A 116,198-nucleotide genomic window follows, 5' to 3' on the forward strand; every position below is an offset into this window, starting at 1 on the left:
TAACCCTAAACCCTAACCCTCCTATCACCTAACCCTAACCCTAACCCTAACCCTAACCCTCTAACCCTAACCTAACCCTAACCCTAACCCTAACCCTAACCCTAACCCTAACCCTAACCCTAACCCTAACCCTAACCCTAACCCTAACCCTAACCCTAACCCTAACCCTAACCCTAACCCTAACCCTAACCCTAACCCTAACCCTAACCCTAACCCTAACCCTAACCCTAACCCTAACCCTAACCCTAACCCTAACCCTAACCCTAACCCTAACCCTAACCCTAACCCTAACCCTAACCCTAACCCTAACCCTAACCCTAACCCTAACCCTAACCCTAACCCTAACCCTAACCCTAACCCTAACCCTAACCCTAACCCTAACCCTAACCCTAACCCTAACCCTAACCCTAACCCTAACCCTAACCCTAACCCTAACCCTAACCCTAACCCTAACCCTAACCCTAACCCTAACCCTAACCCTAACCCTAACCCTAACCCTAACCCTAACCCTAACCCTAACCCTAACCCTAACCCTAACCCTAACCCTAACCCTAACCCTAACCCTAACCCTAACCCTAACCCTAACCCTAACCCTAACCCTAACCCTAACCCTAACCCTAACCCTAACCCTAACCCTAACCCTAACCCTAACCCTAACCCTAACCCTAACCCTAACCCTAACCCTAACCCTAACCCTAACCCTAACCCTAACCCTAACCCTAACCCTAACCCTAACCCTAACCCTAACCCTAACCCTAACCCTAACCCTAACCCTAACCCTAACCCTAACCCTAACCCTAACCCTAACCCTAACCCTAACCCTAACCCTAACCCTAACCCTAACCCTAACCCTAACCCTAACCCTAACCCTAACCCTAACCCTAACCCTAACCCTAACCCTAACCCTAACCCTAACCCTAACCCTAACCCTAACCCTAACCCTAACCCTAACCCTAACCCTAACCCTAACCCTAACCCTAACCCTAACCCTAACCCTAACCCTAACCCTAACCCTAACCCTAACCCTAACCCTAACCCTAACCCTAACCCTAACCCTAACCCTAACCCTAACCCTAACCCTAACCCTAACCCTAACCCTAACCCTAACCCTAACCCTAACCCTAACCCTAACCCTAACCCTAACCCTAACCCTAACCCTAACCCTAACCCTAACCCTAACCCTAACCCTAACCCTAACCCTAACCCTAACCCTAACCCTAACCCTAACCCTAACCCTAACCCTAACCCTAACCCTAACCCTAACCCTAACCCTAACCCTAACCCTAACCCTAACCCTAACCCTAACCCTAACCCTAACCCTAACCCTAACCCTAACCCTAACCCTAACCCTAACCCTAACCCTAACCCTAACCCTAACCCTAACCCTAACCCTAACCCTAACCCTAACCCTAACCCTAACCCTAACCCTAACCCTAACCCTAACCCTAACCCTAACCCTAACCCTAACCCTAACCCTAACCCTAACCCTAACCCTAACCCTAACCCTAACCCTAACCCTAACCCTAACCCTAACCCTAACCCTAACCCTAACCCTAACCCTAACCCTGGTGTCGGGCCGGTCGGGGCCGGTGTTCTCGGCCCCGCTTCGCGGGGCCTCGGTGCGCTTGGGGCCCGCTGCGCGGGCCAGGTTGTGCCCATCGGTAGCATTCCTGGAATTCGACCTCGGTCCAGGTTGAATTCCTGGAATTCGACCGAAGGGGAGCTTGACCCACCAAACCCGGGCCGGTCGGGGCTGGTGTCGGGCCGGTCGGGGCCGGTGCTCTCGGCCCCGCTCCGCGGGGCCTCGGTGCGCTTGGGGCCCGCTGCGCGGGCCAGGTTGTGCCCATCGGTAGCATTCCTGGAATTTGACCTCGCTCCAGGTTGAATTCCTGGAATTCAACCGAAGGGGAGCTTGACCCACCAAACCCGGGCCGGTCGGGGCTGGTGTCGGGCCGGTCGGGGCCGGTGTTCTCGGCCCCGCTTCGCGGGGCCTCGGTGCGCTTGGGGCCCGCTGTGCGGGCCAGGTTGTGCCCATCGGTAGCATTCCTGGAATTCGACCTTGGTCCAGGTTGAATTCCTGGAATTCGACCGAAGGGGAGCTTGACCCACCAAACCCGGGCCGGTCGGGGCTGGTGTCGGGCCGGTCGGGGCCGGTGTTCTCGGCCCCGCTTTGCGGGGCCTCGGTGCGCTTGGGGCCCGCTTCGCGGGCCGGGTTTTGCCCATCGGTCGAAATCCTGGAAATCGACCCTGGATGTGTCGAATTCCTGGAAATCGACTCAAGCCGGGAACGGAGCCTCCCTCCCCGGGTGCTACCATGGCGGTGTTCTCGGCCCCGCTTCGCGGGGCCTCGGTGCGCTTGGGGCCCGCTTCGCGGGCCGGGTTTAGCCCATCGGTCGAAATCCTGGAAATCGACCCTGGATGTGTCGAATTCCTGGAAATCGACTCAAGCCGGAAACGGAGCCTCCCTCTCCGGGTGCTACCATGGCGGTGTTCTCGGCCCCGCTTCGCGGGGCCTCGGTGCGCTTGGGGCCCGCTTCGCGGGCCAGGTTTAGCCCATCGGTCGAAATGCTGGAAATCGACCCTGGATGTGTCGAATTCCTGGAAATCGACTCAAGCCGGGAACGGAGCCTCCCTCCCCGGGTGCTACCATGGCGGTGTTCTCGGCCCCGCTTCGCGGGGCCTCGGTGCGCTTGGGGCCCGCTTCGCGGGCCGGGTTTTGCCCATCGGTCGAAATCCTGGAAATCGACCCTGGATGTGTCGAATTCCTGGAAATCGACTCAAGCCGGGAACGGAGCCTCCCTCCCCGGGTGCTACCATGGCGGTGTTCTCGGCCCCGCTTCGCGGGGCCTCGGTGCGCTTGGGGCCCGCTTCGCGGGCCGGGTTTAGCCCATCGGTCGAAATCCTGGAAATCGACCCTGGATGTGTCGAATTCCTGGAAATCGACTCAAGCCGGAAACGGAGCCTCCCTCTCCGGGTGCTACCATGGCGGTGTTCTCGGCCCCGCTTCGCGGGGCCTCGGTGCGCTTGGGGCCCGCTTCGCGGGCCAGGTTTAGCCCATCGGTCGAAATCCTGGAAATCGACCCTGGATGTGTCGAATTCCTGGAAATCGACTCAAGCCGGGAACGGAGCCTCCCTCCCCGGGTGCTACCATGGCGGTGTTCTCGGCCCCGCTTCGCGGGGCCTCGGTGCGCTTGGGGCCCGCTTCGCGGGCCGGGTTTAGCCCATCGGTCGAAATCCTGGAAATCGACCCTGGATGTGTCGAATTCCTGGAAATCGACTCAAGCCGGAAACGGAGCCTCCCTCTCCGGGTGCTACCATGGCGGTGTTCTCGGCCCCGCTTCGCGGGGCCTCGGTGCGCTTGGGGCCCGCTTCGCGGGCCAGGTTTAGCCCATCGGTCGAAATCCTGGAAATCGACCCTGGATGTGTCGAATTCCTGGAAATCGACTCAAGCCGGAAACGGAACCTCCCTCCCCGGGTGCTACCATGGCGGTGTTCTCGGCCCCGCTTCGCGGGGCCTCGGTGCGCTTGGGGCCCGCTTCGCGGGCCAGGTTTAGCCCATCGGTCGAAATCCTGGAAATCGACCCTGGATGTGTCGAATTCCTGGAAATCGACTCAAGCCGGGAACGGAGCCTCCCTCCCCGGGTGCTACCATGGCGGTGTTCTCGGCCCCGCTTCGCGGGGCCTCGGTGCGCTTGGGGCCCGCTTCGAGGGCCAGGTTTAGCCCATCGGTCGCATTCCTGGAATTCGACCTCGTTCCTCCAGGTTGAATTCCTGGAATTCGACCTAGCGGGCAGGTTAACCGATCGGTAGGAATCCTGGAAATGAACCTCGGTCCTCCAGGTTGAATTCCTGGAATTCGACCTAGCGGGCAGGTTAACCGATCGGTAGCAATCCTGGAAATGAACCTCGGTCCTCCAGGTTGAATTCCTGGAATTCGACCTAGTGGGCAGGTTAACCGATCGGTAGGAATCCTGGAAATGAACCTCGGTTGTTTTGCGGTTGTTTTCCTGGAAATGGACTTAACCGGGGGACGGAATCGGAACCACCCACCCCGGCCCGGTGCTCTCGGCCCGGCTTCGCGGGGCAGGTTTAGCCCATCGGTAGCTTTCCTGGAAATGGACTTCGAACCACCCACCCCGGCCCGGTGCTCTCGGCCCGGCTTCGCGGGGCAGGTTTAGCCCATCGGTAGCTTTCCTGGAAATGGACTTCGAACCACCCACCCCGGCCCGGTGCTCTCGGCCCGGCTTCGCGGGGCAGGTTTAGCCCATCGGTAGCATTCCTGGAAATCGACTTCGGAGGTCAGGTTTAGCCCATCGGTAGCTTTCATGGAAGTTGACCTCGGTCCTCCAGGTTGAATTCCTGGAATTCGACCTACCTGGCAGGTTAACCGATCGGTAGGAATCCTGGAAATGAACCTCGGTTGTTTGGGGTTGGTTTCCTGGAAATGGACTTAACCGGGGGACAGAATCGGAACCACCCACCCCGGACCGGTGCTCTCGGCCCGGATTCGCGGGGCAGGTTTAGCCCATCGGTAGCATTCCTGGAAATCGACTTCGAACCACCCACCACCGGCCGGTGCTCTCGGCCCGGCTTCGCGGGGCAGGTTTATCCCATCGGTAGCATTCCTGGAAATCGACTTCGAACCACCCACCACCGGCCGGTGCTCTCGGCCCGGCTTCGCGGGGCAGGTTTAGCCCATCGGTAGCATTCCTGGAAATCGACTTCGAACCACCCACCACCGGCCGGTGCTCTCGGCCCGGCTTCGCGGGGCAGGTTTAGCCCATCGGTAGCATTCCTGGAAATCGACTTCGGAGGTCAGGTTTAGCCCATCGGTAGCTTTCATGGAAGTTGACCTCGGTCCTCCAGGTTGAATTCCTGGAATTCGACCTACCTGGCAGGTTAACCGATCGGTAGGAATCCTGGAAATGAACCTCGGTTGTTTGGGGTTGGTTTCCTGGAAATGGACTTAACCGGGGGACAGAATCGGAACCACCCACCCCGGACCGGTGCTCTCGGCCCGGATTCGCGGGGCAGGTTTAGCCCATCGGTAGCATTCCTGGAAATCGACTTCGAACCACCCACCACCGGCCGGTGCTCTCGGCCCGGCTTCGCGGGGCAGGTTTATCCCATCGGTAGCATTCCTGGAAATCGACTTCGAACCACCCACCACCGGCCGGTGCTCTCGGCCCGGCTTCGCGGGGCAGGTTTAGCCCATCGGTAGCATTCCTGGAAATCGACTTCGAACCACCCACCACCGGCCGGTGCTCTCGGCCCGGCTTCGCGGGGCAGGTTTAGCCCATCGGTAGCATTCCTGGAAATCGACTTCGGAGGTCAGGTTTAGCCCATCGGTAGCTTTCATGGAAGTTGACCTCGGTCCTCCAGGTTGAATTCCTGGAATTCGACCTACCTGGCAGGTTAACCGATCGGTAGGAATCCTGGAAATGAACCTCGGTTGTTTGGGGTTGGTTTCCTGGAAATGGACTTAACCGGGGGACAGAATCGGAACCACCCACCCCGGACCGGTGCTCTCGGCCCGGATTCTCGGGGCAGGTTTAGCCCATCGGTAGCATTCCTGGAAATCGACTTCGAACCACCCACCCCGGGCCGGTGCTCTCGGCCCGGATTCGCGGGGCAGGTTTAGCCCATCGGTAGCATTCCTGGAAATTGACTTCGAACCACCCCCCACCCGCCGGTGCTCTCGGCCCGGATTCGCGGGGCAGGTTTAGCCCATCGGTAGCATTCCTGGAAATCGACTTCGGAGGTCAGGTTTAGCCCATCGGTAGCTTTCATGGAAGTTGACCTCGGTCCTCCAGGTTGAATTCCTGGAATTCGACCTACCTGGCAGGTTAACCGATCGGTAGGAATCCTGGAAATGAACCTCGGTTGTTTGGGGTTGGTTTCCTGGAAATGGACTTAACCGGGGGACAGAATCGGAACCACCCACCCCGGACCGGTGCTCTCGGCCCGGATTCGCGGGGCAGGTTTAGCCCATCGGTAGCATTCCTGGAAATCGACTTCGAACCACCCACCACCGGCCGGTGCTCTCGGCCCGGATTCGCGGGGCAGGTTTAGCCCATCGGTAGCATTCCTGGAAATCGACTTCGAACCACCCCCCACCGGCCGGTACTCCCGGCCCGGCTTCGCGGGGCAGGTTTAGCCCATCGGTAGCATTCCTGGAAATCGACTTCGGAGGTCAGGTTTAGCTCATCGGTAGCTTTCATGGAAGTTGACCTCGGTCCTCCAGGTTGAATTCCTGGAATTCGACCTACCTGGCAGGTTAACCGATCGGTAGGAATCCTGGAAATGAACCTCGGTTTTTTGGGGTTGGTTTCCTGGAAATGGACTTAACCGGGGGACAGAATCGGAACCACCCACCCCGGACCGGTGCTCTCGGCCCGGATTCGCGGGGCAGGTTTAGCCCATCGGTAGCATTCCTGGAAATCGACTTCGAACCACCCCCCACCGGCCGGTGCTCTCGGCCCGGCTTCGCGGGGCAGGTTTAGCCCATCGGTAGCATTCCTGGAAATCGACTTCGAACCACCCCCCACCGGCCGGTGCTCTCGGCCCGGCTTCGCGGGGCAGGTTTAGCCCATCGGTAGCATTCCTGGAAATGGACCTTGGGGGTCAGGTTTAGCCCATCGGTCGGATTCCTGGAAGTTGACCTCGGTTGAGGTTGAATTCCTGGAATTCGACCTAGCGGGGCAGGTTAGCCGATCGGTAGGAATCCTGGAAATGAACCTCGGTTGGTTGGGGTTGGATTCCTGGAAATGGACCTGGGGGTCAGGTTAGCCGATCGGTAGGAATCCTGGAACTGGACCTTGGATGGGGGTTGGATTCCTGGAAATGGACTTAAGCGGGGGACGGAATCGGAACCACCCACCAGGCCGGTGCTCTCGGCCCCGCTTCGCGGGGCAGGTTTAGCCGATCGGTAGCAATCCTGGAACTGGACCTTGGTTGGGGGTTGGATTCCTGGAAATGGACTTCGCGGAGGCAGGTTAGCCGATCAGTTGAATCCTGGGACTGGACCTTGGTTGGGGCTCAATTCCTGAAAATGGACTCACTCAGGCTGGGAACGGAACCACCCACCTCGGGACGCAGGTTTAGCCCATAGGTAGGATTCCTGGAAATGGACTTAAGCGGGAAATGGAACCACCGACCCTGACACATTGTGAGAGGCATGCAGCATTGTCTTATGACATACAATGTAAAGAACCTGAAAGAAGACCCACCAGAACTCCAACATTCCAAATTAACTTTAATTTCCACATCTTTTGATCATCATTCGGACTTGGTTTCAAATGTTCTCAACACATAGTTCCAGCTCACGGCATAGCTGTCGAAATGCTGGTTGTTCAGCCACAATCTCCCGTATTCTTTTTTTCAGGACCAACTTTTCCTGGATCTCTCTTTCGAAGAGAGTTTTGACCATGGAATAAAATTGTGGTGTGCGTTTGAGTATTCTTCGTTGACCCTGAAAGACATAAAAACGACAAAAGTTTAATTTTAGGATTTCCACATTAGAGTCCCCCTCCGCAGCCCAAGTCTACTTACAGAATTATGATGACTGATTTTTTCTGGAAGTGTTGTTGGCTCTGAATTTGGTTTGGGAGATCTCTTTTGCTGTGTTTCGTTCCCTTTTTGGATGGAATTTGTCCTTTTTCTTTAACTTAATCTTCGTCATCCTCTTCTTCTTGCGGGACTTGAGAGTGTCAGTGGGATCACAATCCTAAGGACACAGTGTGTTATATTTTGCGGGTTAGGGTTAAGAAATATTACATGTCGGTGTATTACAATGACAGAATTACTTCCAGGAATTCTACTCACAAATTTCAAGCGCCGGACATGTTTTTTTACCAACAAGGCACGTTCCAATATCTGTTCCGCATCTTCCCAGTCACTGAGGTCAGACTATAGTACAAAAAGCAAAATAGAAGACATAGCTATGGGTCACAAGTTTAACAACAGGAGACATGGGACTTCCTGGATTTCACCTCAGCTTCCCTGCCTGTCTGTCACCAGAAAGGAAACAGTCATATTTTGGTGGCATGAAGCAGTGTTGCATTTGATTGAACCACTTCCAGGAATTCTACTCACCCGGTGCAGGGAGGAGACCTTCTGTGTTAAGGGCAGGGAGACTTCTTGTGTTAAGGGAAAGACAGTTTGTTCCATGACGTCCATCTCATCTTCGTCTTCAGTCATGTACATCTATACAACGACAAAATACAATTTGGAAGCCATGGCAATGGGGGGAACTTCCACAATAGTGACATGGGACTTCCTGGATATCACCTCAATTACTCCAATGTGTACCTTTTTTTCCTCGGACTGTGGAGTAGAGACGAGATCCCCGGGCTCCCTTGAAAGTTGCCATCCAGCCCCCACATTCTGCTCAGACCTGTTCACGTCTTTGATAGTTCTCAGCGGGGAGGCCTGTGTTAATGGCACTGAGACCTCCTGTGTTAAAGGCTCGAAAGGTTCTTCCGGGGACTCCTCCTCGCTGCAAATCAAGTCCACCTATACAAAAACAAAAAACAATGTATAATACATGGGTGTGGGTCATGTCTTCCACAATAGCGACACAGAACTTACTGGGGGCTGGAGTGAGTGCTCCGTAGAATTCCTGGAACTGGACCTTGGTTTGGGGTCAAATTCCAGGAACTGGACTGGGTTTGGGGGTCCAATTCCAGGAACCGGGCATAGGCGAGGCCGGTGTGCTCGGCCCCGCTGCGCGGGGCCTCGCGGGGGCTAGCTACGCTTGGGTCCCGCTCCGCACAGTTCCGGGAACTGGACTTTGGTTGAGGGTCCAATTCCAGGAACTGGACTTTGGTTGGGGGTCCAATTCCAGGAACCGGGCGCGGACGGGGGAACGAAGCAGCGACCACGCGACGCGACGCTTCGCGGGGCTTCAACACGCAAGGGGCCCGCCTCGGAGGCCAGGGAAAAGCTATCGGCTATCGGTAGATTTCTAGAACTGTACCTTGGTTGTGGACGAATTCTTGGAGCGGGAACTCGCTTGAGATTTGAATTCCTGAAACCGGACTCTTTTCCCCCAAAGGCCACGCACATTTCCAGGAACTCACCTCACTCATCCTTGGAACCTGCAGCGGCGCTTTCTTGTGCTTGCCCTCACACTTCGATGCGAATGAATGGGGGTTGGACAAACGCAGGCTTAAATAGTCTGGTGTTGGTGATGTCACGGTACTGCAGCCAATCACCTTCCTATTGTCCAAAGGCACCTCCTTCCCACACACAAACACTAACAATTACCCAGTCAAGCGACATCTTGTGGTGAAAGCAAAAACTGCGTGACTCAGAAAAGCTTTCTTGAACAAACAGACTTTTATTTTATGATTTTGTAGTGTGAAAGTATGAGTATGACGATGAGGTACACCATTCCAAAGAGGCACATAATAGATATGTAGATGAGGCACATGTGCTGTGTAAACTCCCATCCGCTCTCATAACATCGCCAAGTCAATCTAGATAGAAAAAGTTGTTTAAACAAACTAAACGCAATTCACTGAGTAGTGTTTTGCCTCAGATTGAGTTACAAATATGAACGCATCTTTCCGGGAATTACACGTCATCTTTAAGGAATTACATGTCATCTTTAAGGAATTGCGCGTCATTTTTAAGGAATTGCATGTCATCTTTAAGGAATTACATGTCGTCTTTAAGGAATTACATGTCGTCTTTAAGGAATTACATGTCGTCTTTAAGGAATTACATGTCATCTTTAAGGAATTGCGCGTCATTTTTAAGGAATTGCATGTCATCTTTAAGGAATTACATGTCATCTTTAAGGAATTGCGCGCCATTTTTAAGGAATTGCGCGCCATTTTTAAGGAATTTCACGTCATCTTTAAGGAATTACACATCATCTTTAAGTAATTTAGGTTGCCATGCTGGATGTAGACATTGCCAACTTACCCTTGACTTGTTTCCATTGCCATGTTCATTTGGGGCTCCAGTGCAGTGAGCACAATGCTCGGGATCCATTGTGGAGGTGTCTCATCTGTCAAGAGACCCCATGATTTTTTTTTGCAAGTGCACATGCAAAGAAAGCTATTCGAAAATATCATGCCTTGCTGGTCATAATCAGGAGGAGGACTTCCCAGATATTGACCCATCCTTTTTTCCGCTTTCCGCCTTGCTCGCTTGACTTCTGAAGGCGGCACTGAGAGCGACTGCTTTTATAGACTCAGCCCAGCCTTGCAACTGGCCATTGACCAATCACTGCGAAGGGGGTGTAACGGTAACGCCCACCATAAAAAAAAACCCCAAACTAACCCATCCAAGTCAATTTCCAGGTTGCCTACATATAATTCCACAATTTCGACACAGTCAAGCTGTACCATCTGTTAACTGTAGAGGATGGCTAGTGTGGGTCAAATCTGACTACATCTTGGCTGAACCCATACCCAGGTCCACTTCCTGGAACTGGACCTGGGTATTTAGGCGCTTCGGGCCCGCTTCGCGGGCCAGGTGGAGCCCATCGGTAGCATTCCTGGAATTCGACCGAAGGGGAGCTTGACCCACCAAACCCGGGAAGAACCATGCCGGTGTTCTCGGCCCCGCTCCGCGGGGCCTCGGTGCGCTTGGGGCCCGCTTCGCGGACCAGGTCGAGCCCATCGGTAGCATTCCTGGAATTCGACCTCGGTCCAGGTTGAATTCCTGGAATTCGACCGAAGGGGAGCTTGACCCACCAAACCCGGGAAGAACCATGCCGGTGTTCTCGGCCCCGCTCCGCGGGGCCTCGGTGCGCTTCGGGCCCGCTTCGCGGGCCATGTGGAGCCCATCAGTAGCATTCCTGGAATTCGACCTCGGTCCAGGTTGAATTCCTGGAATTCGACCGAAGGGGAGCTTGACCCACCAAACCCGGGATGAAACATGCCGGTGTTCTCGGCCCCGCTCCGCGGGGCCTCGGTGCGCTTGGGGCCCGCTTCGCGGACCAGGTCGAGCCCATCGGTAGCATTCCTGGAATTCGACCTCGGTCCAGGTTGAATTCCTGGAATTCGACCGAAGGGGAGCTTGACCCACCAAACCCGGGAAGAACCATGCCGGTGTTCTCGGCCCCGCTCCGCGGGGCCTCGGTGCGCTTCGGGCCCGCTTCGCGGGCCATGTGGAGCCCATCAGTAGCATTCCTGGAATTCGACCTCGGTCCAGGTTGAATTCCTGGAATTCGACCGAAGGGGAGCTTGACCCACCAAACCCGGGATGAAACATGCCGGTGTTCTCGGCCCCGCTCCGCGGGGCCTCGGTGCGCTTGGGGCCCGCTTCGCGGGCCAGGTTTAGCCCATCGGTAGCATTCCTGGAAGTTGACCTCGCTCCAGGTTGAATTCCTGGAATTCGACCGAAGGGGAGCTTGACCCACCAAACCCGGGAAGAACCATGCCGGTGTTCATTGAAACTGGACCTGGGTATGGGTTAATTCCCGATAGGCGACTTAATCCCGCGGGCTACCAGGGGGACTTTTAGCCTACGGGTTATATTCCTGGAATCCGACGCGTACACTTCCCGGACCCCGACCTGTACAATTCCCGGAACCCGACTTGTACAATTCCAGGACCCCGACTCGTACAATTCCTGGACTGCGACACGTACGATTCCTGGACCCCGACCTGTACAATTCCTGGACCACGACCTGTACAATTCCCGGAACCCGACTTGTACAATTCCTGGACCGCGACCCGTACAATTCCCGGAATCCGACCGGTACCATTCCCGGAATCCGACTGTACAATTCCAGGAATCAGACCGGTACCATTCCCGGAATCCGACTGTACAATTCCCGGAATCAGACCGGTACCATTCCCGGAATCCGACTGTACAATTCCAGGAATCAGACCGGTCTCGTTCCCGGAATCCGACCGTACAATTCCAGGAATCAGACCGGTACCATTCCCGGAATCCGACTGTACAATTCCCGGAATCCGACTGTACAATTCCCGGAATCAGACCGGTACCATTCCCGGAATCAGACTGTACAATTCCCGGAATCAGACCGGTACCATTCCCGGAATCAGACTGTACAATTCCAGGAATCCGACCGGTACCATTCCCGGAATCCGACCGTACAATTCCCGGAATCAGACCGGTACCATTCCCGGAATCCGACCGTACAATTCCCGGAATCAGACCGGTACCATTCCCGGAATCCGACCCGTAACATTCCCGGAATCCGACCCGTACCATTCCCGGAATCCGACTGTATAATTCCAGGAATCCGACCGGTACCATTCCCGGAATCCGACCGTACAATTCCCGGAATCTGACCGGTACCATTCCCGGAATCCGACCGTACCATTCCCGGAATCCGACCAGTATCATTCCCGGAATCCGACCCGTACCATTCCCGGAATCCGACCCGTACAATTCCCGGAATCCGACCGGCTCACACGCGACACCTGGTGTCCGTTTAGCGGAACCGCACCCGAGTTTTTTCAAACGGCTTTAAAAAATGCTCAGAGGTAGAAAAAAATTAAACTAAAGGCGCTTCCGACACCTGCGAATTTAGGAGCATCCGCCGGATTTTTCCCCGTTCCGATCGGCCGCCGTTTTGACCGAATTCCGGAATCGCGACGCACCGCCGCCGCGGTTCCAACTGCCGCGCGGGAGTTATCCCCCCGCCATTCAAAGTCAATGGAGTGCGAGCTAGCACACTGGCTAACTTCCAAATCGCATTCCAGCTTCCCATAGACCGCCATGCATTAGGCTTCCGCAAAAGCGACGCGCTTCCAGGCTCGGAGCGCCCGGGGGCTAACCCTAACCCTAACCGAAAAACGTGCCAAATGCACAGAATTATTCCAAAAACAACCGAAATAAGCGAAAACTACAAAACCGCCACCATTTTTGTAGTCCCGAGGTAGACACGTGGCCCCCACGCCCAGCGACAGCGCCCTCTGCTGTCGCGGGTGGCTTGGGCTTGATGACATCATTCATCCCGTTCGCGACAGTCTACGACGTAAATAAGCCATTAAAATTCCCTGGATGAGTTTATTTCACAAAAGACAGTTGAAAGAATTAATCATTAAGTTTAATGACAACCGAAAAACGTGCCAAATGCACAGAATTATTCCAAAAACAACCGAAATAAGCGAAAACTACAAATTCGCCGCCATTTTTGTAGTCCCGAGGTAGACACGTGGCCCCCACGCCCAGCGACAGCGCCCTCTGCTGTCGCGGGTGGCTTGGGCTTGATGACGTCATTCATCCCGTTCGCGGCAGTCTACGACGTAAATAAGCCATTAAAATTCCCTGGATGAGGTTATTTCACAAAAGACAGTTGAAAGAATGAATCATTAAGTCAACTGACAACCGAAAAACGTGCCAAATGCACAGAATTATTCCAAAAACAACCGAAATAAGCGAAAACTACAAATCCGCCGCCATTTTTGTAGTCCCGAGGTAGACACGTGGCCCCCACGCCCAGCGACAGCGCCCTCTGCTGTCGCGGGTGGCTTGGGCTTGATGACATCATTCATCCCGTTCGCGGCAGTCTACGACGTAAATAAGCCATTAAAATTCCCTGGATGAGTTTATTTCACAAAAGACAGTTGAAAGAATTAATCATTAAGTTTAATGACAACCGAAAAACGTGCCAAATGCACAGAATTATTCCAAAAACAACCGAAATAAGCGAAAACTACAAAACCGCCACCATTTTTGTAGTCCCGAGGTAGACACGTGGCCCCCACGCCCAGCGACAGCGCCCTCTGCTGTCGCGGGTGGCTTGGGCTTGATGACATCATTCATCCCGTTCGCGACAGTCTACGACGTAAATAAGCCATTAAAATTCCCTGGATGAGTTTATTTCACAAAAGACAGTTGAAAGAATTAATCATTAAGTTTAATGACAACCGAAAAACGTGTCAAATGCACAGAATTATTCCAAAAACAACCGAAATAGGTCGCTTGCACATGTCGTCACTTCCGCCTCGGATTTCTCGTAGTCGCCATGCTGGGTGGCCTCCATTTACGTAGCGATTCGGTCTAACACGTATCTATCACGTTTGTTTTCTGCGTTTAAAATGGTACATTGTTGCTGCATCGTTGGCCGTTCGAACAAAGCCAAGGGGGAAAATGGTCGGTCTTTTTTCCGAATTCCGAAAATAATTAGGAACCAGGGCCTGGAGACAGAGGAGTGCGGACTCCGGAGGGAAGTCGTTACTTTGGGCTCGTGTGTGCAGCGATCACTTTGTGAGCGGTAAGCTTGTTTACCTTTATTTAATGCATGAGGATTAATAACGTTTCGACCGCCCATATATGGGCAAGTTGCTTATGTTTTGGATTCATGAGCAAGCAAGTTCGGTAGTACAAGCTGGCTAGCGGACGTTAGCCGAAAGCTAACATCGAACATTTTCACCCAAGTAGTGCCAGTGCAAAGTGTTTACTGCTGAAATTGGATTGATTAGTCTTGGGCTTTTAATGCCGATAACATGTTTTTTGGTGGCAAAATGTAAACTTGGAAAAAAAAGAGACAGAAGGGGCTGATGCAAGAAAACAGAGCCCCGGTAGCCTACACATCATGCTAAAGAACTTATTCACGGCCACCCTACTGCGGTAAAATAACCAGTCTTTCCATATTTTATTTGTTTATATATTTGTTTATTTTAACAGGTCGCCCTGCGCCCGTTTTTCTGTCCAATCATCCCGACTGGGCTCCAACATTAAAGTTGGGTCCCAAGTTACAACATCTATGTCTCAGCCCAGTCGGTGCCAAGATATGAACGTGCACAGGAGAGACAAGCAAAGAAAAGACGACTCGAAGTGGCAGAGATTGTTGCAGTTATGCAGCCAGATGGCTCCAGTAACCTGTACCCTCAAGTACTGCTGACATCATTGACTCTGGTATGCCACTCAGAATTCATTACATGATATATTGTATGCATGAGTGAATGTATGTGTTTGTTTGTGTGTGTACACGCACCTTATATTTTAGAGACATTTGGAAGTGTTTATAGAAATAAGTATTTGCCTGTAGCAATGTTCATACATTAAAAAATGCAACAAAATGTGTACATTTCTTTTACACTGACAAAAAAAACTACTACATTACTATATTAAACCTATTACTGGTACCGTATTTTTTTGTGATTTTTTTCTTTAGGGATCTCATGCCACACCGACTTGATTGCCAATGACATGATGGAAACGAAGGCGAGCATCAAAGCATTGGAGGAGGACAACATGCGACTGTTTGGCGCTAATAAAGGCAGCGTTTATACAAATTCTATTGTTGGGTTTGTTTACAAAGCTATACATAATACAAATGACAGGATTTGACTCAATGTGCAATATGGTCCCTCTTAAAGTAATGGCATAAATCTCTATTATTTCTAAAAGCACAAAAAATGAAGTGAATAATGATTAGATGTAGTAATTTCAGGGTTAAAAATTGAACTTTAATTAATGTAGTTTATTTTAGCACAGGTGCCTACCATCCTGAGATGACGGTATGATGTAATGTTGATGGGGTACGCAATGACTTTCATTATGCTATGTACAGAGGAAAAAGTTGCTCTCTTTTAAATTTGTTTAATGTAAGACAAGTACCAGTACTGTGTTACAGTTTTCCCAATAATCCTTGTTTCACACTTGTCACAAAACCACTGTCCTTTTGGCAGTCTAGATTGGCACACTTTAAGTGATATAATTTGATTTTACAATCTGCTGCAGCACAAAAAAACTACTTTATTCCGCATCTTTGAAGTACATGAGCAAGTGGTAGGTGACAGCGGCTGAGCAGGAACACTGGAAGTCCACTGCTGATCTAGTAAATGCTCTCCCGAGCAGTTCAGGTAAGGAGGGGACTTTGGGGAAAAAAAAACTCTGGCTTTTCCAACTGGCCAAAACGAGCGATCTGGGTGGACTCGCTCAATCACACTTTGTCCACACCACAAAGTCGCAGAAGTCCGTCCAGTTAAACTCATCTGTGCCTGAATCTGAAAATATTACAAACATTGTAATGAAAATATGAAACATAGAATTAAATAAACTACAAAAAGTAAAGCCATACATACCTGGTAATAATATTGGTGTTGTCGTGACAAGTGATGGGAATTGTTGCCATCCGGCACCAGACAGAAATTGGGTGTTGTGACAGCCTCCTTAACCGTGAGATCATAAGAAAAGCTGTCAGTATGCTCAGTAGTTACCATGAACACGTTTTATTGTACTGGAAACTGAAACTAAAAATACGTCCTCTGAGAGTGGTTAACCTTAACCATTTAGAATAAGTTGATTAAGTACCATGTAACTAGTGAAAGGGTAGCATTAAATTTAATTAAGCCACGGGGAGGCTGTGCATAGTTACTTTTTATTCTTATACGCTCTGCCATATTTGCCTGTTATAAAATTGTTAGAAAAACCACATCAGGTAAACCTAGCTGTGCATGTAAACACAATGATAACAGGAAGCCTGAGAACAAATCAACATTTTTGTGTGCAGAATTACCAACACCATGTGGTTTACTTACGTGCAACAGCAACCGTTTCTTCTGATGCGATGTTAAAGTTTACACTCTGTATCCACCCGCTTACAAAATAATTGTAAGCCTCCAGGGATTTGTTGGCGTGTTATGGAGCATGTTGTCAACACGAGGTAGGGAAAGATGTCCAGAGATGTCACATTTGGCCAGCAAGCTTTCTCCGTCAAAAAAAAAATCACCCTTGGTCAGGACGTAATTAGGATCAATCCCACCACACAGAGACACCTTCTGCCTGTATCGTTGTTTTTGATCTTCCGGTAAATCGTGAAAATACTGCGAAAATTACATCAGGTTGATAAGCTCTACCGTGTAACTCGCGAGTGTACCTTGTGAACCGGCGGACACCCAATATGGCGCCCGAAGGAAAAACTCCCATGATGCATTACGATGTGCAAGCGACCTATAAGCGAAAACTACAAATCCGCCACCATTTTTGTATTCCCGAGGGAGACACGTGGCGTTCAAGCCCAGCGACAGCGCCCTCTGCTGTCGCGGATGGCTTGGGCTTGATGACATCATTCATCATTTCACAAAAGACAGTTGAAAGAATGAATCATTAAGTCAACTGACAACCGAAAAACGTGCCAAATGCACAGAATTATTCCAAAAACAACCGAAATAAGCGAAAACTACAAATCCGCCGCCATTTTTGTAGTCCCGAGGTAGACACGTGGCCCCCACGCCCAGCGACAGCGCCCTCTGCTGTCGCGGGTGGCTTGGGCTTGATGACGTCATTCATCCCGTTCGCGGCAGTCTACGACGTAAATAAGCCATTAAAATTCCCTGGATGAGGTTATTTCACAAAAGACAGTTGAAAGAATTAATCATTAAGTTTAATGACAACCGAAAAACGTGCCAAATGCACAGAATTATTCCAAAAACAACCGAAATAAGCGAAAACTACAAATCCGCCGCCATTTTTGTAGTCCCGAGGTAGACACGTGGCCCCCACGCCCAGCGACAGCGCCCTCTGCTGTCGCGGGTGGCTTGGGCTTGATGACATCATTCATCCAGTTCGCGGCAGTCTACGACGTAAATAAGCCATTAAAATTCCCTGGATGAGTTTATTTCACAAAAGACAGTTGAAAGAATGAATCATTAAGTCAACTGACAACCGAAAAACGTGCCAAATGCACAGCATTATTCCAAAAACAACCGAAATAAGCGAAAACTACAAAACCGCCACCATTTTTGTAGTCCCGAGGTAGACACGTGGCCCCCACGCCCAGCGACAGCGCCCTCTGCTGTCGCGGGTGGCTTGGGCTTGATGACATCATTCATCCCGTTCGCGGCAGTCTACGACGTAAATAAGCCATTAAAATTCCCTGGATGAGTTTATTTCACAAAAGACAGTTGAAAGAATTAATCATTAAGTTTAATGACAACCGAAAAACGTGCCAAATGCACAGAATTATTCCAAAAACAACCGAAATAAGCGAAAACTACAAATCCGCCGCCATTTTTGTAGTCCCGAGGTAGACACGTGGCCCCCACGCCCAGCGACAGCGCCCTCTGCTGTCGCGGGTGGCTTGGGCTTGATGACGTCATTCATCCCGTTCGCGGCAGTCTACGACGTAAATAAGCCATTAAAATTCCCTGGATGAGGTTATTTCACAAAAGACAGTTGAAAGAATTAATCATTAAGTTTAATGACAACCGAAAAACGTGCCAAATGCACAGAATTATTCCAAAAACAACCGAAATAAGCGAAAACTACAAATCCGCCGCCATTTTTGTAGTCCCGAGGTAGACACGTGGCCCCCACGCCCAGCGACAGCGCCCTCTGCTGTCGCGGGTGGCTTGGGCTTGATGACATCATTCATCCAGTTCGCGGCAGTCTACGACGTAAATAAGCCATTAAAATTCCCTGGATGAGTTTATTTCACAAAAGACAGTTGAAAGAATGAATCATTAAGTCAACTGACAACCGAAAAACGTGCCAAATGCACAGCATTATTCCAAAAACAACCGAAATAAGCGAAAACTACAAAACCGCCACCATTTTTGTAGTCCCGAGGTAGACACGTGGCCCCCACGCCCAGCGACAGCGCCCTCTGCTGTCGCGGGTGGCTTGGGCTTGATGACATCATTCATCCCGTTCGCGGCAGTCTACGACGTAAATAAGCCATTAAAATTCCCTGGATGAGTTTATTTCACAAAAGACAGTTGAAAGAATTAATCATTAAGTTTAATGACAACCGAAAAACGTGCCAAATGCACAGAATTATTCCAAAAACAACCGAAATAAGCGAAAACTACAAATCCGCCGCCATTTTTGTAGTCCCGAGGTAGACACGTGGCCCCCACGCCCAGCGACAGCGCCCTCTGCTGTCGCGGGTGGCTTGGGCTTGATGACGTCATTCATCCCGTTCGCGGCAGTCTACGACGTAAATAAGCCATTAAAATTCCCTGGATGAGGTTATTTCACAAAAGACAGTTGAAAGAATGAATCATTAAGTCAACTGACAACCGAAAAACGTGCCAAATGCACAGCATTATTCCAAAAACAACCGAAATAAGCGAAAACTACAAAACCGCCACCATTTTTGTAGTCCCGAGGTAGACACGTGGCCCCCACGCCCAGCGACAGCGCCCTCTGCTGTCGCGGGTGGCTTGGGCTTGATGACATCATTCATCCCGTTCGCGACAGTCTACGACGTAAATAAGCCATTAAAATTCCCTGGATGAGTTTATTTCACAAAAGACAGTTGAAAGAATTAATCATTAAGTTTAATGACAACCGAAAAACGTGCCAAATGCACAGAATTATTCCAAAAACAACCGAAATAAGCGAAAACTACAAATTCGCCGCCATTTTTGTAGTCCCGAGGTAGACACGTGGCCCCCACGCCCAGCGACAGCGCCCTCTGCTGTCGCGGGTGGCTTGGGCTTGATGACGTCATTCATCCCGTTCGCGGCAGTCTACGACGTAAATAAGCCATTAAAATTCCCTGGATGAGGTTATTTCACAAAAGACAGTTGAAAGAATGAATCATTAAGTCAACTGACAACCGAAAAACGTGCCAAATGCACAGAATTATTCCAAAAACAACCGAAATAAGCGAAAACTACAAATCCGCCGCCATTTTTGTAGTCCCGAGGTAGACACGTGGCCCCCACGCCCAGCGACAGCGCCCTCTGCTGTCGCGGGTGGCTTGGGCTTGATGACATCATTCATCCCGTTCGCGGCAGTCTACGACGTAAATAAGCCATTAAAATTCCCTGGATGAGTTTATTTCACAAAAGACAGTTGAAAGAATTAATCATTAAGTTTAATGACAACCGAAAAACGTGCCAAATGCACAGAATTATTCCAAAAACAACCGAAATAAGCGAAAACTACAAAACCGCCACCATTTTTGTAGTCCCGAGGTAGACACGTGGCCCCCACGCCCAGCGACAGCGCCCTCTGCTGTCGCGGGTGGCTTGGGCTTGATGACATCATTCATCCCGTTCGCGACAGTCTACGACGTAAATAAGCCATTAAAATTCCCTGGATGAGTTTATTTCACAAAAGACAGTTGAAAGAATTAATCATTAAGTTTAATGACAACCGAAAAACGTGTCAAATGCACAGAATTATTCCAAAAACAACCGAAATAAGCGAAAACTACAAATCCGCCACCATTTTTGTATTCCCGAGGGAGACACGTGGCGTTCAAGCCCAGCGACAGCGCCCTCTGCTGTCGCGGATGGCTTGGGCTTGATGACATCATTCATCCCGTTCGCGGCAGTCTACGACGTAAATAAGCCATTAAAATTCCCTGGATGAGTTTATTTCACAAAAGACAGTTGAAAGAATTAATCATTAAGTTTAATGACAACCGAAAAACGTGCCAAATGCACAGAATTATTCCAAAAACAACCGAAATAAGCGAAAACTACAAATCCGCCGCCATTTTTGTAGTCCCGAGGTAGACACGTGGCCCCCACGCCCAGCGACAGCGCCCTCTGCTGTCGCGGGTGGCTTGGGCTTGATGACGTCATTCATCCCGTTCGCGGCAGTCTACGACGTAAATAAGCCATTAAAATTCCCTGGATGAGGTTATTTCACAAAAGACAGTTGAAAGAATGAATCATTAAGTCAACTGACAACCGAAAAACGTGCCAAATGCACAGAATTATTCCAAAAACAACCGAAATAAGCGAAAACTACAAAACCGCCGCCATTTTTGTAGTCCCGAGGTAGACACGTGGCCCCCACGCCCAGCGACAGCGCCCTCTGCTGTCGCGGGTGGCTTGGGCTTGATGACATCATTCATCCCGTTCGCGGCAGTCTACGACGTAAATAAGCCATTAAAATTCCCTGGATGAGTTTATTTCACAAAAGAGAGTTGAAAGAATTAATCATTAAGTTTAATGACAACCGAAAAACGTGTCAAATGCACAGAATTATTCCAAAAACAACCGAAATAAGCGAAAACTACAAATCCGCCACCATTTTTGTATTCCCGAGGGAGACACGTGGCGCCCAAGCCCAGCGACAGCGCCCTCTGCTGTCGCGGATGGCTTGGGCTTGATGACATCATTCATCCCGTTCGCGGCAGTCTACGACGTAAATAAGCCATTAAAATTCCCTGGATGAGTTTATTTCACAAAAGACAGTTGAAAGAATTAATCATTAAGTTTAATGACAACCGAAAAACGTGCCAAATGCACAGAATTATTCCAAAAACAACCGAAATAAGCGAAAACTACAAATCCGCCGCCATTTTTGTAGTCCCGAGGTAGACACGTGGCCCCCACGCCCAGCGACAGCGCCCTCTGCTGTCGCGGGTGGCTTGGGCTTGATGACGTCATTCATCCCGTTCGCGGCAGTCTACGACGTAAATAAGCCATTAAAATTCCCTGGATGAGGTTATTTCACAAAAGATAGTTGAAAGAATGAATCATTAAGTCAACTGACAACCGAAAAACGTGCCAAGTGCACAGAATTATTCCAAAAACAACCGAAATAAGCGAAAACTACAAAACCGCCGCCATTTTTGTAGTCCCGAGGTAGACACGTGGCCCCCACGCCCAGCGACAGCGCCCTCTGCTGTCGCGGGTGGCTTGGCCTTGATGACATCATTCATCCCGTTCGCGGCAGTCTACGACGTAAATAAGCCATTAAAATTCCCTGGATGAGTTTATTTCACAAAAGACAGTTGAAAGAATGAATCATTAAGTCAACTGACAACCGAAAAACGTGCCAAATGCACAGCATTATTCCAAAAACAACCGAAATAAGCGAAAACTACAAAACCGCCACCATTTTTGTAGTCCCGAGGTAGACACGTGGCCCCCACGCCCAGCGACAGCGCCCTCTGCTGTCGCGGGTGGCTTGGGCTTGATGACATCATTCATCCCGTTCGCGGCAGTCTACGACGTAAATAAGCCATTAAAATTCCCTGGATGAGTTTATTTCACAAAAGACAGTTGAAAGAATTAATCATTAAGTTTAATGACAACCGAAAAACGTGCCAAATGCACAGAATTATTCCAAAAACAACCGAAATAAGCGAAAACTACAAATCCGCCGCCATTTTTGTAGTCCCGAGGTAGACACGTGGCCCCCACGCCCAGCGACAGCGCCCTCTGCTGTCGCGGGTGGCTTGGGCTTGATGACGTCATTCATCCCGTTCGCGGCAGTCTACGACGTAAATAAGCCATTAAAATTCCCTGGATGAGGTTATTACACAAAGAAAGACACAAAAGAAAAGGAATCCTGCTTCCTATCCCAACGCTAACACCTAACCTCTAACCTCTAACCCCTAACCCTCCGGAACGTTGCGATCGGGCCCCATCTCAATAAAGCGCTCTGGGGTGGTAATTAATTTAGAATAACAAAAAGGTGAAACACATATACACAAAAGCTCAAATAAGAGAGAAAGGAAGGCTAAGTAAAGCAGACAGAAAAGGCTAAGTTGAGTAGAAAGAAGCTCATGCAAGAGAAACAACTTAAATTAAAGACAGAAGAAAGACCAAATTGGGAGGAATGTTTGTGGCACTGAGGAAGGGTTGGAGTGTAAGTGCAGGACCGTGCACTTTCTCCCTTATTGGGAGTTTCCTTTCTCTTACCTAACCCTAATGCCGCAACTGCACCTTTTGGAATCGCACCAACTTGGAAAAGACACCTATCCCACCTAATTAGACCACGCTGAACACAACGGTCTTGGTCCCATCTCTCTACGACCTATCGTTCTCAAGTTATTTGAGGATGGCCCCGGGGCCATCATGGTAAAACCCCTCAACTTGAACAAAACTATGGCTGGTGGGTGGACTGAGGGCCGCTACGGAAAGAAATGGCGACACCAATCCACACGCCAAGAGAGGTATGGAAATGACGGAGAGTACCGTAGGGGGAAGGACCGTGCAATTCCCTTTCTGTCCAGTAGGAGGGATCAATCCTCTTATCCGAGGAGGGGGAGGAATTTCTCCTTCTTTCCTAACCCCCTCGCCATAAGGCCCCTAACCCAAAACGAGAAAAGAAAGTGCAGACAAAATATAGACGACAGCCATGCAGAGCAGAAGTGAAACTCAGATCAGAGAAGAAGCCACAGGAAGTGGAAAGCAAGCAAGCAAAGTAACAGCACATGCAAAGCTCAAAAGAGAGAAGAAACAAACCCTTCTTGTGTTTTGCCCGCGCTCAGGATGAGTGAACAGAACAACCTGTTCCGCACAAGACGGCCACGTTCCGCAGCTAATCGCCTTGCTTGATGCCCGCGACCGCTTTTGGCCTTCAAGGCACAACGGAAGGTCAAAGGTCGCCATGACGCATCGATTCGTGACTCGTCGCAAAAAAACGCAACGTGGCAAACACGGCAAAAGTGTGTCCAAGTAGCGCCGCCACCAATTTTTTGAGGGTCCTCATTGATTGCCAAAATCACACATGCAACATATCAATGTCACAGAGCAAGAGTTAAAAATAAATAAATCAATCAAATAAAAAATAAAAATGAAATGAGGTACTTGGGATGTGATTTGCCGCTTTGCATTAACTGGAGCGGAAGGCAAACATTCATCATAAGCAATATTTTTCCACTTCAAAAGGAGCTTGAGGGCCACACTGAAGGCAAAAAGAAAAATAAACATGCTATTAAAGTCATCATCGTTTTGCAAGAGAAAAATGATGACGGTCCGATTGTGGAAAATGTTTGTCACTCGTTTGAGTCTTTCGTGGTGGGCGAGCTGACTCGCAAGATTGGAACAAACAAAAAGACTAACAAAAAAAGGAAAAACCAAAAACAATAAATCAAGAGAAAAAAAAAAAAATGATTTTTTTTTAAAAGGAAAAACAGAAAGAAAACCAAAAAGCCGCTTTCTAGATAGCTTGTGTACGTGGGCCCAGTATGGAGCCTTGTGGAACACCGTTTGCATCCCAGCAGGAAGGCAAGCTGATCATCCAACCGCCATTGACGACGACGGATGGCACGTACGCGTCGTCAGTGAGTTTGCATTCACGTCAAAATCCAAAAATTTGGGGAGCGAGTAGCGAGCCTTGCGGAACGCCCGCCGCTCCTTTTTCCACTCCAACTGCAATTTGGACTTTGCAAACCTTTCTTGAGGCAAGTCGCTTCCAATGTTTTCCATCCTGACAAGCTCACAGCACACCAAACAAAATGCACATTGATAAAGTCTACACACCCCTGTTGAAATGCCAGCAGACATATTCCAAACGTCTTCCTCTATGGATGTGACCTCTAACCTCGGAAAGGAGTGAAATAATGTGGTTGCAGAAGTCTGCACACCCTCTTACAGACGCGGATGTGACTGTTCAGAATGGACGCCTGCCACCGGTTTCAAGTGACCGTTTCAGATGTTCTAGTAGGCTTTTGATTTGGCGTCTTGTCACAAGACTGATGAAACTTTTGCACTCACGCTTCCTTTCATGTCCTCAGAAATCTCCACTTTGCAGAAGGCTCCTCCAGGTTCGAGGAGGAGGAGCAAGACGAAGGTCCATTCTCCAAAGGGGGCGGGACATCACCTTCAGCGTCACGTGGGCCGGCCGCTCCTTTTAGTCAACAACGCTAACAATTGACACTTTTTTTTTGTTTTTTTTCCACGCCACAATTTTGTTGTCGTTACATTGCCACAAACAAAAAGAATTTTGTGATGGTTTTTTTTTGCTGGTAACTGAGCAATTACAGTCAGTCTGATAAAGTCTGTGAAATTTTGCCTCTTTTCTTTTCACATTTTTCTTTCATAAGCTGGTTTCCCCCAAACATGACGTCATTTTTCACTCTGGCAACATTGCTCGTTTTTCTCACGTTGCTTTTTTTTTTTTATTTTTTTTTTATTTGTCTTCCTCTATCAGGCAATGACATCTTTCGGTTTTGCTGTTTTTGGGTCACATTTTTTCAGCAACATGACACCCTTTTGCTCAGAATAATGAAAATGTACCTTTCAAAAAACTTTCAACTTTATTGTGCAATACAAAACTTATGACTTCTATTTTGTTGCAATATTCAAAATTGTTCTTGCCCCCCCAATTTGTTGTTAAAAGGCATTTATTTTTGTAACTAAGTTTGACTTGGTAACATTTTCTAAAATGATGCACTTGTTTTGTGTAACATGACAATATTTGGTGAACGTGCCAGTTTGATATGAGCATTTTTATTTTCCAAATGTGACTCCTCCCCCTCCCCCGTTTCCAGTTGAATTCTCCAAACACAATCTTCCCATTGAAGATGTTGGAACACGAGATTTGTTTTGTGTGTTGGGGAAAATCCCGGCAAGATGCTGCAGGTCAAATGTCAGGCTGGCATCAGCACGCACACGCATTCCAAAAAGGTGGGCCGATATGCGCACGCGCGCACGCAAAGCGAGCAAATGCTTCGGTCGCCTGCCCACGCCGAGTGCGAGATCCTCGCCTGGCGTCCATCGCACAGCCGGAGGCCTTCGCGCGCGCGCGCGTGCGCTATAAAAAGAGCTGCGAGTGAGCGAGTGAGCAGAACGCGGCAGAACGCAACAGAACGCGGCAGAACGGAGCACCCGCAAGTCAGCTGACAGCAGCTGAGAGCAACAGGAGAACAGGGGGGCAAAAAAAAAAAGAAAAGAAAGACTGAAAAAAACAAAGAGGACAAGCTTCACACCAGACAAGGTAAGAACTTTTTTTTTTTTTTTTTTTTAAAGTTAGCAAGGATGGGACAGAAATGAAATGAAATGAGATGAGATGAGATGGTTGCATTGTTGTACACGATTTCCTGCTTTTAATGTTGGACGCCAACAAGAAGAATGTGAGCGCAGAGCAAATTTGTGAGTCATGGTGCAGAAACGAAAGCATTATCTGCAGATGTGGGGAAAAAAACAAGAAAAAAAAACAAGAAAAAAGGGCAGAAATGGTTGCATAAGCCGTCTGCAATCTTCCAGCGAGGAACGAAGACGGCCACTCGCCAACGTTGGACGGCTGCATTGCAACATTTCAACAGCAAAACAAACACGCGACCAATCGATTCATCGGAAATTCGACTCGTCACTTGAAATGTCCAGAGATCAATCTGGCTTGTTGCTCTTTTCTTTCTTCAAAAAGTCAACAATTTTGCTTTTGGAGCAAAACACAACATTTGCTAAATTGACTTTCTTTGAAGATAAACGTTGTCCAAAGCTTACTAAATGATTGGACATTGGATTTAACTAAAAATCTAAACATTTTAAAATAAGTTTGTGAAAATGACTGCATAAAAAGAAAGAGAGGGAATAATAGAGACGGCAAGGTGGGTGGGGCTTTTCTGCTCATAAACGTTTTGGACTTCAAATCAACTTGATGTCGTGCAGACACTTTTGACACAAGACGTTCATCAAGCTGTGCTACAGACAAAAATACAACGTAAAGACAAGAAAAAGTGTCGACATTTTGCCCAGTGACATCTTGAAGCGAGCAAGACAAAGGCAACATTCCGCTGCTCACATCAGCTCACATCTGCGCACATCTGCGCCTCCGTCCCCCGACTCAAACTCCAGCGAAAACATTCTCAAATGGCCTCGTTGGAAAACGTACAAATTGTCAGATGACTCGACACGAACGACAGCCAATTTTGATGTGTTTTTTTTCTTTCTATCAAATGCTGCTCATTTGATTTCATTTGGCCAATTAGTTTTCATCAATAGTTGTTACTTTGTATATTGTTTTTTGGATGTTTTGATTCTGTCATCTGTGTGAGGACGACGGATGGAAACGAGTCGATATCGTCGCGTGCCGCTCACAATGTCACATTCATGAACAAAATCAAATTGGAAGAAAAAAAACTCAACTAATTGTCATTTTGGATGACAACGACTGAGAAATCAATGCACAATTCAGCAAGCTTATTTCAGTTCAACAAAAAAAAAACTAAAATTCCAAAAACGATTTCATGAACAAAAGAAAAAGCCTTTAAAAACAAAAGCGACTAACGTTGCGACTAACCTTGGCTCGTGTCGTCGTGGGCGGAGGCGGGAGATGTTTTTGACCCGCTCGACTTATCCAATAATTGGCCACAAAAAATAGCTTCAATGATTGAAAGCAAAACAAAAGGGAGCAGGAATTCTGCTGCTCACTCCACAAGTGAAATTCTCTCCTGAATTAAAGTCAATGTCGGAATGCGCGTTTGCGAGTGGTGAAAAGCACGTGACCTTCCACTCCCAATCACCCAATCACCTAATCACCTAATCACCCACACCTGTGCTCCAACACAATCCGGAGGAAGGCTGGAAAGGTTCCGGTCGTGCCGACACTGCCACCTGTGGTCATCTACTGCAAAAATAACATGCGGCCAGTCCGACACGACATTCGATGGTCACAAAAGTAACTCAAACTAGAATTAGAGCAAAACGTTGCTCCTTTTCATCTTTGCTAATTCATTTGTGATTTGATTTCGATTCATTTTGATATCAAGCAGAATCAGGACGTTTGAAAGTGGGTCACCAAAAAGTGACGTCATCGAGCAGCAGCCAATAGAAAAGCACCAAAAGATGATGCTGTTTATGAAATATTGCACACAAGTCATACACATGAAAAAAAAATAAACAAAGTAAAACTCATACTGAAACTAACGAAAAGCAAGCGTCATTAAATAAATAAAACAAATGAAAACGAACAAAACCACCGTCAAACCCAATTAAAACAAACTCCAATTTAAAACTCAAAAGTAAGTCAAATGAGAAATTCCCAAAGTCGACTAATAAGCCCGCAAAGCAGACGTTGAAGTCCTCCAAATTGTCCAAAAGTCCAATTGAGACGCTCGCTTGGCCACAATTGGCTCTCGTGAACAGGCGCACGTATCATGTGACACGTCGCAGGCTTCCGATTGGTTGCAGCTTTTCGCACCACATTTGATTGACATATCAAAAGGTTGCCGTAACGTTTGTGCCCGACCACTGAAATGGACAAGAAGATCGCACAAGTGTGCCCTTTGCCAAAAATAAATAAAACAAATAAAAAAATTGGGATAGCGCAAAGAGCAAAAATATGCAAAGAATTGATGGCACATTTCTTTTACGAAGCTGCCAAAAGTGTTACATAAGCGAAGATATGACGCAAATGAGCTTTGTGCACAAAAAACAGGGTCAAAACATTTCTGACAAATGATATTGAACAGAAAGCCACAAATGAGGTGAAGCCAAATTTGAGATGCAAATGCACTTCTCAGCATCACTGCTAGATGGCGCCAACAAGCATTCTATTCATCAATTCAAATGGATGTCGATCACCAATGCAAATCATGTTGTGTCGTGCTCATGTTCATTCCACCAAAAAACGTCACTTGTGTCCAGCAAACCATTTTTGGGGGCGTGCTGTCACAACCTTTTTTTCCGCTTTCTTCTCTTTCATCGGCAGCTGTCGGCGCACCTCGCAGGCATGGCGCGCCCACCTTGGTTGTCGCTGGCGCTGCTGACGTTGGCGTCCGTGCCGGCGTTGGCCTCCGACTGCGCCGCGTGCAACAAGATCAACAAGCAGCGGCCGCCGGTGAGGCGCATACGCAACATTTCTCGCAAATTGGCGTTTTGAAAAACACCACACAAGCGTGTCCAAACGCTCAGCATCCAAATTGAAAGCGGTTGATTTGCTCTCAAAAACGTAGAAACACGTTCTGTTCTAAATGTTTGAAGTGTCCCAAAGACGTATTCACACGTTTTTTTTTTTTTATGCTAGCGCATGCAGAAGGCTTAAATGCAGCCTCTCAACTGCAGAAAATGGGTGAAGCAATGTTAGTAGTTACAAAAACGGCCAACTAGTGGCAACAGAGTATAAGAGATCAAGCAGGGCCATGTTGAAAACAGGCCGTTTCCCAACAATTTGAAGCAGATTTGTAAATAATGATCAGACTTTGCTATATTCTCATGCTATTTGCTGCAAAACGGAAACAAATCAAAATAGACTTTTTTTTTTTTTTTTTTTTTTTAAAGAGACTTTAGTCTTTCTTTTGGTAGCTTCCATGTTTTGATATCAATATTCTGTTGGCCTTGCAAAAAGAGTCCAAATCCAGTAAAAGAGCTTCACTCAAAATGGCTGCCAGTCAATCAGTTCAAAACGTTGATATTCATTTCTTAGCTAAGCTTAGAAATGACTTACCTGTATGTGATGAATTTGTGGAGCGCAGGTGAGGTGACGATAGAAGCTCAGAAATCTTTTTTTTTTGTGTGTGTTTATTGCAAAAGTCTCGTTGTGCTCGCCTCCACCTCTGACGTCATCGGTTGCCAAATGTGCTTCTTTGATTTTTTGGGGCCACTTTCAACCTGCTGGCCCATCTTGTTTCCGGGCCCAGTCGATCCTTTTTTGGTGGGAGCAAAAAGAGGCAGCAAGAAAATCAAGCAAGAGAATTAGCGAGGAGAAAAACAACAAACAAACAAACCAAAAGTTTGGCAGGTTGCTCACTTTATTCTCACGTTAGTCACAATTCCGACTTGACTTCTTCTACTATTATTGTGACTTTAAAGTGAGAATCCAGCCAAACTTTTTTTCTTTTTTTTCTCCCCCCCCCCTCTGTCTTCACTGGCCCAAATCTTCTTGCGCGTGTTGTCGATTTGGATGCGATTGCAAAATTGCCTAACCTGAAGACGTTGTGGCGTTCCGGCTTCCACGCAGGCCTGCCTGGACGTCTGCGGGGCGGCCAGTCGGACGGCGCGTCCGCACGTCGACGCGAGTCAGGACAAGCGAGCGTCGGCCGACCTCCCCCAAGGAAAGGCGTCGGCGGCCAGAGGCGGCGAGCGGCGGCGCTCTTACCCGATGGAGCATTTCCGCTGGAGTCGACCGTACAGGAACAAGAGCCGGGAAGCCAAGAGGGGCTACGCCATGGAGCACTTCCGCTGGGGGAAAGCCGGCGGCGGCGGCGGCAACGCCACCCCCGGGAGCAAGCCGCCGGCTCGCAACGGCGCCAAGAGGAGCGCCTACGCCGTGCAGCATTTCCGCTGGGGGAAACCCGCCGGACGCAAACACCAAGCCGGCAAGACGCTCGCCTTGCCGCCGGACGCCGCCGACCGGATGCCGCAGGGGAGGAGGAGCCGCCCGCAAAGAGGGAGCGACGTGGGCGAGAATCCTCCGGGACTGCTGGCCGACATCTTCAGGGACATTCTTCTCAATGACGTGCAAAGGATTGTGGGATGAGGGGGGTGCGCACTTTTGCATGTCGCCATCCCCCGTTTTGCATGTTTCGCAACACTGAAGAGGAAGGGCTTTTATTATTATTATTATTATTGTTAAATGTAAATGTGGTTGGCGTTGTGTGAAAGTTTGCACAACATCTGACCACCGTCAATTCATGCAGAACGATGTCAGTCGCTGGTGCGAATGCAACATGCCGCTGCTTTGCCAAACGCCAATAAAGGTAGAACAACACATTCGGCACAGCCCTCTTTTGTTTTCTTCCGCCATTTTTTTTGCTCCTGAAATGGGAGGAACGGTGGCGCCTGGCGGGAAACTGATACTGGCGGTAAAATATCCTCGTCCTTTTGTCAATCGAACGCCGCGCCTAAAATTCCTTTTGGCACGGTGCCGCCGAGTCTGCCGGCAATAAAGAATCAAGGAAGGCCACCAGGTGATTGTGGTCGACTGGCAACTTTTATTGGACAACTAAACGCACGACAGGAAGCGCATGCAAGCGACGTCAGGTCAGGGAGGACACACGAGCCAGCCAGCGAGCGCTCAGGCGTCTTTCCATTCACGTTCCGCAAAACAAAAGTCAATAAAGCTGCCGCGCTTTCCAAAGTGCAAAGTTGACCTTTGCAAACCGACATATTCATAACTCGACGGCCATGACAAGGGGGGTGACTGACGCAACTTTTCACATGACAAAAGAGTCACATGACAGTTGGACAAGAGAGATGAGGAAATGACGAGACGTGACGCGACGCGACGAGACGCGACGAGACGAGACGGGACGGGACGGGACGGGACGGGACGAGACGAGACGAGACGAGACGTGACGAGACGTCACGTCACGTCACGTCACGTCACGTCACGTCACGTCACGTGACGGCTTTCCACGGCCGAGCGGACACGCGACAAGCGAGCAGGAGAGCAAACGCATCGCAACAAGCCAACTGGCGCAAGATTCATGGATGGACGTCATGGACAGCAACGCAACAATCGCGATTGCTGTCCACAGAGAGACGGTTTGGTTTTGCGTCCAACTTTTGTGATGATTTGTCACATTTCAGTTGGTTGCTTTCCGCGTCAGTCTCCCAAATGGATCCCGGTTGGCGTCGGACGGCCTCTTGAAAGCCAAAATTCAAACGCACACAAGAAGGTGCTGCTTGATTTAGGGCCAACTCGTTTGATTTTCGTGCAGCGACTGGCGATGGATGCCAGTTGGTCGGATGCCAGCCAGCGCTCGGAGGCGTCGACCCACGTGCACACGCACCAACCGACGCTGACTGAGTCACTGTGGCAAAAAAGACAAGCGCAAACCTCCCTGCCCATCATCATCATCATCATCATCATCCTCATCATCATCCTCATCATCAGCAGCACATTTACTATTTTCACATCGATCACACATTTTAAGCAGCATATAGCACACATTCGCTCTCTCTCTCTCTCTCTCTATATATATATATATATATATATATATATATATATATATATATATATATATATATATATATATATATATATATATGTATGCACACACCCCCACATACCTGCTGACTGTACATGATGAGCTTCAAGATTGAATATGTTTTGAATATATGTACACATTTCTACTTTCCTCGTGACGAGCTGTTGAAGGTCCTTATTATCCGAGTGTTAAAAAGGAATGTTTGAATAATAAATAAGGGTAAAAGCGCGGCCGCATGGATGATGGAAATCACGATTGGCTAGCGCTATAAAAACAAAAAAAACAAAATCAGTGCAGAGGATGTACAAGATTGTCCAAAAAATATTTTGTACATGGCGAGCGAGAGGAAAAAGTGGCTTGTTATCGTCGTTTGGAGCTTGCAGCAGCTGCATGGTTGTTTTTCTTGTTTTGTTTTGTTTTTCCCGTCGCTCCCCCCTCAGCAAAAAGCTGCGTGCGCTTTTGCCCTCAAGGGGAGGATGAAAAGTGTCAATACACGCAAAGGTCGGGAAACTTCATCTCGTAGATGGGCACCGAGCGAGCCTGGCTGGCGCCGTACCCGGCCGAGATGGTCCCGGACGGGCTGGGCGGGGGCCTGCCGGCAAAACGGGCCCGGCGTCATCATCATCATCGTCATCATCATCATCATCGTCATCATCACGTGGAAAAGGCGTGCAAATGAAACAACGCTGCGGCTCACCTGATGGTGATCTCAAAGATCTGGTTGAGTTTGCTCTGCAGCAGCGTTGCCTGAGCAAAAGACAACAAAAAAGCAAAGGTGAGAGAGGAAAAAGCCCAAAAACAGGTCCAACAATGGCGCGCTGCGGTACCCGAGCGCCGCAGTGGGCGGCGATCTCCTCAAAGGGAGCTTGGCGGAACTTTTCCACCACTTGCCTCCTCCGCTCCCTCTCCTGCTCCTCCATGCCCACGCTGTCCACTAGGGGGAGACACAAACAACACAACTTGCAACCAGAAAAAAGCCGGCAGAAAAATGTCCACAGCGTTCCAAACAAACATTTCAGAATTGACGGGCCGTCGGTTGACTCGCAAGATTGTTTGCATGCGCCAGCCGCTCGCCAAGCCAACATTTCCAACATTTCCAACATTTCCAACATTTCCAACATTTCCAACATTTCCAACATTTCCAACATTTCCTGCGGTCGGTCGGATGGCTCAAAGGCTTCGATTGAGGCTTTTAGCCATGACCGGCTCATTTTCTTTTTTGCTGTCGATCGAAAACATTTGGCGTGGACTCCACTGGAGACTTTTCTTTGCCGGCCTCGAAAGTATTTGGAGGCGAGCCACTCGAATGGATTTGAGTGCCGTCGCTTCCGGACTCCAATGCGCGACTTTTTGCACTTGCGTTTGACCCTGTCGCTCATGCAAGCGTGTGGCTTATCCACCGACGTACTTTCGAGGACGTGCAACAGCGCCAGGCAGAGCGACAGTGTCCACGTGTTCATAAACAGGCAGCTTTGTGTTCCCAAAAGCTCATCTGTGTCCTGGCAGAGGCTTTTAACATTCAAGCATTGAAGGACATTGAAGCCTTCCCAAATTGCCATCATCATCATCATCAACACGTTTCTTTTCCTGCAAGAATAAACGTGTCAAATGGAGAATTGCAAAATGTGAGGTCCGCACATTCATTCTTTTTGTCTGTGGAGCGAGCGAGGGGACCTACCGATGGCGTTTTTCAGCGTTTCAAAGGTGATCTCTTCAGCGGGAGTTCGCTAAACAAAGCAAACCAAAAAACAAACCGAGTCAATTGCGCCCTTTTGCAAAGTCATCCATGTTGCAATGCGAGAAAAGGACGTTTGGCGGGCACCTCCTCTTTCTCGGGGCTGTTGCGAGATTCCACTTCCGCTTGAAGCGAGATGGTCTCGCCGATGCTCTTCCTCTTGGACAGCCGCTCCTCGTCTGAACAAAACACGGCAACGCCACATTTGACAGGATGCAAGGGTGGCTCATTTGGGAAAAACATTTGAAACAAATGTTTTGCTTTCTGCTGTGAATATGAAAGCAAGCACGTGAGTCAATCTTTGTCCAAATTAGGAGTGCGATAAATCCTGTTACTTTGTCTCCCAATAGATTATTGATAAGTATCACGATGTTCATGACTTAATGAGCAATGACTTGGCGGGCCACTAGGGGCAGCGCCTCATAAGAGTGGCGGGGAAATTTTTCGGCGAACAAGACTCATCGGTGCACTTTGACTTGTGTTTAACTGTCCAGCAACTGACTCACTTTTGCATACGTTTCCATGAAAAATGTGGATTACGTCTTCAATTTGAACATTTGAAAAACTACTTGATATGAGGAATATTAATATTGATTTCATTGGGTTGAATATTGAAGTCATTTTATTGATCGACTTTTGCAATGTTACACAAAAAAAATGGTGTCACCCACCGTTTGATGCACTGAAACAATTGATGATGTAACCGACTGACATGTTGCATGACAATAGTGTTGAAGAAAGACACCAATCGAAATGAATTCATATTTGCTTCAAAAAACTAATACACTAGTCAGGGTGAAGAAGACACCAGTGTAAATATAGTGTTTCAGTGACGGTACAAAAAAACCACCAGCTTACGTCTTGAGTGGTTTTATGGCAGATGATCGTGGATTGATGACCTGAGCAAGATATTGATCACGGTGGTACTGTCATACGGTGAGATGATTGTTCCGGTGAGCCTTGTGCGCCATATGGCGAGCTTCGCAGCCCTGGCGCAAAGGATGTGAAAATGGCGTAAGAGGAGGTCCTTACCGGCGTACTGCGGGACGTAGGGCGTGGCCAGCCGCTCGGTGTTGTAGCCGCTGCCGCCGAGGACTTCGGTGATCTTGGACTGCAGGAAGAGCTCGTCGCCTTCCGCCCTGTCCAGCGAGGAGGGCAGTCTAGGAAAAAGGCGAGGGGAGCCGTCACACGCAAGCGCGCAAACGTGCTACGGGACGGACGGACGGACGGACGGACCTGGGCGTGTCGATAAAGACATCCTCGGGCAGCAGGTAAGGACTTTCTTTCTGTCTCACCTCGATCACCTGAGGAGGGGAGGAGAGCGTGCAACGAGGAACTTTGGGCTTTTTGGAATTGATCTTTACGTCATAACAAATATAGACATTCCAGTTCAATATCACATCATCATAACTGGGGCTGAACGATGAATTGCAAAACGCGATGATGCAATAAGAATGAAAGAAATACATCAGAATTTGACTTTGCATTCTCTTTCGCATGTGTGCGTTTACTGACTGGAGATGGCTACCTTTGATTTCTTTGGAAATATGTATATTGAATTTATTATTATTATTAATATAATTATATAATAATGTTGAATGTATTTATTGATAAATGCAGTGTTGAAAAAAATGGCAGCGTTTCCATGTCATGTTTCATGCAACATGAAAAGTTGGATATGTTGAAGTGTGAATTTGGAACTGAAATTATAGTAGAAAAAACGGTGATATTTTAAGATCCTATCATCTATAACACATCTGATATTGTTTATTATCTGGCAATTTGATCTATATCGCGACTCGTAGGTCATGGTTCGATTTGATACGGATTAATCCCGATATGACTCTGAAAGTCAATTATTGAGATTTTTTTTAACTCAAATTCAGAAAATACTCATCAATAAACTTGCCGGCTGTAAGATTTGTATGATGATGCATTGAGGTGAAACGTCAACACAGGTTGCAATCCGTTTCATGTTTGAACAGCATTCCAATTTAATATTAATGTTCCATCAATATAACATTCTTCCATGCTTGAACCCTAATTAAGACTTTTTGTTCAATACTTGCATCAAAAATGGATGTTTAAATATTGATTCGGCTGCATATTGAATCGATTCAACAATTATAATATTGCGACTTATTGCCAACACCCCTATTTATTATATTATATTACATACTTTGTATTGGGTAAAATATTCATTGAAAAGGACCGCATATGATGACGCAATCGCTATTTTTTGGGGGGGGAGAAATCGCAGTTGGATTATTTTTATAACTTAATTGTGATTTTTTTCCCCTTTCTTTCTTAAAAACAGAAAAACAACAACAACAAAAAAGAGAGAGCTTATTTCCCGTAACGGTTCGGCCCTTAATCCTAACGGCAACGCAGACGGATCGGATCAGAAGCAGCCCAGACGGCAAACGGACCTCGTGGATGTGCTGGCAGAAGGCGGGCACGGTCGTGAGCTGGCAGATGAGGTTGAGGTAGGCGGCGGCCAGCGCGTGGACCGCGCAGCGGTTATAAACGGGCAACGCCTCATCCGGGGACACGGCCAGGTCCTAAAACAAAACAAAACAAAACAAAAGAGGATTTGGTCGGGGTCGGATGGCGGTTTTTGTTTTTCTTTGGAATCTTCCCAAAGTGGACACGTAAGAAGTCCGATTCCACTCCGCGGCCACCTGCAGGGCGAGCGCCAGACGAATGAGGTCGACGACCACCTCCTCGTTGGCCAGCTCCACGCTGAGGAGGCCCAGCAAGGCAAAGAGGCTCTCGTAGTGCTGACGGCCGCTGCTCGCCTCTTTGCAGCCCAAGTAGATGTGGCGGTACAACTGCTGGCCGTGCTGGCCGCACAAGCAACAAAAAAATAAATCACATCCAAATGCAAAACAGAAAAAAAGAAGCGAGGTCAAAGTTCTTCCGCTACCTTTTTCATGAACAGGTTGTCCTGTCTCGAGCACTTGTCCACTTTCAGCTTCAGCACCGAGATGTCGCTGATGATGCTGCAAAGGGGGCACAAAAAAAAAAAAGGCCAGTTAGTCAACGAAAACTCAAATAAAAAAAACTATCTCGGTAACAAAATCAAATGAAAAAACAAAAACGCTTCTTAAAAAAACAAAACTACATTTGATGTTTACAAAACTATAATGATAGCAAAAATCTTTTCATCTTTGGTCATGAATTGAATGCATGAGTGTTTGGGGATGATTCGAAATGTGATTCATTTTAATATCAAGCGGAATAAGGACGTTTGAAAGAGTGACATCATCCAGCAGCAGCCAATGGCAAAACACCAAAAGATGATGTCACTCCCATGCTGGCTTTGAAAATATTGCACACAAGTCATATGATTTCATTCATCCATTTTGTTCACAAGGCTCGCGGGGCGTGCTGGAGCCTATCTCAGCTGGCTTTGGGCAGTAGGTGGATGACATATGACTTGTGTTGTTCAAACTAAAACTAAGTCAAACAAAGCATTGATTAAATAACCCGTGAAAAGTAAGAGAGTACCCTGAAAACAAACTCCAAAAGTCCAAATCAAGTGAAACGAAAAATTGCAAAAGGCTGAGAACCGACAGCGGCGAGCTCGCTTTCGCTGTCGCTGTCGCTCTCGCTGTCGCTGTCGCTGTCGCTCTCGCGCCCGCGCTGACCTGACGCGCGACAATTTGGGCCGGTTGTGGTGCCTGTCGATGAGACTGAGGAGGATTTGGAGCACCAGCAGGCGAAGCTCCGCCTCTTGCGTCAGCGACAGAGACAGCAGAGGCTCCAGGAAGGAGCTGGGCAGGGCGGTCAGCATGTTAGTGCTCTGGAAACCCGACGTCACCTGCGCACAAAAACATTTCATTTCATCTCGTTTCGTATGCTGACAAAATCACCTGGAGACGCAAGACTGGCTTACCTGGACCAGCGACTTGAGCAACATCACCTGAATCATCTTGGTGCCCTCGGGCCTGACGCCAGACGGGAAACGATTGTGAGGTCACAGGAGAATTGCAAAAGAAGAACAAGTGCAAGTGAGCCGCTTTCACGTTTTCAAATGCAACGTTCATATTTGGAACGTCTCCACTGGGGAATTCCAGTCGCAACGCAGCAGACGCATCCACATCCACATTTTCACGGAATAATAACGCATATATTTATTGGTAGGGTTATTATCATCGTTTGGGAATTTGCATTTCAGTTCATTTTTGACTTTTGTTTTGGAAACGGACTTACTTTTCATTCGTTCTCGGAGTTTTGATTCGTTGGCGTTATTTCATAAATGCTGACTTTTAGTTCACTTTATTTTCTATCAGTATTCAAAAAAGAAATTCTTGTGCGTAAACATTTGAAAAAAGCAGCATGGGAGTGATGTCATCTTTTGGTGCTTTTCTATTGGCTGCTGCTCCGTGATGTCACTTGCATGTGACACACTTTCAAAGGTGATTCATATCAAAATTCATTCATTTGGAATCATCCCCAAATGCGTTCAATTCTTTACCAAAGACGAAAACATTTTTGGTTACAATCATCGTATCTTTTAGTTAGTTTTCGAAACATAAAATGTCGATTCAGTTACTTTTCTCTTTTTCTGTTTTTACTTGATTTCCTTGACGAAATTTTTTTTTTTGAATTTCAGTTGGAGTTATTTCATGAGTTTTTGTCAACTCAAAAACTTTGGTGGCTACAATGCTATGATATACATATAATGATATACAATGCAGCCATAATCCTGAGAGAACAATATTTCAGAAAGTCAATTCCTACATTTACAACCACCTTGACTGTTTTTTTTTTTCTTTCTAATTGGCCTTAAGCTACACATTTGAACTCATTTATGAATTATTAGCAAATGACTGTATGAAAGACTAAAAGATGCAAACATCTTTCTATGACTTGACCATTTTCTTCCCCTTTTATGTTAAACAGAGTCTGCTATTGGATTGCCCGTTTAGAACAGACTTCAAATGGAAGTCGTACGATGGACGACAAGGTGAAGATTTGAAATGGGCCGAATAATGACAAGAGCAGTCGAAGTGCGGTGTATCGGAGGGTGTACGTACCCGGAGGCGGAAGACGGAAGTAGCGGGTGAACGCCGGGGACGGGGATCTTGCCCATGATGAAGAGCATGACTTCCGAACGCTGGTACGTCGGCAACGTGTTGGCAAAGGAACCTGAACCAGAAGCGCAATCGGAAGAAGACACACGAAAAGTCAATCCAAATAAGCATCAAAGAGAAAAAAAAGGATGGCGTTCCGTCACGCAAAAATGCCGCCGATGTTGCTTTGGAAGATTTGCAGCAGGTGTGACGCAAGTCGGACCAACAGCACGCGGATGGCAACACATTCCCTGCAAACCATCAAGGAAAGCAGAACAATCCCCAACGTGTGCAATTAACCAACCAATGAGCATTTCATCCGGCAAAACGATTTTTCGTCACAAAAAAATTGTCTTCAGACCAAAATGAAACAAAAACTCAAATAGAAGCCCTTCATCGGGACGATAACGATCACTAAAATGGGCCGACAATTTGCTCACAGCGTCCAATCAGACGCAAGGAAACGCAGGTGGGAGATTCAGCTCAAGCAAAGATGCACTTTTGTTTTTGTTGAGGTGAAAACCAACTTCCATTATTGTCAGTTGAAAAGGTCAAATCATCTTTATTGACATGTTTCACTGAAACAATTCATGTCGTATGAAATGTGTCTTGCCTGCTCGCCTACAGTGACAAATAGTTGCGATCATTTTCTGGATCAAACCGGAAATGTACGCTGAAAGAAGAGATCGACTCAACTGTCAATTGAGTCGACTCAAACTAAAATACAATCAGATGACTAAAAATTGAACTCATTTGAGTCTAAAACGAAATGAAAATTTCCAAATGAAAACGGCATTGAAGATGAATATTTACCTCTTGAATTTTAATGTAAAACTTGAATTCATTTCAATTTGAATTTGAACTTTAGAAATGGAATGTTTCATTGAATGAATTCATGAATCGAATATTAATAGCAATTCAATGTAATGAATGAAATGTTTTCAAATGTTAATTCTCACTTTAATTGGAGTAAACTTGAATTCAACTTCTACGATGACGATTGGAAATGAACTTGAGCCCAAAGGCAAAAAGGAAGGCCGGCGAAGGAACCCACCGATGGTTCTGATGACGGCCTCCTGCAGCTGCCTCTCCTCGTGAGCTTTGATGATCTTGGCGCCGGCGTTGTCGCCGCCGTCGTAGGAGCCGGTCAGCTCGTAGTCCACGCTCAGACGCAGCTGTCGCAGCAAGGTGTTGAACACCTCCAGCACGGTCGGCCCTGCCGGCAAAACACGCGCAAAAAGGCCGTCGGCGGCGACACGACACGAGGCCGGCGGGCGCCATTTTCCCCACCTACGGAGCCGCTGGCGGCGATGGCGGCCGCCTCCAGCAGAACCTCCACGATGCCGGCTCGCACGGTGGCCGAATTCTTGCTGTTGGCGTCCAGATGGCCGAGAAGTTGCTGGATGACCAAGTGGGAATGCTGCGACTGAAAGCAGCGGCAGCGCCATGACACAAAAATCCATGCCGCCGTTTCATGCGTTAACATGATTGGGGCAGAAGAGGATCTGGCAAGGATCCACACGAGCGCATCTTTTGCAAACGTCACAATTCATTTGTCCAATGATTTGAGTTTTGCTTTGTTTACAAACGTCAATGAAGTAATGCAAGTACGGAAAAGCAATTCAAGCAATGACAATCCTGCGCAGGTGAAAATCAGGTGTTGGAAATGTTCATCATTTCTTTCAGGACATGATCAAAACCCTTTTTAGCCGATTATGCAACATGTTTGAGATATTAGCGTCATATTCATACTCGTGCCTAATCAACAATCGCTTTTCCAAAATGGCGTCAACAGTTGTGTTTCCTTCCACCTACCTTTTATTCAAACTTGCAAGAATTGCGAAAAAGAACCTGGATGGAAACACCGGAAAGTTGGAAAGAAAAAAAAACGGCGTTTGTGAATAAGCGACTACAAGACGGATATACGGCGCACGTTTTGACCGATGCAACATCACACGTACAGCACGTCATCAAAAAGGAAGAGATTTTTGGGGAGACGAATTCTAATGTATTAAAAGAAAGAAAAACATGAATGCAATTTGAGATGAACAGCAGCTCTCAACGTAACGACAATTTTACTTCCGTGCGTGAGGGAAGCCAACAAGACAAACGACTTCCGCTCAGTCCATCAAAAGCAGCGATAATTTGGGCGACCAAAATTCCCCCCGACAACAAGGACAACTAGAAGAGAAGCCATCCAATGAGACGTGGCCCTCACGACAACGTGCACAAGTCGCACGTCCCTTTTGCACACTTTCACAACATTTGGATGGAAATCTGCTGATCTTACCTGAATGGAGTACATGATGATTTTGAAGCAACGCACGGCGAAGGTCTTTCCCTGCCACAGCGAGTGATTGTCCAGGTGCCTTCGGGGACACACAAAAAACAACAAAGCACATTTCACTGATGACTTATCGATCCAATTCGAATAACATCACCGTTGTCACAATGACACAAACGGCTCATCAGTGCTAAAAAAACAACAACAAAAAAGCCATCAAACATCCTCAAGGTCACTTGTGCTGTGGAGTTGGCAACGTTGAAGAAAGGGGGAGGAGCCCAGGACGCAGTCAGCAAAATAAATAAATAAATGGCCACACACAAAAACAAGGACAGTGATTGATGGGAAAAGGGAAAAAAATGGAAAGCGAAAAGGGAATGAGGAGGAAACCCAAGCTTAAGGGTCCCAATCATGATATGGAGTTTGAATGTGAACGTGTTTTTGTTTTCTCACATGAGGACGGGGGTGACGGCGTTCTTAATGTTGCCGTAGGCGGCTCGGCCCAGCAGCTCGCGGAAGCAGCGTTCCGTCAGCTCCGCCGGGCTCTCCTTCTCCTTGTCCGACGCCTGCAGCGGAGACGGCGAGCGGCTGCAGACAGGAGAAGCGCAGCGTTGCTTGGCAAATGCAACTTTGGGACCATTGCTGGACTTCAAGCATGCATGCGCCGATACCGCTTTTTTTTTTTTTTTTTCAGGACAACGATCATGTTGCTACGTATGATTTTATTTTGTGCTAAGAAATGATCCACTTTCACTTGCACATTGAGTTGCCTTGTGTATGAAATGTGCTATCCAAATGAACTTGAAAGAAATGAGCAATATTCTGCAGTACGTTTGATGTTACGCAGAGCAGACAGAATCTTGTTTTATGTTCTTTGTGTATTTGTTGTATTTACATCTCTGGCGACGTGTTAGCATGAAGCTAGCAGACCACTGTCTTTTTTTTTTGTTTTGGTTGTTGTTGTTGTTTTGCCGCCCCGTCTCGAGCGCAAGGAAAAGGTTAGGAAAGCGCGTGGGAAAAAAAGCGGAACCTCTCTGCGCGCTCGCCGCTCTGCAGGTTGAAGAGCAGCGACGGGACGATCTTGTCCATGTGCTGAGGGTCCCAGATGTTGGCTTGCAGCTCGTCGTTCACCGTCTTCCTCACCACGCCCTGAAGACCTTTGATGCCCGCCATGCGGATCCTAACGGCCGGCAAACAAGAAAGAAGAAAGAAGAAAGAAGAAACAAGCCTCAAAAGCCGCAAAAAAGGAAAGTCGCATTTCAACTGGGCGATGTCAGCAAATGTGTCGCTGCGGCCTCGTTACATCATTTCACTCACAATACCTCAAACGTGGCTTGACCGACATGATTTGACAATGTCGACAACTTGTTTATTTGGATGATACCGTCGCCAACGTTGGATGACACAGTTAAGTGCAATTCATACAAATTCAATTATTACACTCAAAATCAGCATCATCCTTCAAAAAAGGTACTGCATATATTAATAGTCATTTTTTGTTGTTTCAATGTATACGTTTGCACCTTTTTTTAAATAAAAAAAAAAAAAATTATAATAATTTAATACATTTAGTTTCATCCAAAGGGAACTTGCATCATTATAGTGTGTCAAAGAATTGTATTTGTCTTCATGTTTTTTATTTACATTTCAACAATCCAGGTTTTTGCCAACATAAATAAATACATGAATGAATAAATAAATATTAGTAGAAATATATACTATTATGAATTCAGTTTGGTCCAAAAGGAACTTACACAATTATAGTGTTTTTTTTTTATTCTTAAATGCTTAACCTTTTTATGGTTTTGTACCAAAAAAAATGAAGAATTGTTTGAATAATCGTGATTTCAATTATTGCTAAAATAATGCTGATTTTTTCCATAATTACCCAAGTTTGTCACATTTGACACTATTCACCATCTTGAGTCTTAAAAAAAAAACACATAAAATAAAAAAAAATCAAGAAATAAATCAGGAAAACTGCCATTGGCTGGCTACCGGTTGAGGGTGTACCCCGCCTACTGCCTGAAGCCAGCTGAGATAGGCTCCAGCACCCCCCGCGACCCTTGTGAGGGTCAAGAAAACGGATGAATGGAAATCAGGAAAAGAAATGAAAAGCAGCTCGTCCGTAATTGTCAAGTCGTTCACGTTTTCAGCAATGCTGTTGAAACACGGCGAAGGTGCAAAGTTGCCAAGCGACTCACCTGGTGCGGATGTCGGGGTCCTCGTAACCCGAGTGGCACATCTCGCTGAAGCGCGACACGAAGAAGTCGTAACTTCGGTGGTACGAGGGCGTGTCTTCCTCGATGTTGGCAAACTTCACAAACTGAAACACAACAACAAGTCGATTTAGACCACCGGCCGCCATTTTGACACTGCAGCTCATCGCATCGGTGATCATTTTGTCTAACTAAAATAGAAGCCATTCATTTAGACCATACCTAAAACTACAATTGACTGACCAATTTGTAAGTGACTAAAACTAAAATGAAAAAATAATAATAAAAAAAAAACAAGACAGTGAGGAAAACTCCCACAATCCAATCAGAAGGAATCAAACGTGCGTTGGAGAAAAGACGCGTTCGCAAACATGTTTACATTCATTGTGCAGCTTGAAAATTCATCTCAAGCAATTATGCACTTTTTTTGGTCATTTAGGTCAAAACTAAGTTGTGAATATATTATTGTCAATTCAACATGTTTCATTGAAACAATAAAGACACTGTTGTATTAAATCGGCGCGTTAAAGCAAATCGAATCATCAGTCAGAATGGGAAAAGCAGCAAATCCGACATTTGGCCTCACGTCCGATTCATAAGCTGAAAAGTGGAGAGTGGTTGCAGTCCATACGGGGGAGATGATCAAGAACAGCTTTTCCATTCATATCAAGTGTATGTTTGCTTGATTGTCCCTTTGGCAGCAGCCGTGTCGTGTCGTGTCGTGTTGTGGTACGTTTGTCACGAAAGATTTCAATCGATCCCATTCCCCGAAGCCTTCCGGCCCACCAAAGAAAGCCCCAAAGGTGCGGATGACGCACACGATCAAAGCGCTTTTGGGCTCTCCCCGCCGCACGCACGCACGCCGCACGCACGCACGCACGCACGCCGCACGCACGCCGCACGCACGCACGCACGTCTGCTTGACGTCAAGGCCGGAGCGGACTGACCGAGTTGGTTCCCAGGATCTGCAGACTGGGCTTGTCAGACTCCAGCAGCTTGCGCACCATCTTCAGGAAGCTCTCCACAAACAGGTTGATGCTCTGGCAGTGGCAGGCCATCAGCAGCTGGTCCAGCGCTTCCATGGCGATGCACACGGAACTTTGGAGGCAACACAACATTTATCGATGGGCTACAAACACGTACAAAAGCAACACGCCATCTGTCTTGAAGTGACCAAAAAAAAAAAAAAATAGAGGAAAAGAGCCACACCGTTAATTAATCACTCACATTATGTGATACCAACAAATGTGTTATTTATGAAATGAAATGCTCCCAAATTCTATGACCTTGTGGAATTTAAAACATGTGCAATAAGCAAGTTATTGGAAATGAAAGAGGACTTGTTGCTTTGAGTTACAAGTGACTTGGAAAACAAAACAAAACAATAAGAACAAACATAAAGCAAATGTGTTTTTCTGTTGAAGGGACTCGTTTGTGGAATAATTGTGAAATTGAAGTGAAAAAATGTGATTCAATGAAAAAGAGCTTTAAAAAGATAATGAAAGAAAAAGATGGAAATCCGGTACAAGCGTAAAAATGCATCCGTGTGTGTTCATGCGTTTGGACATGCACGTGAATGTGCCCACATACGTTTAGTATTTCATCCATCCATTTTCTGAAGCGCTTACTCCTCACAAGGCTCACGGGGGGTGCTGGAGCCTATCCCAGCTGCCTATGGGCAGTAGGCAGGCTACTGTTTGCCAGCCAATCGCAGGGCACAAAGAGACCAACAACCATCCACACTCACAAGCACACCGACGGGACAATTTGGGAGCACCCAATCTACCTGCCACGCATGTCTTTGGAATGTGGGAGGAGACCGGACTGGAGTACCCGGAGAAGACCCACAGGGGCAGGCACGGGGAGAACATGCAAACTCCACCCGGGAAGGGCGGAGTCTGGATTCGAACTGAGCCCGCAGAACGTGCTAAGCAGTCCTTAATATTGCCTGTTTTGGGAAGTGATTGTATTTCGTGACAACAAATGACAACTCGCATCAAAATATCTGTGCCGTTCGGCAAACATCTGTTGTTGATTTTCTATTGTTTCACTTCATGTTCGGAAGAACAACTAATTAGTATATGATTATGATACAAGTATGAGGGAGTAGGAAGAGACGTTTTTGGACCTCTTCCTACTCCCTTTTGAACATGTAAATGATGATTTTTTTTCCCCCCTTTTTTAACTTCAACTTGTATTTGATACTTGTGACGCGTTTATGTTTTTCTGTTCAACCAATCAAGCCAAACCAGATTTTTGCTGTGAATATGGCAAAAGTCCATTTGCGGGGATCTGAGCTGACCCGTATCTGTGTCGCGCCACGTCCCTGGACAAGCGCTCCGACAGGTACGCGCCGATGCGGTCCAGCTTCTCGGGGGCTGACAGGGCGTAAAATGTCAGCTTCTCCATGTTGGCCTTCACCAGACCGTCCTGGCGGAAGAAGAAACCAACAAAAAGAAGTCATACACATGACTCGGATCTCATTTCCAAAGAGGGTATTTTTGGAAGCAAAGCAGCGACTTCATTTCCAACCAATACCGTGACAGGAATCGTGTTAAGGAGCTCAACTTCAATTCAAGGCGTCAAAGGCCCGCAAATGAGGCAAATTCCCCGTCGGACGGCGTTGGCTGCACATCCGACCAGGAAAGTGGGCTGGCCAAACTCTTTTCAAGCTGGAACATAGCAGATCCGTTTCTGCACAACCGCTTTGAGTTCAGAGTTTGTTATCTTCACACCTTGACCTACAAGTTGCACCGCTTTTCTGTCGGCCGGATTGCATTTGTGGCTTCGACGCTCACTGGAATGGGAAACCATGCTTTGAGATCAGAGTGCTTTGAGTTACGAGCATGGACAACTGAATGTATACCGAGTGTATGTGACGGTCCGATCTCAATTACTACAACTTATCATGCTGTTGACGGTTTCCAAAAAAAAAAAAAAAAAAAAAGGATATATATTAGGGCCGTACCATATTGGAAAATCATGCGAGATAGTTGCTGAATATAGCGATATTGATATTATTGCAATATTTATCAACATGTTACCTAAAGAAATGTTATTATCCAGTGAAAGAACGACACATTTTTCATGCAACAAAATAAGCAAACTCAACATATTGCAAGTGAACGAATTGATGTTCAACTATTGCATTTTTGTTGCCGTGTGGACTGCTCAAATTCAGATAAAAGCATCAAACTTATTGCATGTCTTTGCGATATGCATGTTGCGTGGGCCAATATTGCCATATATGGAGATTTGTTCAATATATCATGCAGCCTTCGTATACATCGTTTGTTTTAGCAGAGGCTTGTAAGTTGCCAAACATAAATCTGATCAGTGAAACCGATTTTTCTGCATGTGAAACTATAAGATTCCTAATCACACAAGAAGAAGGAAGAAAGAGTTGGCGAGCGGCCCCGCGAGGCGCTCACCCACCTCGGGGTCTTCGGGGAAGATGTTGTCCACCAGCCTCTTGTATCGGGGCCGGAGGGCCCCGCAACAACCGCACAGCCCTGAAAGGACAAACGGGCCACATGGATCGATTAGGAGCTGCACTTCAAACAGACCTTCTGATCTGAAAGTCAAAGGCGTCATTGCAGGTGCAATACATTCATCCAATCAAAGCAATTGATCATCCATTTGTTCACGTGAAAATGGCCCCTCCCCTCGGAATGCGAGCCTGTCAACGGCAAACGCTTGCAAATCTTTTCCATGGCTTATCTTCATGTTGAATCCAAATTGGACATCTGCTTTTCAAAAAGGAACATTTTTCATTGGTGCATTTGGATTGGAGCGTTTTTCCGCTGGGGTTCGGTTCCAATAAATCAAATCCGCAAAGTACTGTCGTTCGCGTTATCATTTACATTTATTAGAAATGTTTGAAGGCTGGAAAAAACCTCACCACCAAAGTTATTTTAGTTCACGGAAAAACTCAACATTTAGTGAACAAAATCAAATACAAAGGAAAATGTTTGATAAAAAACCAAAACTTTTGTGTTTACAAAACTAGAATTATACCGAAAACGTCCTTTCGTTTCATCTTTGGTAATGAATTGAATACAGGCGCATTTGGGGTCGATTTGAAATGTGATCATTTATATATAGAAATGCAAAATTGCACTTTAAATTTTTTTTATCTGCGATACAGTGAGGACGTGAAGAGTGAACCACGTTGTAGCGAGGGAACACTGTCCTGTTATTTTGAAAAAAAAAGGATGCAAAATTCAAACTTTTTTTTTTTTTTAAATCCGATTCATCGATCAAATGGCAAAGGATTGATCCACGATTGTTAAGCGTTTGTTGCAGGCGGCCCTTTAATGTAACGAAGGCGGCCTTGACGAGAACAGGCCTTGCAGCATTCCTCTCGGATTTGTTGTTTGGGTTTTTTTGTGCGCGTGTCAAATTTGCGAGACTGATTGCTGCATTTTGGTTGGTTGAAGAACTCCTGCAGTGATGACTCATGATGGGCCTTCCAGAGGACAAGAGAACAAACAGACAGCAAACGAATCCAAGCAGAACGATGAAGCCTGAGAAATGTCGTTGCGCCTGCTTCCCCACAAAAACACGTTTGAGCGGCCGCTCGGGCAGGTCACCGAAAGGCCAACGGCCACTTCAAAGGCATTTCCGCGCTTTTCTTTCTTTCGTCGCAACTCGTTCATCAGCACTGAATTGTATTCAAAAATGGCAACGTGGCCAAAATGCGCGGACCAATCAAATCCGTTCTGGCACGTTGTAATGTGCGCTGCCAAGTGACGTCATCGCAAATGGCGACTCCAAGGTTGAAAAAGAGGTTCCGCGATCAAGCGTGGTCTCCCTCATCAACTTTTCAAAGTAAGACGTTGGCAGGAAAGGAACGAGGTGACCTGGATTATTTGGAGGGATGCACCATAATTATCCACCAAATGGATGTCAAGCGGATGAACCGGATTGTAAAGAAATCGCCCGATAATTGGGGCCAATTAACCAGTTTGATGTCATACAGAAACACCTGCAACGCGCTATCGAAAGAAAGATGACTTGACTTGACTTGACTTGACTTGACTGCAAATGGTGACTGATGATCATTTTGAGGATTTGCCATAAAAAAAAAAAAAAAAAAAGTCATTTTTTGAGCTCATTCATGACTGATTGCAGCTTTCATTTGATTCGAGATGCTAGTTAACAGTAAGAGTGTTCAAATGTTACTCAAAATATTGCCTGTAAACACATTTTTGACGATGTGTGACAGCTCAAAGCTGGAAGAGAAAATTCACACGTCGTGACTTTCTAATATGCAGAAAGACCAAAACGCTTCCACAGAATTGCCCCCAATTGCAAGTTTAGGTTTGTACAAGACCAAAAATCCGAAATAAAACAATAGTTCCCATGAAGGCAAACGAGAGCAGCGCAGGCGCAACGTCCTTGAGAAGGTCAAACAATTTGAAGGCAGGCACAGGCGCGCTCTCGTCCAAAGTTGCAGTCAAGCGGGACGTCGATCGACCGACGCGTGCGACGCCTTGTCACAATGTCGCCATTCCATCCGTTGACAAACATTACGCAAGACCCCAGGGTGGTGGGCCAGGTCCAAAAAACAAAGAAGAGCTGGATGGCGCGCATGACGGGGGGCCGAGGGCCCGGGGCCCGGTTTGCCACGCAAAGATTGAGTCACAGTCCAACGCTCGTGATGACGTGTCCACCATCAATCTGATCCTTCGCTCATGGAAAAACAAAAAGAAACAAAAAGTGATTTGTGGGTGAGCGTTTTTGAAATCGTGGCCAGCCCACAAAACAGACATCCAAGGCGCTTTTCCCGGAACGAGAATTGAAGGCATGTGGCCTTGTTCAACATTTGCCTCCTTCAATGCCATTTTTGCTTTGCGCTTTTTGTTTTGTTGCTGGAGCAAGCGTCCATCAACTGTGCGAAGCGCGTGTCAGCATTTCGACCGCAGATGACGAGACGGAGCAGCAAACGATGGACGAGCGACGACTGGTCGCCGCCGTGCATGCTCGCCTTGGCACGTCACGCTGGCAATTGAGTACGGAGGACCAAAACTGGCACATTTCAAAAGAAATAAAGGAATACAAAAATGGATATGAAAAATAGAATTCAAACACGATTCGTCTTATTATTTTGGCTGGTCGGTATTGGATTAATTTTCTGTACTACTGAAGTGATAAAGCCACAGATTTGTTTGCATTATTGTAATCAGACTTATGGACTGACTGATTTGTGTTTTCCTCGTGAACTCTTAAAAGGGTGCAAATCCAAATGTTAGCAACTCAGATTGAAGTAGATCAATCAATTGTTAAAAGTAGCACATCTGTGGGGAAAAAAAACAAAAAAGTCAGGTTGGATTCCATTTGTGCAGTTGTAGCACCCTCTTGTTTAGTGCAGGTTCATTTTCACAAAGCATGTTTTGGCCCTTCTATGATTCCCATCCACGCTAAAGGTCAGATGAAGTCAATCTGTGCAAGTAAGTGGCGCAATATGAAATGTTAGGAGAGGTTGTTTATATGCATTGCTGTTGTGTGCAAAAGCACAATATTGCGGGTTGGTTTTGTTTTAGTAGGAGCTCTTTTTTTGTTAACTTTTTACAATGTGACCTTGATTACAATATCGTGCTAATGATCTTGTCGTCCTTCATATTGTGATAATATCAAATCGTTTGCTGTTCCTTTAGCATAAGCCACCTATAAAAGTACACGATTGCTGTCAAATCTAACCTGATGGTGTGCTTTGTGATATAGATGAATTGATTGATTGATTGATTGATTGATTGCTTAGCCCGACAATACAAACGCAGGCAAGCAGGCAGGAAGGACGACCAGGTGAGCCAAGTCGTTAACTACAGGAGGGGACATTGATTGCAAAGGCGACATATTGCGGCTCTGTTAGCGTGGCACAATATTGACTCGCTATATGTGCGGAAAGAGGAGGCGGGTCCGAAAGCACATCTGGCCACACGCAGGTTCAATTTGCGCATTGCATGCTGGGATTGAATGGAGGCGGATTAGCGCCGATGGAGCTCAGCAAAGAAACGCTAAGTGGGCGCATGCACTCAATCGAGTCAATGAATGGCAGTGCATGATGGGAAAAGGGAGACATGTCATGACATGCGCCCACCCGGCGGGAACGAGTGACAACGCTTTGCATGTCGGGAATGCAAACGCCAACAAGGACACGTTGGCCACATCACCGACCGGACTGCATGGACACACAACACAAGCGCACGTGTGCGACACGGGGGTCCCTCCCCCCTGCAAGGAAGCGGCCAATCACGTGCCTATTTCTATCTCCCGAACACATCCACAGATTAGCGCTCAAGCTCCATTTGGATTTCATCCTCCCGTCAGGAGAAAAAGAAAGCGGGAAGCCTCTGCTCAAGTCACGTCAGGCTCAACATGGAAAATCAAACAACACAAGACAAACTCAACACAGTATTTCACTTGGAAGCCAACCAAAGGAGGAAAGTAGTACACCAGTTGCTGGAAATTGCATTTGCAGTTGAATTTATCAGCATGCAAAACACATACAGGATTGTATTGTTGTGGGAAGCGGGAAAGCAAATTCAAGATGATGATGATGATGATGGTGATGATGATGATGATGATGGTCCAGGAAGTGGCGAGCGAGGCTAAAGCGACCGGCGGATGAGAAGAGACTTCCTGTGGGCTCCGGCGCCATCCGTAACGACACGCCTTGATCACGAGAGCGCAAGTGAAATCGTTGACGCTTGCACAAGCTGCGGCCGTTTGCTGACGATCCCACTGACAAGTCAAACGCAAGTTAACTTGATCTTTTTGAAACATTTCCGGCGGTGTCGAACTCCTGCTGCCAACAAATGCAAATGTTTTTCCGGACGATCGTGATGATTGATTTGCATTTGTGAACGCCAAGTCAGGAATTTGCGGGGGCGGGCAGCCCCCCCCCGCCGCTTTTAGAGCACTTTTATTTCCTCTCAATTTGCAAATAGCGTCTCTCGTCGTCTGTCTTCAAACGTTTGACGTTATCCCGAATTGCATCGAACATATTGAAAGACGAATGTTGAGAGAAAACATACAAATCGCGTGTGGGGAAAGTTGACAAATCTCAAGTTGTTTCCAAATGACACAAGATGGTTGAAATCAGTCGGGAGTTCAAACTTGTCCCCTTTTTACAGCAGTCAGTCGCGTGAAAACGTGACTTTCAACTTCCCGGCGGTTTGGCCTGGCAACAGTTGCTCACGTGACCCGACGTCCCGTTTTGAAACAACTCGGACGCATCGGGACCGCAACCGTTTGGCCGCGTGGAGAACGTTTCAAGAGGAAGTCCCAATCAAATCTTGACGTCTCCAAGATGCGCCAGCCAAGAAAGCCGACGCGACATCGACTCTTTGACTGGCAGCCATTTTCAAAGAAGCAAGTCCATTCACTGCGGCTGTTTGACTGGATCGGGACTGATTTTGCAAGGCCAATGTTGGGTTCCACAGCTATTAAAACATGGAAGCCACCAAAAGAAAGATTCAAGTCTCTTCTTTCAACAGGGGAAAAACATTTTTTTTTTTCAATTTTGCAGCAATTAGCATGAAGACATTGCGAAGTTTCATCATGATTCACATTCCTGGTGAAAACAGTGTCAAAAAGAGCTTGTTGCAACATGGCCCCGCTTGATCGCTTATGCTGCTGCCACCTGCTGGCCATTTGAGCAATAACTACCATTTCGGAAACCCTTCATTGCAGGTGAGTTCTTGCATCCAAAAAAGACGTCTTTGGGACACTTGAAACATTGAAACAAGAAGATATTTATCGGTTTTTGGGAGCAAATGAGTGAAAGGGGCCAGATGGAAGGATTTTCTTCTCGTCGGCAGCAGCCCACGCTTTGCTTGCCTCCAGTTTAGCTTGCGTGCGTCCGCAAAATGTTCGCATCCATCGCCAAAGCGGGAGCGAGTCTTGTTCAAAGCGGCCGATTCAAGATGGCGTCCTGGCGCACGTCGGCGCTCCCGTCATGCCAAAGTCACGCGTGTGCGCGGAACGCGGTCGATGCGCTCAAACGGGCTTTCAACGTTTTTCTTACCGTACATCGAGCGTGCCGCTGGAGAGCCGCCGCCGCCGCCGCTCGGATTCGCTTTCAGCGGGTTCACTCACTCGCGCTTACACACGCGCGCGCTGCCGTGCCAACGACACGCGCGCACACACTTGGGGGGATTAATGGCTGCCTGCCTGCACGTGTGCTCGGAGCGAAAACGCATGCGAACAGACGCGCACGCTGGCCGATTGGCGCAGAGGCTGCGTCCATGCCATGAATCGACACACGCACACATACGCAAAAGGGGGGCGGGTATTTGACGTCACACGCCGGGATGACCTTGGAATTTCCCGTTTGTCTTCAGCAAAACAACAACAACAACAAAAGAGAGCGAATATGGAAGCAGAGCACGCAATGCGATGCAGCGTGCACGTTGCAGATGGGGGGGGCGCTCTTAACATTAGGAGAGCGCATGAGAAAAGCTGCCGCCTACGCAATCTTCTTGCCTCACGACTGCCACAAATACTTCCCACCATTATCATGATGTTGAAATGTTTGAAAACTATTTAGAGACGCATTTACTCGCTTAGTTTTTAATTTGGCTGAACATGCCGATGACCCTGGAAACAACCTTTGTTATCATTTGTACACAAAGCAGTCGATACTTTATGCTTAAAATTCAAAGGAAACGGTTTTTTTTTTACGCTCTTTTGCCGCAAACGGATATCGGCTCGAAACATTGATTATCGGCCTCCTGGACTACTAATAATTGATATCGGACGGAGAAAACCATATCGCACACTGACTGATCCACATTGCAGCCTTTGCAATTTGAAAAATGGCCTCCTATGACATCCCAACGTTGATATGAAGTCCATGAATTGTTCAGTCGTGGCTTAGTTTAAAACAAGCGACTTCTTTTCTTCACATGCTGCCTGGCTGGCCGGGAGTGACGATCACCTCAACCGACTGACGTCGACATTTCTTTGGCTGGGGTATTTCGTGGAACAAACGCATTCTTACGATTGGATTGGGACTTTTTTTTATTCATTTTCCAAACGTTGAGTTCGGTGCCTTCAATGACGTCAGCTCGAAGAGATGCAGTGTGATTAGAAAATGGAACCAAAACCACTTTTTTCTTGGAGGTGTAAAAGATTCACGCAATTTACAACCCTTCCAATGGGGAAAGATGATTTGGGAGACAAATGATTTTACAGGCGTGCTACCACAATAAACTCCACTCGTAGTAGCTTTACTTGATTTTGGCTACTCCCAATGAGTTGCTCTTCAAATGGTGACTTGAATTGATCTTGATTCGATTTTCTCCAGCGAGAAGCAGGGTGTCAATTCAAAGAAATCGAGTACATTTCCACTCTTTGTCATGAACTCATTTGCTCCCCAAAATGTATAAATAAGTTCTGTTTTAAATGTTTTAAGTGTCCCAAAGACGTATTTATACGTTTTTCATGTTTGTTTTGTTTTCATGCAAGAGCATACAGAAGGCTTCGATGCAGCCTTTCAACCACAAAGAACGGTTGAAGCAATGGTAGTTACTACACAAACGGCCAGCAGGTGGCAGCAGAGCATAACAGCTCAACCAGGGGCCTGTTGCAACAAGCTCTTTTTGACAGTGTTTTTACCAGGAATGTGAATATGGATGAAACTTTGCGATATTCTAATGCTAATCACAGCAAAACGCAAAGAGATAGAAATAGAAATAGACTTTTTTTTTTCCCTCTTTCTTTTGGTAGGTTCCATGTTTTTAGAGCAAAAAGACACAATATTGTGTGGGCCTTGCAAAATCAGTCCAAGTCCGGTCAAACAGCGAAAGGGGATTGCGTCACTCCAAATGGCTGCCAGTCAATCAGTTAAGATGCAAAAATGCACAAAGCAGCCGTAGAAGGCCACGCACGCACGCACGCACGCACGCACGCACGCACGCACGCACGCACGCACGTGAACGCACGTGAACGCACGTGAACGCACGTGAACGCACGTGAACGCACGTGAACGCACGCACGCACGTGAACGCACGCACGCACGTGAACGCACGCACGCTTACCCTTGCCAACACGACGGTGGGGAAGCGTGCGACAGTCCAGCGGCCGCCTCTGAGAGGCCGGCCCGTCGACGGTCACGGGCAAGGACATGACAGCCAAAGAAAAATACACAAGGATGCAAACTTGACTCCAAATAATGCAAGAAAGCTCACGGCCGTGCCAACGTGCCAACGTCCCCCTCCAAGTCATTCCTATTTAGCGCATAGGCCGCATTAACGGGACAGATGAGTCCCACAGCTTTGCTCTCTCCGTGTCAACGCTTTCCTCTGCGTCTCCTCGATCGACATGGCAACCGACACAACGGGCCTCTCTATCCAGCCCGAGTGTCACTCCGGACCAGGGACAGACAAAAGACCCACGGACGGCCGAAAGCATGGAGTCAGTGGGTTCGGCATTCAAAAGAGAAGGTGACTCACATACTCAGAATTCGGATAATTGCGGCAATATCCTGAGGTCCAAACTCACACAATATATCGTCATGTCATTTGTGTTCAAAAAAAGTGGGCTTGATTTCCATTTGTGCACTTCTGGCACCCTCTTTAGTGCAGTTTCATTTTCACAAGGCATGTTTTGGCCCTTCTAGGTTTCAAATCCACACTAATGGTCCACGTGATATGCTTGTGAATCGAGTCACTATGTGTGGGAACTCGATGTGTTTGCATTAGCAAATAAGTGCCTCAATATTAAAGGTGGATCGATGATGTTCTGGAAAAGTGTTTGTCACGTTTCAAAAGCTGTGCATGCGGAAGACCGTCCGACCGGCTCTCCTGCTCGTCTAACGTCCGAGCTCATCTTCATCATCATCATCATCAGTGTCTGCAGCCAGCCTCGCTTCATCCGGATGTCCTCTTGCGGCTCTCAGCTCTTTTCAAAGTACGCCGTCAGCTCGGTGGAGCTCGACAACGATGAGTGGCCGAATCCGACGCTCGCTGACCAACAATTTCACTTTTGCAAGGCCTGCCTGTGTTTGTTTTTGATGGCTTGAATGTCAATTGGGTGACTTGATGACACAATTGAAGAGAAGCACAAAAATACATAAAAAAATGCTTGTTTGAGCAGCATAAGAGTGACCCGAATGGTCAAATTCTGACGTCATTTGAGCCTTCCATCCATCTGTTTTCTATCACACTGTCCCAGTTGACTTGTCGCTTCCAAACATATTTAGTCTTCAAACTAACATCCATGTTTGCGGAATGCGAGTCGAAGCCAGATAACAACACGGCAAGCCAGGTATGTTCAGATTACCGCTTACCTGTCATGCTGGATGTCAGCCACAAGATGGCGCTGCACCGCCAGCGTCACAGAGGCGGGAAGAAGTCAGACACCCGGGCGCCTGGACTGACGCTTACGCCGGCTTAAACACTCAGGAAAACCGCGGGATGTCTCTTGGCCTGCGGAAGTCGTGGGAAAACCAAAATTAGCCGACTATGTAAACAAGCTAACGCCAGTAAGAAAGTTACAATATATATGTGTATATGTCTATATGACATGTATGCTGTCGCTTACGCATGACGACACTGATGTGGTTGAAGTCTTCCGACAGAAATAGTGAACGAAAACTAGCTAGTACTGTATAGTAAACGTGTCGTTAGCTGTGTTTGGCTCGTCATTTTTTTGTTTGCGTTTCCACACTTTCGGTGTTTTCAAAGATATCTCCGTGTTGCTTTATCCGTTATAGACATGTGAACTACTGTTTACGATCAAATGTCATCGATAGACTGTCACTAACCAGCTAACCAACCACCATTATTAACTCAACTATCTCAAACACTGTCAACATTTACTACTTACCATTAAATGACAACGGAACCACGTGTAGCCGCCCTTCTTTTTCGAGAAGTTGGGCTTTCCACCAGCCAGGAAAATGAAAAATACTGCTAATAAAAACAAAAAACAAACAAAAGAGTGTGCAAGCGATCCAAGTGCACAGCTGTGTGAGTTGCTCACCGGTAAATGTGAGTCAGCCCACCACGACTTTGAGAGGAGCTCTTTTGAATACATGCACTTCACCTTCATTCATATGGACATCACACATAAAAAAACAAAACAAAAACTTCTCGAACAAAATTCTCTCAAATCAATTCGAATCGCAGTATGAGTGAAACAGACGTAATGGCTCCATCATATTCGTTTTGTATTTGAATTAAAATGCCCAATTGTATCTGATTGCAGACCGCAGAACGGGACACTCCTCCCCCGGCAACGGAACACTCCGCCCCCTAAGCGGGACACTCCTCCCCCGCCAGGCTACGGTAGTCTTAAAGGACAAAAGGCAGAATAGCGACTTAATAAGGGAAAACCGAGTCTATGAATGGCCATGACAAACAAATCTTTATTGCACAAATATTACAAACTTCACAAACGTAGCACATATGAAACAGTATATACAGTATATATTTTTTAACATTAGCCATATACGTTTTTTTCTTCATTTTGTCAATTTATTCTTTTACAGGTTTGTATTTTGTCTTTTCCATTTAATTGAGCATTTTTCATGATATTATTTTGCATTTTGTTTCTATTTTATTTTGATCTTTCTATTGTGTTATTTCAATGTATATTTTTGTCTCTCGAAATGAGTCAACAACATACAGGGAACATTAATACTGTATTCTCAATGATTCATCAAAGGACCGGCAAGAAGGATGAGCGCCCTCTGGTGAGCCAAATAAAACAAAACACAAATGAAATAAATCTTCATTGAAAATGCCACAATTTTTATTCTTTGATTCTAAAAACAAGACCTAAAGAATCAAATAATGAATACGTCAATCAATTTGACAGCTCATCTTTACACTGGTGACAAAAAGTACAAACATGCAGATGAATATTTCAATCAATGAATCAGGATGAATACGTACTGACCTCAACCATTCAAGGAGTGCGCCATCTGCTGGGAACATGTGGTACGGCACCCATCCTACTCATTTCTATTTGGATGTTTTTTGTTTTGTTTTGTGATTTTTTTTTAAGCCTTACACGTCATGGAACCTTTTTTTATTTTTTAAGAAAGCCATTCTGTTGTTTTTTGTTTTTTTGTTTGTTTTGTTTTTTAATTAAGAAAAAAAAAACGCAGAACAAAGCAGCCCACCGGCTTGGCCACTGGAGGGCAGCATTGCTCAAGATGAAGCGCCTTCTCTCTTTTTTTTGATCATTTCAAATGTCCTTAACAGCTGCTGAAAAGGTCACTCGGAGCACGACCATTAAGCGTGGACCCCAAACTGGATTTCGAAGAAATAATCCAACAGATTTTCAAACACTTTTGCAGTCAGGAAGCCAAAATGTCATTTGAATGAATAAATGAATACATAAATAAATACAGATCACATCGTACAGCGCTCGCTTTTCTGAACCTGCAATATTTTTTTTGAAATATTGTCATTAATATTATTATAATATTGCTCAGTTGTATCGCTATTCAAAAGAAATATGTGTCAAAGTCTTTCTCACCGTGTGTGCGGTGATTGTTGGATGAAAAAAATGTGCCGAGTTGCAAGCAAACGACGCGTTGACGCACTCAGCAGAAATGTGACACGGACGTGAACAAAAAACAAAACAAAAAAAACAACTTCCTCGGCCTCGGACCAGGCGGAAGGAAGGAAGGAAGGAAGGAAGGTCGGTGCTGACTGACAGGCAGCAAAGTCAATTTGATGTCATTTAAATTCAGCTTGACAGGCAGTCGTCCATTTGTTTGTATGTAGCGATTGGCCTCATTTTCACTTGGACTAAGTTGCAAGAATAAAAAAAATGTCAGGAGCCGTTTGACATGCTTGAGATTAGGGGATGCAAAGATAAAATGCATTTACTTGTAATCGTTATCTGCTGTGAAAACAAACAAAACAAGTTGTGAAATTCTTCCTTTTGTTTGTCTTAATATTACAGTGCCCCCCAGTGGCCAAGTTGCACATATTTTTGACATCTACTTGCCCATCCATTTGGATTCGCTGCGGGAAAGAAAAATGCGTCAAGGGCATTCCTTGTTCATTTGTTGGTGTCGTTTTGTGCCGAGTCGACTACTTGTCCTTTTGGCGGGATTGGACAGAAAAGCCCCGCCCACCCAGCATCACATGATGTGCTGCTGACTTGCTTGCCTGTTTCCATTTTTGGAAGGTGGGAGGGACCAAGTCATCCCATTGAAAGGCAAACAAACGTGATCCAGAGCCTCAGAGCAAAGTATCCATCAATAAAAATGATTTTTTTTTAATTATTATTTTTTAGATTTGAGATGATTCCGTTGGATATACTGCGTGGCTGTGTTCAATACATGTTATTGTAATATTATATTTCCCCAGTAGGGGGCGAACTCGCTTTATGTTACCAACAATGTTACCATGTGGGACGAACGAGAACAAGAGCACAAAATTGGAAAGTTTTTGGAACTCCAACTTGAGATGTGTCAAAAGTTATTGGGCCACTACGCAACAGATATGAAATAATGAATCCATACGTTGAAATCAAACGTTTCCTCATGAAGCAAACAAAATCAAATCAATTAAACGCAGTGCACGTGACTTCAATTTTTCATTGTACATTTTATTTACAAACACTACAGAACAATATATAACAAACAAACAGCTCGTGTGACTTTGGTAACCATGGCGACCACTAGCCGAAGTAGATCCGGTTTGAAAATATCATCGAGCTGGTTTTGAGGAAAACCTTTTAAACAAACAAACAAACGGAACAGCACATGGAAGAAGAGTGCAAAATCTACCATTGGAAGTTTTTTTTTTTTTTTTTTGGTTTGTTTTCCCTGTAATTTCTCAGTCTACTGGAACGGAGACGGCTGATTGGACAACTTTTTTTCTTTTTTTTTTCTTGGGGAACAGGCATGTTTCAGCACAATCTTTTTTTTTTTGGAAACGCTTCAAACACGCATTTCAACTTCTCAAATGTGTCGGAAACATTTTGCTACACACAAAAACCCAAACAAAACAAGCATCAACAAACAATGTTAAGTGTCTGTGCCTTTAAGAGGCGGGACTGAGTGACACCCGAGAGTCAACAGCTCCTGCATGAATGTGCTGGTGATGCAATTTGCTGGCTGGAAAGTACATCGGCAACAGTTGAAGCTCAAAATTTTGGCTAATGAAAAAAAAACAACCCCAAACGACCATGAGACAGTTCATGAGTGAAAAAATGTGGGTCACGTGAAGGTCAAGTGTCAACCTGTGCAACATTAAAACCAACCTCGATGCAAACGCTGGCAAAAAAAAAAAGAAGAAAAGATCCCGTTTTGTTCTCGGACGAACATGGGAATGTAAAAGGTGATGGTTTGCCTCCCGGATGCAATTTGACGACGACGACGACAACGACAAGGTTTGCTTGCTCATCAAAAGCGGTGACAGGAGAAGGTCACCCAAACGTTGGGAAGCCGCCAGTCAACGTCCGCCGTCACGGTCGGACAACGCGGCGCCGGCGTCCTCGCCGTCGCGCTCGCAGATGACGGTCATCGGGCTGCTGAGGATGCGCGAGCGAGCGTTGTACTTGCTGCTGGCGGCCGACGGGGGCGCTCGCGAGCGGCCGTACTTGAGGGCGGCGGGCGGCGACGACGACGACAGCGCCTCGTAGCGCCCGCGCTCGTCCGAGGACGCCGGCCGGCGCTGGCAGCGCGGGTCGGTGGAGCGCAGCATGTCGGCGGCGGACATGCGGAAGGCGCCGTCCGCGCGGCTGCCCTTCTTCAGCAGCAGCGCCTTGAAGTTGTCGCTGCTGGTGGACGACTTGCGCAGCGGGCGCTGGATGGAGCCCGACGGGCGCGGCGCGGGGGAGCCGCGGGGGGGCGTCGGGGGCGGCGACCCCGACCGGGGCTTGTCCTCCTCCGACTCTTTGCGACCCAGAACCTTCCGCTTGGACCTGCCCGCCGAAAGACCACCAGTCAGCCTCACAAAACAACAACAGCAGCATCAAAACGAATAGCAATGAAATCATCTGGAAGGCCATTTGTAATGTTTTTCCATCATTTGTTCCCAAATGTTTGTGAATTGGACGTTTGTGTTTTTGTGCTGCAAGAGAAACAAAACGTTTGCCACAAAGCTGCAGCAAATGCGGCGGCAGGGAGAGCAAAGAAACGCTTCATCTGCAGATGAGATGCCAGCCAGGGAGGGAGGGAGGAGGGAGGGGGCGTGTTTTGCAAAGTGGAACGTGCGGTCGGCCGGTCGGTCGGCTGGCGGTGGCCTACATTCAAGCCGTCGCTGGCTCCGCCCTTGCCTTACATTAGCACGCAGCGCAACATCTGAAGGCGTCACAAACAAACGGATGCGATCACGTTCCGGGTCACGCTTGTCACGTCACCTTTTCAACTGCTTGCGGACGTGCGTCAACAGGACGGACGGACGATCTCCACTGCCATCCGGCCAGTTTTTTACATGTGCAAGGTTTCTATCGGTTTCCATTTTGAAGCAATTAGCATTCGAATATAGCCAACTCTCTTCATTATTCACAAATCTATTTAGAATTGGGAGTAATTGAGCTTTTTTTTTTTTCCCAACATGTCCCTGGTTGATCTCTTATACTCTGCTGCCACCGTTTTTGTATAACTACCATTTCTGCAAGCGTTCTTTTGCAGTTGAGAGGCTGCATCAAACAAAGTCTTCTGGATGCTCGAGCATAAAAAAATGTACAAATACGTCTTTGGGACACTTAAAACATAAAAAAAAAAAAACGTATTTATTATTTCATATTGCAATTGAGACTTTTTTTCAAAGTCCTCTTGCAGTTTTCAACAAGCACAAGATGACATTTGTAAGGCAAATCTTTTTTGTTCTGAGAAGTGAAAAGAAAACAAAAAAATCCGAGCGCACAAACGAGATGGAAAAATCCTGAAAATCAAAATGCAAGCAGATGTTTGTTATTCATTTCCCATTTTTTCATTTGGCTTCGTCATTAGAAATTTGCTTCCCACAAAATTGCGTGCAGCATTTGTGAGGCGGAGGAAGGCGGAGCCGCTGCAGGCTGATCCGTCACGTGTCCGACGCCCAGATCGATGGTCATCATCGATCTGATCGATCGATGATGAGCATCGATCTGATCGATGACCATCAAACCGCAGGGAGACAAAACGGAGCGCAAGTCGGCTGCGGTCTGCCGAGGCAAAACAAGGTGGCAGATTGACACCGCAGCAACTCAAGTGGCACCTTGACATACGAGTGGCCCAACTTGAGAGTTTTGCAAAATAAGACAATTTGTTGATGGCAAAAATGGAACTCAGCTCAGCATCAAAATCTTCCAATCGGCTTGGAGCACTTTTCAAGTTTGTTCCTCAAACTAATGGCGGACAAAAGCAATTTTGGCCCCCGACTGGTCGCCAGTCAATCGAGAGTGACGAGAAGACGGCAAACGCGACGGTGGCGCTCGTACCTGTGGATGGCGGCGAAGAGGTCCTCGGTGGTCCGGGTGGGCGTGACCATGGCGCCCGTCTCCGTCTCCGGGGTCCCGTCGGGCGACGTCTCGTCAAACACGTCACCTGCACGCACGCACGCATGACACGACCGGTCACGTCTCCCGCAGCGCTCGCAGACGTGCCGGCGACGCGTCGCTGCCGCCGGCTGTCAGCGCGCTCGCGTTACGTGCGAGCAGCGTCCGCTTCGTCCCTTAATCCCCTCCCCGCGATGCCGTGGAGCCCCTCCCCCCTCGGCTCCCAGCATCAAGAGCTTCTCCCCTCACACGCTGAAGCCGACAGAACACGAGAAGGAAGCGGATTTGAAAGAAAACAATCATTGGTTGAAATCCAATTCCGCAATGACGGCAAAACGTCAGCCGACAACAGCGACGCCAACTTTCCAGCCGATTGTGACATCACCTCGGTCACATGATGACGACGTCATCCGTCATGTGACGAGTCACGAAATCATTCATTCATTCCGGCGGTATTTGTGAGTCGACAAGAAGGCATCTTGCGCCGAGCCCACTGGTTTGCACCCATCCGACCAATCACAGAGCCAAGAAGCAGTTGTGACCAAATCAGGAAGTGCCGAAACTAACGCTGCACTTGTTAGTGGGACTATTCCCAGTACAAAGCAGGAAGTGTGTATGGGAACGCCCCCTTCAACTTGGACATCCACTTGCGAAGTCCACGGGGGGTCGACTTCACCGACGGACGGACGGACTACAAATGACGTCACTTGACCACAGACGGAGTATAAAACCAGATAGCTTTCTTCCTTCCTAAATATTGGACCTAACTTGACGTAACAACGTACGTGACTCCCTGCATGAAAGAAGGCAAGTTTGCTGGGGATCCAAATGAAATCCAAAACATTTTATCACTGTCCGCCATTTTGGTTGTGTACTTTCACCTCCAGTGCTTTTCAGGTGAGAACTGGGAAAAAGCACGTCGGATGTGTCCGCCTTGCGACCGTCGACGACATTTTCAACCGTGGCGGTGATTGGCCAAAACAAACGTGCACAATCTCGGCTTTGAGAGAAATACGCAATGTGCAGTTCCAACAAACTTTGCATTATTTCATAGATATCGTTTTTCAAGAACACAAATTGGAACACTGAAGGTGGCTGCTAATTACGAGAAATGATTACGAGGTCAGACTTTGGGAAAATTGGGATGGATGCGCACCGAGTGGACCGACTGCCATCAGCATTCGCCAACCAATCACGTGGAAAGACAAACCTGCGTCGTCGTCGTCGTCCTTGGAGCTGTTGGAGTCGGCCGTGTCGTCGTCGTCGTCGTCATAGAAAACTTCCGTGTCGGAGCCGCCAGAGATTTCTGCGGCCGTCTCACAACTTTGCTGGCGCGTCTCCTCTGGCGGTGGCGCCGCTCCGTTCGCGTCCCCGCCCGGGGACGGGACAAAAGACAATTTGGGCTTCTTGGCCATGACGGGGGGCTTCTTTTTGACGGGGGAGCCGCCGCCGTCGTCGCTCGCCAACGCTTTCCGCGCTTCTTCTATCCGGCGCTCATCGACTTCCCCCTCGTCAGCCGCGCCCCCTTGATGACCGCCGCCCTCCAACGACAGCTCCTCCACCAGCTCGCAGACGGGCGACGGGTCGGAATCCTCCGAGGGGCCGTCGAGCAAGGCGGGCGGAGACCGGTCGCCGGTCGCATTCCGCGCGCGCGGGACCGAGCGCAGCCGGACGCTCCGGAGGGCAAACGGCGTGATGAGGAAGACGGGAGCGTCGGGAAGCTGGTCTTGGGCCGCCGCCTTCTTTGCGGGGGAGGCGGGCAACGGGGGAGGCGGCGGAGGACCCAAGGCGGGGCAAAACAGCATTTCGTCCGAGGGCGGCGGCGGGAACTCCGGGGACGTGGAGCATCCCGGCGGCGGCGGCGGGAAGGGCGTCGGCGTTGCGGGAGCCGAGGACGAGGCCTTGAGCGAGTCGGACGTGACGGACGAGAGCGACGTGGAGGACGACGAGCCGGAAAGCGACGACAGCAGAGACGATTTCCTCTCGGGGACTTTGGGTCGGGGGCGGGCGCCCAAGGGCGACGCCGAGCGGATCCCGGACGGGACGGGGGTGCCGGCGCTGGGCGTGTTGGACTGGCTGGAGTAGCCGCTGGACGGCGACGTCGGCCCGCGCGCTCGCTCCGGCGACGGTTTGCTTGTTTCCTCCCGAACGGGCGTTCCCGGCCTCTCCCGACGTCCGCTCGACACGTCCGCTTTTTCCGCCGCCGGCGTGGGCGTGGCCAATTCGGCGTAGTCGTCGGCGTAGTCCGACGGCAAGCTGCCGCTGTCGCTGTGCGTGGGCGTGACGTGGCAAAGCGAGTAGGCGTCGGCCACGCCGTTTGCGGCGCCGGCGCTGCTCGGGCTCCGCCGCACCCACGGGTCGTCGCCGTCCGGCGGGCCCTCGGCGAGCCGCAGCCCCAACTGGAGGCTGCGCTGCAGGCTGGCGATCAGGCCGGGGTCCGGCGCGCCCCCGAGGGGCTTCTTGGCGCCGGCCGGCTTGCGTCGGAGCGAGTCGGTGCGCGCGGGCGGCGCCGGCGGCTTCCTGGACTTGCGCAGCGAGATGCTTCGCGACAAGGAGCGCTCGCCGTACGAGCCGGCGTCCTCGTCGCAATCGGCCGACGACGTCCGCCGCCACTCGTACATGCTGTGTCTGGCGGGCCGGTCGCCGTGGCGACGCAGACCCGAGTCCAGGTGCATGGAGGTGTAGTAGCCGTCGTTGTCTTGGGAGTGGAGCGAGCCGCAATCGGCGGCCCGGGACGACTCCTCCAGACGGTCGCCGGCAGTTGACGAATCGCCGTCCATCCAGCGCTGCGACGAGGCGCTCGACTCCGGCGTGGCCAACGACGGGCAGGTGGCGCTGCGGCCGACGAGGGCGTCGGCCGCCGACCGTCCCGAGGCGGCGGCGAGGGCGAGCGTCCGGGCCGAACGGGGCAGCGTGGCGTCGGGGATCAGCCAAGCGGAGTAGGCGGCGTCCGGCGACGCGGCGCAGGCCGGACCCCCGCCCCAGTCGCCGGACGGCGTCCGCCGCACCTCCTGGGACCTCGGCCTGGGCGGGGCGTCCGTCCTCGGGCTCCTCCTCATGCGCACCGCCGCGTCGTCCGCCCGCAGGTTTCCGATCTTGACGGGGGTGCTGCTGTAAAGCGGGTCGGCGCCGAGGGAGACCCGGGCGCCTCGGCGGGGCAGACTGGCCGACGGCGACGGGTCGGCGCCGCAGACGGAAACGCTGGCGGCGGAGGAGGACGCGGCCATCTGGGCGGCGATGCCGTGTCCTCGCTGGGCGCGGATCCTCCTGACGGACGGCGGCACCACCTTCACCTCGTCCGTCTGGCAGCCCGAGTCGCGGGTGCGCGAGCGCCGCAGCGGCGCCGAGTTGACGCTTCCCGCGCGGCCCAGCGTCCAGTACTGGCCCGGGAGGAACATCGAGTGCGGACGCAGATCGAGTCCTTTTGCGGCCGCTGGACACAAGAACATCAACGTGAGCAACGTGATACATTTCAAAAAATCCGTCCATCAACATTCAAATGAAAATAAATACAAATCCATCCATCAATTCTCCCAAGCGCGACTTGAGCACAGTGTGATGTGCTGCGAGAGCCCCTAGATGGCAGTAGTGCCTCAGGGACGGACTTGCATATTGCCTTGAGAACGCTGACGGAAATGACTTTTGAGGTGGCCAGGCGGCCATATTGCTCCTCCATTTGAGACACTCTTTGGTAGAAACAGCGCGACTTGTTTTTGTTGATGTTTTCAATTTATGAATTCATGATTGATCTGCCCCGTGACTTCAACGGCTTGCAATGACGCGTACGCGTACGAGCTATTGGCGATCCAGCCAGGCCAAGTTTGGCCGTCGTCTATGAGTCACCGAAGAGTCGTTTGGGGTTCGGCCATCAACGTGTTCATGCGTGCCACTTACATACATACAGGAAGTAAGCGGGCGGTCAGTCACGCGCGTCTTCGCTGAGCACAACATGCACGCATGCGAGAAAGACAACATTCACAAATACTACAAAGGGCGACGCAACTAACATGCAAACTATGATATGAAATGGTTATGAAAAAATGAAAGATCCCAAACGAGTACGCGAGCTTCATGTTTGCTCCAATTTAGCAGTCGAGCCTTCGAAGATGGCCGCTCGTTCGTTCGCTCGCTCACTCAAAGTTGTCAACAAGTTTGGAGATGTTGTCCAGCCACATCAGAAAAGTTGTTCAACCAAACGATCCGACGTCCTCGCTTTCCTTTCAGTCGAAAGGGAAACGAGGAAAGCGGCCAGTTGCCGTTTGCGAGCAGCAGAGGGCAGCGACGCTTACTGTACCTGACTGCGGGTGCACATCGCAGTGACCGTCGTCGTCGTCGTCGTCATGGCGATCAGGCATCCCCGAAATGGTCTTTCTGCGTTTGACCTTCTTGGGCCGGCGGGGCACCGTGTCCGTGCCCACCAGGGAGCGCCGCACGCTCGCCTGACGGTCAAACACGGCGCCTGGCCGGATGGATGGACGGACGGACGGACGGACGGATGCGCAGGCAACACAAGACAAGACAAGACAAGTGCAAACTGTTAGTGTCGGGCACATGCAGGCGACGACAAACGTCTGCTCGTCTTCAAGCAAACGTGCGTGCGTGACAAAACAAAAAACTTTTTCCGCCTTCTGCAGTGGCGCAAAACATGCAAAAGCTTCCAATGATTTCAAGATGCCGCAAGAGCAGCCGGGAAAAAAAAATTAAACATTTTGCTTTTGGTCTGCTCGCGTGCGTATTTGTAAATATTTCAAATTTTATGAGTGTAAGTATCTTGACAATAACAATGATAATAATATAATAATTACATTTGTAAGAGCATTATTTCTTACTATTAGCTTGTATTTTTGTTATATTATTTGTAAATTTTTGTGTGCATAATAACTTTTTTTTTTTTTTTAATTTATATTCAAAATACATTTTTGACATGTTTGAAATTTGAAAAGTATTTCTTGTCCATTACCCCCCCCAATATTATTTATTTTTGTTTTTTTGTATGTACTCCGGGGTGTAATCCAGCATAGCGTAAAATCGAACGAGTTGATGACTTTTGTTGTGATGATGATGATGATGATGATGATGATGATGCGCGCACGTGTGCGTACCAGTTAGTTTTGAACAATAAAACAAATGAAAAAAATAAAAAACATTTTTGTTAACAAAATCAAATGATTTTCAAAAAAAAAAAAAAAAAAACTTACTGAAACATTTCTCAAACTAATAAAAAGGGGAAAAAAGCAACAAATGAAAATGAACTCAATTGAAAAAAAACAAAATGAAAAGCGCAATTGGAAATTGCCAAAGGTTAATGATGATGATGATGATGATGATGATGATGATGTTTGCGTACCGGTGACGTTGATGGCGACGATGTCGGTGGGCACGGCCCGCGCCGTCTGCCTCATCCTCTCCTCGGGGGTGGGCAGCGAGGAGCCTTTGGTGCCGTCCGACTCCGAGACGGGCGAGCGCGGCCTCGCCGACGACACATCCGACCCGGACACGGACGCGTCGTCCGACGACGACGGCGCCGGGAACTGACGGACGCAGACGGGAAAAACACGCGTCAATCCAAGTCGCTCGCTTTCCATTTGAAGGTGCTGCCGTTTTGGTCAGCAACCGCACGCACGACGACAACGCGGCTGCCGTGCAATGACGCAAATTGGATCGCCATTTTCTTGGAGTCAATTCAATTTCAATTTGTGCAAAGCGGCTTGGGGAATCGGACAGTCCGACGCTTCCTCAAGATTCAAAGTCTGGATGAGAACCAGTGAAGATTTGAGTGGCAGCCACTAGAGGGCAGCCCAATGCAAGTGCTTTCCCCAACACAATGTCAACAAAATATCCTCCTCATCACACGTTCAAAACAAAAACAAAAGAAAAAACCTCATCACACATTCCAAAAAATAAAAACAACATGAGCCATTCAAGAAAAGATCAAAATGGTGCCACTGACCTTGTTTCGGTGTTGGTGCAGGCTGTCGTCGGAGAAGACGGGCCCCTGCGAGTAATACTGCGAGCTGCGGAAGCCATCTTTACGCAACTTGTCACATTCTGCAAACACGCACGAAAACACGTCACACAACAACAACAACAACAACAACAACATGTGTGTGCGTGTTTCTCTTCTTTTGTAGGCGTGGGATGGGAATCAACATATTTCATATATTTCATGTGTTGCTTCTTGCATGTTCCCGCTACTCGTGCAAGCCATCGGATGCCATCGACACGCTGATGTCAATTCTCTGACTGAACAATTTTTGTCCGGCTCCAAATGTTCCCGACACGGAAGCCACAAAGCGCACTCCCGATTGGCAGCAATCGGCGAGCCACGTGCGCTTTATGAGCGACGTCCATCGATAAGTCATCAACTCGGCACGCGTCAGCCGGGTCAGCCGGTTGCGCAATGAGACACGGATTGCGCAACAGCGGCTGGCCGAGTCCGCTTCCACGCAATTCATCCAATTGCACAGCTTGTTTGTTTGGTTATTTATACAAAAATCAATTGTTACCAATTGGTAGTGTCAATCAAATACAGATGTTTTACTAATTGTGATCAGGGTTGTTGTACTTTGGGAATTTTAGGTTTTGGTTTGTTTCAGTTTTCAAGGTGGTTCTGTTGGTTTTTATGAGTTCTACTTATTTAATAAATACTTTCTTTTAGTTAGTATCAGTATTAGTTTTAGTTTTTAAAAAAATGTGTCCGACTTGTGCGCAGTTTTGGTGCTTTTCTATTGGCTGCTGCGAGATGATGTCAAAATAAAAGGACTCATAATCACATTTCAATCAAATGTTGCTGGCTATGTGCTGTGTCCAAATGAAAATGAAAACGGGGGAAAAAAAAAAAAAAAAAAGTAAAGATGATGAGAAGGAGAACGCGATGTGGAAAGGTCAGGCGGGCTCGACCTCTGAGGGCGCTCTTGAGGTTGACTTTGGCCTGCCGGTGGAGATCCTCCACGCAGGGCGGGCGGCTGCCGGGCAGGAAGACGTTCTCCTGCTGGTGCCACGGCGCCGTGTAGTGCACCGCCCACTTGCTCTCCTCGTCCAGGCTGGACACGGCTGACGAAACAAAAAACACATTTTTTGGGAAGAATTATTGGCCAGGAATTTTGCTGCCATCATCTGGTGATGACATCGCAAAGTTTTGCTTTTCTCTTTCCACAAGCAAAGCGGCGCATTGCCGCGGACCGAGGCGGCATGCGAGCTCATCATCCAGCCGGCGAGATCTCGGCCGCACGTGCTGCCTAAGCCGCCACTTAAGGCCGCTCACTCTCGTCCCGCACGCTTGATCGAGCTTGCGTATGCCGATGACGTCGATAAACACACGTCACACACGCGACAAGTTGGAGTAAGCGCACGTTTCGCTCGTTCACCTTCAGTGCCGAAGCCGCTTTGACCGGATTTCCCACGACACGGAAACGGTGCGAGCAACACAACAACAAGTTGACTCCTCAAGTGCAAAAACAGCAAATCAAATCTGGTCGTCATCTTTCCATCGGACAAAAGACTTGCCAATTGCAAATGCAACTATTTCAACTGGTTCTGCTTTTGAACCAAATCACATTTTTTTACTTGCACTTTTGACTTTTTTTTTTTTTTTTTTGAATTATTATTATTAGTAAGGGTGTTGGCTAATATCTGGCAATTTGATGTGCATCATGACTCATAGGTCACGATTGGATTCGATGCCAATTACTCCCGAATCTATAAGTCCATTATTGTGATTTTTGTGTGTGTTTCTTTTGTACTCAAATTTATAAAATACTAATCAGTACACTTGTACAAGTTTTGTATGTTTTTATTTGTGTGAAAGTTTAGGCTTGTTTTGAACAAATAGCTTGCAAAGTCTTTCAACAGCATTCAAATCCAAATATGAAGGCTTCATGTTCCATTCATAGAATATTCTTCCATGCTTGAAGTGTGAACCCGAGTAACACTTTTTGTTTTGTTGAATATTTTCCATCAAAAATTGATGTTTAAAAATCAATTCAGTCACATATTGAATCAATACGATTATTGCTTGCTGTAATATTGCGATATTTTGCCAAATCACTTTTTTTTTTAAACACTCCCAATTGTTAGTATATAAGTACTTATATCACTTTTATTGATTTATTCGATTTTTTTTTTTTAAATTTGATCTATTTGGGTCCCAAAAAGTGGAGGTCAACTGTTTCTGGACAGAAGTTGGAGAATGAATTCTCCATGTTACAAGAATGAAGACATAATATGTGAGGACAAAAATATTTTGAGGACGTTGTAAGGAAAAAAAGTTGACGCTAGCAAAAAAAAAAAAAAAAAAGAAGAAGAGAATGGAGCAGGTGTTACCTTTCCTTTTGAAGTATTGAATGAGCGACTTGAGCGAGGTGGCAATCAACACCATCGTCCGCGATCGGGCTCGTCCGGCCGCGTTTAAGAAAAGAAAAACGCTCGCTCACATCATCGCCCACAAGCTTTTCACTACAACCTTCTCTGGCTCGCTCGCGATCGTCACTCCACCCCGAAGCCGTCCGGTCCTCGGGGACAACCACGCACACACATACGGCAGGCGCGGTGGGAGGGGCGTGAGAGCTAATGCGTTTTGGTTACCAAGGAGACGGCTGCGGCCTCGAGCCGCCCTCCCTCCGTTGCCACAAATTGCAGAAGTTTGACAGGCTGGAAACCACTTTCAGCGCAAATGTTGCGCGGTGGGGGCGGGGCTAGTTTGAACGGGCGCGCAAGTGATCCTTCGAGTTGGGACCCCCCCCTCCCCTCCCCTCCGTCCCCTTTCAACATGTCAACTTGAGGTTACATTGGAGAGTGAAAGCGAGCATGTGTCCAACCAGCGCGATGTAGCGCCAACTACTGGCGAGGACAATTGACTTTTGGCCGCTGGAATATGGCAATATCTGGAAATATATCAGTAAGATGGCGACCGCTACCTGACGTGTCCATTCTTGCTTTGAAAAGATTTCAAATCTTTCAACATTGCAGACTGGCCGGTGGGAGGGACAAACGGGTACGTTCAACGTCAACATTTTTAAGGCTGCAGGTTAGCCGGCGCCGGACTTGGACGCGCCACCTCATCAATGCTGCACAAGGAGCGACGTCAAACATTGAACGAGAGCATCGCTGTTGTTGTCTGCGCCCTAAAGTGCAAGTTGCGTCATCGTCACGGGAAATGAATCCATTTCACTCATCTCAACTTAACCGCGTGCACATCAAATTTGTCATATTTTTAGCATGACGCTTTTTTTTTTTTTTCTCCCCATTTGTCCTTTTCAGGTGACTGAGCAACAGTAGCGCATTTAAGAGGCGGGGCCTGGTGCCAAGGAAGCTTCAAAAGTCATATTTCAATATCGATGAAAAGGACAATGTGCTGCTCAACTCATTTGAAAAGTTGCGAGACAAATTCCTTCCGTTGCGTTTGCACGATGGCAAATTTTCCATGACACCAAACGTTGGACACTTGAAAATGTGAAGATGTGATTGGAAAATATTGTTTGCCATGTTGGCAAAAGTGTCAGCAATCTTTGAACAAACTAATCAGCCCGAAAGGTCATCAAGTGATCAATGTTGTGTTTTGACACGCACGTGCGTCGGGCTTGGCTGGCACGTGGACGGCATTCGGGACGGCTCGTTACACCGACCGCTCTTCTCACACAAACAAGCACTCGAGGCGTCGCGTACTGCGCTTGCATCGGCAGGATTACGCGCACGTTTCCACAAGCCCGTGTGAAGGCTGAAAACTGTGGAATGATTTGGAATGATATTGGAAGGATGCACAATGACCTGGAAGGAAAGTGAACAATTGTGTCAAATCAGCAGAACGACGGCAAACTCTCGAGTGTCACAAAAAAAAAAAAAAAACAGTTGACTAAACAGGCGCTCTCCCCCAAAACAAGAAGCCTGACTAAACACTCGGGAAGGAAGGACGGCCGGCGTTAATGATTTGAACACGAGGAAACGTTTGCGGCTATTGCAGCGCGACAAATGACGCTGAAATTCACAGCCCCGCCCACCACCTCTGACCTTTTGCTGACACCCAAAAAAACTCTCCCACTGTGTGTGCGCTCAGACCTTCTTGTGTGTCTGCCATTATTGTGTTCCAACTGTTCACTGCACTTTTCATTCAATGTATTTATTTTATTGTGCAGCTGTAAGATTCATCTCAAGCAATTATACACTTGTTTTTTATTAGGTGAAAACTAACTTATATTATTGTCAGTTCAACATGTTTGATTGAAACAATTAATACAAGTATTCAATGTCTTGTGTGTTAAACTAGATACAAATCCGCCATACTTACTACTTTCCGTTGGACAGCTTCATATTTGTGTTCCCAATACAAACAATTTCTGGTTTAGGAGTGTGACGATATATCGATATCCTGATAAATCATGATACTTTGTCTCCCGATATATTATCAATACGCCTACGCAAGGATCGCAATATTTGTATTCATTGACAGCCACTATATAACGGCTCCATTTGTTGATGACTTATTGAGCAATGACTTGGCGGGCCTCTAGGGGGAGCGCCTCATAAGAGTGGAGGGGAAATGGACGCAAGTCTTCAGGCGAAGAAGACGACTCATCAGCGCTCTTTGACTTGTGGACGACATTTGATCTGTCCAGCAAGTCACTCACTCACTTTTGCATTCGTTTGGATGGAAAATGTGGATTCGATCTTCAATTTGATCATTTGAAAGCATATTTTATGTTTCGGCTTTTTGAAGCGCACAATTTCTGAGGAATATTCATTTCAATGGATTTCATATGAAATTCATTTTATTGATTTACTTCTGCAAAGTTACACAAAAAAAAGGTGTCACAGCTTATAAAATGAAACAACTGACGATGTAACTGACTGACATGTTGCATGACAATACTGTTTAATTTGTTCATTTGTATTTGTTTAAAAAAAAAAAATACGCCAAAGTATCCAGTTTGAAGAAGACTCCATTTTGAAAATTTGGACAAACAAAAAGAAACTATTTTCTCATTGAAAAAACAGTTTATAAGCCTTAACCCTTTCTTGTAGTTTTATCATCTATTATCGTGGATTTATGACCCGAGCAATATATCAATAATGGCGTTATCGTCATATGGTGAGATCATCGTTATCATGAGCCTTGTATCGCATAGTATCGTCATTTCTGATGACTTTCCGATTTGTGCGTTCCAACTCGTTCCCTAAGTTAAGTTGTGCTACGGCGAGGAGCGACGGTCCAGCAAAACATAGAAAAGCAAGCGAGAAGCAGTGCGGAAGGCGCGTTAGCGCTAAGCGCTCACTCAGCAGGGAAACGTTTACGGCTCGACCCCCATTCAAAGTGTCAGCAGCTGCCGACGCTTTATGAGCAGGCTGCATTTGTTTGTCGCGTCTCTTCGCGCTTTATGTGCCGTCCCGGGCAACGGGCGCTTTCATCCTGAAGCCAGACGACGCTCACGCATGCCGACCCGTCGTGCTGATTGGAAGCGCGACAAGACCCGGCAAAAGTTTGAGCTTTCAAAGCAAGAAAAAGTCAAAAGGAGTCAAGATGGCGTCATTTGCAAGCAGCCGCGCCGTCTCCATGAATAGCCACTCAAAGACCGTCTTACATCCCACTCAGAGGCACAGCACACACTGCGTGTGTGTCACTGATATATTGATGACGGTCAAGTGGGCCAACCACTCCCCTTGCTGGTCTCGCCGTATCGTTCCCGGCCGAGGGTGCGCCCGCAGCGCTTTCGACACCAACAACTGAGTTCATCTCGCACAAGGCTGCCGTTCTTTAGGGGGATGCAATCCCCTCAAACATGTATTGTACATATCTCATCAGCTCCTCCTCCTTTTGATTGTGTGTATACATGAATACATCGACACATATGCAGAGTATGATGCCATGAACAAGACCATTAGCTCATCAATTGCAAGAAAGTGACAATAACTAGAGCTGCTAATGCGACGCGAGTGCCCTTTTGCACCCACTTTGAAATGATCGTCCAACTTTGGCGCACTGCTCCGCCCACATTACCGAGACGATGGAGGTGTGTCACAACCGTGGAGGGAATGGGAATCAAAATTTGTAAGGACAGGGACTCTCCAAGTTGGGTACTAGTACCACTCGAGCTATGCGGGCTCTCAATTTGGTGTTAAGACAACCTGCTGTTGCAGGTAAATTGGTCAAACTTTCCAAAACTACCGAGTAAGTTTTGGTGGTCAGAAGCACCCCCAAAAGGCAGGAACATTTACAAACAATTAAAAAAAGACAAAGAGTAAGCTTGAGCTGCATTGGAGGGCTCCTTTGACAGAAGCGCGGCGACACACTGAGCTCATTTAGGTGAAGTGCCTCGTGAAGCTCAAGGGCACATAGCGACAAGCCACCTGGGGCTAGCCGCAATCTTGTTAAGGGGGAGGGGCTATCGATAGGAAGTGGGTTGCAACTCTAAAATGTGTGTCCTTGCGTTCATCTGCACTTCCTCCAATCTGATCGACACTGGAGCATGTGACCTACTTTCACTTCTCAGTGGCTCCTCCCCATAAAAGGGGTTGGGCGAAGCAGCCAGTCAGTAATTAATAACACGACTAATTGAGCAGCCAGCCAGCGCTAATTCAGAGGAAGTGGGCTCGACTATCAGGCTCGGGGCGCTGGTTCACTCGCAAGTCGGACGCAAGTTCTGCTGGACGCCATCGACGGATGTCATCAGTCCACGACGCATCATTTTGCTTTGCTTCCCGTCTGCTGCGCAATCCTGCAGATATTAGCAAGTCTCGGGGAGACAAATTGAAGAGCAGAAATTCCAAAATCAAATTCCTGGTGACACCTCATGTGTCTTAAGTACTCAAGAGATGCGCCTGCTGTGTCATTCAATGATAATTCCAAATGCTCATGACCATCAGCATGTTGATCAATTGTGACACAAGCCTGTGTGTGTGCGCGGCAGTTTTAGCAGCCAATAAACTGTTGCTGGCCTGTGCTGTGACGCCACCCTGTGGTGAAAATGAGCAGACGCTGAGATCAAATCAAAGGCAGTGGGACCCATCGTTTTCCCAGTTTGAACACTTGTCCTGTTTCTACTGGCAAAGAAGCTCATGAAACAAAATGAGACGTTACCATAGAGAAGATTATTCATCAGTGACAGAAAATGTGGAGAGCCTCTTTCAATCACTTTCCAGCCACTCGCTTGTTCCTTTTATAATCACTCTTCACGGGGGAGCCAACATGAGCTTTCGCGAGCTTTTTTTGTGTTTGTTTTTTCAAGGCGCTGCTTGGCTCTTTGAAGGCTTAATGGAGGCTCCAACTGATTGGGATCCTTAAGGATGGCAAGACCGGATGGACCGAGAGATCTGATGAATGACAATCAAGTTCCCCAACTTGAATAGATTTACTGTACTGGTGCCTACCATCATCCAATTGGATGTTCGTCACTAAGATTGCCTTCCAAACTAACAAGTGCGGCGCAGTATTATATTCAAGAGGGTAACACCATGCAGGTTCACACTTAAACTAAAAGACTCGCATTTGTATTCGTCAATTCCTACAAATTGTCGAGAAAACGTTTGTGTGTCCAAATATGGTCTATTTCAAATGATCACAAATCAATACTATTGATCTGTTACTATCTCATTTCAAGTGTTGGAAATAAACTGAGAACTAATTCGTTGACTCTCTTGAACTGTCTTGAGCCGTACGTCTCAAGATTGAAAGTCACGAGGGTTTTTCAAAACAATAATGAGTGAAATTAAAGATTGTGTTCGAGTCGGCTTGTTTTGCTAAAAAGGACCTCTGTAATGCTTGGGTGCAAAAGCGAGTGGCCAGCCACAAAGGTAAGTGCCAGCACATTCTCTGGTTCCTTTCATGCTGGTCATTAGTGTTTCTGTTCATGTTATTTACTTTTTTTGACCTATGTCATATTTCTCGTCCACCTTGCAGCATATGTTTGACTATCGCTAATGAGTAACCAACAGCATGACGGCAAAATTCACACGTATGCTCGCCTCTTCTTCGAGTTAACTATGTTGTATTTCTTCCAGTAGGTTTCAGACTCTCTCAGTGCTGCTGACTTGTGGCGACACAAATATGGTGCGCTATACTGAAGGCAGGCAACAGTAAATTCAGACTTGCCTGGATCCTGCAGATGCATATACATATATTAAAACAAATCTCGAATCACTAAAAAAAGAATGATTCGATATAGGGGCTGTTCGATGTTCTCAAATCCAGTAAAAAAAAACAAAACTCTTCTTTCTCCAAGGACCTCAATTGCTGTCCCATTCTGACAAAGGGCGGGCAACCTGCGTATGTGCGTGCGAGTGCATTTAGTTCCAGCTGGTCGTCCAAATTGTAAAACCTGTGAGGATCCGCAGACAAGCCACCCAACTCGATTACTGGCCAATATTTGTCCAATAGCAGCTTGATTTGGTTTGCTGTGATGGAGCAGTTGCGCCTGTTTAGTCGCTAAGCCTCCATTAAGCTGGTAACGAGATCAGCGAGACGTGCTGGTCCTGCTTTGACAGCACAAAGCGTTGAGACGTGCACGACACGTACAGCCTCCTCTTCCCCAAAAGTTGACAGAACAGAATCCTGCAGAGTATGTTGCTACGACACAAACATGCAATTTTACACTTCAATGATTTTCTCACTTCACCTCCTGACCCCGCCAGTCCACATGCTGAGTGTGGAATCTCCTCATTATGCTCTGTGACATGCAACCTTCTCCATTGTTCCGCAGACTGACATTTTTTTTTTTTTGAGGGGGGGGGGGGGGGGGGGTACCTCCCACTTCTGATACAAAATCCAAAAGAGGGAAATCACTGGGCTGACTTTGTCCCAGAAAAAGTGACACAGAAAAGAAAAAAAGTAAAAAAAAAAAAATAAAAAATAAAAAAGTCTTTGCTTTGTATTTTTTGCTTATGAGGGACCAGAACATACACAAGCCAACCCCCACAATTGAGTTATTTCCGCTGATTTTGACCGGATCCTTTTCATTTGCGCTCGTCTCGTTAATCTGTGAGGTCCCTCAGGTGCCCTTGCCCATGGGAGTTGTTGGCAGTGATTGGTCGATAGCTCAACCTGCCTCCCTCTAAAGGATTCAGACGGAGGAGGGTGGAGGGTGGGTGAGGTCTGTCCAACACCTGCTCCATCCTTTAAAAAAGGGTTCACCAATTCCGGTCCTCGAGGTCCGGAGTCCTGCAGGTTTTTGATGTTTCCGTCCACTAGCACACATGATTCATATAATCAGCTCACCAGCATGCCTGATAACAATCCTGATCTTTAGTAACAGGTGCGCTGGTAGTGGGAACATCTAAAAGGACTCCGGACCTCGAGGGTCCAGAATTGGTGAACCCTGCTTGAAACTGTGTCACGGTTCATATCCACTGCGGCAGAACCACGAGAGTTCAATCAAAGCGATGAGGAGCAAATCTAACTTGTGTTTTTGTGCGCGCCGACGCGTCAGTTCAGCGGCGCGTGAGCACAAAGTGACTGCATCACGAGCCGGGACAATACCGTACGCATCTCGAGCTGTCGCGACGCATTAGCCAAAGCGTCAGTGAGGAAGGAGCGTGCCCGTCAGCCACAGTTTGGTCACGCTAAATGCGCCGCAACAAAGAAAAGGCGGAGTGAAGAGAACGTTAGGTGAGAAAGTGCTAAAACGTGGGTTGCATGATCGCTCCTTAATGGAGTTGCAGTGGTGAAAGTGGGGCAACTCCGTGACCCCGATGTGCCACACCCCCTCAACCTCCTCTCAGAGGAGATGCATCACCTCCAGCTGTAAGGCTTGTTGTCTGTGGTTCCCAAGAGGTGACCCCTGTGGAGGTTTGACTCGACTATTGTGTGCAGACAGTACCGGTCCACAGAAACATGATCACAGATCATTCTGCATGAGCACCGGTTCACGCGGTACCATCTCGTTCCTTCTTAAGGACTCACGGCAACAATGCCACAGCAAAAACCATTGCATGGCGTCAGAGGTCACAAGCCAATCTGAACTGATGCCACTCGTCACATTACATGAGACAGATGATTAAGTTACTAGAGGGATTGGAATCACCTAATGGGAAGAGACAAAGACTGGCTGGGGAAGAGTTCAAGACGCTTGGCCACTGTGACACAGTGACATGATTACCTGCAAGAAAAACACCTTGGGTGACTCAAGTACAAGCAGCCAGGACAAATACTACAATCATTCCTGTAGTAAACACAAATGCCAGACTCATGGAGACAGATACCCGCGTAGCCCCGGTTAAAAAAAAAAAAAAACCCTCAAAGGAGTCTATAATTCAGACCGAATATCTAGTTGAACTAACATCAAAAGTCTGGAAGATAAAGACAAATAGTAGTTACAGTATATTCAATCCCTCATGTAGTAAACACCAAATCCAGGCTAAAAATGTCTCCTGGAACAAGCGTCAAAAGTCTGGGACCGTACCTTGGTCATCATGGGAGGTTTGAGTCTTCCCTGACGGGCTTTTAACGAGGGGTCCAAGCAGAGGTTTCGGTGTCCAGAGAGTGTCCTGTTTTTGGTGGACTTTGGACACGGAGAGCAGACGCTTGCGTAGGCAGCCCTCGTTCCGGGGTGGCCGGGCGCTGGGGTAGGCCTCGGACTGGAGGCGGTTCCCCATCTTGTCGGTGGGATGGAAGGAGAGCGGCGCTTGCCCCTCGCCGGGGGGGTCCTCATTGCAGGCCCTGTGCCAGCAGCTGACCACCGGCGCCGAAGAGAGGCAGTGCACATATGTGATCATCCCTAACTAAGACCTTAACAGCGAGCAGTCACCACCTCCCTTGGGCTATGCAGACCGCCCCCCCAACTCCTCCCTCTCTATGAAGCCCCTACTTGAGGTGGTGGCTGTGAGCGTGCTGGTTGGTAGTTTTCCTAATGCGCCACAGACCCCAATGCCTCCCAAACTTGGGACTCCTCCTCCTCCGTCTCCTCTCCTACCGTTTTTGTCCTTCCGCTCCCTCTATCAGGATTGATTTGCTTGACAATGGAGGCCTGTGCGCAGGATGAGATTACAAGACTGAACTCCACAACAAACGTTGACCACAACTATTTTAGCAGTAGGCGATCAGAAAATCCTGGCCACTCTTGGCGTCTCAAAATTGACCACAGAAATCCAGATATTGTATAGATCCAAAAATGAGGTTGAGAGCAAAACAAATCATTACCGCCTGTTTTAAACTTTTGACTGACTTGAACACATCTTGTAATGTTCACAACAAGTCTGGAAAGATGTGCATCAAGGTCCAGAACCTTACATCCCCACCTCACCCCACCCGCCTCTGCCTCTCAACACTGCTCATCTAATCTGTAAACCCAGATTATCCAGGCTGGTCTCTCCACAAGAACGCACTCAACACAGATGGACACCATACTGGTGCTAATTAGCTGGTGCCCGAAAACTGGGTTGCCATTTGTTTGTCAGATGGTACACAAATGACACAAACGGGTGTATGGTGGAATATCCAACCCTACACGTGAATCGCTGTCGTTTGCTAAATACATACACCCACCCGGGCGGATGATGTCACATACAAAATAGTGGCTGTTCGTGGACAAAACAAGCTGGTACGGCAAGCGTTAGCACGTGACTGGAGCCATTCGAGTCACAGATGGGCGGCGTGAATTAATACCTGACACCTTAGCGTGGACAGATAGATGTACACACACCGCAGATTAAAGCAGAATAGATCACCATCGGACCCCGACTGCTGGCGATATCTAGCATGACAGGTGAGGATGAGGGCAGCTGGTTCATGGGCTGTAATTCTGGGATCACTAGGCACGAGGCAGTGCTCTTGGGAGTCTAAAAATCTCTCTCCAGTGGTGGAACAAAAACACAAATCAAACAAAGCATCTTCCCCCATTTCCAATACAAGTCAGAAAAGCGATTATCCTTGCCGATCTGCTCGGAAATGGTCTGTAAATGTGAAACCACAATTTAACGTTTAAAATGGCAAATGCTTGCATGTGTTTAGTCAACACCGAATTGGGCCGACCAGCAGATTCTATGATTGTGACGTGAGAGTATTATGAGCCAGTTGTTGGCTGACATAGATAGGGGTGCAACTGGTCACCATCAGTCACCAGAAAGGGACCAGGGGGAGAAAATTGTAATCAACAATATCAGCTAACAGCTTTAGCCTAGCTTTTCCTTGATTTCTTTCTTTTCCCTTCGTTATATATTCCGTCGGTCTAGATGTCCTGTGGCATCACTCAAGTGTGGTTCGCACAGCTCCGTCTTGTTACTACGACAGACAAGTGCAATAGTGCTCATCTCAAGGATTTTACACTTGAAAGGCAATTCAAGGGTATCTGTAGGTACAAGTAAGACCACCAGTTACTTTGAAAATCCTCTCTCATTGGAATGTATGGTTGTGTCCGTGGTCGGGCTGCCATCCAGCCAAAGCCTCAGCAGCAGATAGCCAGCGGCTGAGGGAGCCATTAACGACGCTTATCATTTCCACGGGGGCGGCTCGGCCAATGCACGCAAGCTGATCAGGCAGCCAAAACCGCTGCATGCGCGTACGCGTGCAAAACAGAGTGCAAACCATAATGGGCAAACCGCAGCCTATAAAGGCCTCCACTTGGAAGGTCGTCCGGTGCAACACGATTAGCGAGCGCTGACGCCTGACGGAGAGGTCCAAATGCATTTTGGTGGACGTCCACACGTGTTGAGTGTGGAAGCGTTTGGGGGTTGGGAGGGAGGGAGGACTCAAGCGGAAGGCTTTGGGCAACGAGGGACAATGGTAACCATGGCTGCACATGAATCCCAAAGGAGCACCTGCATGCTGCCTTTTAGTCATCCACAGGGAGAGCACCATTGTTCTGACCAAAACTTTACCCCCCGTTGAAACTTTGGATTCGGTGCAATATTACCTACAGACTGTTTGTTCCAAAATGACAATGGAAACGTCCTGCTTCTTAGAAAAGAAAAGAAGGGAGCATCTTATTGCAAGCAAAGAAGTTGAATTTTCTCTTGGTTAACATTTGAGTGCTCTTTTCAAAGAGAGGGAACAAAGTGAAGATGCTGATTGCTACATTAGCTTCTAGCGCTAGCTAACAACTTAGTTTGAAGGAAAATAATAATAATCATAATAATAATAAAAAAATCGGGATTTGATTGTGTGTGTGGTGATAGTTAAATTGGACCCCTTCCCCATGGAAACAGGTTTAAACAAATCATTTTGCCAGGACCGACCATGTTGTATTCCAAAACGGTCTTTGTGTATTTGCATTTGTTTTGGAGAAATCACTTCAGATGTGGAATTCTGCCTCCATTTGTCAAACTCATGCAACTTCCCCATGCATCTTTTTTCACATTTGGACAAAGTTAGTGCTTAAAAGGTCAGGCAAAGGATTAGTTGGAGCAGTCTTTCAAATCAATTTTAAGTCATGCACCCCCTTCAACATCCTGACAGAGCTGGCACATCCCCTGCCTTAAAAAGGTCCCTCAACCTTTAAAGCCACGCACCCCCTCGACAAGAGTTTCTGCATCGCTTGGCTTAAGAACTTCGGGAAAATTGACCAAACCTTTTGGCCACCCAAACATCCTGGCAGAGTTGGCGCACCCTCTACCTTAATACAATATCTAAAGAAAATCACTCCGCCCACGCACGCCCCCGGCATCGGAAAAAAAAAAAAAAAACCTACATTAATCCAAGTGCAAGAAACATTTGTTCCATCTTACAACTGATTTTTTTTTTTTTTTAACACATCCAAAGATAAGGAAGTGCAATGTTGATTGTCACAGAGTTTCGCTCCAGCCTCGTTGAGAGCCCACATGACCCGACCTTCACAAATCTTCCAACAAGGACAACGATACATCCATCCAACATCTCAAGTGTGATCACCTTCCAATTTGGAACGGCCAAAAAGCCCCATCAAGAAGCTTACCGGTCATCTGAATGCCGAAGAAGACGGACGTGGCGCTGGATTACGGCCTTGTGGAAATCATAACATACGCAAGCAATCCGCATCTCTGGCAAGCACGACGGGGCACGACAGGATCAGGGTCAGCTCCTCTTGGCAGCCAGACACTTGAAAGTGTCACAAGACCGACAGTCAGTTCAACAAAGTTTTTGGGCATTCCTTTTCATTGTGTTGATGTAAGGTTTAAAACAGATCATATCAAAATCCTAACAAGTATGTGCTCTTTATCCTCTGTGAAGACGACTTAACGTGACTGCCGCCCGCAGAGGTGTAATGCGTCTCCATGTAGATCCAACTGTCCGTATTCTTATTTTGTCAACATTCCATTAGGTGGCATGCACATTACTTCTGCAAATAAATTGGAAAATTGCGTCGTCTCCATTGACTGACGTCAAGCCTTCCAATTTCCAAAATCTACACAGTCAGCCTGCCGTATTGCCGTATTACGGCACTCGGTGTGGAAAGTGTCATTTGGGTCTTACGACATACGGCTGAGGGTCTGGGACTTGTTTTTGTTTTTTTTTGTTTTTAAACAAGCCTAACAGTCCAAGTGTTTCATCACTCGTGGACGAGAGAATGACTTCCATAAGGATGACGTCTTTGTTGCACTCACATGACTCTTATTTGGAAGCGTACGTTGTACTCGAGTCATGTGATTGTAAAGTAACAATATTGTGATGAGAGTCCAATTTGTGGCTCGTCTTCGCCACCTGCGGTCATGAAATGATGAGCTGACGATGATGATGATGATTTTCACCATCGCACTGGGGTGAAATGAAATCCCAACTCCAATATGATGAAGATGCGTCTTTGTTGGATTCATGCAAAGTAGGGCAAATCTGAAAAGTGTCTACGCGAGATGATGATGATGATGTCACAGGCATTCTTGGGAGGTGATGAGGAGGTTGTGGAAGCCAACGACGAGTGAGACTGAGAGAAAAGTGAGACACTTTGGCAAGCGGGCGCATGCGGTTGAAAAACGTGCAGCTCACGCCTGCAAGATTATTTCCCACAACAAACGGGAAGTCCGCAAAAAGTGGGAAGGGAGGCGAGGAAAGAGCTCATCGTCTCGGACAGACTTGTCTGTTGGCTTGCAACAAAGGAGCGACCAAGTTCAACTTTTCTTTGTCCTTGTGCCCATCACACGCACACTAATGCGACAAACAAACAAACCAACCAACACGGGCGTCCGTTGCGGACACTTACCCCTCAAGCAGAACATTCCTCCTCACTTAATTCCACGGCAAACAAACTCCTTCCTCCTCCTCACGCCCGCCGCCGAGACACTGACACACTCGCTCGCACGCTCGCCGTCGCCCTCCCACTTCTCCTTCTCCTTCTCCTCCAGTCACACACCAGCGGCAACCCGCCAGCTTCGTCAGCGCAGGAAACTGCTTTGCAAAAAATGCTCAATAATCCCCCTCCCCTCTCGGTCATCTTGAAAGCCTCAGCGCTGCCGTCGCCATTGAACCACATCAGATCTCCTCGATTATTGATTGCATTTCCGCTGACTGCAATGCCAACAGGCTGCTAAAGAGTTGAAAAAGCAAGTTGCTGTTTTTCTCTGCATTAAATGTACAATGGCACGACGACAGCGTTGTGACGCTCGAGTATGTGCTCGTAGAGAAAGTGGGCAGTCGGCGGTTTCCATTCATGTCCTGATCAAATGTAATCCTCTACAATTCAAGCTCGTCTGCTGCCAACGGAACGACGAGCCGCTCGGTCCTCATCTGGCGGCAATCCGCTACGTCTGAAATACTTCACTAGCATTAGCAAAACGAAAAGCTATTGATTTCCAATGCAGGTTCCCTAATGGCCTGTCACACGGACCGATTGCGTTTTTCAGGTCATCCATCAACTTTTGGGATCATTGGCCATGACAACGGACGACAAGGCCAAGCAGCTTCCGTGATACAAAACAAGTCGACGTTTTGCTTCCATGCAGTCCTGACCGCGTTGTCGTGTTTGAGTGGTGAGCTCGCTGAACCCGGCCGGCCTCGTGATTGCTTGCAGGCTGCCACGCGTTCGCCAAGACCGGATGTCGCCGGTTCGCAATACTTGCTTGTAGTCAAACTTGGAGCACTCCTCCAAATGATTATTCTTATCGTTTCCAAGTACAGGACATTCCGAGTGAAAAGATAATTGTCCTCGAACGTCATCTTATCTCACGAGTGTGCCGTGCATCACCACCAAGTGCAGCAAACGTTTTGTTTTGTTACTTGCAAAAGTGATCAAATCGCCAGCGGCCGACGGGGAACGCGTTGGCCCAAAAGCCCATCAAGCAGAAGCTGGCAAATCGAAAACACGTCCACAAATGTAATCCTCTCCCTTTTCATCAAGTCTCGGGCCATTTGGGGAGGGGGGAGGGACTTGCACCCCGTAATGCCCAGCTAATAGGATGCACGCAAGATGTTACAGAATAACACTCACCATACCAGTGAGAGATTTTTGTTTTAATGCGATTTCACTCTCATGCAGGCTTAAAGCTGAAACATGCTTTGGTAGGACTGATCTGGGATCAGCCAAAAGAGGAACAGTCATCGCCACATAGGAGACAAGACAAGACAAGACAAGTGACATTTGTGCGTTATCGAGTATTTGTGTGGACTACCGACATGTTCCCCATCGGTCGTTTTTTGATGAAGCCTTGCTGCTGTTTGCACTCACATCCTCCTCCCCTCCCCTCGGGGAAAATCATCATCTGATCATCAGGACTGACGCGCAGCATTACAGGAAATGCTGCGGCACCTTACGAGTTTTTCAAGTTGCAGGAACTTGCTTGGTTGACTTGTTGAGGTTCAAAAAAAGATTTGGATACGTCACATATACAAGAATAAACACAAGGGAGAAAAGATGACGCAGTTGATGGAGCGAACGGCAAACGCTGTGTAAAAAAAAAAAAAAAAAAGTCAGAGTTGCTCGTTCAAAGTGCGTTTCATAGCTGCACGTCGAAAAATAAAAGATTATTTGGCCTTTTCTTGGCGGGCGGAAAAATTACAGGTCAGCTTCAAATGTTTGTTTTATCTTCTTTGATGTTTTTTTCCCCCCGTCAATAAATGTTCCTCTCCCCGGTCTTCTCCTTTTAAACCCGCAGCGCATGTCATTTTGTTTTGAACGATTCTTGGTCTCTGAGTCGATTCAATGCATGAGAATATGCACGAGAGGGTAACGTGGACCTCGTCGCGTGTCCTGGAATTTTATTCGAGCATTTATGAAATAAATGACGCGGCTGATGACAGCACAGGAGGAATCCCAGTCAGTGTGATGAGTCGACAGTGACAAATTGTTAAGAAATATGTTTGTAGGCAATGATGATGAAAACGTTGACGGCGTTGATGGAATCGATGGCTAATCGTTCCCACCATGTTTTTACAACTGCACTCCAGAGTTGAAGGTAAATATACCCGCAGATGCCACATTTGTTTGTTGATTTAAAAATCAAAATTGAAGGTTTGGAATCATAAAGTTAGGTTTGTGTGAACGCCAAAAGGTGCATCGTTTTGAGAGGCACGTTTTGCCAGAGGCTTTAGGCCGTAATGGGTTAAAAGTAGGGGTGGGCGATATGACGATATTAGATGGTGAAGGGAAACGCGGGGCTCACCATCTGTCATTTCTGTGGAATGGTTTGATTGCAACGCAAAGCATTTCAGCACAAGTTTGACCGTCACGTCAGCTCATTTTTTTTGCCACTGACTGAAGGACAGCGAAGTCACTGCTGCCTCCAGCTGTCTCCGGAGTACGACGACGACCATTCAGTGGTCAACTGTCGCCCACACGCTTTGCCCTTCGCGTCTTCCCACCCTAAAAATATGCGGGCTGGTGCTGGAGTTTGTTGGGAAAAGAAATGAATCATCCGTGTGATGGAAGTGTTTTGGCTTCACGACAGATGATAACGAGCAGGCGTAAATCAGATGCAAAGTGTGCAAGGAGCGCGTGAAGGCAAGTTACAGCGACACTGCCAACGTGTTCAGCCAGCTGAAACACACAATGAGGGCCAAAAACTCCAAAACAGCAGAGCGTCACAGAAGCGTTGACCAAAATCTGGATCCGCATTACGAGCTGCCAAGTCGGAAGTTGTTTTTAGCCCCAACACCGCCATTCCTTGCATGGACGCACATTGCAGAGAAATAGTGGCGCAAAACAAAAGTGCATTTTGTTTTTGGTGCACAGGCGACCAGCGTCCAGCCGTAATAACGCTTGTGAAATGATCAAGCCAACCAAGCAAGAAAGCAACACGCTAACGTTAGCGCACACAAAAACACAATGCTTGCTAAAAAATTGGGATCTTTGCTTATAAAAAGTTGTTTTACTTACCCACTTTACATACGTTTTTTTTTTTTCTCTTTAATCATGACTAGCAGCCAAATTGTGTGCAAGAGATTCACTATTTGATGAAACTACAGTACTTGCAAACAGAAATGCGACTTTTCTTAATGCTTTACTCAGGTGTTTTGCAGCTTTATCATTTATATTTTGCTTTACAAAAGGTGCTTATTACATAATCATTTTCACAAATAACTGCATTTATTCAATATCTCTTGTTTCATGTGTCATTTAATTTGTATTATTAATAAAAGAAAATGGTGATAAATTTGAAATTGTGAATTTATCATGAAAAAATAGTGATATTCTATTTTTGCAAGACCACCCACCCCTCATTAAAAGCATTTGCACGAGGGCCAATTCCGCTTCAGGCTGCTGCCAAGGTAGGGTTAATATTGAGGTCAATATGCTGCCGCCCTAAATACTCCACATAACACCACGCACATCTGTACACGCGTCAAGCAGGAAGCAAATACATGACATGTCGCGAGCCTCTTGACACGACGGACGCGCGGCTGGCCACAAATCCGAATGAGTCCCGCTCCCAAGCTGACCGGCAGCTCACGTCGACAAACCAGACGAAATCCCATCGAGCACAAATGACCAGAATCCACTTTAAAAGCCGTCACGCTTGCAGCGCGTTTGACGGACAAAGTTCTGGTCAAGAGAACTACCAAAGAAATTCGACACAACTTTGACTGTTTTGAGATTTCACGCCGCCAAAGAGTTCAAAGTGCTTGAGAGAAAAGAATGCGGAGGTTGGCGTCAGCGCTAATGATATCAGGATCACGTCTCCCAGTAAAGGTTTCTTAGCCCACCAACGTGTGAAGAATGATGCGGCCCAAAGTCAAATGAAATCCAGACCAAGGTTGAGAAAAACAAAGTATCTCTTTGGGCTTTCTTGCAGCTGAGCCAATTGACAGGAAAAAAAAAAAACTGAACTTCAGAACTGTGAGGCAAATGTGCTAACCACTAGGTCACTGTGCTCCTGGCTGAAAAACTTTTGTTTTGTTTTTTTTTTGCTCCATCCAGTTGGCTCTCCCCACACCCCCTCCCCGCTAAGCGGCTCAAAACCTCTGGAGCCAGCAAGCAAAAGGCTTCCTCGCATGGGCAACATTGCCGTGGAGACGGATCCAAACGGCCAAGTCTGGAGCCGTGGTGTGAAAATTGCTGGTTTGGGCGCCACAGGCGCTCATTTTGGGGCTAAATTTACACACAGCGCCGCCCTCAACGCCTCGTCATGAGTCCTGGCGTGCCGTCTGGATCTTAAAAATAGCTTCAGCATCGTGATGAGACAAGTTTCCTCCGTGTGGTCTTCACTACACTGTATGTGTGTAATATGTGTTGTATGGCTAAAAGGGTTTTGCACTAACTGTCTGGCCAGGGAACAAAAATGTAAAAAGTTGATCGCAAATCCACAATTGTAAATGAAGTAATGGCATCCAGTCAATGAACACCCGATTACGGCAAGCTAGCTTGCGGGACCAATATGGAGACCCCGAAAATCCAACTGTCGCACGATTCGATTGGAATTTCTTTTGACTTTTGAGGAAAAATGCCAGCACCTCAAAGCATGTGTGGCCCTGAGCTGTTTTGGTCAAAGGGGGGAGTGGTCTCCCCAGTGGAAAATGACGTTATGTGAAGACCACAGACTTGGTGACTTGTTGCAACGGTGTCAGGTCTTCTAAATGCCAACGCAAGCGGCGCGACTCCGATCATTGCTCACCGAGTTTTTGACACGGGGTCTCTTTCACTCATTCACATCAAGACACACCGATGAGTCAGCAATTTTTGCTCACACATGAAGACTTTGAAGTGCCCACTCCGACGCCTCAAAAAAGAAGTCATACCATGGCCACCGGCAGCCTTGGTCTCAGTTCGGTTAACTTCTTGGCAATATTGCGATGAGGACGAACACGACCGGCTTTAGCAAAGGACGATGAGATCATGCCCAAAACTTGCAAAGAAGAGCAACAACTATCGATGGCCATAATGGCTTCAGTCCAATTATTAAAAGAGATTGCTGCAGACGTTTCATTTGTTATCGACACCATCTTGAACACACTTGGCCGAGATCTGCTGACAAACTTCAAGTGGAGAAAACGGAATGAGACTCGACTCCGTAAATGCTTTTTTTAAACGAGTGCGGCGACACGCAACTCTGGCAGACTCGCGCAAGGCCGTAGAACGTGTCGGAATCCTCGCAAGCAGGCGCCACACCGCCTCGCTGGTGTCAGAGAATTTGAATTGATTTCAATATGGACGACTATTTGTGCCAGCCCATTTGCGTGTCAAATCGCTCGAGGCTGATCTGAGCAAACGAGAGCACTGCCAAAGACAACAAAACGAGGTCAAAGTTAATGAGGTTTTGGTGTCACAAGACACCTCGTGGAAAGGGATCAATAATTGAGCAGCTTAATCAGAAGACCGTGTGCTATGACTCATATTTGAACATCTGGAAAGAACTAAACACCCACAGAGTCTGTAAGGCTATCACACGATGACATCATCTACAGTGCTTCCACCAGTACAAAGCACCATTGTTTACCTGTCACCTTTGACCCCTTAAACCGTCCTCGGTAAAATCCCCTGCAACAGCTCCCACATACTTTCTATAGAAACAAGGAAGTGGAGAACAAGAGGCCATAAAAAGACGGTGGGGCCCACTTCACCGTCTTCCTGTTAAAGCGCAAGAACAAAGCGCACTTGTGTCACGCTTTCGCAAATCTTCTGAGCGACGAACATACCCAAACAACAACAACAACAACAACAACAACCTGTTTTGTGTTGAGGCTGGTACACCCAGTCGCCGTCGTCGTCGTCCGCCGCCGCGGCGTGACAATCGCGGTGCGAAAGACGCTCCTGGGACGGGCGTCGGTTGAGGACCCGGTGCAGCTCGTTCTGGCTGTGGAAGAGGTGTCGGCTCTGGCGCGAGAGCGCGGACACGCTGAGCCAGCTGAGCGCGCGCGACAGCCCGGCTGCTTTCTCCGATGCTCGCTGATCGCCTCTCATCGTCGCAAGGTCATGACGGATCCAGAGACTTGAGGTCGTAAGAGGAAGTAACAATCCTCTAACGTAAGGTTATCAGGGTGGAGAGACAACGAGAGATTCCAAACATTTCTGGGAACGCCATCCGGATCTGAACACGGACTTCACAAGCTGAGTGTTTGGATCCCATGTTGAGGATAAAAATAGTTCCAAGCCACGGCCAGATCAACAGTCATCCGGACTTCCACATCTCAACTGACTCAACTGACCCTCCTGCTGTTTTTCTTCCTTTGCGTTTCAAGAGTTTGGACGGGACTGACAAATCCAGCGGGTCGATTTTCAGGGATAGCTGCACATTGGCATGTGCACAAGGACGGAAATGTTCGTGGAGAAGAAAATTTCCCTTTCCTGCCGATTACAATCCAAACAAGTCGGCCGTTGTTCTTCGGCACCATGTGTGCCCTCAAGTGTGATGACTTTGGACTAGTGAGCGCGCACCAGCTGACACGTTACAGTCTCACTACCGAGAGGCCAAGAAGTTGCGGCACCCACTGTCCGTTGCCAGCCTGAAGGTCTGCAGAGGTACGCGTGAGAAAACTTCCCAAGTAAGATCAACTGTCAGTGGTGGACAAAGAGGAGGCAGTTGAGCTGATGGTGAATAATCCACGTGACTACACAGGGCAGGAAGGATCCCCCGAACTGTACACTCGCTTGAGTATCTTGAGTGTTGTGAGGATTCCGCCCAAGCCTGCTTGCAACGGTGCTGAAACTTGAGTCGTTCCGCCCCCCTCCTTGTCCACTCCCTCAGGGTTAGGTTGCTCTTTTCTACGGTCCTCATACCGGCCCCTCCATCCATGTGCCGACACGGCAAGCAGTCCCCTCTTGACTTTTTCAAACGTCCTTTGCACCTTACTCCTTTTGCTGCCCCTCCTGAGACATCCTCCCTCGGGGTCTGACTTGATCATCAGGTTGATCATTTGAGAGCATATTGTTGCTCTGCAAAGTCAACAGATGCATGTGGAGAATTTTCTAAGCGACTGTTTCAAGTCGTCTGGATTTCAGGACACGTTCATGAAGGCATGTAAGCTGCTGACATTCTGCCTGAGGTGACGGAAAACCGTCGTCATAAGAACTTTTTGTGTCATTCGTGGGGTCTCTTCTGTGCACAATTGGAGAAAAGCGAGTGTGAGAACAGGCGCCGTCTGGGACCACAACAACGTTTTTAGATATCTGGCTTCCCGCCCAAGACTAACTGTGGTTACACTTGGGCGGTGTGTAACAATGTGTGTTTGTGTTTATGTCAAGATGAAGAAATACACACACACACGTGACAGCCACAACAACATGCCGGCTTTGTTACAGTCCTGAAATTCCATCTGGGTCTTGTGTGGAGGTTTTAATGTCAAGGGAGACTTAACCCGCTTCAACCCTGACCTTCATTTCGGCCCCCCCGTTTGTCTCTTTCCAGAGGAAATGGTCCTGTTAAAACAGAGAGGATTGAATATCCAACTTTATCACGGGCGAGTAGAACAACACACGACAGGATGGGAAAAATACAAAATAATCTCTCTTTCCTGTGCTGGGGTCCATTCAAGTGAAAAACTATCAAATAAAATAAAAATCCGGCAGCATGTTACATCAGAATTGTCAAATTGTTGAGGAACCAGTTTGAGGACAATGACGAGCTTCATGTCACGTCTCCAACAAGGACAGAAACCGAAACCTGCTTTTGTCCATTGATTTCTCCATTTTGAGTAAGAGAAGCGATTTAACCCCAAGGGGCATTAAGAGTGTCAAAGGTCAGCACGCCGGCTTTCGAGCACTTTGCTTTCATTTCCTGCATCGATAAATGGCAATCTGTTACTCGCTGACGGCTAACGGCCTCGTTTTACTGAGCTTCTGCTTCATTTGGGTTGGTCCCAAAAGAGGCACCAAAGTCAGTTTGCGACAAACTCGTCAAAATCCGATGAGATGCGGCCAGAAACAAAACACGTTTGGGTGTTTACGGCCAGTGAAACAATGTCTCGCCGATGCACAAAAGACACGCTTGGCTTCCCGCCACAAGAAACTCGATCGCTGACACCGATAGCCTGCGAGCGGGGGAGACGCACGCAACGTGACCGGAAAGCACAAAAGCACAAAAGTTGCTCGCTCACTTTTTGTTGGTTTCAGACGCAGTCAAGGAAACAAAAGGGAGCTCCGTTTCCACACTGCAACATTTGGAATCAAGAATTTACACAAGCGATCAAAACAAACGCTCCAAGATTGTTCTTTTCTCAGCCAGGGTCAAATGGCTTTTCTCTTTGTTTCTCCTTGCATCCGAAAAGGCTGCTCCATCTGCGTCGAGGCTTCCCTTCAGCTTCTGTGAGGAGCTCCAGCCAGACCGGGGTCACTAAAGGTCACTAAATGTGCACGTTTACACATTTTGGACCAAAGCCGGTGAGATCAAATCGCACCTGCGTTTTGAAAATGGTTATGCAAACGCATTCTCATTTTCGGCTCTTTTTTTTCCATCCTCCACCTTTGACAAATAAATAACACGTCAAAGCAAATGCTAAGTAGATTTGGTGGCACTTAAACGGTGCAGGGTTCAGCACAGGTGAGCTGATCAATAAGTTGAAGGACTACAAACAAAAATACAACACAAGCGCCCGCTTGGACTTCTTACTCACAGCTGAGCTGTTTTGGTTTTTTTCCAATCTATCATTGTGCAATGTACAGGTGGGCACAAAATGAGTAGATTGATTTGAGGGAGATGAAGCCACAGCAATTTCTTTGCACATTCAGCAGAATCAATGTGCACCTTTTATTTGCATTCTTTGATGGCAGTCAATCTGCACTTGCCCAGTGACAGGAAAGCAAAGGACAAAAACAGTTGTTGATTTTGTCAATCGAAAATATGCACACGTGCAACTGATCAGCAGTGCCATCAATCACAATTTCCCAGAAATCAGCCTTGTAACTACTAACCCACTCCACAGGGAGGCGCCATTTCACTACATTGAACAAAAAAAAAAAAAAAAAAAAAATTGTGCAGAAGCTAATGGGGCAGAAAATGTTCTGATTGGCCACTTTTGACTGTGAGCTCAGGAGATTATTACCATGACGATTGTGTTGATGCGTGGGAAGATACGGCTACTGGCCCTAAACGACACACACACACACACACACACAAGGAGTCAAGCTATAAGTGGAGAAGAAAAAAAAAAAAAAAAAAAAAGTGTGTGCGTGCGCGCACATGTAGCAGGCATTGTCCTCTTCCCCTGTTGACCCCAAGCGAGTTGAGGTCAGGATGTTTTTTTTTTTTTTTGTTTTTTTTGTTTCCGGACAAAAGGGTGTCGAGTGTCATTCCGGACACTTCCCAAACGCATCACAGGACGTGTGCGCTCGTTTCCGCCGCCTGCTCGGCGTGGACGGCAATGAAGCAAAACGGCAACTCCAGACAACAACAAGTGTGCGAGAAAGGAGCGTGCGCGATAGCTTTCGAGACAAACGAGGCGGTAACGTGAGCAGGGATTCGGCATGCACGCACCTCCCGTCCAGCGGTTGAAAGGGAGAAGGGGTGCGGTCGTGTGCACATTCCTGACGGCTCTTGCCTGAGCAAAGGCGCCGGTCCAGCAGACCTGAGGCCAGATGTGTTTTTGCACGCGTTGGTTTTTGCAAACGTGCAAATGGAATGAAATGAGTGGGAAAGCCATCGAAACGTCGCCGGCCGCCTCACAAAAATCAACAAGCAAAAAAAGAAAAAGGATACACAAGATGTTGGGCCCGAAGCTTAACTGGAAGCTTGTGATTGTAACGTGTCGCCAGCGCTTCACTAGCACCCTCTGTTGGTGGAACCTTGATACTGCTATCAAGCGTTTAAAGAGGTCAGTGGAAACGGAGCTTAAATCGGGTCCGGTACTGCAGCGGGAATCGATTCTACTCATAATTGGATCAGGATAAAGCCGCAATATGAAGAGGAATATTTTGCTCTTCCGTTCTAATTTGACACTACAACATGACAAGTTTCAAGGTGCAATTTGAGGGGAATCTTCTTTTTTCCTGGCGTCAGCAATGTTGCCACTTTTGCCAATTCTTGCTCATCTTTACAACTTTGAATGAAAAAGCTCACAGTTGTTTGTCTTGAGCGCTCAAGATGAACGAAAGCAAACCTCGGCAGTTTGGAGTCAGGGGCCCAACGCCACGGGGAAAGGCGAGCAAGCGCGAGTGCCGAGTAAAGCGATACGCTTCCGCCCCGGTGTGAGAGCAGGTCAGACCGCTCCAGTGAGAAAACTCCGAGGAGCGGGCGAGCCTCGGCGGGACACTCCCACTGTGTGCGTGCGTGCGTGCGGTGGAGAGAGCAAACGGCAACGACGCCTGCGGGCTCCGCATGGTACGGCGCTAACAAAACAGCGAGGTTGATGATCTCACACGTTGTGCCTTCTCTTCCCGCGTTAGGAAGGCCGCCCTCCTCGCCCTCCTCGCCAAAACGCAACGCAAGTGTGCGTTGCATAACAACGCTGACAGATGACAGATCAAGTCAACAAACGCGAGCCGGTTCGCTTTGACTACAAACAACAATGGAGAACATGATCTTAGCGCAGACGATTTGACGTTTTGACGCTTTCTGCTCATTTTGGGCAGGTCATTCTACGGGTCGTGTGCGCTTCCACAAAGTTTGATGACATTTTTTGTAGTTGTTTAAGGAAGGGAATAAAGCGGACAGTGTCTCTCTTACACAAGCCACGACTACCGCAGGATGCCGGTCAGTCGATCGGGCGGGATAACGGCTGTCACTCTTATACAAGCCGGCGCTGAACCATTTTTCCTGATTTTCTTGTTCTTGGCTTTGGACAAGCATGCAATGCACTAGCGGGAACTGGACGGCTTTTGATTGTCCGCAGCAAAACGCGCGTGTCGTTGCAGTCTCGCGTCTGGATTGGTTTATGCGGGCGGGCGTGACGCTGAGGTCAATTCACCATCCAAGCTTCGACTTTGCGGATCCAGCAGGAAGCAACTGGAAAAAGGCCCCAGGAAATGTGTAGCGGGAGGTGACAGGACGGGCGCAGGACGATGACAGGACAGGAAATGGAGCAGGATGTACGTGAGGGCGCCATCACCCACAGGAAGCCGGGACACGACCAAAGGACGACGGGTGAACGCTCACAGGAGGTGCAACTTGGGAAGGAGGAGAAACTTTTCATTTTGCAGTCTGCTCGACCTTTGGAACGTCAAACGCGCAAGACCGGGTCGGATTTCCTCTTTCCATTCGGTCCTCGTGCGTTTCCGCTCCTCCGTTTCCCATGTCAGCTGACTTTACCTCGGCATTCCTGAAAAATGGCGGCTCGCCACAGCAACTTGAACAAACGTGCACGTGGTGTCTGTTGGCAGTCAGCGAAAGGAAGCCTTTTTGTTGCCATTCTGCTTCCGGAACACGAAAGTTTGTGACCGAGATGATGGATTGCATCACAGCGGCACTGTCAACACTCGGGAACGCGTTCCTCGTAAGCCGCTTGTGTCACTTCCTTCCCTGATGCTGATTAGTCCCTCGTGGCTTTGGTTTTTTTCTCCTTTCCACCATCTGCCTTTTGTGCGACACGCCAGTCACGGAATGACTTTCGGGACGCATATGGGTTTTTTTTTTTTCGCGATCGTGGAAAAGTCTGAAAATCCCGGAAAGAAATTCCATGTTTGCTGAACATCTTCCATCCATCCATCCAATGTGATCCGATTGCGATGCTTTGAAATATGAAAGATTCGTCGCCTACGTTTGGAGTTGCTGCTCGTACAATTGTTTGGACAGAAGAAATGAACGAGACGGCAAGTGAGGAAGAAGAAGAGGAAAGCATGTGGGAATCGACTTTAGAAGTGACTGAAGAGCCAAAGTTCAACAAGTCCAAAAACGATGAGAGACCCCCGTCCATTCAGAGATTTGATTTTTGTTTGGCGAGAAATGGTGAAAACGATGTAGCACTCACTAGTGGCGATGCAGTCAGCGGTTGCCAACTTCTTTTTTTGGGCGTGACTTCAAAAGGGGTTTAGTGAGACACCAGTTGCCCCTCCCCCACGATATGCTAACTGCTCCAATTGCAATGTGCATTTAGCGCGCTAGCCTGAAAATGCATCTTCCGCTTGGGATAGTTCACTCAAGAGCGCCTTGTTGTCAGCCGCGAGTGTGCGCACGTCACAACAGGGAAAGACAGAAAAGCAACTTAACATCCAGCATGGTGGCCGGGGCGTCTCGCTTTAAAGCGCCTCGTCGTCGCCCGGCGACGGTCGGGTGGGAAGAAAAGTCTTTTTGGTGCTTCAAACAGGAAATTGTGGTCGGACATAAGAAAGATGATTTTCCCCAGGACGGAGCTGTGACATTTATATGATTGACAGGTGGGTTAGCAGGGTGTGCTATAAGCACATTCAGGGAACAAAGACTTTCATTTTTCACAATTTTGAAGCCCGATGATGATTTTGTCATCATTCCATTGAGCAGCAGGTGCTAACAACAATCTCCTCTGATGTGTGAACGCACAAAATTCAATTCCTCTTTTAAAAGTCTACGTTTTGTTCATCATTCCAAAATGTTCCCGCATGCGACTGTGGTGAACGCTTGCAACAAATATTGGGCTGCAACCTTCCATTTCTTCACATCCCCCAAAAATTCCAAAACCCCAAAATGCTTGCAGTTGAAACGCTTGAAAGATCTTCTTGTGTCATTTGACGCCTTGCGGAAGGGCCTCCCCGCCCGGAACCACATCAAAGACCCGCTTGGCTTGGGCGTGCCGGCGGGCGGGGCCTTCTTACGGCCCCCGGCCCAAGAAGCCAGAAGGAGGCGGCTTGCATTTCAAGGTCCCCAAATGAATGGCGGCCATTTTGGATGGAGGATGCTGCTGCTGTCAGGTCAGCACCGCGACCGTGTGGCCTAGTGGAGAACACGATTGGCAGGTTCAAGTCCCTTCACATTTGGATGCAAGTCCGTCCGTCCTCAATAAACGGAAAGATTTCATTCATGGTGGCTTTTTTGTTTAACTTTCACATTTTTGGGGGGTTCGTGGCATTTCCTTGAACTGCAAATATTACATTCAGGTGTGTGTCGTACTAAATACACATCTAGTGTGGGAAGATGAGACAAGAAAGAGGTGGGAAAAAGTTGTTGTAGCTCCGAGGAAGATATCGGATCCTTCGCAAGCATCATCGAATGGATCGAGTGAAACACGCACAACAGCAGTCACTCGATACGCTCGCATCAACGTCAAACTTCATTCACTTGGAGAGCAGATACTCAAAAAGGCATCAATGGATGTTTGTTTGTTTGTTTTTTGTGCACGGCCTCCACACGCTTACTCGGGGACTCGGTAGTGTTAGGGTCTGGGTTTTGATTTAGGTTTTTTTTGGTCATGTTTTCCTTGTTTCTCCTTTTCAGTCAATGTCTCATCAAGTTTTATCGTTTCCCGTTCCCTTGTGTTCACCAAGCCACTTGTGTCTTGTCCAGGTGTGTCGTTGTATGTGTCTTGAATTCCCTGCTTTCGTTCAGTCCTTGTGGAGTCTCTTTGTTGTCCCTGTCACACCTCGTTTCCTGTGCCTGTCCGTCCTGCCGGTTTAGTTTTCTATGGGCTGTATGCCACGGAAGAGGCGAGACTGTTTTTGCACTTGGGTTTGTTTCCGGTTCGGTTTGCGACGTGTGGGCTGCGTCAAAAATACTTGCGCTTCCGACTTGGTGCCCCTCCGGACCGGAAACAAACTGACGTGCAAAATCATGTCCCGCCTCTTCCGTGGCATATACCCCATTAGTAAGTTTACTCCACGTGTTATTTTGTACTTTGTATCTTGTGTTTATGTTGAAATGAAAACTTATTTGAGAGCACCCCTGCCACGCCTCGCCTTGCCTCGCCTCGCCTCCCTCCACTTGGGTCCGCAATTTGTTTTTTTTCTCACTCTCAGTTGAGCAAACATCAAACTTCGCCCGACCTGTTCTCGCTGCTCACAACCATCATCAGCAGCTACTTTGTCATGACAAAGTGACAGCTAACACAAACGCACTGCATGTAGATTACAAGAGCGTGCGCTGCCTGCGTCGGCCTCAAGAGAGAGAGAGAGACAACTTAGAAGGAGCTCAGCCATTCCCGAGATGTATGAAATGACATTTTTTCCTAATCCTCCGCAGCGAGTTGGAAAATGCGCCGCTGTCGCCGCGTACTCGCGGGACGCACGCACACTCGTCACAAAACAGCTGGACGGTGAAAACAAGAGCCTGCGGATTAGTGTCAGGGGAAACGAGCGCACCAGCCAACGCGACACACACACGCAACGGCAAATCAGCAGAGCGCATGATGCTCCGCCCACTTTGACAGATCACGCTGCCGTCGTCAAGCTTTTAATTAGCCGTGCAGGTGACATTCCAAACGATGGCAAAAACCACCTTTGACGCATTTGTCGGTGCTCATTTTCATTTTCTGACACTCGCGCGTCAGTAAGTGTTCATTTCCTCAACAAAAATCGTTCTGCATTTTCATCGACTAATGAAGACGAGACGAAAATGTACTTCAATTCATAAAAAATCTATGGACATTTTTGTTGATGAAGAAAAATGATTGATTTTGTCAAATCTTGTCTCTGCTAATCTGTCACTGTGACACGGCCCCTTTCAAATCTGCAGCTAGCGAGCGCAATAAGCACAAACATGGGACAGACGAGAGCGGGTTCGCCGCCAACGGTTAAAAAAGCAAAGTAAAGTAAATTATAGTTATAACATGAACCCAACGGCTAACGTTCCAACAAATATGTGAATCCAAACGCTAACTAATTTACTAGCTCCTAGCATGGAGTCGGGCTGCAGCATATTGGAAAATCATGCAATATTGATATTATTGCAATATTTCACAGAAGGAAATTACATTTTTTATCATCTCATGAAAGAATTACATACTTCATGCAGCAAAATCAGCAAACTCAATAAATTCTTAGTTGATGAATTGTAATTCCATCTCCAAACTATTGGATGGCGCTGCACATTTTAGTTCGCGTCTTACAGGTCAAATTCAAATAAAAGCAAAAAAAATTCCATATCAAACTTATTGCATGTCTGTGTTATACAAATTGCATGGGCCAATATCACGATATCGATATTTTTTCAATATATTGTGCAACCCTAGCATGGAGCCACTTTAAGTTTTTTGTGAAGTTGTTTTTCATCAAAAAAAGATGAGAAAAAATTTGATGTGAAATAATCTTGGATCCAAAATGTTCAACATGATCCGCTGACCAAAAAAAAAAAAAAAAAAAAAAAAAAAAAAAAAAATTGTCCTGACTAAAACTCGACTAAATCGTTGACTAAAAACTAGATGAATAAAATGATGTTTTCTTGGACTAGAATGCAAGAATTATTGTCATCTAAATATGGATGAAGTAAAAACGAGATGAGGTTGATTACTTATGCTGTTGTGATTGAAACTGGACTAAACGTCTAAGTACATTTCAAAATGTCCGATAAAATGAAGATTAGGTGTGAGTTTGCAGCAGGGGGGGTGTGGTCAATCCCCTTGAGATAAAGTTCGACGACATGTCAGAACAAAGCCAATTTCTTCCTTTGAGTACAAACATGAATTTGGGTGTGCCAAGTCGTCTCTGTCGTGGGCGGAGCTATCGGAAAGGTCCTGCCATGACCTCCATTTAACACAACACAAGTGGCCTGTGGAGCCATCAGAGCCAATTTTGTGATTTTTCAAATCACGACCTGTCGTGTCCTGGCCGCAAAGGCGACGTGTTCCACTTTGAGCGCACCCTCAGGAAAAGGGACACACCGATGTGTACCAACACGAGCTTCACAAAAACAAAAACAAAAAATCAGACAAACTGTCAACGGAAAAAGAGTGAGTGGATGTTTTGCACATCAACTAAGCCTGCAGGCAAAGCGCGAGGGAGGCGTAAGCGCACCCAAACAAAAGCACTCCAAACGAGTTGGATGATTTGTCAGCGTGTGGCGACACATGAAGGATTCCCGGACATGAAGAGACGCAACAAACACGTCAATAAAAAGCGACAGACCGATTAGCGAGAAGGACGCGCGGCCGCCGCGCAACATTCAAAGTCCAATTCCGGCGTTGGCGACTAAAAGAGTTTGGAAGCACCCGACTAACAGCCGACAGTTGATGATCTTCAAGCTTTCATTGCAGTCCCAACAAACGGCACAAAACAAAACAAGTGTCTCACTTATAATCGCTGAAAGCAACACTTTCAGCAATTTCACTCGTTTGCTCCCAAAAACGTAGAAATACGTCCCATTTTAAATGTGTCCCAAACATCTATTTATAGCCAGCAGAGTATAAGAGAGCAACCAAAAAAGCTCAACTACTCATAATTCTAATTAGATTTGTGAATAATGATCAAACTTAGCCATATTCTCATGCTAATGCTAATGGCTACCAAACAGAAAGCGACTTGAATGTTTCATTTGGTAGCTTCCATGTTTTGATAGCAAGAGGACAGAATATTCTGCAGGCCTTGCAAAATCAGTCCAAATGCAGTCAGAAGCAAAAAAAGAAAAAAAACAAAAACGAGTCAAGTCATTGAAAATCTTGAACGAAATGAAAGGAGCTGATGAAAAGCATCCATCTTTATGCACCATCGCATGGCAGGTGGCGGGCAGGCTGAGGCCTATCGCGCTCGTTTTCGGGCGCTCTGCAGGTGGCCACACCCTCAAATGCTTGCCAGCCAATCGCAAGACGCACACACCAACAAGCATTCATACTCGCACCTGAGGACAATTTCATAATCAAGTCAAATCATGCAGTGAATAAATGAGTCAATAAAACATAAGATGAACTCAAAAGTGCTTCATGTCCAATTCTACTCAAGATGAAATCATTTATTCACTCTTTAAAAAGGAAGTTTATTTATACTATAATGAATATAGTCAATGAAATCAAAGGTGAATACCAAGACTAGACTTTAAATTGTTTGAAATGAATATATGATTTTGATTTTCAATTCTTATCCGATTGTGATATTTCTAAACGTGACTATTGAATAACTAATGACTTCAACTAACAAATATTGTATACTGCTAATGAAGCAACAAAAAATTTCATGGGGAAAGCATCAAATTCCATCTGAATGTCTTTGCAATATGCATATTGCGTGGGCCAATATCCAGATAGCTTCTTTTTTTTTTTTTTGTCAATATATTGTGCATTGCTATTTCTGGGAATGTCTTCCATGTAAAGGTCAACATACTTAACTGAATTGAATCAAATCGATTTTGGAAATCTGAATCGATAGCCGGCACCAAACTTCAACTGTCGCATGTCCGATGACAAATGGAACAGTCGTCGCGTTTGTGAAAACGGCGACTAAACGAGGCATGAAAAGCAAACGATTTCGAATCGTTGTTGCGATGACAAAAAGAGAGGGATGAAAAGGCGGAAGGCCAAGCAGCTTTGTTGAGGATGCACGTACGAGGAAAGGTTTGGAAATGAGCATATGAAGCAAGATGGACGAGAAACAAAACCAAAAAAAAAAAAAAAAAAAAAACCTCATGTGGCATGAGTTGAAGCGGCCGCAAGTTGTCAAGATGTCGTCCGACCTCTTTTGTTCATCCTGGCAAACGGAGCCGGTCGGCTTCCAGCAGATTCCAAATCCAAACGATTTGCAGGAAAAGGAGGCAGAATGAAGAACCTTCTTCTTCTCTCGCGCCAAAACAAACGAGCGCTTGTGGCGACTGAAGAGACGCACAAGTGGCGTCCCTTCAATCTGCCGCCTAAGCGCAGGTCGCAACCTCCGGGATTACGTTGGCAAATCTTCCCGCTGCCTTCATCACGATGATGACCACTTGCACTCACATCTTGACAAAACAAAAGCACCTTTTGTCGCCAGTATACGTTTTGCACAACGCGGCTCACAAGCGGCTGAATGGCAAATAAAATAGACAACAAGTGGAAAACAAAATGGAGATTCCTTTGGACACGCTTTCATTCGTAAAGCGTTAGCGAGCGCACATACAATGAGCTTGTTTTGTTTGGGTTTGCTCCACATTGAAATGGGGACGGAACGATATCCGATGCAGATTTGTCAGCCTTTCTCAACTTTTCTGTCAAAGCAAATTTCTGCCGTCCAAGTTGGTACGAGTTGCTCAAATTGTGCCACGTCGGCGCCAGTGTGCGTTTCCGGCCAGCGCGAAAGCGGGCGTGCGAGGACGGCGGACTGCGGCCGAGCAGGAAAGCAACCAAACGGGCTCGTCTCCATTTGGAGCGAGCGTCGACACGACAGGACGGAAAAGTTGCCACCAGCTGACAATTAACCTCCACTACAGCTGCGACCTACTTTCCAGGTAAGAATACAACACGGGAGCGCCTCACAAATACCAACAACGACCTCATCCGGCGTGAACGAAATGACAAGACGTCAAGTCAAGCAGGCCTGAATGGCTTATCTGGACATTGGGCCATTTTCTCTCCGCTGCTCGGGTATGACCACGTATCCGTTTGGAAAGGAGCAAATAATTTGCCTTCATGAGCTTCAAGTCCAAACAAGCCTCCATTGTAAACCTCATGATTGCTATTTTTTACAGCCCTGACGACATGACACCACCTTTTGTTACGAATCGTTATTTGAAGCGCAAACGATGGACGAGACGACAAGTTGAAGGTTCCGCTGAACTTGACTCAGCGCTGGTCTGTAAACGCCCACGGATGATGTCATCGTCTATGCGCTTGGGGACGGTCCTTGTTTTTGTTTGCACTCTGCCCGTGTGTGTGCGTGCAGCCAATGGGAGCGCGGGTGACCCCGCAGAGGAAACGCAAGCGACATCAACCACTTTGCTTCAACTCTTCATACCGTGCGCCAGGTGTTCCCCCAGCAGAGTTGACACCTCACCAGAGAACTTCCATTCATTCATTCATCATTTTGACAGATATTTGAAGAGCAGCAGAATAATATTGCGTTGAACGACAGTCGGCGCGTCAAACGTAGCAAAACAAAAAGAGCGGCTGCATTCCGCGTTGTCCAAATCGCAGCCTGCGTTAATGTATAACCGCCGCGGCAAACAAAAGTGGCGACGGGAGTCAAAAGGCTTTTTTTTTTTTTTTTTTAAATCACACATTTGGCGCGCTGAGGCTCGTTGACGACGCTTGCGTGAAATCCGTCACTCGTGACAGAAGAAGCCGCCTGTGTTAAGAAAAAGCGATTTGATATTACAGCACGCAATTCTTGTATCGAGTCAATGTCATTTTTTGGTGGAAATCTTCAACAAAGTCTTACTTAGGGTTAGGGTTCACGTTTTAAGCATGGAAGAATGTTATTTTGATGGAACATTAATATTTGATTTGAATGCTGTTCAAACGTGAAACAAATTGAAACAAATTGCATCCTGTTAAATACAATGTGGAAATTTCAGTTCAAGACAATATCATACAAATCTTAGTGTACATGTACAAGTTGACTGAATAGTATTTTCTATATTAGAGTTTAAAAAAAATTGCAATAATCAATTTACAGATTTGTATTGGAATTAATCAGTGTCAAATTGAATGGTGACCTATGAATGAATGGTGATACGGTTGGAATCGCCAGATACGAGACAATTGACAATCCCCGTTATGTAGTGCACATTACATGCTTGTTAACTGAAAATGGACGTCGTGTAACTGAACGCAACAAGTTCCATTTGGAATTATTTCTTACAAGTTTAGCAAATGGAAAACATACTTCAAAGTCGAAAACAGCCTTGTAGGATTTGGACTTATGTCAATGTTGCGTGTTCAGGGGTTGAAAACTATCATTCCACGTTGCAGATTTTTTATTTTATTTTATTTTTTTAACACTACAACAGTCATTCGATGTTCACAGGCTTCAAACTGCAATTCCAGTCAATGGAGTTGTGCAGTATTAGTGCGCATGACGTCACGTGTGAATATTACGACGTATACAGCAATACATTTTCAGTGAACGCTTGAGTCCATTTTTTTTCTCTTTAAGCACAGTGTGCATAATAAAGACACGTTTTATGAATAAAACACGTGTCATTTTCGATGACTACTTAGGCAATCGAGTACAAGTTGAATTTGTTGGTCACGTGACGCTCATATTTGGATTTTTGGGAATACCTGTATGTCGTAAGCAAGCAGTGAAAATGTCTCTTTTTCTTGGTTTGTTTGTTTGTTTGTTTGTTTGCAGGAGTGACGTGTGAGCGAGTTGTGGTCACTTACGGACGGGGACTTTCTTGGCCTCCAGGACGTTGACGGCGGCGTTCAGCGTGCGCAGGCGTCCGCGAAGCCGAAGCGACCTCCGGAACAGCGAGTCGGCCTCCTGCTCGATGCCCACGAAGACGTCGGCGGCCAAGCGGGAGAGCTCGGCCAACTGCTGGATGATGTTCGTGAGCGTGTGGCAGCCCACCTCGTCCAGCGACGCGAACGCCTTCTTCGCCTTCCTCGCCTTCGCCTTCGCCTTGTCGGGCCGGCCGGGCGGCGACGGCAACCTGCTGACGCTCCGCGGCTCGACGGTCCTCTGGTGGAAAGGCATCGTCAAAGAAAAACTCTCCCGGACCGGGTTCACCACTTTCCGCTTTGTTTCAAGACAAGTGGGGATGGGATCGAGCGCGAGACTAGAAAGGCGCACTCGGCGAAATGGCGCTCGCCATTTGAACGTCGTTCGAATCGTCCAATCCCGCCATGTTCGTGCGGCTATTGAAATTCAAATCCACGCCGTCCGTGTGGAGTATAAGAAGACTGTTGGCAGCAGGCAGAAAAAAAAAAAGAACACTCGCACAAGGAAAAGTAAGGGAAGGGGAGGGGGAAAACCCGGAGAAGAGCAGCAAGCAAACCACCTGTAGGACGCTGGAACCGGAGTCAGACGAAAATCAACTTTTACCTGCCAGACGTCAACGGAGGATGTCGGCAAAAGCAGAACTGGATCTTGACTCCAGTTGCAATCCAAATGCTCAGACATTTATTCCCAAGTCGACTTTTTCGAATCACATTGCTTCTTCTTCTTCTTCGGCTGAACTGCTTTCCGGTACACTTCACATTTGAGCCTGTGTGCTGCCGGACGCGTCAGTTCGGTTCATACGTTAGCAATGTAACTCCAATTTTGACGCAAGTCCAATTTCCCAATTCAAGTCAATATATACACATCCAAATATTTTGGATAAAAAAATAAAAAAAATCGAAAATAAAATGCTTTGTCGATGTTCATCGGTGTCTCTCCTTTCTGCCTAAGGGCTAAATAGCGGACGAGGGCAAAACACTGTGGCCAAAATGGTGGATAAGGAGCTAAAATGGCAGACAGGTGTCGAGTGCGCCTTAACTTGAGGACTCCCTGTACTTCTCTTCTGGCTGACGTACACAACTTATTTCCCCAATATGAAAGGACGCGGTGCCATTTCCGCACGTGCTGCAATTCACAGCGTGCATTGCAAATGTGCGCCCGCCAGATCACAAGATCACGTGGGGTTCATGCGGTCACAACCGTGTAGATCGAGAGTTTCATTTGTAAACGGACACGTAAACCTGAATGCGTCCCATCCTTGCGGCCGCCGTACGGAAAACGCAGCGCATCCGTTCCGCAGCCAGCGTGAATTGGGCTTAAGGACGTACACGAGAGACGCGCCGCAAATCTCATTGTCGATTGGAACGGCTTCCAACTTGCCCACCGAGCGACTCTGACGCGTCTCCGCGATAGCGCCACAAAAAGACCGTGCACAAAATGGGACACGTCTTGGCATATTTTCCTAGCCAAGCCTTCACGAGCATCCAAACGACGCAGACGTGAAATGACAACATTCAGTATTCCGTGCGTTGATTGGAAATTTCATTTGGAACAGTTCTTGGGCCGTGACTGATGATGTTTGACGAGATGACGAGGACGGAAGAAGAGACCGGAATGACAGTTGAGCGCGAGTGCTTGATTATTGTTCCCCAATCACATTTCACATTTCAAATTCATCCTCACGGGGCCCGAGCTCCGGCACTCCGTGACAATTTGTTCACAGCAAAGTTTGTTACAGACAACTTTTGACAAGAAAAAAATAATGCACCAAAAAAGAAAACAAAATCAGCTCTGGTGTACTGCTCTATTTTTGAAATGACTTGATGTTGATTCTTAAGGGATCCATAGGTTGGTGCGTGCTAGTTTTAAGAGCATTTGTTGCTCATCTCTTAACTTAAAAGAGTTAAGTCCCCACTGTTGATGCGATAAACTCATCTAGTACAAACTTGGGGAAAAAATAGAAGGTGAAAACAAGACATTCATTCAAATATAAGTTTTAAAATGGCTGCCACACGACCGTCACCAATCGAAGAAAAAAAAAAACAAGACTAGATCATTTTTAACTCAAACAAAAGGCTGGAAAATTCAACTTCTAAACAAACGTTGCATTATTTTAGATGACGAAACACTCCATGAAATGTAAAATCGCATAGCTATATACATACACAGTTTATACACAACAACAAAATGTTTATGAAATACTGTTACATGCCCAACATAAAAACTAACCGGATTTCAGCCTAAGGACTTTTGTTTAATTTCAAATTAAAACTATTGTTTTTGTTTAAGTAAAGACACACAAAAAAGTCGCAGGCTGAAGAACAAATGGGAGAAATAGGTTTGATTGTTTACAGTCTAACATTTCATGATTAAGTGGCAATTAGTGGAAAAGACACAATTACAACCTATGTTGAACTTTAACTACATTTAACAATAGAAAATTGGTCAATTTATGTGCAGAACTGGCTACATTTGACAAATTCGCTGAAGGAAGGAAAAAACGTGGCCCATGGCCATAAATTGAACATTGTTAACGAGATTTATTAAAAACATATTTCAAACACTTAAAATTGTAGTCAAGACAACGTTGTGAATCCATAAATACCTTTTTTCTATCCATGTATATTGTTCTTATGGACAATTTCATACATACCTGCCTTGCCTTGGCGGCTTCGTCACGTTGTCGTTTGTGGAGTTAGCAGCAAGCTAAGCTAAAAAACGAAAAAGTGAACAATACACGGTACATAAATGTTGCAAATAAAATGCTCCGTACAAATGCAGTCTAGCAGTTCAACGTTTGAAAAATGGTAGAGTATATTGTTGTGAATTCAGCATTTAATAACTAACTACGAGTAGTTTTCGACATGCTAATAAGTAGCAATCAAGCGCGCTACATTGGCACCTGCCGGCTTGCTAATGCTAACTAGCTTGAGTTCCGCAAGTGGCTTTACATCAAATAAAAAAAATATCTAAAAGGTGTCGTTTGCTCATACCTTCCTTTGAAAACGACTCCTCTGTGTTCTCTAAGCACTTGACTTGTGATTTAGCTCTCCTCACAGCTTACTCCCAAAACAATTTGGCTCCTTTTTCAAAACAATCCAAGCTACCAACTCCAAGTGCTTTTATGCGCGAGTGTCGCTTTTATGACGTTTTATGGCGTGTCGACGCAACACAAAATAAGATGTCGGCTGATATGCTTAATGTAAAGTAGAACCAAAACCATGGGGGTCATTATTTAAACAAATAAAATAAAAATAAAAACTCTCCATCCAAATCTTTTGTTGGAGATAAATTTAAGTTAAGATGTTGGTTAATTAATAAAGACAATGGAAAAACGCGATCAATCAATCAATCAATCACCAAGGGAACAAACTGGTCCAGTGCAAGAGATGAACATAACTTTAATCAAGATTAAATATATGCCCCAAAAGATTCTTCCAACTCGTAGACCCCAAACAATACAAAAACAAATTAGGCCTCCCATTTCTGCCAGTCTTGTAGCTGTTTTTATACTCCTTTATTGACTTTTTTTTTAAATTCCATCTTAGACGTTTATTCAAGTGGGGTAAAATGTGTAACGTGCATCTCGTTTGTCTACTTTCAACAACAGTTGCACTCAAGTTTCCAACCTCGTCTAAAAATCCTCCCTTCCATAAACGTATTCATAGAATTATTTACATTACAAAGGCTTGAGCGAGTCAACTTGTGAAAAACCGACACAAACTCGGGACGTCAAGTGAGGAAAACATCATTGCACAAAAGATGACGGTTGAGAAGGGAAAAAAAAAATGACGTGGTAGAAATGAAAAATAAAAAAAATGGAAGTAGTTGTTAAAATAACGAACGTGCTGCATTCACTTGTAGTTGGAATACAAATTGAATTTCTGTGTTTACATACTCGATGAGATTCTGGAAAACATTTCAAGTGGCGCGGACAGCGTTCGAATGTTTGCCTCTTCCTTCATGACTTGTAACGAACAAAAAAGAAAACAAAAAGTCAGGGCATCCAAACTTTTGGGGGTTATGCGGCTGATAGGAATAGAAATTGATCATCCGTGTGGGGACACAAATCAGATTCCATTGATTGGTCCCTTCACCGAAAAGAAAACACACCAGAGCTCCAGGTGTTCATTTGTCGCCCTCTGGTGGTGGTTTCCCCAACTTGATCTTCTCCTCTTGACACACAAGCAAACAAAGACACACGTATGTCCATATTTATACTGTATCTATACGGATGGCGCACCCGTTCGAATCTTTTTTTTTGTGTGTGTCTTCAGGCTTATCTGGTGTAGTAGACTCTGTAGTAAACGCTCTTGGAGCGCCACAGTGAGTAGGAGTTGTCGAACTTGAGCAGGTAGACGCCGCGTCCGGGGTACTGGTGGCTGCCGGCGTAGACTTCCTCGTGACAGTCCCGCCGGTACACCGGCACGATCTCGTCCACCTGCGGCTTGCTCGCCTCCTTCTTGGCCTTCTCCTCCTCCGTGCCCGCATCGCCTAAGCCCAACCACAAACAAGGGTGAGGAAAAAAGGGCGGGATGCTTCCACTCTCCCGAAAACATACGTTCACGTGACCTTTGCTCATTTTTGCACAGCTGCCAAAACTGCTCACGACACGTTTCAAAAAAGAAGAAGCACCGCTTCAGATACTTGAGATATGTCTGAAGATCTTTGCAAACATTGAATATCAAAGATGCCGACCGGCAACGCAAAAAAACAACAACTCCATCATCCTCTGAGCGCTTACGCTGCATTGGAGGTTGGTCGGAAGTGGGACTTTAGTCGACTATAAATTTTGCTCTTTATTTCAGTCCAAGAAAATGGCATTTTATTCGTCTAGTTTTAGTCAACAAAAACTGTCAAGTTTTTAGTGGAGTTTTAGTCACAAATGTTGTGTCATCTTTTCATGAAAAACAACTTGACACACAATTACAGTGGCGACTATGATTTCATAGCTAGAAGCTATTAGCGGTCGGATGAACATTTCTGTCAGAACGCTTCAGCTGTGTGTGGATTCATGTGAAGTTAGAAATATCATTTCTTTGATTTTTTCCACCATGAATCGTTTGTGCATGTTGCACATTTGAAAGGGGGTGTGTCATATGACGTGACAGATTAGCAGACATGATTTAAAAAAAAAATAATCAGAAAATATTCGTTTCATTTTTTGTCGATGAATTCAAATGTCCAGTTTTCATTACATGAAGTACATTTTCGTCTCATCTTCATTAGTCGATAAAAATGCATACTCATTTAGTTTAGTTTAGTTTTAGTCGGGTGAAAAATGTGTTGACGAAATGATTTTGGTTTCGTTTTGATGGATGAAATGAACACCAAATATACGACGTCGCTGGAACCTCCAATAAAATCAGCATCCAAAAATCTTCCAATGGTCAAGATGTATCACTTCGACATATTCCCTTGACAACAATTACTACTTTCCAATTCACCGGAGCTTTGTCGCCATCTTGTGGCATTCATCCACATCATTCTCAAACGCTGCCTAGAGGTGAGATCAGACAATAATTTAAAAAAAAAAAAAGCACGGTGATGAAGTTATCAAGATGGCGAGAAAGGTCCGGATGGTCGACGGCAGCGGTGGAACCCAACGCTGGATTTGTTTTTTTTTTGTTTTTTTTTGTGAACCACGGCATTTGCGCGAGCTTCCATTTGCGATTGGAGTCCCGCCTCTCTGATTCGCCCCGCCCCCTCACCTTCGTCGTCGTCGTCGTCGTCGCTGGACTCGGACACGTGCACGCTGACGGAGGCCGAGGCGGCGTCCGTCCACTCGAAGAAGACGCCGAATCCCACGTCGTAATAGTCGGTGGCGAACTCCCAGAAGAGGTACGAGCCCTCCTCGTGCGTGGGCACGCGTACCGTCACCACCTCGCCGCGCCCCACCGTGATCACGCTGTCGGCGTCCTGCCGGATCTTCTCCTTGAAGTCTTTGATTTGCGGACGCGTCCACATGGAGGGCGCCGCGATCACCGGCGCGCACTCGGACGCTGTTGGAAGAGGAAAAGGACAAAAAAAAAAAAAGATGACGATGAGTTGACAACGGCAGCTGCACTCACGGACGCCGTTTGGTGAAAGAAAGTTCCGATTAGAACGCAACATGAAAAATAGGCAACAAACATAAAAATATGCCGTCACGCAGCCTCATTAGGCGCAATCGCTTACTGATGGACTCGTTTCATCACTTTATGTTAGGGGAACATTCAACAACAATACAACTACTGCAGATTTTTTGCTCTCTACGTTGCAGGCTCAGACAAACTCTGAAAAAAAAATGGTACAATCAAATACAAATTTTAAAAAATCATTATTCGGAAATAATGCAAATAAAAGAATGAAAAAAAAAATCAAGGTGGCGCTCTGCTAGTGACGAGAAAGAAAAAAGTTAACTAAAAATATTAGAATAAATCAAGAAAAATTAAGGTGGCACTCTGTTATCAATAATAAAGAAGAAGAAAAAAAGTTGACTAAAAATATTACAAAAAAATAAAAATCAAGTTGGCACTCTGCTAGCAACAATAAAGAACAAAAAAAAGTCAATTAAAAATATTACAAAAAATAAATAAATCAAGGTGGTGTTCTGTTAGTGACGAAGAAAAAAAAGTTGACAAAAAATATTTGAAATATACACTAAACAAAATGGGAATATTTAGGATTAAAATCAAACATGTTGATTTCAAAACAATAAAAAATAAACCCATCCTTTCTTTTTGGGGTGGTGTCAACTCACCAAATACGGGCCCGTTTTCCGACACCTCCTCCGCCGGCTCGGGCTCCCGCTCCGTGCTTTCCAGGTAGGCGTCGCCGCCGTTGACGGTGGGCGCGTCCTGGGCCGAAAGCGCAAACGCCGCCGCCGCCGCCACGGCCGGGGGCTCGCCGCTGCAACAGCCGCCGGCCTCCTGCCGCTCGACGTGCTGCTGCTGTTGCTGCTTCTGCAAGGCCGCCTGCGACCACACGGAGGCCCGTTAGCAACTTGCCACGTGCGCAACGTCAAGCAATTCCGCGCGCTCGCGTTTTTCGCTCCATGTGCCAAGCTCGCAAATGTGCTGCTGCTTTACAAGAAAACTTGACAGAACAGATGAAAATTCGATTCATTTTGCTCTCTGCAGTTGAAAAAGTCAACAAATGTTGTCTACTTTTCACCATTTGGGGAACAAGGAACCCTTTGGAAGGCTCCAAAGAGACAAAAATAGTGCTTTGCTGCCATCTTGTGGCATCTGTAGGCTATTTGCAGGAGTGCAACTGGAGTCCATCTTACTCTCAATTTCTGACCAAACAAAAAAAAAAAAAGGATGTCAGCTTGATAGAAGCCTAAAATATCCACAGACGTGAATGTTTGCCTTCATGTGACCTTCCACTGAATAGCGAGCAGCGGCCACGTGACTAACAAACGCCAAATGGACGGCGATATGGGGAAGCCCAAGACACTCCCACAAGTGCACAAGCGTTAGCATTAGCTAAGGGCTAAATAGCAGACGAGGGGAAAACAGTGCGGGCCAAATGTCGGACGAGGAGACAAAATGCAACCGCTGTAAAGTGGAAAGGCCTTAAAAGTCGATTATGGTGTTTTCCACCATACTGAGCGAGCTACTTTAGAGTTTGACACCGCTGAAGTAAGACAAGACAAGACGTTTGGACGTTTGGACGTTTGGACGTTTGGACCTGCTGCTGCGCCAGCTGGACCTGGTAGAGCTGCTGCATGTACTGCTGGTAGTGTTGCTCCTGCAGCTGTCGGATGAGGCCCATCTGCTGCTCGGCGCTGTCGGGGTACTGCTGGGCGGCGTACTGCTGGAACTGCACCGCCGTCTGCGCGTTCAGGGCCGCCATGATCTGCTGCCTGCGGAAGAAGAAGGGCAGCCGTTGGCCGGTTGAGCGCGGCATGCGACCGACGGACGGACGGACGGACGGACTTCTGCTGCTCCACCCGCATCCGCTCTTCCTCCGCCTGCCTCCTTTCCTCCTCCTCCCGCCGCTGCCGCTGCTCCTCCTCCAGCCTCCGTCTCTCCTCCTCCTGCCTCCGCCGCTGGAGCTCCTCCTCCTCGCGCCGCTGACGCTCCTCCTCCTCCTTCCTGGAAGGGAAGACGACATCAGCGCCGACCCTGCTCCGTGTTCCTTTTCTTATTGCGCAATTCATCGCTTTGCTTGAATATTGCGAAGGATGCGGGAAAGGGTGTCACCGAGCGGCAGGAAGTGACGCAAGTAACCGACGTTGCGCCGTCTTCCAAGCTCAGAGAAGACGTGCGGGCGCCGCCGGAAAAAAAACCAGACCATTCAAGTGATCGTTTAGCACCTGGTTGAGAACGGAAGCAGGTTCCTTCCTATTCCAGTCATGTTTATTGTTGACCATTTCATGTCGGTTTACGGCATAGCAAACATTACCCTTTTGATCCACTAGAGTGTGCTAATGCACCTTGGTAAATACTTGCTTAAGATTCTGTCTTGTTTCCTATGAATGTGTATTTCTGTCTGCTTTATTTTGGTTTTCAACTATTTACAAAGGCAAAAGTGCAAGATTAAATGTGTGTATACAATGTCAATTGTATTGTGGAATCATTGAAGGCAATTCATTGATAGTATATTATTCATGGCATGTTTGTTTGATTTGTGGATGTTGATAAAAGTTGTCAACCATCAGTTGGAGAAACCACCTTTATGTCAACCGAGGGTCACTTTTTTTTTTTTTTATTTTTTATTATTGGTTAGCATTACGGATGTAATAACAGCAATATCGCGATATGAAAACTGCCACAATATAGCGTCGTCATTTCCATTTGTGCAGTTGTAGCACCCTCTGGTGGCTACTTTTTTTTTTAGTGCAGTTTAATTTTCACAAGGCATGTTTTGGCCCTTCTATGTTTCAAATAATCCACATTAATGGTGGAGGAAAACGGAATATATGCTTGTGAACAGAGTCAAGTGCCTCTAATAAATGTTTTTTTGAATATAGCATATTTTTTATTGCTGTAATATACAAAAGCAACATACACATGGCTTTATTTTTTATTTTTTTGCCGTAAATGGGGTATATGACAAGGGTGAGGGCGGGGCTTCAGCGTACCTTTTCCTGTCTTGCTCCTCCCTCTCTATCTTGTGCGAGGTGACGTACGGCGCGAAGAGCTTGCAGCACGTGTTGAGCCGCCGTACAAACTCCACCATGGCCTCCTCCTTCTCCATGTTGCCCAGGGAGGCCCACTCCTTCCTGCGGGACGGCAAAAATCGCAATCATTGGAATTGTTGCGAATTGCGCGCTGGCGGTGTTGAAGCGAGGCGACGTGCGGGTGAGGCGGAGGGAAGCGCGACGCGCGTCCGGCCGGCTTACCGTCGGTCGTTGCCCAGCACGTCAAAGAAGCCCACCTCGGGGGAGGCGTCGGGGTTGTAAGGGCCCAGCAGAACCTGCTTGTGCAGCGCCACCAGCCGCAGCTTCTCCTCGTACGTCGGGTGGAAGGCTTTGCCGTCCTTATCTGAACGCACCACAACAGCGTTTGCAAAAGGTCATGGAGAACAACAACAAAAAACGCCAATTCGCACACTGGCAACATTGTGTAAACAGACAGACGCACAACTGGGGACATTTGGACAAACTTTCTTTCAGTGTACAGGGTTCCCTCATTTGTCGCCGTTTTGCGGATTTTTTGGTTTTTACATGCTTTTTGGTTTGTTTATTTGTTTTGGTCTTTCCGCAGCCGTATGTCTCGAACCCGACATCCGACCGGGGAAATACATACATCCGCCGATTCGTCTCGACGAGACCTTTCCAACGGTGTCTGTGCCGTCACTGCACGACATTGCAGTACCAAGATAGAAAATACATACTGTGCTGTAGGGGTGTGAATTGCCTAGTATCTGACGATTCGATTCGTATCACGATTCACAGGTCACGATTCGATTCGATACCGATTAATCCCGATACGAATTTATAAGTCGATTGTTGCGATTTTTTTCATTCAAATTTAGAAAATACTAATCAGTAAGCTTGTAGAGTGTAAGATTTATATGAAAATGTATTATTTATCTGAAATTTCAGTCTTATAGAGGTTGTAATCTGTTTCATGTTTGAACAGCATTAAAATAAAATATTAAGGCTTAATGTTCCGTTCATATAACATTCTTCCATGCTCAAGGTGTGAATCCTAACCCGAAGTCAGACGTTTTGTTGAATATTTTTCCATTAAAAATGGAAGTTTAAAAATCTATTCACACACACAAAAAAAAAAAAAAAAAAAAAAAAAAAAGGCAATGATGATAAGACGTTGAATCGGTAAGACTACCGAATGAACAATTCTGAGCTCTTTAAAAAAAAAAAAAAAAAAAAAAAAAAAAAAAAAAAAAAAAAATCGCTTTTTTTTAATTGAATCGATTCGAGAATCGCGCGATGTAGTATCGCGATATATCGCCGAATCGATTTTTTTTTTTTTAACACCCCTACTGTGCTGTATAACAAGGACATTAAAAACATTTGGATGGAAAAAAATGACTGTAAATTGGGAAAAAAAATTATGAATGAAAAAGCATTCATAATAAACTAAAACTCATACCAAAATGAAAAAAAAATACAGTGCTGAATACTGTAATAAGTAAAAATGACACTTTTAATAGAAAAAAATGAATGTAAATGAAAAAAGGAACATATATTATGAATGAAAAGGCATTATGAGTACCATAGATGGTGGAAATATAATCGCCTCGGTGTGATGATGCAGGATCATTTCTCTTATTATGTGGTGGCATCGTCATCCACTCACTTCAGAAAAAAAAAGCGCTTCGCCCCCCTAATCACTCATAAATTGAACGGATTTTTTTTTTTTTATTACTATCAACGCGGGGTGGAATCTTACAATCTTGGCGTGATACAACACTTAAACAAACACCTTGTTCCTGGCCAGGTGGCTCATCCACCTGGTTAAATAAACACCTCGCCCCAAGTAACTACCTAAACTCATATTTTGGTTTTGTTTTGTTTTTTTTTCAAAATCCTAAAGCGACGGAAAGCATTTCTGAAGGTGGCAAATTAGAAGATGTCATTCAATTGTATTGCCGAATATTGAGAATGCAAACATTTGCTAGCAGCAAAGCAAAATCAACAATGCGACCGAGTGCCAATAACCGACCGCGAGCGAGCGAGCCAGTCCACCTCCACGGATACGGATAGAGCAACAAATAGAGAACGAGCGAGAGCAAGGCGGAAGCAGCGTTTGGTGGCTCGCACTAGCAGCTAGCAGCTAACAGCTAGCAGCTAGCAACTAGCAACTAGCAGCTTGCTAACGTCAGTCTTGCGAGAGCTGAGGTGACAGTTAGCCTAGCCGCGGCTAGCTTCACGCAGCTCTCGTCACATTGTTGGGACGTTTTGAGGCGAACACACTCGCCATTATTACCTTTGAAGAACTTGAGCGCCATCCCGTAGAGCTCTTGCAGAGGAAAGCCCCATTTGGCCTCGACGGACGATTTGTCACACTCCCCATCATCATCATGGTCGTCGCCGCCGCTTCCCTCGAGGGTGGCCGGGGTCTGGGCGTCGGGCTCCGCGGCGGCGACGTCGGCGTCCGGTCGCGGAGGCGGTGGCGGCGACGTCGGCGTCTCCTCCGGGTGGCCCTGCTCGCCCTCCGAGTCCGGGCTGAGCGTCAGGCCGTCGATGGAGACTTCGAGCCGGCTGGAAGCGGCGCTGTCCAGGTAGCCGCTGTGAACCTCAGTCGCCATCACGCAGACTGTCAGCTGAAGCGGCCACGTACCTACTTCCTGTTTGCTCTGACGCTACTTCCGGGATGTTCACAGATCACAAATAAAGCTTTTTATTTATTTTTTTAAGACTACAAATCGAGTTTGACTAATTAAACTTCAATATTTTCACTGCGAAATAAATAAGTCACTTTTTGAAATCTGTTTTAGAATGTATTTAATGTTATGATGTATTTTTTTTTTTTTAAATTTCCTTCCAAATATATTAGCTCATTCTTGGGGTTGACTTTTGCACTTCATTTATTAATACTGTATCCTGTATTTTGTTTTCATAATTATCCAGAATCCTGTTTTTTTTTTTCATTTGTTAGATTTATCTGTTGTTTCAAGTATATTTTAAAAATGTATCCTGCATTCTATACACCTTTATGCACATTCTTAAAAATAATGTTTATCCTGCACCTACTGCCCCGTGTGGCAATAAAAACACATTTTTTTTAATATGACAAAAAAGAACTGATTATATGTCAGCCTGTTGCAATTCTTTTATTTTGGAGGACAACGCTGCGTTCTTGAAGGCATCTCGCTGATCTTTCTCTTGCATGCGTCGTTCTGGGCTCCACGTTGCTTTGTCTGACGTTTTGTCATTTCCAAATACAATCGGGTTCTTCTTCACGCTTCTTAACCCTTCGGTTAGTTATAGACATGAAAACAAACAAACATCTGCACTGAAGTGAATTTTAGTCAGCTTCATAAGTATTTGTGCTGTCAAACATCAAACAGGGTTTTGGATATGTACCGGTCGTCTGTCTGTCTGTCCGTCTGACACCAAGGATGCACAACAACCCCCCTTGCCCTTCATCTGACCATTATACATTGAACAGACAGACGAGTAAATGATCCCCCATTGTGCAGTGACATGTTAACATTTGTATATTTGCTCATTAGACGGCCCGATGGCATTTCAGCAGCGCATCATCAATACATTGATTCCGGTTCATCTCAATGCTCAAATGCTTATTCTAACGTGGATGGTTGTTTTTTTTAACTAGTTGAAAAGACGACTGTATTGATGCATGTATCGTGATATAATACAACAAGCTGACTACGTATTACTGCTCCTCTTCCCATTCAATGAATAGCACATTAGACATTGTTTTCACTATTAGTGATGTGTTTACACGTTTTGGGCTGCATCCAATGCGGTTAGCTGTTTATATTCGCTTTGCTATTAATTAAGAACATTGGCATTTTTTTCAGACTATTCATTTTGCCTAAAGTTTATACGGTTGTTCTATTTCAAGTTTTTTTTTTTTTTTTTTGGTTTTCCTTCAAGTAGACAGGATGAATTTGTGGTCCTCGCAAGGATTTCATGAGGACATTCAGGTGTCAAGCACCTTTTCAACTCGCCTTTGTGTATTGTGACACACTTTGTTGTCAATCACTTCCTATGTGCAGCTCAAGTTCAAAGCGCAAAGAGACTGAGAAAACCCCCATCGTTTAGTTGATATGAAAATAGCAACAGCATCATTTAACATCAATCGTGATTGACATCTTGGAAACAAATGGAAATGTATTCGTGTAGCTTAAAAACAAGACGCTCATTGTACTTTTGTAGGTGGATAACAAGTCAACAATCCAAATCTTTTTGTCGTCTGTAGTAATAAAGCATAAAAAAAAAAAAAAGATTTATGCAAATCCATGTTCATTTTATTTTCTTATATATTTAGATTTCTCCACGCATAAAGTTGCGATTTCATTACTGTATATTGATTAGTTACAATTTTGTCATAAAATGACAA

The 116,198-nt window shown here is 46.9% G+C and overlaps 5 protein-coding genes and 1 long non-coding RNA gene across 12 annotated transcripts; 2 read left to right on the forward strand and 4 right to left on the reverse strand.

The window, feature by feature from the left end:
* Nucleotides 1-7,238: 7,238 nt before the first annotated feature.
* LOC144010661 (uncharacterized) lies at nucleotides 7,239-10,261 on the reverse strand. 2 transcript variants are annotated; one of them, XM_077511074.1, is made up of 7 exons: nucleotides 9,931-10,261; nucleotides 9,081-9,239; nucleotides 8,311-8,514; nucleotides 8,095-8,205; nucleotides 7,825-7,908; nucleotides 7,552-7,726; nucleotides 7,239-7,471 (listed from the first exon to the last, which is right to left on the reverse strand). In XM_077511074.1, exons 1-6 carry the CDS (start codon nucleotides 9,997-9,999, stop codon nucleotides 7,556-7,558), a joined length of 798 nt encoding a protein of 265 aa, XP_077367200.1. In that variant the 5' UTR covers nucleotides 10,000-10,261; the 3' UTR covers nucleotides 7,239-7,471; nucleotides 7,552-7,555. The 2 variants fall into 2 exon arrangements, 1 of the variants encoding a protein (XP_077367200.1); XR_013281282.1 differs by lacking the exon at nucleotides 7,239-7,471 and having other exon boundaries at nucleotides 7,685-7,726; nucleotides 7,825-8,005.
* A 3,955-nt stretch (nucleotides 10,262-14,216) lies between these two features.
* LOC144010413 (uncharacterized) lies at nucleotides 14,217-15,230 on the forward strand. Its single transcript, XR_013281202.1, has 2 exons — nucleotides 14,217-14,850; nucleotides 15,110-15,230. It is a non-coding gene; the product is annotated as an uncharacterized LOC144010413 (long non-coding RNA).
* A 10,193-nt stretch (nucleotides 15,231-25,423) lies between these two features.
* LOC144010046 (uncharacterized) lies at nucleotides 25,424-30,285 on the forward strand. Its single transcript, XM_077510121.1, has 3 exons — nucleotides 25,424-25,572; nucleotides 28,288-28,416; nucleotides 29,536-30,285. The coding sequence occupies exons 2-3, from the start codon at nucleotides 28,309-28,311 to the stop codon at nucleotides 30,052-30,054; spliced, it is 627 nt and encodes a 208-aa protein (XP_077366247.1). The 5' UTR covers nucleotides 25,424-25,572; nucleotides 28,288-28,308; the 3' UTR covers nucleotides 30,055-30,285.
* A 203-nt stretch (nucleotides 30,286-30,488) lies between these two features.
* On the reverse strand, nucleotides 30,489-56,075 carry efr3bb (EFR3 homolog Bb (S. cerevisiae)). Its single transcript, XM_077510120.1, has 24 exons — nucleotides 55,658-56,075; nucleotides 55,119-55,257; nucleotides 46,259-46,335; nucleotides 45,126-45,253; nucleotides 43,771-43,921; nucleotides 42,809-42,930; nucleotides 41,635-41,784; nucleotides 41,058-41,192; nucleotides 40,611-40,689; nucleotides 39,611-39,746; nucleotides 39,375-39,536; nucleotides 38,285-38,396; nucleotides 37,141-37,192; nucleotides 36,893-37,065; nucleotides 36,169-36,244; nucleotides 35,924-36,085; nucleotides 35,672-35,803; nucleotides 34,479-34,546; nucleotides 34,275-34,402; nucleotides 33,330-33,421; nucleotides 33,186-33,234; nucleotides 32,335-32,441; nucleotides 32,205-32,254; nucleotides 30,489-32,099 (listed from the first exon to the last, which is right to left on the reverse strand). Exons 2-24 carry the CDS (start codon nucleotides 55,123-55,125, stop codon nucleotides 31,994-31,996), a joined length of 2,454 nt encoding a protein of 817 aa, XP_077366246.1. The 5' UTR covers nucleotides 55,126-55,257; nucleotides 55,658-56,075; the 3' UTR covers nucleotides 30,489-31,993.
* A 2,303-nt stretch (nucleotides 56,076-58,378) lies between these two features.
* Nucleotides 58,379-105,353, reverse strand: nhsl1b (NHS-like 1b). Of its 5 annotated transcripts, none has more exons than XM_077510010.1 (8): nucleotides 102,654-105,353; nucleotides 68,180-68,332; nucleotides 67,230-67,327; nucleotides 66,627-66,810; nucleotides 65,574-65,738; nucleotides 62,490-64,712; nucleotides 61,223-61,328; nucleotides 58,379-59,719 (listed from the first exon to the last, which is right to left on the reverse strand). In XM_077510010.1, exons 1-8 carry the CDS (start codon nucleotides 102,964-102,966, stop codon nucleotides 59,248-59,250), a joined length of 3,714 nt encoding a protein of 1,237 aa, XP_077366136.1. In that variant the 5' UTR covers nucleotides 102,967-105,353; the 3' UTR covers nucleotides 58,379-59,247. The 5 variants fall into 5 exon arrangements, with proteins under 5 accessions (XP_077366136.1, XP_077366138.1, XP_077366140.1 ...); XM_077510012.1 differs by lacking the exon at nucleotides 102,654-105,353 and adding an exon at nucleotides 88,266-89,128; XM_077510014.1 differs by lacking the exon at nucleotides 102,654-105,353 and adding an exon at nucleotides 82,372-83,169.
* A 734-nt stretch (nucleotides 105,354-106,087) lies between these two features.
* acbd3 (acyl-Coenzyme A binding domain containing 3) lies at nucleotides 106,088-114,637 on the reverse strand. Of its 2 annotated transcripts, none has more exons than XM_077510021.1 (8): nucleotides 114,096-114,637; nucleotides 112,043-112,184; nucleotides 111,782-111,922; nucleotides 110,634-110,792; nucleotides 110,407-110,560; nucleotides 109,454-109,667; nucleotides 108,423-108,713; nucleotides 106,088-107,205 (listed from the first exon to the last, which is right to left on the reverse strand). In XM_077510021.1, exons 1-8 carry the CDS (start codon nucleotides 114,415-114,417, stop codon nucleotides 106,991-106,993), a joined length of 1,638 nt encoding a protein of 545 aa, XP_077366147.1. In that variant the 5' UTR covers nucleotides 114,418-114,637; the 3' UTR covers nucleotides 106,088-106,990. The 2 variants fall into 2 exon arrangements, with proteins under 2 accessions (XP_077366147.1, XP_077366146.1); XM_077510020.1 differs by having other exon boundaries at nucleotides 110,386-110,560; nucleotides 114,096-114,633.
* Nucleotides 114,638-116,198: the final 1,561 nt, after the last annotated feature.

Source organism: Festucalex cinctus, chromosome 21, assembly GCF_051991245.1.
Source record: "Festucalex cinctus isolate MCC-2025b chromosome 21, RoL_Fcin_1.0, whole genome shotgun sequence".
Taxonomy (NCBI): Eukaryota; Metazoa; Chordata; class Actinopteri; order Syngnathiformes; family Syngnathidae; genus Festucalex; species Festucalex cinctus.

Excerpts from the sequence above, each read along its gene's own strand:
- LOC144010661 (XM_077511074.1), bottom strand. The coding sequence starts at position 9,999 with ATGGATCCCGAGCATTGTGCTCACTGCACTGGAGCCCCAAATGAACAT. Across the intron at positions 8,206-8,310 it reads CACAGTCCGAGGAAAAAAAG|ATGTACATGACTGAAGACGA; the intron begins GTACACATTGGA and ends GTCGTTGTATAG. Across the intron at positions 7,727-7,824 it reads ATGTCCGGCGCTTGAAATTT|GATTGTGATCCCACTGACAC; the intron begins GTGAGTAGAATT and ends CTGTGTCCTTAG.
- acbd3 (XM_077510020.1), bottom strand. The coding sequence starts at position 114,417 with ATGGCGACTGAGGTTCACAGCGGCTACCTGGACAGCGCCGCTTCCAGC. Across the intron at positions 110,561-110,633 it reads ATGCGGGTGGAGCAGCAGAA|GCAGCAGATCATGGCGGCCC; the intron begins GTCCGTCCGTCC and ends CTTCTTCCGCAG. Across the intron at positions 109,668-110,385 it reads TCCAGCTGGCGCAGCAGCAG|GCGGCCTTGCAGAAGCAGCA; the intron begins GTCCAAACGTCC and ends GTGTGGTCGCAG.
- efr3bb (XM_077510120.1), bottom strand. Across the intron at positions 45,254-46,258 it reads TCTTCCCCGAAGACCCCGAG|GACGGTCTGGTGAAGGCCAA; the intron begins GTGGGTGAGCGC and ends TTCTTCCGCCAG. Across the intron at positions 35,804-35,923 it reads GTCTGGCGCTCGCCCTGCAG|GACCTGGCCGTGTCCCCGGA; the intron begins GTGGCCGCGGAG and ends GTTTTGTTTTAG.
- nhsl1b (XM_077510010.1), bottom strand. The coding sequence starts at position 102,966 with ATGCCTTTCCACCAGAGGACCGTCGAGCCGCGGAGCGTCAGCAGGTTG. Across the intron at positions 66,811-67,229 it reads TGCACCAACACCGAAACAAG|TTCCCGGCGCCGTCGTCGTC; the intron begins GTCAGTGGCACC and ends TGCGTCCGTCAG. Across the intron at positions 65,739-66,626 it reads CGTCGCCATCAACGTCACCG|GCGCCGTGTTTGACCGTCAG; the intron begins GTACGCAAACAT and ends CCATCCGGCCAG.
- LOC144010046 (XM_077510121.1), top strand. The coding sequence starts at position 28,309 with ATGGCGCGCCCACCTTGGTTGTCGCTGGCGCTGCTGACGTTGGCGTCC. Across the intron at positions 28,417-29,535 it reads TCAACAAGCAGCGGCCGCCG|GCCTGCCTGGACGTCTGCGG; the intron begins GTGAGGCGCATA and ends GCTTCCACGCAG.